Source organism: Podarcis filfolensis, assembly GCF_964270895.1.
Source record: "Podarcis filfolensis genome assembly, chromosome: 12".
In the NCBI taxonomy this organism is placed as follows: Eukaryota; Metazoa; Chordata; class Lepidosauria; order Squamata; family Lacertidae; genus Podarcis; species Podarcis filfolensis.
The window spans coordinates 23,703,730-23,823,530 of record NC_139614.1 but is presented as its reverse complement, the minus strand read 5'-3'; the positions used below and the strand labels follow the sequence as shown (position 1 = coordinate 23,823,530).

The 119,801-nt window shown below is 42.6% G+C and overlaps 1 protein-coding gene and 1 long non-coding RNA gene across 12 annotated transcripts; one reads left to right on the top strand and one right to left on the bottom strand.

The window, feature by feature from the left end:
* The first annotated feature begins 16,928 nt into the window (after nucleotides 1-16,928).
* Nucleotides 16,929-22,918, top strand: LOC310745834. The gene is made up of 2 exons (XR_014540354.1): nucleotides 16,929-20,405; nucleotides 20,633-22,918. It is a non-coding gene; the product is annotated as an uncharacterized lncRNA (long non-coding RNA).
* Nucleotides 22,707-113,014, bottom strand: OSBPL3 (oxysterol binding protein like 3). Of its 11 annotated transcripts, XM_083578581.1 has the most exons (25): nucleotides 112,801-113,014; nucleotides 111,448-111,580; nucleotides 79,118-79,335; nucleotides 66,031-66,147; nucleotides 65,819-65,872; nucleotides 65,502-65,615; nucleotides 63,630-63,803; nucleotides 62,401-62,527; nucleotides 60,280-60,383; nucleotides 60,075-60,167; nucleotides 58,524-58,622; nucleotides 57,201-57,357; nucleotides 54,030-54,160; nucleotides 43,658-43,765; nucleotides 36,304-36,438; nucleotides 35,679-35,772; nucleotides 33,678-33,928; nucleotides 32,263-32,400; nucleotides 31,095-31,158; nucleotides 28,801-28,879; nucleotides 27,375-27,519; nucleotides 27,008-27,152; nucleotides 26,288-26,414; nucleotides 25,769-25,891; nucleotides 22,707-24,837 (listed from the first exon to the last, which is right to left on the bottom strand). In XM_083578581.1, exons 3-25 carry the CDS (start codon nucleotides 79,208-79,210, stop codon nucleotides 24,741-24,743), a joined length of 2,769 nt encoding a protein of 922 aa, XP_083434707.1. In that variant the 5' UTR covers nucleotides 79,211-79,335; nucleotides 111,448-111,580; nucleotides 112,801-113,014; the 3' UTR covers nucleotides 22,707-24,740. The 11 variants fall into 11 exon arrangements, with proteins under 11 accessions (XP_083434707.1, XP_083434708.1, XP_083434704.1 ...); XM_083578582.1 differs by lacking the exon at nucleotides 111,448-111,580 and having other exon boundaries at nucleotides 112,801-113,013; XM_083578578.1 differs by lacking the exon at nucleotides 112,801-113,014 and having other exon boundaries at nucleotides 111,448-111,706.
* Nucleotides 113,015-119,801: the final 6,787 nt, after the last annotated feature.

Genomic DNA, 119,801 nt, shown 5'->3' with positions numbered 1-119,801 from the left:
ACAACCAATGGTTTTTTTTCCCCCTTAAAAAAATGTTCAGGGGTACTCGCATTTCGACTCAAGAAAATTACCATTTTATAGTTGAGATCAGGGAAAATAAATACAGTAAATGGACAAAAGTACAAAATTCACAAAAATTTTAGGGGTATGCGTCCCCCCAGAAAAAAAGCACTGGATACATACAACCCAATGGGTTCTGTTGTTTCAGCATTCCAGGAAGGTTTAGCTAAAGAAATAACTTCAATGGACTATGATAATACAGTAATGAGAGATTTGGTAGAGAGGTTGCTTGGCTGCAAGATCTACTCATGAACAAATTCAGAATTTTGTGTCAGTTATTTATTTCAGCCACCAGGTGTCATAGTCCAAGAGTCCAATTTACCAAAGTAATATCTACCAACTATTGCAACAGATGGGCCTTTTTTGCTCATGTATACAAAAAGTATGAATCCTTGCAGAAAGTTGTGGGCATATAGTATAGATAGAGGGACCCCTCCCCAAAGAATTTCAGAAATGATGTACACGGCTTAAACTTAACACAGTTACGCAGGAGCATTTTTTCTGTACAAGAACTATTTAAGTGAGAGGGAACAACACTGGAACAGATTTGTATTTTTGTACAACTCACATTCATGAGGGAATTATTTTGCAGGATGAGTATTGTGCCTGTGAGCAATAGACACCACAGGGCACACAAATACAGAGATAATATAGTTGCACCTTTATAATCTAAGTGGTTACCACCTGCATGTCAAACAAATTGATCTCTAATTTCTTGATTGTTCACTTTTGTGAATTTCAGATAAAATTTGAACAATAGTCCCTGATATATCTTAAAAGATTTGCCTCAGCAGTACTTTGTTAAAAGCCATCTGGCCTCATTCATGTTTTATTAGGAACCATCTGGATCTGTATTTTTCCAACACTTGCTGCCTTAGGGCTTAGTCATAAAAAAGATTTTTTTAAAAACCATCCGATAAACCATTGTTTCATGCATGTTATGTTACCATGTAACTTGACTTCAGTATAAATATTTGCTTTAGATGACGTTGAATGTCAAACATGCTTCCTTTCCCAGCTCTCCACCCCAATTAAAAACCAACCCCAAATAATCCAGGGGTATTTTTCAACCTAGCTAAAGGCCCCCAGTGAGCTGCACTCTTGAAAATCCATTTGTCAATTTGGCTTTCACTGATTTCTCACTTTATCCTTGCTTATATTGGTTGCAACCAGCCTGTGTTAGTTGTGCTTCGCTTCCATTGAAATCAGTGGGACTTACCAAGTCATGTATAGCTTGTTCCATTAAACTTGGATGCCACTGGAATCAATGGAGCAAATAAGTAATGATTTAACAAACCCTCTTAAATTAAACAGGAATTGAGTTTGTCTGAATCCAGCTCAAAATTTCTCAACCAGTCCCTAGAACCACGATCAGCCATCCCACCTGCAACTGTAAGATAGCTTTGTTCACATTGCTTTCCAAGATTTTTTCCTCCACTTTCCCAGGCAGTCATGTGATTCTTCTTTCTGAGCAATGGTGTTGCTTCTGGGATTCCCTGACTCCAGTCAGCTGCAGCATGGGATGCATAAGGAATCCTAGTGCACTTATATTCTTGCCCTGGAGATGATGAGCAGAGGAGGGATCACTGATTCCTGAGGTCTCCTTGCCTATCAGCGGATCGCCCAAGCCAAACAGCAGCTGCTTGACCTATCTTCTGAAGGCAGGAGAACAGGACAACAGCAAGCTCTCCTAGGGAGTTTTACAGACCAGATGCTACCTCAAGTGTGTTGCATTGAAGGATCTGTGTCTTCACTGAAAGTGGGAGCCAGTAATTTCTCCCCAATGAAATCTGATTCTATTACTTGGGCTAGGTCTCCTCACTTCTTCCAAAGGGCATAGATTGTTGTTTCAAATTTGAATGCACCCTTCAGAACTCTCTCAACTCACTAGTGTACCTTGACCCCTAACTTGGAAGCTGCTGATCTAAGGATTGCTGCCAGAGTTTCTGTAACATTAGTAATGATTCCCAAATGAGCTTGTAACTCAGGTGAATGAAGACTGACTTGGGATTGAATTACTTTATTTTTTTTTTTTTTTTTTTTTTTTATAAAATTTTTATTAGGTTTTAAACACATAATAAAAGACAATACAAGACAATACATAAACAAACAAACATATAAACACGTATACTTTCTTAACATTTTTTCCTTAACCTTCTTTCGGCGACTTCCCCATACCTCCCCTTTCTGCATCCCTGTTATCAATCTTTTCAGCATCCCCTAATTTCCATATAAGACTTTCTTTAGATCTTATTTCTCATATCCAATTGCTAGTCGCTGCAATTCTGTTTTGCATTACCCAAAACATTTTAGCATTCATTAATTTTACAACAGTTCTTAAGATAGATTTTAAACTTCTTCCAATCTTCTTCCACCGTCTCTTTCCCTTGGTCGCGGATTCTGCCGGTCATCTCAGCCAGTCCCATATAGTCTATTACCTTAGTCTGCCATTCTTCCAGTGTGGGTAGTTCTTGTGTCTTCCAATACTTTGCTAATAATACTCTTGCTGCTGTTGTAGCGTACATAAAAAACGTCCTGTCTTTCCTTGACACCAATTGGCCTACCATACCCAGGAGGAAGGCTTCTGGTTTCTTCACGAACGTGCATTTAAGCACCTTTTTCATTTCATTATAAATCATTTCCCAGAAAACCTTGATCCTTGGGCACGTCCACCAAAGGTGGTAGAAAGTACCTTCAGTTTCCTTACATTTCCAACATTTATTATCGGGCATGTGATAAATTTTTGCTAGCTTGACTGGGGTCATGTACCACCTATAGATCATTTTCATGATGTTCTCTCTTAAGGCATTACATGCCGTAAACTTTATACCGGTAGTCCATAACCGTTCCCAGTCAGCAAGCATAATGTCATGGCCAATGTCTTGTGCCCATTTAATCATAGCTGATTTAACCATCTCATCCTGTGTATTCCATTTCAACAGCAAGTTATACATTCTTGACAAATTCTTAGTATTGGGTTCCAAAAGCTCTGTTTCTAATTTTGACCTCTCCACCTGGAAGCCAATTTTCCTGTCCTGTTTAAAAACTTCATTTATCTGGTGGTAATGTAGCCAGTCTCTTACTTTAGACTTCAACTTCTCATAACTCTGTAATCTCACTTTCCCCTCCTCATGTTCTATAATTTCCCAATACTTTGGCCATTTAGATTCCATATTAAGTTTTTTCACTTCCTTAGCTTCCATTGGTGACAACCACCTGGGGGTTTTGTTTTCCAGCAAATCTTTGTATCGAGTCCAAACCTTATACAATGCTTTCCTAACAATATGGTTCTTAAAACCTTGATGGATTTTTACCTTGTCATACCATATGTATGCATGCCAACCAAATCTGTTGTTAAACCCTTCCAAATCCAAAGTGTCTGTGTCTTCAAGAAGCAGCCAACTTTTCAGCCAGCAAAACGCCGCTGATTCATAGTACAGCTTTAAGTCCGGCAGGGCAAACCCCCCTCTTTCTTTTGCATCAGTTAATATCTTAAACTTTATTCTGGGCTTTTTGCCCTGCCAGACAAAATGGATTGTTCTTGAAACAATCCATTTTGTCTAAAATCTGCAATGTTTGAAACAAAAACAACATTCTAGGCAAGACATTCATCTTAATAACAGCAATACGGCCTAACAAGGAAAGTCTCAAATTTGACCATACTTCTAGGTCTTTCTTAATTTCTGTCCAGCATTTCTCATAGTTATCTTTAAAAAGATTCACATTCTTAGATGTCAAATTAATCCCCAGGTATTTCACCTTCTTTGCTATTATTAAACCAGTTTCACTCTGGAACTTTTCCCTTTCAACAGCTGTTAGATTTTTGTCCAGTACTTTCGTTTTCTGTTTGTTCAACTTAAAACCTGCTACTTGACCAAATACTTGTATTAGTTCTAAAACTCTTTTCGTACTAGTGTCTGGCTCTTGTAAGGTTAAAACTAAGTCATCTGCAAATGCTCTCAGTTTGTACTGTTTAGCTCCGACCTGAATCCCTTTAACCAGCTGGTCCTCTCTAATCATATTTAATAGAACCTCCAGGACAGATATGAAAAGTAGTGGGGATATTGGGCATCCCTGTCGTGTCCCTTTTTCAATAGCAAATTCTTCAGTGACCACATTATTTACAATCAGTTTTGCTTTTTGCTCAGAATAAATTGCACTTATACCATTTTCAAAACCTTGGCCTACCCCCATCCCTTGGAGATTCTTTTTCATAAAACTCCAAGAAATGTTGTCAAAGGCTTTCTCCGCATCCACAAATATTAATACTGCCTTAGTATTAATATTAACTTCCAATAACTCCATAATGTCTATTATATTTCTCACATTATCTGACAAATGTCTTCCTGGAAGAAAGCCCGCTTGGTCTTTATGAATCTCCCCCACCAAAACTCTTTTCAGTCTCGACTTCCGGAGGCGGCGCGACCGGTAATGGCTGCCTTCTCCGAGTAAGGAGAAGGGAGCTCCGCTGTAAACGGGTCGTCCGCTACGGCGAAGCGGAGACCCATTCAGGAAAACCACAGGTGGCAGAAACCTGTGGTCTCGGGACCCGGCGGGCGCCAGAAGCAGCCCCCAAAACGTTGAAGGGACCCCGTAAGGGGCTCCGGATCGCGGAGGGGGTAGCGGCGCTGTGGGTCGTTGCGCAAACAGCGAAGTGAAGCCGCATTGCTGTTGCCGGTCAGCGCTGTCCTTTCTTCCTGCAACTTTTCTGAACTTTGGAAACTACAACCCGTGAGTAAATTTGGACATTGAAAACTTTCTGAAACTTTTGTCAACTTTCTGAAACTTTTTGAGAACTTTATGAAACTTTTAAAACTTTTTTAAAAAGTTGAAATCTGGCTGAAAACGGAGTGAGGATAAGCAGGAAGCCCATCTCCCGCTATACTGAACTTTAAGCAAAGAGCAGGAGGAGTGGAGACAAAAAGTTATGCGTTAACTAAATGCTGGCACCCTGTTAAAGCAGTTTTCTGAGTGAAAGACTTTGAGCTATTGACTTTTGCTGGTCATATTCGGGGTGCACTGATATCCTTCTTCTGTGGCACCAGTGGATTATAAAATAAATAAGAATCTCTGGTGCTGGAGCTGCCTGGATGAGCACCAGTTTGCAACTTTGGATACATTGAATTCAGGTTTTGAAACATTCTGAGTTGGAACTGGATACTTTGAAACTGTTGCAGTCAAGGCACTGTAAGAAACGCTGTTTTGCTTTAAGTTTTACTCTGCTAAAAATAATACATTGTGGAGGCGATAGACATGGATTTAAATTTATAAGTTTAACTTGGATTTGATCTTTTCCCTGAAGACGTATTAAGCTCCCTCTAGAGGATTTTGGACTTACAGCAGTGACTTTGTTTTACTTTCCCTTTCCCGGCCTCTGTTTGACTATTGCATCTGGGACTCTGCTTTCTCATGGGAACAACTTGGATTGACCTTGGATTACAGATAACTTTGGAATGAGTGGCGCAAGGAGAAGAGGAAGGACTAAACAAACAACTCTAACTTTATCTGCAGCCTCACAGCGTAGATCTTCTGTGCCGGCCTTGCCTTCCACTTTGCCTCCAGACATAGAGGCGGCCTCCCTAATACAGGCAGGGGAGGGTGAGACAGAGGAGCTGCACCTGGGAGATATGGCTTCAGGGACAAGTAGCTCTGTCTTGGAGAAAATTTTGGAGAAACTGGAGGCTCTGGACAAGAAGGCTGATTTGCATACAGCTAAAATTGAACAGAACACAGAAAGCTTGAATAAGCTGACTGGACAAGTTGCACAGAATGCCCAGTCTATTGGAGAATTAAAGGAGGCTGTAGGTGAAAATCGTAAACTGGCTGAAGATACTAGTCAAAGATTGGAAGAACTTGAGAAAGAAGTAAGACCACTCAGCAAACAAGTTGGAGAACATCAGATTTACTTTTTGATGACAGAACTGCGAAACAGGGAGACCAACTTGAGGATACGGTCAATACCAGAGGTGGAAGAAGATAATTTTATTGAATTTCTAACTAAGGAATTTGCCAAGTTTTGGAAGTTAGAGGAAAAAGACTTTAAAATTGTATCTGCTTTCAGGCTTGGCAGAGTCAGAAGGACAGAGAAGCCCAGAGATTGTTTGATAACACTGAGATCAAAGGAGGAAAGGGACAAGATTTTGGGCCTGCACTACGAAAAGTCACTAGACATTTTGGGCAAGAGAATTGAAATCTACAAGGACATTCCTAAGCAGTTGCTGGACCTTAGATCTAACTACACGGAATTGGCAAGACTGTTGAGAAGCAACGCAATTATCTTCAGGTGGGAGTTTCCACAAGGATTATCCTTTACCTACAGAGGGAGAAAGATCAAAATCAAAACAGTGGAAGATAGAGACAAGTTTTTGGGAGCACACGGAGAAGACCTCCACAAAGGACTTGGATTGCCAGCGCCAGAACTTCCAGGGGAGCCCGCCCCCTCGGATCCTCAAGGACCGGAGAACAAGGTACCACCCCAGAAAGAATAACCAGACCTATCCAGGATGTCTCTGCAGCTTTTGAGTTGGAACATAAATGGCTGTAACAGTCCCGAAAAAAGGTCTAAAATTTTTCATATTTTAAAAAAGGAACAATTGGACATTATATGCTTACAAGAAACACATGTGATTAGGCTCCATAGAAAGGTGTTAATAAATAAAAGGCTTGGTCAAGAATTTATATCATCGGATACAGTTAAAAAGAGAGGTGTAGTGATCTATGCAAAAGAGAGCCTTTCACCAAAATTTCTCTTTAAAGATGAAAGTGGAAGAATCCTCGCAATAGAAGTACAGTATCAAGGAGAAAAAATTTTGATATTAGGAATTTATGCTCCAAATGAAGGAAAATCGGATTTTTATAAGAAGTTGCACGAGATCATGCTGGATTATCTGGATTACAACAACGTCATCATGATGGGGGACATGAACGGGGTCGTATCAACAAATATGGATAAGTCACAGAACCAGAACATTACTAAAGAGGGAAGACTACCTAAGACCTTTTTTGAAATGACTGACAATATGGACTGGGTTGACATCTGGAGAGTTAGAAACCCCCTGGGAAGAGAAGGAACATTCTTTTCTGAAGCTCAACTGACTTGGACACGAATCGACCAAATATGGATAACTAGAAGTCTGGCACCTAAGGTGAGGAAGGTGGAAATCTGCCCCAAAACATGCTCCGACCATAACGCCTTGAGAATGGATATGACATTGATCCCAATCGGCTCCTTTAGATGGAAGATGAATGATGGCCTGTTTAGAGATCAAAGAATTGTAAAGAAGGCCCAAAAAACCTTAAAGGACTATTTTGAGATTAATTTGAACACTACGGTGGAAAAAAGAACTATCTGGGATGCAAGTAAAGCTGTGATGAGAGGGTTCTTGATTCAACAGAATTCCTTAAAGAAAAGACTGCAAAATGAAAAGAAAGATAAAATTCTGGAAAGTATCAAAGAGTTGGAGAAGAAGTTAAGATCTAACCCGAAGTCCCAACCGATTCTGAGAGAAATCAAACTTTATCAGGCGCAATATTCCAAGCTGATAAATCAGGAAATAGAATGGAAGATTAAAACAATGAAACAAAAAACTTTTGAATCGGCAAATAAATGTGGGAAACTGCTAGCTTGGCAGTTGAAAAGGAGACAAAGATTAAATACAGTAACAAACTTAGAGGTTGAAGGAAGGAACATTCAGAACCCGGGAGAGATTAGAAAGTGCTTCCAGAGGTATTTTAAAAAGTTATATACTCAAGGGCCACAAGATGAAATAGAGATTACACAATTTTTGGAGAGAAATGGATTAGCAAAGCTGTCAGAAGAAAATAGAACAATTTTAAATGGCAAAATAACACGACAAGAGATTGAACAGGCCATCCTGAGTCTGAAACAGGGCAAATCACCAGGGCCAGATGGACTGACCTCTAACTACTATAAGACATTGAAGGATTATTTGATACAACCTTTGTTGGAGGTCAGTAATGAAATAATGGAGGGGAAGAAGGCGCCTGAATCGTGGAAAGAAGCATTTATCACATTGATTCCAAAGTCAGAAACTGAAAAGACACAACTCAAGAATTACCGTCCCATCTCCCTTTTAAATGTGGATTACAAAATATTTGCAGATGTTTTGGCACGAAGATTTAAGAAAGTTTTAAGTGAGATAATCCATAAAGACCAGGCAGGCTTTCTCCCGGGCAGACATATGTTTACTAACACAAGGAACATCATAGACATATTGGAACTTTTACAAACAAACATAAACACTAAAGCAGTTTTAATTTTTATAGACGCGGAGAAAGCCTTTGACAACATTTCTTGGAAATTTATGAAGGGGAATTTAAAAGAAATGGGAGTGGGACGGGGGTTTGAGAACGGGATTGAGGCAATATATTCAGAACAAAAGGCTAAACTGATAGTTAACAATGTGGTTACAGAAGAGTTTAAAATTGAAAAAGGTACACGACAAGGCTGCCCGATTTCCCCATTACTGTTTATTTCGGTTCTGGAAGTGCTCCTGAATATGATTAGGGGGGACCGGTTGGTGGAAGGGATTCAGGTCGGAGCGAAACAATATAAACTTAAAGCTTTTGCAGATGACCTAGTTCTGACATTACAGGAGCCGGAGTCTAGTTTGAAAAGAGTACTACAACTGATTCAAAACTTTGGTCGAGTGGCAGGATTTAAGTTAAATAAGCAAAAAACTAAAGTTTTGGGGAAAAACATGACAGATATTGAGTTGGAACAGCTTCAGAAAGAGACAGAACTAAATGTGGTTAAAAAAGTTAAATACCTAGGGGTAAACATAACAGCAAAAAATCTGAGTTTATTTAAAGATAATTATGAAAAATGTTGGTCAGAGATTAAGAGAGACTTGGATAGTTGGTCAAGACTAAAACTTTCTTTGTTAGGCCGAATAGCTGCCATCAAGATGAATGTATTGCCAAAAATGTTATTTTTGTTTCAGACACTGCAGATTGTAGACAAGACAGAGTGCTTCCGGAAGTGGCAGAAAGATATTTCTAAATTTGTCTGGCAGGGCAAAAAGCCCAGAATCAAATTTAAAATATTAACAGATGCGAAAGAAAGAGGGGGCTTTGCCCTGCCAGATTTAAAGTTGTATTATGAAGCTGCAGCTTTCTGCTGGTTAAAAGATTGGTTACTTCTTGAAGATACGGATGTCTTGGATTTGGAAGGTTTTAATAATGCGTTTGGATGGCATGCATATTTATGGTATGATAAAGCTAAGATAAATAAGGCCTTCAAGAACCATATTGTCAGAAAATCAGTTTTTAATGTCTGGACAAAATATAAAGACTTACTGGAGAATAAAACTCCGAGGTGGCTGTCACCCCTGGAGGCTAAGGCTCGGAAAAGAGCCAATATGGAGGCCAACTGGCCAAAATATTGGGAGATAATAGAAAAGGATGGTGACAACTGGAAATTGCAGAGTTTAGAAAAGATGAGAGACAAAGTGCGAGACTGGTTACACTATGCTCAGATTAAAGAAGTGTTTAAAAATGACAAAAAGCTAGGATTCCAAGTGGAAAAGTCAAAGTTAGAAACTGAATTGTTAGAACCTAAGACTAAGGTACTTTCAAGAATGTATAACTTGCTGCTGAAATGGAACACACATGACGAAATGGTAAAATCAACAATGATAAAATGGGCGCAGGATATTGGGTATAATATTATGTTTGAAGATTGGGAAAGGTTGTGGACCTCTGGGCTGAACTTCACTGCATGTAATGCGTTGAAGGAAAATGTGATGAAAATGATGTATAGATGGTACATGACCCCTGTTAAACTGGCTAAAATATACCATTCGTCTGATAGCAAATGTTGGAAATGTAAGGAAAATGAAGGAACATTTTTTCACCTCTGGTGGACCTGCCCTAGAGTGAAGGCCTTTTGGGAGAAGATATATAATGAATTAAAAAAGGTGTTTAAATACACCTTTACTAAGAAATCAGAGGCCTTTCTCCTGGGTATTGTCGGCCAGAGTGTGTTAAAAGAGGACAGAACATTCTTTTTGTACGCAACAACAGCAGCAAGAATATTAATTGCCAAGAATTGGAAAACTCAGGAGCTACCCACTGTGGAAGAATGGCAGATGCAACTGATGGACTATATGCAATTAGCCGAGATGACCGGCAGAATTCGAGACCAGGGAGAAGAAAGGATGGAAGAAGACTGGAGGAAATTTAAGATTTATTTACAAAAATATTGTAATTTGGCTGAGTGCTGAATTGGATGCCAGTGCAGACAATTGTCTACCATTAAATTAGATTTAAGGCTGAATTATATGTCAAACCAAATTAAGATTATTAATTAAGATGAGTTAAATGATAATTTGTTTGAAATTAATTTAATAATGATGTAAGTGTATGCGGGAGGTGTGGGGGAGTCCCATGTAACAATTGAGAGATGTTAAATGGACAATGATAAGTGCTTATCTAATATATGCTTTATTTGAAAACTTTAATAAATATATTATAAAAAAAAAAAAACAAAACTCTTTTCAGTCTTTTTGCCAAAATATCTGCAAAGATTTTGTAATCCACATTGAGTAATGATATAGGGCGGTAGTTCTTGACCTGGTTCTTCTCCGTCTCTGTCTTTGGTATAAGCGTAATATATGCTTCTTTCCACGAATCAGGTGCCTTTTTCCCCTCCAAAATTTCGTTACAGACCTCCTTCAACGGTTGCATAAGCCATTCTTTCAAAGCTTTGTAGTATCTGGAGGTCAGTCCATCCGGTCCTGGAGATTTTCCCAATTGCATATTTTGAATGGCTCCCTCAATTTCTTGATCAGTTATCTTCTGATTCAAAATCACTTTGTCTTGTTCTGAAATTTTTTGTAATCCATATTTTTTAAGAAATTCTTCAATTTCTTTGTCGTTCACTGGCCCTTGTGCATAAAGTCTCCTGAAATAGCTCTGAAAACAGTTTCTAATCTCATTAGGTTTATAAATGTTTTTTCCTTCAACTTCTAAGTTGGTAACCGTATTCTGCTTTTGTCTCTTCTTCAGCTGCCATGCCAAAAGTTTCCCACATTTGTCTGCCGATTCGAATGTCTTTTGTCTCATTTGTTTTATTTTCCATTCAATCTCTTGATTCATCAATTCCATATATTGTCTCTGATAAAACTTGATTTCCCTCAGGATTTCATGAGACTTTGGTTTAGATCTCAGTCTTTTTTCTCCTTCTTTTATCTTATCCATGATCTTGTCCTTTCTCTCATTCTGTCTCTTCCTTTTTACGGCATTCTGTTGTATTAAAAATCCTCTCATGACAGCTTTACTTGCGTCCCAAACCACTCTTTTTTCCACTTCTGTTCTCAGATTTATCTCAAAGTAGTCTTTAACTGCCTTCTGGGCCTTTTTATATACCTCTTCATCTCTAAATAGGGAGTCATTCATCCTCCATCTAAAGGAACCAGCTGTTGTTGAGTTCATTTCCATCTTTACAGCGTTATGGTCGGAGCAAGTCTTTGGGCAGATTTCCACTTTCTTGACCTTTGATGCCATCCCACTAGTTATCCATATTTGGTCAATTCTTGTCCATGTCATTTTTGCTTCAGAGAAGAAGGTTCCCTCTCTCTCTAGAGGGTTCCTTGTTCTCCAAATGTCAATCAGATTTATATTGTCCGTCATTTCAAAAAATGTCTTAGGTAATCTCCCGTCCTTGGAGATCACCTGTTTTTGTGCTTTGTCCATATTTGTAGAAACCACTCCATTCATATCTCCCATTAAAATTACATTGTAATCCAGAAAGTCTGTTAATGTCTCATGCAATTTCTTAAAAAATTCCGACTTCCCTTCGTTTGGTGCATAGACTCCTATTATCAATAATTTTTCTCCTTGTATTCGAATTTCAATTGCTATATACCTTCCTTGTTCATCTTTGAATATTAATTTCGGGGCCAACTTCTCCTTTGCATAAATCACCACTCCTCTTTTCTTCACTTTATCCGATGAGATAAATTCTTGTCCTAATCTTTTGTTGATAAGTAATTTTCGATGTAACCTAGTCACATGGGTTTCCTGTAAACAAATCAAGTCCAATTGTTCTTTTTTCAAAATGTGGAAGACTTCTCGTCTCTTTCTAGGAAGGTTTAAGCCATTACAATTCCAACTTAAGAATTTCAAAGACATCTTGTTATTTATTCAGTTGCCCCTCCAACGGCTCCAAGGAGATCTTCTGTTGATTTTCTAGCTCCAAAAGATAAATTCGAAATGTCTGGTAGGTTTTCTAGGTCCGTAGGTTCCGCCGTTTCCTTAAGAAGGTCCTCCTCGTTTCTTGTCAGGAACTGTTCTTTGTCTTGCACTGTCTTTATCTTAATTTTCTTTCCTTTGTAGTTAAACGACAGACCTTGTGGGAACTCCCATCTAAATAGTATGTTGTTCTTTCTCAATAGGGTGACCAAGTCCTTATAGTGGGTCCTCGCTTCCAAAATATTTTTAGGAATGTCTTTAAAAATCTGCACACGTGAGTCTCCAATTTCAAGGGCTGTATGGAAATGCAGATTCAATATCTTATCTCTCTCCTCCTGAGATCTCAGAGTTATAAGGCAATCTCTTGGGCTCTTTCTGTTCTGTCTCCTTCCCAGTCTGAAAGCAGTTGTTATCTTAAATTCCTCCTCTTTCAAGCTGTCCTGCCAAAATTCCAGAAATTCTTTTGTCAAATATTCTATCAAGTTGTCCTTTTCATTTTCTGGAATCGATCTCAGTCTTAAATTTTTATTTTTTCTCTGTAGTTCCAGTAGAGACAGAGCAGCCTCATGTTCTTCCAGCTTTTTACAGACTGGTACTATCTGTTCCTGTGTATTTCCTGCAGAAAGTTTTGCTTCCTCTGCCGAAACTTTTGCCTCCTCTGCAATCTTTCTAGTTATCTCATTCTCTTGAACTAATTTATTTATAGTCTCTGTATTCAAATCCAATTTTGTTGACAATTGATTCAGCTGTTTGGAGTTTTCAGTGCTCTGCTTTGTTAGCACTTCTAGGGTTTCATTTATTTTGACTAATGCTTTGGTTATTGTTACTGTATCCATGGAAGGAGCTGCAGGTGGTACAATTGAGCCTCTTCTTTTTTGTTCAGCTTTGCTTTTGGCCCTTGTTGTTCTCTCCTCTATTGGGCCACTCATATCCCAAGGTCTTTCCCACGGGAATCACTTTCAGGTGGAAAATTCCACAAGTCTGTTTCTTACAGTAAATAGTAGTAGTTATTTCCCTTTAGCCTCTAGATGGAGCAGTTCAAAATTTCCAGTGCAAAGTAACAAAGTTCCCTTCCCAAGCAAACAAAGGTAGCAACCAAATGTCCTATATTCTTCTAAGTAGCCAAGTTGTATCTTTCCAAAGTATCTTTCCAAAATTCCAAACTTCTGTCAAATCAAGTCTTTAGTTGTAATCCAGCAGAACACCTACTTTGTAGCAAGTCTCAAATGACAGCTCTCAGTCCCGGTAGCTCACTCCCAGGCAGTCCTCCCCAAGGGTTTAAAGCGGCAGATCTTTCCCTTCCAAGCCTCTCTCGTGCAGGCAAAACAGTTCATAAATCTTCCCCCCCTGCCCCTGCTTGCTAAGGGGGGAGCTGGGTCCGATGCCTGGGTCCTTCACTTTTAAAGCCTTTCTGACAATTGCAGCTTCCTATTTCGATGCTTTATTTACATGCAGTCCGGAGAAGGCAGACTTCCTTATTTTAAACCTTCTCCGCTTTCAGCCAATTTACGATTATTTCCTTGTAAATTTGTTGCTCAATCTTACTCACGGTAGTCCAATTTGTAATCCAAATGTCAGGAAGAAGTCGGCGCTCTCCGTCAATGGCGACGCGGCTTCACTTCACGGGCTGGGTAGCGGCTCTCAGCCCAGCGCTCCCCCGCTGCCACTCCGGAGCCTTTAAAAAGGCTCCCTTGCGATAAAGAGGGGCGCTTTAGGTGCCCACCGAGCCTCCTTGCTCTCAGGCTCTGTGCCTGAGATTTTAGGGGTCCCCGCTTCGCCGTAGCGGTCGGACCCGAACCCGTGAAGAGCCTCCCTGAGCGGAGCTCAGCGAGAGGCGGCCATTAGCGCTGGCGCCAACCGGAAGTCTCGGGGATTGAATTACTTTAAGGCTGCCATGGTGTTCAATTTTAACTCTCAATATAGAATACACTCCAGTGATATACCATACACTTGACTCTTGCCCCACCAAAAACTGCATAATTTTAAGGTCATTCATTTCTTCTTCTACAAAAGCAATACACTTTATGTGATTTCTGGTGACATCTAGTGGCTACATATGGGCATTCAAAAATTATAATATTTAAATAGCACTGCAGGCCAGGCATAAGCCAAAGCCAACCTGGAAGCAATCTGCAAAGTATCTGGCATTTGCAGCCCCTTCATAGGTTATGCCTGCCTCTGGAATATTCTAAAAGGCTTGGGTCTCAAATTCTTAAGGAATGCTTCTTCCCATATCAACCTGCTTGTGCACCAAGATCAGCAGAGGAGACCCTTTTCCATGTTCCATCTCTTAGGGCTGCCATATGTCTGGATTCTCCAGGATATTATTGGGACTTCAAAGGCAGAAATGACATCCAAGGGGGGACTTCCAAAAGGTGGCTCTTTGGCATGGGAAAAAAAGCTCAACAATTTAGAGGTCTCCCTAAAATAAGCTCAACAACTTTTGGGGTGTCCTGGTTTTTACTTTTTGAAATATGGCAACCCAACATCTTTAGCACACAAATGTATAAAAGAGAGCCTGCACTATGATCCTGGAATGCCTTCCTGAATGCCCTGCCTGTATTCTTTTAAGCACCAACTCAATAATGTTTCACTTGCCTAGGTATTTCAGAGCATGATGCCGTATTTTTAGCACACTGAATAGCTTTATTCATCTTATTTTACCATTAAATTGTGTTGTAATGATGTCATGTTTCTGTAGTTTGAAGTTTCCTTTAAATGCTACAGTCCACTTGCTGTAATTTAATGTGACCATAGAATCCATTTTTAGATGAAAGTTGGCTTACTTTTTTTAAAAAAATTAATGCCCCTTTCTACATACAGTACAGTACATATCAGTTTGCATAATGTATTTTTCCCTCAGGGGTGAGGGAAAGAGAATGAGCCATGCAAACCTCTGATGCCACACCGTCGTCTCCAAAAATCTTATTCAGCCACCCTTATGGAGATTTTAACAAGCATCACCCAAACAGTTTTAAAGCGTATTAGTGCTGGAAACTTGGATTCTGAAATTCTCTGAAAACTGAATTTTGCACCACTCTTCCACAGGTTAATCGCTTAATGTTTTTGGTAGTGATCTTGTATTTTCAAACAATAGGAATTATGTTTCTTTTACTAGATGTAGTGAAGGGGCTAAGGGACTACAGTATAAATCATCAAACTCCTAGTTCAAACGTGGCCTCTGCCATGAGCTCACTAGATGGCCTTAGATCAGGGGTCAGCAAACTTTTTTAGCAGGGGGCCGGCCGGTCCACTGTCCCTCAGACCTTGTGGGTGGCTGGACTATTTTTTTTGGGGGGGGATGAACAAATTCCTATGCCCCACAAATAACCCAAAGATGCATTTTAAATAAAAGGACACATTCTACTCATGTAAAAACACGCTGATTCCCGGACCATCCGTGGGCTGGATTTAGAAGGTGATTGGGCCAGATACGGCCCATGGGCCTTAGATTGCCTACCCATGCCTTAGATGAGCCATCTGCCATATGGGGTGTTTAAAGTGTTCTGGGCTGGGCTGTTGCTTGTCTCTCCCTCTGTTTCACTGACCTGAACTCTATTATTCAGTGCCTTAGTGTACAATTCAGGTGAAGTCTTTGCTGCAGATGAGCCTGCTGGATATGTAAGTGATATAGACATACTTAACATGGTCCTTATAAAACTACAATAAGATATGGCTGTTATAAAAACTACAAGAAAATGTATATGTAATTCTTTGAACACTGTCAAAGGGCTAAATAAATGGCAGATATTTTATTACCCCAGTTTTGAAATGAATAGGGAGAAATACAGTAGCATGATCTCTCAACTTTATTTTGGGATATGGCAGCATGTCAAAGCTGCTGCCAAGCTGACAGCAGAGCAAGCAAAATAGCAAACCTGTTCTCTTTCCACTAGCAATAAGTTCACCATCTTTTGTTGCTTTAAACCCAGAGGTTCTCATAAAACAAAACACAAGCACAAACAAAAGGTTTCTGGTAGCACCTTGATCATTGTTTTTAAAGCTCATTTCCAGTCATTTTTGCATCATACAGATAAAACCAATAACACAAAAAAAGTTTCAGGATGCAGTAAACACCTCTGAGCTGCAAGTCACATGACCATCCTTGTGTGCTTCAAATTGCCCATTTTGGCGATTTGGGGGGCTGACATAGGGTAAAGTTGTTGCACAGTAAACTACTGGCAGTGGAGGAAGGTGGGGCAATGGAGGATGTAGGGAGTGGCTAAATGTAATCCTGAAGACATTTTTTTATATCACTGAGGCAATTTTCTTGGTGCTGGTACCACAATACTTTGTCCAGCAAGAACTGTGCCATGTGATCTTTGGCTCAATACGGTCAACCCTTCAGGCAAATAGAATTCCAGATCACCGCAGGAAGCACAGAAGATGGACAGAGATGAGAGCACATTTTTGCAAGCAGCGTGAAATTTAGGTGTGGCTGCCTGGCCAGTTTGTAATGGTTTCCATCTGTCAAGGAGCCTACTAGGTGTCATCTTAGGTCAGTGGTGGTGAACCTTTTAGAGACCGAGTGCCCAAACTGCAGCCCAAAACCCACTTATCACAAAGTGCCAACACGGCAATTTACGCCTCCGTGTCCAAGACTAAGAATTTGGGGACTCAAATTTTAGAGAATGGGGGGAGATGGCCCCGAGCTGTTGAGCTTTTTTGGGGGAAAATTGCCCAAAGTTATGGGTCTTTTTTTGGGGGGGGGATTGCACAGCGTTCTGCAGCTTTTTTTTAGGGGAAGAATACAGAAAATCACTAACCACTCTTAGAAACGCTGAAATCCCTTGCGTCAACGCAGCCAGCATGCGCCTACCCACTCACCAACAGCAGACCGCCAGCTGGTTGGCGGGCGTGCAAATCCTCCCAATGCCACTGTGGGCGAAGCTTTTCCAGCTCACAGAAGTGGGGGGCGCACAACATCCACCAATGACCCTGTGGCCGGAACACACTCTAGGGAGCATTTACCGCCAGCCCTGGCGTGGGGGCCAGGGAGCGGCTGGTCACTTTGTCTGCTGGGGCGATGGCACACATGCCCACAGATGGCTCTGAGTGCCCACTCTGGCACGATTGCCATAGGTTCACCACCACTGTCTTAGGTTGATCAATTTGTTCTGGACTATGGAGACTGGGAACACTGAGCAGACCAGAAGCTCCATTAATAGCCATCTGTTTCCCCAGAGTTGCTTATCTAAGGAATAAAACGAACAGAAGTGTCTCATTTGAAGGGCCTGCTTACCTGGGCCTGTAGACTGAGCAAGTTCTAGTGTGCGTCATATTCGGGGTTTCTTTCCAACTTAATTAAGCCTGTGTGCATTCTTACACTCCATGAAATCTGTATTTATTCTGATCTGTGCTGTGGCATGGGATTTCTATGGCATGTTCTTTCATTCGCCTCATTAATCTGGAGAGCGCGCAGATGTTACAGCAAACCGTTCAGGATTTTTGCCTGGCAAAATGTACAATGGTGATATCCTGGGGCGAGTATAAATATGACGCATCAGGCTTCCAACTGTCTACTTGGAAGGCAGACTGCAATGGAATTTTAAAAACCGCAACACAAAACACCAGGATGTGTGATGGTATTTGAGATGTAAAATTTATTAACATCTAACTAAACTAGTTACAGGGGATCAAATACATAATATGTTACACAGTAAGATGAGCCAGAACTTTTATAGCAAGTTCATGGTATAAAAAGAAAAACAAAGAAAACTAGAAGACAAGAATATTGCAACAGTGAAAACAACCATTGTATAATGATACAGTCCATCAGCAGGTTTAAGTATGTACCTTCCCAATCCAAATGAGATTATCATTTGAACAATGAAATATTTGTAGCAATCAAGCGTTCATGTGAAGTAGAATAACCTCTGAACAGTAACTTGGAAACCAAAATGTTAAAGGATCATCCTGATTCTGAAATGATAACAATTTCACCTAGTTTCTACTGGAGGAGGCCAGGATTATTGTTGGTTTTTTTTGTTTTTGTTTTTTTTGCAAGGAGTCTAACAAGATTATGTGAAAAAATTCAAAATAATATTAAAGAATTTGGAAATATATTAATGTGGCAGCTAAATAGGGAGAAAAGTAGAGAAGAGCGATAGCTTTATTGTCCTTAGATTTAGGTGAAAAAATAGTTGCTTTAAGTAAAAAAAGATATGCAGTAACACTGATTATGTTTTATTGACAACAGAAAGCTATCTTTTTTTCCTTCTTCATTTCCCAAAGTGTTTCAGTATGGAGAGAGACCATCCAATCCACCTTCTTCACAGCACCCTAAACAGTTATTTTTCTTCTTCCAACTACTTCAGATGGTTTAGAGAATACAAGAAATTCCCTTATATATTTTTCCCAAACGAAAACAACTTCCACTGTTCTGTATATTTATGTATTATAGGGTAACAGAGAACAGGAAAAAATGTAGACCAGTAGAAAAAGCAGCTAACTTTTACCCATCCAATGTATCAAATCTGCACCAGCCCCAAACTGAGGAGATTCTGTGCTTGGTACATTTGAACCAAGCATAGAATGAACATGACAAAATCATGACAAAGGTGGAACAATTTAATTCAAAAATAAGAGTTGGGATAGATGGATACATGATTGCACCCCACCTGACTGTAGCCATGGTCAGTTAGCACACCCCAGACAAGGTTACCAATGATATGGTCTTATCCTGGTGCTAGGGTGCCCTATTTCTCAAAAGGGAACCCTCTATTTGAAGGACTGTCCGATTCAAGTCTGGTTTATAGATTTAGGAACCACAAGAAGGGAGAGCAGAGAAGACCTTGAAGTTGCTCATCAACGATTAATACCTGGACAGCAGGATAGCTCACCTGGTCACAGTCTTCTCCACTATAAGGTGTACTGACTTTCTAATTAAATTATAGCACTTATTTCTAAATTTGCATAACCAAATCTGTATCATCTTTAAACTTGTTCCTTTAGTGATGCAATGTGTAAGTGGTGGTTCTGCCCGGAGCAAGCTACCAGTAATTCTGGCCCTGGATAGTTACTTCAACTTGTCCTGCCCCAGCAAACATTTTGCAGAGAAAGTTCTTTTGGATCCAACCTCATATACTTGTACGTATGTTATTTCCCAGGCTTTGGAACACCCTTCCTGGATAGGCTAGATTGGCTCCCTCCTTGATGTCCTTTCACTGGCAGGTGAAGACTCTTTTATTCCTCGTTCTTTTGGGAATTGACTGCATATAAGGAAAGGGCTCTTAATAGTGTGATGTACTGTGTCCCCTCCTCCCACTGTCTGCATTTTAATGGATACAGTTTCAACACAGTTTAATTGCTTTTTAACCATAACCTTTAATATGCTGAAACAAAACAAAACAAAAAATCATTCCAGTAGCCCCTTAGAGACCTACTAAGTTTGTTATTGGTATGAGCTTTCGTGTGCATGCACACTTTTTTTTATCACCCTAACAGAATAGCCTGAAGCTTCCACCACTGGTTTGGTGCTTCATTGCTTCTTAAATTGCAGTGCCCAGAATCGGACACAGTATTCCAGGTGTGGTCTGACCACAGCAGAAGAGAGTGCTGCTAATACTTTCCTTGATCTGCTGTTCTTCCTGCGCCAATGTTGCAAATCAGTGCAGAGCAGCTGAAACCAGCAAGGGAACAGACAGTCCTGCCAGTGCCAGAGTGCAGTTGTCAGGTACCTGACAGAAACCTTCAACTTGTAAGTGCCCTCAAATAGTATCAGATATGTATAGAATGAGTTGGTATGGATATGCAGCCAGGTCCCAGCAATCGCCAGAGCAATTTCCTTTCCTCTTTCGTGGCATGTAAATCATGCAGGTTTACACCTAATTACACCTTTAGAGTGAATTACAGTAATCTAATTCTTTAGGTGGTAATTGCAGGTAATAATATGAACATGCAAAATTTCAGTGGAGTGGGACCATAACTGGATCCGAAGGGCTAAGACAGCACCAAGTGATGTGTGCATGCCCTTGCACCATACTTGAGCACCCCCCCCCAAATATTGGAAAATCAGGCTGCCTAATATCCAGAATTACTAAGATGGTGGTGATCGTTGGCATATTTACCTGACATGTTTTGCTGTTAGTGAGGTGGGCTGATAATTCATTTTACCATATGCATATACAGTGGTACCTCTGGTTATGTCCTTAATTCGTTCCGGAGGTCTGTTCTTAACCTGAAACTGTTCTTAACCTGAAGACCACTTTAGCTAATGGGGCCTCCTGCTGCTGCCGTGCCGCCGGAGCACGATTTCTGTTCTCATACTGAAGCAAAGTTCTTAACCCGAGGTAATATTTCTGGGTTAGCAGAGTCTGTAACCTGAAGTGTATGTAACCAGAGGTACCACTGTACTCAGGAGAATAAGAGGTGATCAGGCTGGAAATATTTAAAAGATCACAAAATCATGTGATTAAACCCTTAATTTCAATTGCTGCATTCATGGGCTCGGCCCTCCCTTGAAAAAGAAAAGCTATGGGTTTTGCAGAAGACTGGATGATATGTGTGTAAAAGGTAAAATTACAGCCCTGTGTCAATGGGATAAAGATCAGGTGAAATGATGCTAAGCTATTTGTCATAAGTGATGCAATGTGTGTGATGAACTAGCCATATGACTGTTTCATCATGCATCCAGTTCCCCATTCTACGTATGTGAAATCGAGAAAACAGCGAAATGAACATGGTGACCCACAGGGCGTGCAAATCTTTCTTTTTAAAAACCAAAACAAAATCTAGCAAACAAAAATTGAAGCAATGCACAGAGCAATGTTCCTTTTCGAATTGGAGCCTAGAGTTCTATCCCAGCATTAACTGACTAATGCATGCATTACGGTAAGCTCTTGGCTCATGAACAATGATTGTATCTGTTTCTTTAAAAGCTGCATTAAATGTTTTGGGGTTTTTTTTAACTGCATTTCAACTGTACAAAGCAATAAAAGACAAAAGGAAACAAGTGTTTCCAAGGACAGCAGCAGCTAAGCATCCAAGGCAGTAACATTTCTGAAAGTGCAAGGCAAAATTACATACCCAAATCTTAACTGACTGTAAGCACGGAATATGATTTATGCCAGAGATGATATACAAATAAATGGATTGTAAATGAAAGAATGAACCTGTCCAAAAATGAATAAATTTTGTCTGGAAAATAATTACATTTTTTAAGAAGGAATTGTCCCAAAGAAAATTACAAGTTACAAGAAAACTCAATTAGTGCAAAAAATATATAATGTGTGATATTGTCAAATAGTGAAACACTGCAAGTAAATTGCTATGTGGATGCAAGGGCGTGGGGAAGGAAAGTTAGAATAATTGTCATTGCTTTATATGAATGAAAAACTAGGTATGTTATCTCCATATTGATCTAGGGTCCCAAATTCACATTGGGACTCTAGTATAGGGACGGACGGACAGGACATTACCGGTTACCAGATGTCCCCGTTTTCCAGGGAAAGTCCCCGGATTTATAAATCAGTCCCCTGACAAAATCAATCTATTTAGTAGGGAGTTGAAAAGTGCCCCTGGATTCATTGAAAAAAATCTGGTAACCTTATTTACCTCGCTCTCCATAATTCTAATCTGAACTGCCCACACCAGCAACTTGCCTATAAAAAAGAGCTTCCATTGAGATGAATGAGAACATTTTTTTCTTATGCACATCGCTGGTGTGGACCGCCCAGATCCTAACCAGGACTGTAGCAGGGGGCAACGGCTGAAAGCCTTGAACCCTCCATGCTAAGGTCCCAGTTCAGAGCCTGCACCCCACACTACCAATTTGTATAAAAAACACCACCACCATTGCAGTTAAGGGCACAAATATGGGGCGAACATAGTGCCTAGTTAGACCCTGAGTGTTTAATGAGGCAGCAAGCGATTGTTCTGCTGAGTGATAGACATGATATTATTGTAATGGATGATCTTATAAATAAATAAACAGAGAAGTTATTAACTGATGTCTGAGGGGTCCCCCCCCTTCAGATGGAAAGTTTATGAAGTTTTGCTAAAATCTGGTTTCCCTTGAAACTGCTTAGGCATATATAAATGGGAGAGTTCAGAAGGTCATTAACGTTTTCTATTTCACCACTCCATCAATGTGCATCTGCAGAACAAACTGGTTAACTATGTTAGCTTTAGTTTTGTATGGTGGCGTGCTTGTGCCGCTGCGAACGCTCGTCCTCATGCATCTTGTGTCTAGCTAAATTAGTTGTGATCTAGTTGTGCGCTATACAGTATGCAGGAAAAAACCTGCCTGAACCTGTTCACTTATTAGAAGGAACAGCTCTAAACCAGGTGGGACAAAATGCTTGTATGGAGCTGCTCCCTTTGCCATAAGTGATTTGGGGCAGCTCACGCAGGGAAAAGCTCCGTACGCATATTCAAATGAATGTATTTTACTTCTGTTCACAGCACTTGGATGCAAGACATGTACTACATACTAAGATGAAGAAAGAATGCTTTACTAATTTACAGAAAGTACCATTCAACACTGTAATCCAGGACCACTCTCCCATCAGTTTGTAGGCAATGGACCTGAAAGCTTATAGAAGTATGTGTTTCAGACTCTAATTTTCTGCACACGCATTTCCTGTTTAGCATGATATTATATTAAAACTGTGATTTAACAAAAGAAAAACAAACAAGACTGCCACCTACATTCCAAAGTGCTGTTTTGTCTACTTTGGATTCCTTCTTCAACATGCTAAAGATGCTCATGAAGATATTAGAACACATAGAGAGGATATAGGAAAAACATAACCATTTTAGTGCAAGACAAATATTTACCTTAAAACACTAAACAGGTAAAGGAAGATCATATATTCCATACATTGTATCTAAGGCAGATGGTTTTTTTTTTTATAATACAAGATAATAAATGTGCTGCTCAGAAGAGGTAGAAAATACCGAAATCTTATTTCAGAAAACACCTGTCTCTTAACCACAATTAGCTACTTTGCAAATAGTTAAAAAGGAGGGCTTTAAAAAAATTGTCTAGCAGGATCTTTTTATTAAAAACAAACCAGAATAGTGAAATAAAGAGTCCATGCTCTGTAAAGATATCGCCAGCCCCAAAGAAAACCGTGTTTCTTTTCCATTTGGTCATTTATTTATTTTTACCCACAAGCTCTGTTTAGGAGTACCACTAAATTGCATTTAACCAAATGGTACTTTCCAGGAAAAGGTAGCTGCTCGCAACTAACAGCTTTTCTATTGGATTTTAACATAAATTAAGCCATCGCTAACTTTGGTTGGACCGTGCCTCAAAAGTTCAGTCTACACAGCACAATTCATATACGCCACCTGTACAAATCTGGGACACGTTCCACTTGGAACTTCCACTGTGCGAGCCCTGCTGGAGTCTGCGGTGGTCCAGCTTCCGTAAAGGTCAACAAGGCATAAGAGAAGTTCCTAAGTGTCTGTGTCCTTTTGCTTGCTTGTAAGGCAGTAGAACCATCAATGCTACTACCGCTTAGTACTACTTTCTTGGAATAGGTTAGCTAATGGAGTAAAAAGAACAGGAGCGATCCAGACCGCCAGCAGGCTGCAATGGAAGGGCTAAACAGAGCAGTGAAGACCGACCGCTGCATCCCAGAGCCTGATGGCAGCTAGGGTAGGGTCAACAACCATTTTGCTTCCTTATTATACCAGCTCCAGGCTGGTACAGCAGAGAGGCCCAGATTGGGCCCATTTCCACAAGTAACTGGTGGCTGGACTGGCTGAGGATCCAAGCGATCCTTAGCTTATGCAGCTCTACTCCTGATTTGGGGATATATAGCAGCTACTGCCAGCAGGGATTCCACAGGAGTGCCTTCCGCTTATCCACAGTTGAGGTGGGTGCAGCTAGCCGCTCCATGGTAGCAGTGCCCAGCACAGCCAGGCAGAACTGGGTGAAGGAACACCTCCATCTCATCCAACCCGACTGGTGGTATTCTGCATTGCTCTGCCCATGTGCTCAAAAACAAAGCAAATCCAAACCACAAAAAAGATTCCAAAAAGATCAGTAACTGAGATGGAATCTCAGGCAAGAGACAGAAACACACTCACTCCAGCTTTGGTTAGCTTACTGACATCTTGTGGGGTGGGATCAGATGCCTCCATTCAGTTACTGTAGTGCGGCTGAAGGTTCCTGGCCAATACTGTTTATCACAGAACTCAATAAGGCATTAAATCTGAACTTGCATTATCCTTTGGAAAAAATAGTGTTAAAGCTTCTCTCCTCCCCACCCCACCCCCTTTCAGAGATAACATTCAACCATCATTTATTAAATATATATGTCAAGAAAATTAGAGTTTTTTGTACATTCAAATAAATCATGGTTACTATCAAAATAGCAAAAGACAAACAGAATAACGCAAATGTGCTTGTCAAAAATCTAAATAAAGCAGGAGTCTAGAAGGTCATGGTGATACGCAGCATTTCCATTCTTATAATCAGAGATACAGCAGCTATAATGTCCTTTTTGTGTTTTTTTTCACCATAAGACAGCATTATCCACCTTGGAAAAGCCAGGGTTTTTTCTAAGTTCTAGATAAGTTCCATTGCTGACCCAGGAGTCATCTTCAGATTTCCTGTCAAACAATTAACAGAGCTTTTTTTTATTCTCCTGTGAAACATGTATGTTTTATGCCACTCAGTGTGGCATTCATATTCCTCCCACACCTCATTTAATCCTCAGAACCACCCTGCAAAGTAAGACTAGACATCTAACCAGCTTCAGGTTGAGTGAGGATTTTAACTGGTATTTCCCTGGTCTGAGTCTGACATTTCACACACTCGGCAGTGGCTAATGATGAATAATTATGCTATTCCAGACGTCTGTTCCGGAAGTCCGTTCAACTTCCAAAACGTTCGGAAACCAAGGAATCTCCTGCAGCCAATCGGAAGCTGCGGAAGTTGCGTTGGACATTCAGGTTCCAAAGAAAGTTTGCAAACCAGAACACTCACTTCCGTGTTTGCGATGTTTGGGAGCCAAAGCATTCGACTTGCAAGGCATTTGGGACCCAAGGTACGACTGTATGCCCAACTCCCAAACTAGCTAGGCAACTCAAAAATGCCATCCTGTGTGGCAGCGATGAGGAACCAATGTTTCTGCAGGAAAAATCCATGAGTAGGATATTGGGAGCTGTGTCCTGGACCTTGAGCTGTTATTCAACTCCATCTCCAATCAGCCTCAGCCAACATGGCCAATGGTCATGAATGACTGGAGTTGTAGTCCAACAACATCTAGAGAGCCCCAGGATGCCCCATTTATTCCTTGGTTCCTCACTTCTCCCAACATGTTTCCGAGTTAGCTTTCAGCCACCCCACCGCAAGAAAACAGTTTCTTTGGTTTTCCTAGCCCATTGTTTTAGCCACAAGACATAAATAAAATTATGGCTTTAGCAATTAGGTAAATATTCTGAGAAATGAAGCGGGATCTTGTGGATCACTTTCTGTGCCACTCTTCTAGCATATTAGCAGACATTTCAGCAAATAAATCTGCTATGTTAAAAAAAATACCTGAAAAATCTAGGCTGATGCTCCATATTGTTTTCTTCTAGAACTTTCCGCCGCTCTCTCTGTAGCTGCTCAATCCTTTGTTTTTGCATTTCTGCTCCTTCAATATTCCCTTCCTCTAGGAGCCTGCCATAAGCAACGATAAAAGAACAAAGTATTGTTGCCATTTTATTTTGTGGCTCCCTTAGCTTAGTATCTACAAACCATGAAGTAGCTAGAGCTTTTAACCAATAACCAGATCATTGTCCCGGGCTACAGATTGGGAAAAACAACCAGTGAACTGATTCCAGAACTCAACAAAAAATGGGAGGGAAGGGACCCTGACATTTCAGAGGCAGGTAATGACCTCTACTCCCTTTTTGTCCTTCCTAAAAAACTGACCAGTAAGAACTGATTTTCCTTGATGATGGGCACAACACATGCACACCCTGCCTCTGAACGGTACAAGATAATAAGTGCTGCCTCAGTATGTATTCAGCTATAGGAAACTTCATTTATTTATACAAAAAAAAACAGTAATACCTTTGGTCTGGTCTAAATCGGGTATCAGTAGATGGTAACAGAGGCCTAGTGAGTGGGTCCAATTCATTTAATTCTAATGCAAACTGTGTGAAACCATACCACTGTTCATAATCTTTTGGCATTGGATCTGCAAATAAAAATGGATTTGATTATTTTCTCCAGCCCAAATCTATTCATAATTTCATGACTTAAGAGCAATTATTACATACATCATTTCTGTGGCAACACCCCTGTCTCTGAACTCCCTCCATAGGGATGTTTGCCAGGCAAAACTGGTTATGCTAATTTAGATATCAAGAGGACTTCCTACAAGTTTTTAAAATTAACAACAATGGATGTGTCTCTGTGGTTTTATTCTATACCACTTTTTTTACCCATTTTTATTTCCTGTTTTCCACTCCCGTTTTGTTTTCAACTGCTCTGCTTTGGTTTGAAGATAACCCTTAACCATGGATGCAGTTGAACTATTTGCCATGGTTGAGCATTATCTGCATATGGCCATTGTCTTAAATGTGGCCTATCTAGACAGTCATTTATAGTGAATTATTATGGATTTCTCCATTACAAGACTCCATCCATAGTATATAGCATGGTAAAGAACTATAGTAAAATGTACTGAAACTTAAGATTGTGGCAGGTGGCAGTCAATAGACGAGCGTAGGTAGGGAGTGCAAATGCTTTATATGTGCATAAAAATAAAATGGTTGATTGGTCACTAACTTGCTCTCCAGATGCACTTTGGCGAAGATGGTGTTCCGCAGTATATATTTTCATGCCATTTCCCAAAAATACGATGTACTACTTTCCCATTTTTGTCCAAAACATTTCCTTCAATCTCATGTACATTGTGATTCCAGTATTTTGTCTGGAGATAAAATGAGCAAAACCAAAATCACTTCAAAAGATCAGGAAAAAATGTGAATTAGCTTGCTCCTATAGATATGCCCAGAAATGACTATGTAAGCTTACAACCTCAGGATATTATTCAACATCCTCATTGCCCAGGAAATTCTGTTAGTAAACTTACTGACTTTTTAAATTAAATGGCTCAGACTCTTGAGAACATCCAATGTAATTTTAATATTACCTTTACAAAAGTAAGTTTGCAGAGACAGCTGTGGTCATTCAGATTCTTGATTATGATCTCCCCATAGTGTTCTATCCACCGCTGTCCACTTAATATATTATGAATGCAAGATGTCACCTTATTCCATTCATAATGGTCGTTATAGCTAGAAGAAAACAGAGGACTGTGATTTCATGTTGTAATACAGTATCAGTTAATAAAATCAATGGTTTTTCTTAAAACGTTCATCTCAAACACCCTGAATATCCAATTTTGATTCCTTTCAAGACAAGCAGAGACAAAGCAAAGAGAGAAAATATCTCACCAAGATAGAAAACTTGCACTTGGGGATAGCAAATTTATTTATCTTATTTAGCAAAATTTATATACCACTTGATTCTAAGAAAAGCTGGTTTGCAAAAATAAAAAACACCATTAAATTTCTCAATAAAAACAGAACAGGTATTTTTTAAAATCCAAAAGATTAATAAAATCAACAGATGCTAAAAAGAGGCAAAACACGTTGCTCTGTATTGCCTTTTGAAGCATCTGAATTTTATTGTATTCCTGGAGGAATCCCCTCAGAATGGACTCATGCCTGTGTCAGTGCAGGAGCACAGGGAATGGCAGTGCAAGTGGGCAGTGGGTTATGATGAAGGTCACAACGTGTTCGCGTGTTGGGGGTTGTGGTACGTGCTGCCCACACCAGTTTCTTAGATTTCCAATTGTGCACATGCTTAGCGACTGCATCTCCTAATCATTACAGCACACTGCCATACACATAAAGGAACAGGCATGAAAGGAATAGGCATTGAACATGGCATCCACACGGTGGCACTCTCAGCAAATATTGGTAGTGCTAGCAGAATTTCCCCTTCGGAACTGAATTGCATACGCAACCCCTTATTTTGTATGTAGTTGCTGCCATAAGCTTTAACAACTTTTCAATGGCTGCACAGATCTTCACCATACCAATGAGAAATCGCCTTCCTCAATAAACCTGAATAAAGTGCATTTACAGTTTTCATCAAAATTGGAAAGAAATATATGATAAGCCTGTTTAAAAAAGGGTCAATTTGTAGCCATTTTAAAACAAATAAACCTGTTGCAATCAGATCAGTCTGAATTTGCCACATTCACAAACTTTGATCGTGGGATGATAAATTTTAAGCTGTTGGCTCAACAGGTGAAATTTTTATAAGCGACAGAATGTTGAGCCCATAATGGTATGTCCCAGGTTCAGTCCAAAGGTATCCCTAGTTAAAAGAATTTCTGATAGCAGGTGTCTTGTATACATGTTATGCACATAATTCTCTCTCTATGGCACCATATGATTTGCTAGGTTATGGAAAGTGAAAAAATATGGAGATTTTTGTGCCAAAGGAGTTTTGACAACCCCAGAGCTGCAAAACGTGAACTACAGCCCGCATACAATTATAGAACTTACGCTGGCAAAATTACATGTGTTGTACCAACTGGCACGATTTCCATGGATTTCCCCCAGAATTTGTTTTTCCATCTGATATCTGAAATTTTTAAAAAATAAATCAATTAAAAAGTCAGTAATAAACTAAGTACATCCTTAACACCAAACACATATTGCTATTGTTGAGCTGAATTGTTTACTAAGGGTTTTACTTTAAGCCTGACACCATCAATAAATTGACAAAGGTATCAAACAGTGGCTGCGTTTGAATGTCATGCTAAACCATGGTTTAGCGGTATGTGAGCAATCACACTAAACATGGAGCTCATGGATTCTCTCTTATGCTCCCAGTTACCCATGATGATGACTTTGGAAGCTTTTGTGTTCACTTTTAGTTAACTACAGCTTGGTGCAGCCCTGAAACTGTGGCTGACAATAACAATGGTTACTTTAAACAAGAAGCTTCAGAAACCATGGTTGGAAGTGACCTGTTTGAAATGAATCATAACTAAAGCGAACCACACAGACAACACAACTGACCATGGTTCAACCAAATCTGAACAAGCCACACTAAAGGAGGATAGAGGAGTACATGAGCCTGAAATTTGCTGTGGCTCATTCACTTTGCACAAAACTATGGCCAGTATACATTCCATTGCTCATTTACAGATTTGCAGTCAGATGTAACTCTATAGTGAAATCTCGTATTTCACTACCGTAACATCACAGCCCCTAAGCTTCAAATGGTGCTGAATATAACCAGGACAAAACTCAGCCTGGTGACTAATAGTTATACTGACTTAAGATGCTTAAAGCAAACATATCGTGATTCCTAAATCATGGCAGTTCGTATAACCACAGCATATTTTGCTAGATGCTTGAATTTTTCCTCTTTGGAGATTGGAACCGGACTCTTGTTTTAGACAATGAAGTCATCTGAAACATTTATGACACGCAGAGAATACAATCCTTCAGTGTCTTGAGTAGTGGAGGTTTTCAGAAGACTTAAGCATAAGCCAACTGTCCTTGCATTCGTTTCCCTGAGTGCAACCCACTCAGTGCTGTTCAAATGTAAACTCAATAGGGCTTAGTGCGTAGCTGTTTAACTGTGTCCTTGCTTTCAAATGTTTGGGGAAACGGGCAAGAATTCGTTTTTCTATTGGTTTGTTAAAAAAATGTTGTAAAAGCCCATTATTACATTGTTTCTGTATGTTTTTAAAAAGACACACACACACACACACACAAAAACCACTTATACAGTGGTACCTCGGGTTAAGTACTTAATTCGTTCCGGAGGTATGTTCTTAACCTGAAACTGTTCTTAACCTGAAGCACCACTTTAGCTAATGGGGCCTCCTGCTGCTGCCGCGCCGCGGGAGCACGTTTTCTGTTCTTATCCTGAAACAAAGTTCTTAACCTGAGGCACTATTTCTGGGTTAGTGGAGTCTGTAACCTGAAGCGTATGTAACCCGAGGTACCACTGTATATGCTATTATTGTAGAGTAGTATTCATACCACAGACCAGTTTCAAGTCTATGGTAGCAAGATGATATCAATTGCCTTGCGTGCCCAGCTACAGAGTCCCCTTGCTTGGATGCACCCGACTAGAGAAGGCTAAATGAATGAACACTACAAATGTGATGCTCCCGGCCGACTGCGCTGCTGCAAGCAGGGCCAGCCGAGATAAATAGGTGGGAAGTGGACCTGAGTGAATCCTGCTTCAGCCAGGTCCGCTCCCCAAGACCTGCCCCCCTGAGATGCCACGGATTGGCCTATTTGAATTGAGGGTCCTCACGGGAACCCATGGACCCCCGCACCATACGAGGGGACGCAGCAACGGCCGCAAAGATGGCGTCGTGCAGCGAGGGGGCCCGGGTGGTGCCACAACCACCGCTTACTGGGAAGGCGGTAAGCAGCCATTTCTAAAACAACACCCTCCTCCAAACTGGCTACATCAAGCTGTCTCAATTACAGATGGTTCACTAAATCCTAAGGTCCAAGGATCTTCACCAACCTTATGTCCTCCAGATGTTCTGGGCTACAACTTCCATCAGCCCCAGCCAGCATCGCTGATGGGAGCTACAGCCCAGAACATCTGGAAGAAGGCTGGTGAAGGCTGGTTGAGGTTAGCCAAGGTTGAGGATACATATGTTTGTTATGTCAATGTCTATGCTTCCCCATAATGCCTACAAAGAGATGCTTTGGCACAGCCAGCACAACATCTGAAGCTGCCCTAACATCTGCCACTAATGTTTGAGCTTATAGATTTCCTTCATATTCAAGTAAAAACCAGAGAGAATAAGCTAAAAAATTACCTTGCCAAAACACAAAGTTATCAGATTCAGCATGACATGCAGATATAGGTGGGTGGTGACTGACCTAAGAGGAAGGGAAAAGTTACCGTTACAGCTACAGGCTTTTGTTTTTTTTAATGACTTCCATTCCTCTCTCGTGAATTATTTTAATAGTTTCATTTTATTTTAAGCACAGCACTGACCACAAGAGGGAGCTTGTGATAGCAAAACCAGCGTTGGATATGGAGAACGAAACATTTAAAAAAAAATGTTTTAGAAAAACAACCCAGAATAGCAGGTGTAAAGCGATTAACACTAATTTGTTAATGAGGACTGTTATTTTTTAAAATAAAATTTGTTTTTATTTTAAAAACAAATAAATGTCGGTATATAAACTGTCTTAAATCAAGTCACTTGCAAAGAAATAAAATCCAAAATAAATAAATAAATCCAAAAATAAAATAAAATAAAGATGCAGGGAAACACAAATAACAAAAGAAGGCAGTTGAACGTCAAGTTTGGTTTCCATTCAGAGCTATTGTTAGAGAGTGTTATTTTGTACACGATAAGGATCAGGCCTGAGAAAAAGTGAAGTATTTCCTGTTGAGTAATAATGTGCCCTTTTGAAGTTCATTTCTGTCTCACCTTAGAGAAATATAGTCTTTAGACTGAGAAGTGTTTAATCGGGTTGGAGTGGTTTATGGAAATTTGCTACAGATTTAAATAATGGAAAAGAAACAGTAAGATTTCTGAGCTACAAGAAATGGCAACCAAGCTCAGCATAAAATAACCATACAAGCTAACATAACCATCTATTTATACTGTAGTCATTTAAAATATAATTAATTTTGCTTTTCACTTTAAAGTGGAGCCTGTGCTGTTTTGTATCAAGTTTATGTATAGTTACTGCCAGGAAACTAAGGGATATAATTCACTTGGCATCTGGATACACAGGGCAGTGGTAAAAGTAAAATATTTTAGCAAGTGTAAAGAAAACACTAAAGTGCAAGGCACCCACTCTAAAATATATGGATTTGGAGGTGGTTCCTCAAAGTAACCACACTATTCCACAGCTTTCAACAATCTCAGTTCAAGCTATGTATGCATGCAAAAGTCGACTGAAGCAATTCAGTATAAAATTAACCTCCTAGCAAATTTTTCAGCCTAGACCACAACAGAAAAGTAGTACCTGTTCAGCAAAAAACTGAAAGCCTTTATCTTCTCGGATACATTCGTAGGTTTCTCCAAGCACAGGATTAAAAGGCTTACTTCCAGCTCTGTAGTAACTGGATGCATAAGCAGACACGGCAAAAGCAGCCACATATACCTAAAAAGCAGAAGACATCATATTATGTTGGTCATTAATAAAGGGGTATGTGTCATGTCTTGCTGCATTTTGATTTTTTAAAAACCTGATTTTTGGGGGGGAGGATGTTCTGATCTCACACTGACTGCAGGCACCATTTTTCTCTACTTTGCAATTTTAATATTTGCAGATATGTTTCCTGCAATCTGGAACAATATCTTTAGCATGGGAACATGACTCAGTATTTACAGAATGACACTAAAGTTCCTGAATTGCAATAGACTTTAAGAAGAAAACCAAAATTAAATGGCTGTTTTGAACTAAATTCCATTGCAATGAATAAAACAACTACTGGATTTTTATTATGGTTTCATTCTCATTAAAAGCACAATAAGCATCTCCAGACCAATTTATAGAAACAGCAGAGGTAGACTCCCCACGACAAACCATGTCAAAGCTCCATCGAGGGCAGATGGAGCTGTCAGCGTGAATTTTTCTGAATGGCAGCCAGAATGTTTGCTTCATGCACAGAATGAGAGGGGCGCAAAAACAGTTTATTGTGCTTTTCATGGGGGGTCCAGGCACCCTGCAATCATAACACCACCAAATAGCTTCCAGAAGGCAAATACAAAGAAACAGAGGGAGGGGAAGGAGCAGAGGCAGGCACACAGACGCAGTCTCAGATTGCTTGGGCAAAGCCCTGGAGAGGAGGTAAAGGACCCCTGACCATTAAGTCCAGTTGCGGATGACTCGGGGGTTGTGGCGTGCATCTTGTTTTACTGGCCGAGGGAGCCGGCGTTTGTCTGCAGACAGCTTCCGGGTCATGTAGCCAGCATGACTAAACCACTTCTGGCGAAGCAGAGCAGCGCACAGAAACGCCGTTTACCTTCCTACCGGAGCGGTACCTATTTATCTACTTGCACTTGACGTGCTTTCGAACTGCTAGGTGGGCAGGAGCTGGGACTGAGCTCACCCTGTCATGGGGATTCGAACTGCCAGCCTTCCGATCAGTAAGCCCTAGGCTCAGTGGCTTAGACCACAGTGCCACCCGCGGACAAAGACAACTGTGGGAAGGCAGGAATCTCCAGTCTCTGCAACTGCTTCATAGGGACAAGACCTACCGAAGAAGAGTTCCTGTGCTCATCTCCTGTTTCTTCTGGTCAAGTGTTAACTCCACTTACTTGGTGTTGGCCAGCTTGCTCCTGACAGCTGATGCACGAACCATTATATACCTGTGGACATGCAGAAGAGAACTCACTTTCCTTCTAGAGCTGCCGAGGGACCCAATTTCCTCTTACCATCCTCTCAAACAGGTTGGGCGTACGTGCCGCTTTATCCAACAACTCGCTGTACTCCAATTCCTCGCAGAGGCGCTGCAAAGTGTTCAGCGGTTCGTTCAGCTCCACTGGCATGGCCACCTTGGAGAGGTCTTTCCCGATGTTGTTCCGCAAAATGTTCCAGAGGCTGATGTTACTAGTGTTGGGACACGGAGCCGGCAGACACGTCCTCCGCTTGGAATGGCATTCCAAGCTGTCGTCGGGAACACTGTCTAGAAGACAGAGGCCAGGATTAAATTTGGCAACATCCCATGGTTAATATCCACACTTTTGCAGTTGTAAGTAAAGGTAAAGGGACCCCTGACCATTAGGTCCAGTTGTGGCCGACTCTGGGGTTGCGGCGCTCATCTCACTTTATTGGCCGAGGGAGCCGGCGTACAGCTTCCAGGTCATGTGGCCAGCATGACTAAGCCACTTCTGATGAACCAGAGCAGTGCACGGAAACAGTGTTTACCTTCCCGCCAAAGCAGTACCTATTTATCTACTTGCACTTTGACGTGCTTTTGAACTGCTAAGTTGGCAGGAGCAGGGACTGAGCAACGGGAGCTCACCCCATCGCAGGGATTCGAACCGCTGACCTTCCGATTGGCAAGTCCTAGGCTCTGTGGTTTAACCCACAGCGCCACCCTTTGCAGTTGTAGCAAACCAGAAAGAGGCTTCTTTCAACACAGTCCTGAAGAGGATGTAAGTTATGCCGAGACACTGTGGCTTGCCCAAGAACAACCAGCAAAGTTTCATAGCTGTGCAGGAATTTGAGACTCCTTGCACCAAATTAGCTCTCTATTCCCCCCCCATCTGTTTCCCTGAAACTGAATCGCTCCCCATTTTAAGCAAGTGTTTAATTTTGCCTGAATTGGGAAGATCATCTCTGTGTATTCAAGTAGGAAATTAGTTTTCAAATTCCAGCTCCAACGATGCGCAACATGGGACCAGTGCAGCTAATTGCCAGCCCAGAACCATGGGGAAGAATCCCAAAGGTGCCATACTTTTTATCAGCTACACTTTTTAAAAAAACAACAACAACACCCTGCCACATTTTAAGCAGGACTTTTTATTCCAGGGAAAGCATATATGTTTGATAGCTATAGACTGTTCTGTTTGTTCTGCCTCCTTTGTGAAGAAAGAGAAAACAACAACCAGTAAATCTAGTGCATAAGAGCCAACTCCTTTTGGCCTCCCACCCATAAAATATTTGAGGGGGCCGGGCCTCCCCAAAGTTGATGGGTATTGCCATTAAAATGTTGTGCGTGTGCCAAGCCTTGTGATCCATCATTGGGGGGGGGGGCTTACTTGCCCCGCCATATTTTATTGTAGTTGGCACCTCTCTATCAAGCGGAAGGGGAAAGAAATATCACTTCAGCAAGAGCACAGCCTGGAATGGGAACAGCTGGGCCTTGTGTGACAAAAGTGGGTAACTGCTGCATGCTTATTGGACTAAGGCCTTGGGGCACAATCCATCCCCACTTAGGTGCTGTGCATTTGGAAGCAATGCCAGGGGAGTCAATGGAGCTATGTTCCTCCCCCCTTCCTCTTTGACGTTGTGTGCTGCAGCGCATCAGGCCATTACTAGGGATAAAGGATTTGTGTATGACTGTACAGGCTCCAAAGCCTATACAGAGGGGATGGGAAAGGGAGGGCAAGAACCTCTGAGCTCTGTGGTTCTTGTTTTTATTCCTATTATGTATTTTGCGCATTTGTATTGTGATTTTATGTTGTGAACCGCCCTGAGACCTGCGGGTATAGGGTGGTATTATATTATTATTATTATTTCCCTCCATGTCCAGGTGGTTTTTCCTACATGGGGAGAGATCACTGTGTGCCATTTCACTGTTGCAAAAATAATCATTTAAAAGGAAACGCAATCCTGAATGTGTCTGCATCTTCATTTCTGCACTACAAGTTTCTGGTAAAGAGAAAGCAGAAACCCTCAGGACAGACCGCAAAGAAATTCGTAACTCCTACCGAGGGTTTGCCTTTCATTCTCTATGTCGTTACTTAGGTTGTCTTCAGAGATGTTATCACTCACATCACTGGCGTATGAATCATCATCAGATACCTGAGGCGGAAGGAAATATGCTTTCATTCTGATTAAAAGGAACATGCAGAACACCACCACAGTATTTGGGAAACTGAAAAAGTGGATAAAAAGAGGCCATGAAGTTTGAAATGGATATTGCAACGACAAACCCCTGCTGTTAGGGACTCTACTTTTTTGTGTCAAGAGCAAAACAAAAGCATAAATACACATCCCTACGTTTAACACCCACAAATCTTTGTAACATTTGTCAGATGGACACAGGGCAAATAATATTTGAACATATGCTTTCTTTAAAAAGCAAAGCAAAACAAAACAAAACAAAACAACCTCCATGGTAACATCTATAAGCAGCATTTCCTGCAAACCCCTCCTCCCCCCTTTTCAAACTGCTTTTTAAACCTAGCAGTGATAAATAATTGTGTATTCTGAATGGTACATAACATGTCGCTTGCTGCCCTGGGTTTGCAATTAGTGTGCCGAGACGGTAAAGGTCAAACAGCTTTGAAACAAGCGACATGAGACCATTGCTTCCGATGCCGGTGCCCAGACCTCGTTTTCTGAAGAGCTGGCAGACAGCAAGACTTCCTGAGCATCAAAAAACTCGGTGAGCGAATCCGTTATAGACAGCCGACTTTCGTTGGAAAGCTGGTGAACTAGACCCCTGTTCTCGTCGTCCGAGTTTTCCTGCAAATGAGAGACGGAAAAGAGCCTTGAGCAAAAGTGTCATTGTTAAGTGCAGAACACGGAGGGAGTTGCCCTATGTCTACATTGACTGTCAGAGACTCTCAGGGGTCGCATCTTGGACCTTCTGCATTCAAAGTGGATGCCCTACCTTTGAGTTTCAGCCCCAAAGATACCAAAAGCCACATACAATGGTACCTTGGGTTCTCAAACTTAATCCGTTCTGGAAGTCCGTTCCAAAACCAAAGCGTTCCAACTATGCGCTTTCCCATAGAAAGTAATGCAAAATGGATTAATCTGTCCCAGACTTTTAAAAGCAACCCCTAAAACAGCAATTTAACATGAATTTTACTATCTAACAAGACCACTGATCCATAAAATGAAAGCAATAAACAATGTACTGCAGTCACACAATCATTTGGTAGCTGAACTGGGTCCCACACAGTCACAAAAACAAAAAGGCAAAATAAATAGCAAAAACAGACAGACCTCAGTGTAACACTCAAAACGGAAGTGTGGCACTCAAATTGGAAGCATAACACTCAAAAACAGAGCACGTTCGGCTTCTGAGAAAAGTTTGCAAACTGGAACACTTACTTCCAGGATTGCAGTGTTTGGGTTCCAAGTTGTTTGAGTACCGAGGCATTTGAGAACCAAGGTACCACTATACTATTTGCTCAAACAAGCTTATAGGGTGAGCAGAGGAAGCAAGACAGCCCCAGCATTCTGTCACACTTCATAGGGCTCCATTTACTTTGTTTAAAAGTGCTGCTTGCTGCTTGTGGGGTCCACTAGTGATCTGGCAGAAGACACATTTCCCCATATGTAAAATCAAGCATAATAAAAAGAATGGCGGGTGTGAACAGAGTATCCACTGTCACCGCAACCATAGAGAAACGTGGATTGGGGATATTTCAGACAGAAATTCCCAGGTGTCTGCCCCAAAATGGAAAACGAGCAAGGTCCCAACTAAAGAAGAACGGGAACTTAAGTTGATGGAATATGCGCAGCTTGCGAACTTAACGTATAGAATAAGGGAAATAAGAGAACAAGAAGAACATAAGGGAATAATGGAAAATGTTTATTGAATATATGGGGGGAAATTGGGTACACTTGAAAACGTTGGCAGCATTAAGATAAATTCAACAGTGTAAATAAGTTTTGATGGATGTAATAATGAATATGTAAAATATGCAGGGATTTATGATATGCAAAATGAACCATGGAAAGAGAAGAAGGGAAGCCATTGATATCTGAAGGATGTTTAAATGAGTATTCTAAATTGTAAAAACAGAAAATTAAAGATTATCTATCTATCTATGAGAGAAATGTGGAGAAACTGGGAAGGGAAGAGAAACCCCATGTCGCCAAACCTCATATGGGAAAAAAAAACCAGTGACCAGGAGCCTTAGATTGTTACTGAAAAACTGAAGTACAGGCTGCAAAACAGGGTTTGCTAATCTGTTGCTCTCCAGATGATGTGGGGCTCCAATTCACATCAGTCCCAGCTAGCATTGCCAAAGGCCAGCATCTGGAAAACAGCACCTTGGATACTCCCTGCAGTAAAAAGAACCGAGGGCAGCATGCACTTTAGAAAGGACACACGGAGCAAAAGCACAGAAGGATTCAGCAAAATGTCAAATAAAGACAAGCATTATGTACTTCGTCTAATTCTTTTCCGCCCTCACATCTTGTTTTGCGCTGCCTGAAAGACAGTTGCTAGAACGCTCCTTATCAGCTTGTTCTTCCCCACAATAAATCCACAGGCTTAAGCTCTGACTAAGATCACTTTCAAGCTATTACTACTGTTTTTTTTAATGGATGAGACACAGTCATACATACAAAGAGTTAAAGCAGACTGTGCAACAAACCTGCTTTGAGAAATGGGGCTTTTTGTGTTAAGTTAGTGGGACTGTGCACTGGGAAGTATGAGGAAGCAATTGCTTGATGCAAATGTCCTACAAACTCCCCACAAGCAAACCAGAATAAATGCTTGATGAACAACAGGCTCTGAATAACTTTCTGCACCCCCCTTGTGAAAATAAAGCAGGACAGGAAAGTGATAGTGCCCCCAACACTTCATCAAATCAGACTAATTGCTTGGTTTTACAAAACAAAAAGAAAAAAAAAGGGGAGGCAGCTCCCATTTTAATCATTTTTAAAAAACCTTTTCCTGTTGTCCACCAAAGAGAATTGGGCAGGTGTATCAATACCCCTCAATACACTCGTGTTGACTTGTCAAAATGCAACATCAGCAAGAATGGCCGATGGTTGGGGATGATGGGAGCTGTAATCCAACAACATTTGCATGGGGAAGGTTACTTCATAATTTCATTTTACACAGACTTGAGGTGGGTAAAATCTGGGCAATCTTTTTGTGCCAGTAAAAGGTTCTTTAACCCCCCAAGGGATCTGTCGGAGGTCCCTTCCAACTCTACAATTCTATGGTGCATTTTATAGATTTTGATTGGGAAGTAAGAAGCACACTTGGCTAATTGAAACTGACATCCTTAGCTTATCCACAAGCTTATCTTTAATGTGTTTTTTCTATTAAAAAAAGGCATTTACAAGAGTGTTTTCCACTCAACAGCTTTGCTGTTTTAGTTCTGATAACTTGGGCACTTAACTATCAAGAGCTATTTGATGTGTCAGGCCTTGGCACTACACATATTATTAAAATAACTCATTAAAGTCAACTGCACGTGGAACACTCGTCTCCATGAGCCTTAGCTACATCACTGATAGTTTTTTGTGGGCTTTCAAGTAAGTTACTAGGATTCTTGGATTTGGCCCTATGCAAGAGAAGCTCAGCATCAATAAGTAAGAAAGTAAATAGGTAAAGGACCCCTGGACAGTTAAGTCCCGTCAAAGGCGACAACCAGGTTGCGGCGCTCATCTCGCTTTCAGGCCGAGGAAGCTGGCGTTTGTCCACAGACAGCTTTCCGGGTCATGTGGCCAGCATGACTAAACCGCTTATGGCGCAACGGAACACTGTGACAGAAACCAGAGCTCACGGAAACTCTGCTTACCTTCCCGCTGCAGCGGTACCTATTTATCTACTTGCACTAGTGTGCTTTTGAACTGCTAGGTTTACCTTTATCAATAAATACACCATGATGGATCAAAGCATTCATGAAAGGAGAAGAGGTGCTGTTACCAAAGTAGGATGGGTAAAAACATTTGTTTCTTGTTTGTTTGACAATGTCTAAAGCTTAATATGGTTCTATTTAATGGGAAAATCAATCAACCAATAGATTTGGTGTAATGCAATACATAGCAGTTACAGCCACAATTATGCCATAGAAAACATCACTACAACTCCTCATTTTTCCATTTCTTCACTGTTTGTGACCCAAAGGTTCTGGGGAAGGTATCCATATGATAGTATAGCCCAGCTGTTCACAAAAAACAAACAAACACACAACTCCCAGTATTAAACCGCAGCCCCATCATGTAAAAAGATTTCATGTCCCATTCCCTGCTGCCATTTATATCCAGACTCAATGCAAAGAGGCTTTCCATGGGGGGGAAAGGACACCACAAATAGTTGTTGTGAGCTGCTCTACGCTTTATTGCAAGGGCAGGAAGCCTGTGGATCTCCATGTTGAAAGAGTACAACTCTCTTCATCCTTGACCATAGGCGGGGCGGGTTGGAGTTGGAGTCCAACTAGATCTGGAGAACCCATAAGCTCCCTACTCCTGCTTTACAACCACTAGAAGAGAGGTCTGGGGTGTAGGCAAGTTAAATTCTCACCAATGGCCTTCCTCAATCTGCTGCTCTCCAGATGTTTTGTACTATTATCAGTCCTAGCCAGAAAGGCCATTGACCAGGGATGGTGGGGGTTATAGTCCAAAACATCTGGAGGGTTCTAGGTTAGGCAAGACTGGTACAGCGGAACCTCAGTTTTCGAGCATCTCGGAAGCCGAATGATTTGGAACCTGAACGCAAAAACCTGGAAGTAATTGCTTCCATTTTCAAACACGTCTCAGAAGTCGAATGGCTTCCGAGGCGCATTTTTCATTTTCCCCCATTGACTTTGCAGCTAGCCCATTGCTCCTCGGGTTTTTGAACGTTTCAGAAGTCGAACGGTCTTCCAGAACAGAAAACTGAGGTTCCGCTGTATAGGATGAGAAACAAACGATGTAAAGAAGTTGCATTTAATGATCCAGCACTGGGATTCTTCAACATTTTCTGTGCACCAGACTCAGCTTCTGCAAAGCCAATGGTGAGGGGAGACAAAAACAGAGAGGGAAGAATGGAAGTCTGCAAACAATAAGAGCTTGTCACTTTATCACTTAGATGGTTAACAGTCCTGAACCAGAAGATTTTACAGAGCTAATGGAGCATCGGCAGACCAGCTCTGCCCTACCAGTGCAAGGGAAACTTCCTTGGCAGATGAGGCCTATTTCCTGAAGCTCTCTGCTTTCAACAGAGCTCAGTGGTGGTGCACTTTAAGCCACTGCCCAATATCCCTCAGGCTTTCAGTTCAAAACTGATGGGAGGCTAAAGTCCTGACACTGCGCCTAAGAACATAGCTTGGCCGTTCCTGCAGCTCAAGGAAGACAACTAATCTTTAGCAATCAGAAATATACGGTTGTGAAGGATAATTCACCAACAACATTCCATCCAAAGCAGATCAATTGCATCTCTTGAAACTGAAAAATCAATGCATCCTCAAAACCCATTTTGCAAAACCTGGGCTTGGAACATCGTATTACAAACTCTAATATAAATATAATGTCATATGGTTCAGCTGCAAAATGAAATACATCCAGACCAAGGGTGGGCTAAAGTTTACCGGCTTCTCTAAAAGTAATTGAGCATTGTCTCTTCAAATGTCTTTTGCAGGCATGCATTATGAAAATAACGGATTTTTAAAAAACCAGCCACTGTTGGTAACATCTTTTAATTCTAAACTGTGAACTCCCACTTCTTCCCCTCCAGCCTCACTGCAACCCCAATACCTAAAGGATCGTCTCTTTTCCCACTTAGACTATGCGCTTGTCATCTGAGACAAACCCTTTTGCTGTGTCCAAAAAAAGTATGGAGAATGGGTGACTAGAGAATATGCCTTCTCTGTCTTTTCAATGAGCTTCCCAGATAGGAATGCCTAGAGTCTACTTTACTATGATTTCAGGGCTGCGTAAAAATGTTTTTAGCATCCTGGGCAGCTTCAGTGATATTGTTATTACAGTCACTCAATCCCAGGTAGGGCTGGGAAAGACTCCTGCTGGAGAGCTGCTGCCAGTCAGTGTAGGCAACAGTGAACTACACAGACCATTGGTCTGACTCTGTATGTGGCAGTTTCCTATGTTAATATGTTTTATCGTGCTTTGGTGTATTAAAAATATTGCACATCACTTTGATACTTCTTTTTTTTAAAAAAAGTATAAATTGATATACAACTCTAATAAATCAAATCACGTGTTCAGAACTGGTGAAGTCTATGCCCATCATCCTGATCAACAATCAGAGTAGGCTCTGGAATTGCTACTTTGATGACAACATCACACAGACAGCCCCTAAAAAGTGAGCAAACAGTTGTTCTCCTGCCTGTTTCTTTTGAACATTCACAAATGACACTTTAAAAATAAAATAAAAAATGGAACAGTAGCAGAGTTTCTGCAAATGAAGAAGCTAGTGCAAATCCTTCCATCTTTTTTAAACTTTTCATCAGGTTGAGCCCTATTTTCCACCTCTCTTCTCTTCACGCACCTCCATTATAATTCTTTATGGATAGTGCTGTTTTAACAAGATGTGTTTTGTTAAAAGATTTTAAAATTCACACAAAATCAAAGAAGCATTTTGGCACGAATCTAAAAAATATATATTTAAAGAATTAACTCATAGCTAAAATTGTGCCCTTGTGTGTATTTTTAGCCCCCCCCCCAAATACGGTTATGTTATGCCTACTACTGTGGACAGAACGTAGTGGGGGTGTAAGAACACACAAAGCATGATATTCAGAGTGTGGAAAAGATGCCTATGGGAAGCCCACAAGCTGAACCTGAGCACAATGGTCCTTGTCATTTCCAGCAACTAGCATTCAAAGACATCCTGCCTCTGAGGTACACCATAGCCACTATTGACAGCAGCCATTAGGGCTAGCACCACTGATCGTTTTGTCCTCCATGAATTTGTATAATCCTCTTTTAAAACCATCTATCTAAGTTAGCAGCTGTCACAGCCCTTGCATGCATTCTCTGCTGCCTCTTGTGATTGTGGTGTTATTGTGAGTCTCTGTGTTATCAGCGAACAAAGTACATAGGAAGCACTACTGGCCCAGCACTATGTTCAAACAAGGTCATTAATTTTCAATCTTGCCTCCCTTCCAAATCATAACACAGTACGTTCCAGAGTTTAATCGCGAGGTGCTCACCGGCACCACCTGTTTACTCAAAATGTCAGTCAATGTTAAATCAGCCTACCAATTTCTATCTGGCATCTCAAAAAGTATTACATAAGATCAGACTATGTTTTTGTGCTAGTCAAAATTTAGAGAGCGTGTTGTAAGTAACACAGCCCCACTTCCTTCATAGCCGCCATCTATCTGCTATCTACTATATTTCTGTTCAGCTTTATGGAAATCGCAGTTGCAAGTGCCAGAAAGACGTTCAAGCAAAGAGGTAAACTTGGCTACTGGCAGGGAGACTCTGCAGCTCCAGCGATGCTTTGCGATTTCACCTTATTCTTCCAAATATCAAGAACCTGGCATGGTGATGGCGAATTGGCATATTATAGCACCTTTTTCCCCCAGTAGCTTTTGAGAGATGTGCTTTTCAGGCTGATGAGCAGTGTTGAAATATTCTATTTCGGCTATTTACAAAACAGAATGCAAGTTGTGTCTCATGACACATGGTGTGTGTGTGTGTGTGTACGCACGCGCAAAAGCTGTAATGGAAGGAACTATAGAAAACTAGTTAGAGACACAAAACTGTTCAGCGACACCAAAGAAAAGGACAGGACAACTTTTGCTAACAAAACTCTAGCAGCGGAAGGGCAGCAACTTGGCTGTCAGCAAAAAGCACCGAAAACATGCTTGGAAATAAAACTGTTCTATGGGAAGTATGCACAATAATTCATGTCACAACAGATGAGTCATAAGCACAGGAAAAGGAGCAGCTGAATGGGGTGGAAAAAAGAAGCAGGGCATTGGTTGGGCTGAGGTGGGGGAGAGAAGCAGCAGGCAGCTTTGCAGAAGGACAGGGAATCTATACCCACCTTTGCCAAATCAGGGCTGGATTTTGCATTAGCTGCTGAATCAAGAAGCACAGATTCGGCATGTATTCTGCGTAACCGGTCTTTAAGATCTGTGTTTTGTGCTATGGCCTGAAATGTTTAAGACAAAAAAAAAAAAAAAGTACATTTGGGCTATTAAGGTGTCTCAGCTGATCTTATATGGTTGCCTTTATGGTTCAAAACACAGTCTCGATATTTGAAAGGGAAAAACAACCACCCCACATGGGTCTTTTTGCACCATCAGTTAATTCAAATAGTTTCTCCTTTCCTCTAAAGTAAAGAGTAGATTTAGGTGACGGGGAGTTGCACTTTAGCTGCTTAGAAACTTACTGTGCTACATATTTTATACTAATTTCTAGAAACAAAAACTGTGGTTAACATTGGGCTTAAATGAAACTATTGTATTCCTATTGCACACTGTAACATTTAAAGTGGTTCTTGTGTGCCCGGTTTCACCTGAAGACATTGAAGTTCACCTTTGGAATGTACGAAGGTAGGAGACGTAGCAAGTGACTTCAGATAAGGCCCTTCATTAGATACTTGGTAAATATATATATATATACTATTTTCTGGGTTATATCTTCGTCTCAAACCATTGCAACACCCATTTCCTCACATTCCTTGGCTTCCTTAGAACAGAATATGACTAACTACTTTGGAATTTACATTGGTTATTTATTTTCTACACAGGGTTCTCTGTTGCAGATCACCACACACCAAATAACCAAACATCTACCAGTGAGCACTTACCGTGCTTTGCATTAGAAAACTGTAATGGGCATTATAGCGTCTGGGTGAAAATGTCACTTACAAGGTGACTTTTCTCCTGTCAGTCTTCAAATTTAGACCAGTTAAAGGAGACCGGAGAAGACAATGGGTTAAAAGTGTAAGGCCTACTAACGTCTAAACCACCCCTGCTTCCATAGAAAAGTTGGCATGTAGTGGCCCTGGCATGTAGCCAAACCCATTACAAAGCCCATGAAAGACAGGAAAAGCACTCTCAGATGGTAATAATGAACTGACATTAAAAGTGAGTTATGAATAACCAGGGCAAGATCAAACATGCCTCTTCAGCAAGTGGGAGTAAACACTTGCTTTCCTCAAACAGAATATGTTTTTTAGGGCAAGCATGACGAATCACTTGAGAATTTATATTTTTAAATTATTCTACTTAGCTTAAAAAAAAAGAAAGAAAGAAAGACATATTTTGAATGAAACTAAGGGCTCGCCCACACTTCTGCTTCTGGATAAGTAGTGTTAATTCAGTTGGCTAGAGATTAATGCTGATCATGCCAAGGTTGTGGGTTTGATTCCCGTACGGGGCAGCTGCAGGGGGTTGGACTAGATGATCCCCGGAGTCCCTTTCTACTCTAGGATTCTATGAGTGGCAACCAATGTAGTTCTATGAGTAGGTACAAGCGGTTTTGACTTTCCCCCAGAAAGCCTGCTCTTTAGTGCTAAATCGAAACCAACAGCAACCCACAGAAAACCTGGTTGCCATTTGCTCCGATTCAACGAAAAACCAGGGGTTTCCCCAGGGAGAAGCAACGGGGCAACCAGAAGTGTGGATTCTGAAATGCGCTTGCAAATGCCATGAATTCTATGGGTGGGACTTTGTCCCCAGAATGACAAATGTCCTGAGATCTTCAGAGCTAGTGAAGGAATGGGTTTCCCAAACCCAAAACTGACTGTGAAGGCAGTTTGAAACTGCACCAAAATCCCTATTTTTCCTTAGCTAAAATCCATTAACTTGAGCTCTGAGACAATGTATAAACAAAAACCCGGCTGTGCTCAGAGCCCTCTCCTTTATCAGTTTGTGACAGCGGGGATGGCCCTGACTGCACCAGCAGAACAGAGAAGACACGTCCGTGCCTTATCTTATGTGCTGACCACAAAAGACGCACAGACCGAAGTCCGGGAACAATGCCAGAAGCGTGCTCCCAGAGATGATGACCTCTTCCCTCCAAGATAAGAGTAGGAAGAGGAAGATCCTTTTATGGTCAAAAGTACAGGAAGGAATTCCCTTTTATGGTTAAGAATACCAGAGCAGGAGCATATGTGATGTCAACCTGCGTACATAGGCTGACGTGGTTGGATTTATATGGGAAGGAGGGAGAGGGTGCCTGGAGGATATATATTTGGTGGAATTGACTGGCAGCTTCGCTTGCCCCTGGAGCCCACACGCTTCCCTGCGTGTCTCTGCTCCCTCCGGGCCCCCAGCTGCAGTTAGCAGAGTGAAGTACACAGTGGTAGAAGCAATGCGATGATTGCCTTGTGTGCAGTAAATCAGTCAGACGCTCGGTGTCTTTCCTTATCTTACAAATAGCTTTATTCTCGTACAAAAACAACAAATCATAAATCTCCCGGCGACAGAGCACTCATTTCGATCCTCTCCGTGAGCGGACTCAGCTCACACTGTGTCTCTCTCTCTCTCTCTCTCTCTCTCAGAGACACAGAACACTCCCACTTCCGTGTTCTAAACCCGCCTCAAAGAATGTGAGACGTCACTCAGAACTTCTTAACCCTGTAAGTTCTGACTCTCTCCATAATATATACTGCATGAAACTTGTCATTTCTTTGGACTTGCTGTGGACTTGATCACGCAATCCGGAGATCAGAATAAACTCTTTCTTGGAATCAACCTCGGTGTCATTTGACTTCCTTCCTCCTGTCCCGGAGCAACGCAGACCCAATCGGTGAACTCAAATAAGGCTACACTAGGATGATCTCAACTTGATGGAAAAGTTGAAAACATCTGAATTTTCAAAGTCTGTATACGTCTGCCCCTCCTTTATTGATAAAATCAGGTGAGGCAAAAATTGGTTAATTAAGACTTTTGCTCTGATCTTTAGGGGGTCATTTCTAGCATGATCCCAAATGCATCTAGATAAAAAGGTACCAGTTCCCTTAAGGCTTGGGGCCTAACAGTACTATCGAGTTGTTATTGTTTTAAAAAATAAGCCAAGGGCCTCCCGATCCCTGGATTTTCATTGCATGGGGAGGTAAAGTTTAATCCTACTTGATGAAAAGTGACCCACATGCTGCAAGAGGAAATGGAAAAAAACTCCCACTGGCACCAGGAAGACCTTCAGACTCACTGCCACAACAGGATCATATCAGCAGGGTCCTGGCTGGGGAGAGGAGGGTTAAACCTTTTCTCCCTGGGCACTAGTCCTGATGCAAATCCCCCACAGATTAATTAAAAAAAAAAAGGTGTTGTGGCTGAAAGCCATGCTGTTAACCAATATGTAGTCCTAAAATCCCCTTGGCTCTCAAGTTGGTCAGTTTAGGACCTGGCAACCTTAAATGGCCCATTAATGTGGTCTGATCTATATTCAGCTACAGACTAATCTTAGCTCAGGGGAAATGTGTCAGGGGCTGGATCCCAGGGGTGGAGTCAAATGTGGGCATCTCTCACACTCACAAGCACCATCCCTATCAATCTGTCTCAACAAGAACACCCCCTTGATCCACCATCTACTTCCATGGTTCCCAACGTGGGGCACACGCTGCACAGGGGGGCAATTTTATTTTGGGGGGGCAATTCGAGAATGAGTTATTAACAGTTAATGGCCTTTTAGGCTTCCTCTACGTAAATAGGAGTTCACTTTTTGAATAATAAGAATTATATGTCACCGGAGGGGGGGGGATCAGGATTTTAGAGATGCTTAGGTGGGGCATGCCAAAAAAAGGTTGGGAATCCCTGATCTACTCAGTCTCCTTTACGTACACACACACAATTCCCTGTCTGTCTGTCCATCTGTCTCTGTGCACCTATCCATCCATCCATCCATCCATCTAGCCATCCATCTACCTTCATACCTACTTACCTAAACACACAAAATACACACACTCCAATTGGAGTTTTTTCACCAATGCACATAACAGGCGCCTGATCCAGAATGATCCCCAGGCCTTCTACTCGCATTGCCAAAAAAGGAATTGAGCTGTGGGATCCCTTTGCATGGGGTTGTTTTTGACAATGCAAATCAGCAGGCATGGGGCCCCCCTAATCTGGACTGAGATCCTAGCAGAGAGGAAAGGTTTAGAGCCCTTCTATCACCCACCTCAGCTTCCCAATCCACATCTGGTTGTTTATTTTTTATTTTTTTTATTATTATTATTATGCTCCTGCTTTTCCTTTCTCTCAGTAGCCTGAAGGGAGTTGAGTCCTGGTGGCTGGATGGAAAGCGTTCCACTCACGGGTCAGAGGATCCCCATCTTGTCTCCATATTTTATTTTATTTTTGAGATAGTTGGAGATGCTCCATACTATTCTCAAGATAATAAATTTCACTCTTTTGCCCACTCTATCTCATGTCCCATCTTTAGGCACTTTTACATATACAGAACGAAATTTCAAAGGAACTTGATATTGCTATTAAAGAAGCGGCAAAGGAAAATGCCATGGCATTTGTTGTTTCAGGCTTTTAATAACCTTAGATGTCAACAAGAAGCTATGAATGTGGAGGCAATGCTGAAGCCCTCCTTTAACACTTGTAAATCAAGATATCGCCCCCCAGACACACACAATTTAAAATATGTTTTAAAATCTGTCAAAACTGTCCAGCAGTGAACAGGGACTTTGGCTCCCTGGCTGGTGCCAGTTCTATTTACTGAACTGTGATAGTTCTTTGGGGAGAAAGAGCTCGAAGTACACCTAACATTTACCAGAGTATTAGAATTATTGAGCACCCAACATGAAACCCAACACACTCCATTTCCCTGAGTAAAATCACAGCCCTTCCTTCTGCTGCCTTCGAAACCAGTCAGTAGTTAAGGGGGATGGGTTTCCTTCCCTACGCTGGTAATCCAAGCATCCATTTCTCATCAGGCATCAAATCTTTCCTATGTGGCTGGGAATAATGCCAGAGGACCACTTTCATTAACTGCTTTTGAATTGTATCCTCTCGTTCCTGGGGGCATTTGGCAGGGTCAACCGTGTTTACACCTTTTTTGCCAAGCACTTCCTCCCTAGCACTTCCTGGAGACGTTTAGCTATAGTCAATATTTCTTCTAGGAATACATCCAGGTGTTTCAAGGCCATTTCTTGTCTGTGACTTGTCAGACCAAACACTATCTGCATGTGTTTACATGGCCAAAAAACAAGCTGCAATAAGGCGCGTTAAGCAGCTTGAAACAGTATTCCAAGGCCAGTTTTGGACTCCCAAACCATTTCGGAGGTAAACCATTGTTGACGGTAACTGATCTGGTCGCACTGACAAGCTATAGCTACTATGAACCAAGGAGAAAGGACAGAATAGGAGTGCATATGTTTGTGTGCAGGGTAGAGTGTTCAGGATCAGCACCAACAGGTATCTGGCAAGGTTTCCGGTTACTACTGTCTCAATAATGGCAGACTTTGTTTGTGAAAGAGTAAGAGAAGGAAGAATACAATACTCTTTTCTGAGATAAGGAAGAAAAGGAAGGTGCTCATCTTCCCTCCCATTATGTTTGGACAGAGAAAAACAAACCAACGAAATCTGCTTGACCGAGCGTCTTAAATAGACAGCACCAAACACCAAGTGTTAAAACATTCAGTAAAAACATGTGGTATGAAACAACATTTCCTGGTAGGACTTCATCACTGTGCCTCGTGGCTGTGAATTCCGTTAAGTTACATGACGTGTTGCAGGAAAAAATGTCTGCAGTATTGCTTCATAACACTGCCCGAACTCATTTTCCTTGTACAGAAAGGCGCAGGAGAGAGGAAATAACTCCAGAGCATGTCTGACTGCAACAAACGGCAGGGAAGAGAGTGATAACTGCTTGGGGTTCGAAATCCACCCATGCCTTGTGCCTGCTTTGTTGTCCGGAGAATATTCTCACCTCACATCACTAGTTGTCCTAGGGCCTAGGCAAATCATATCTAGTTCCACGCTCACTGTTGCTCCTCTCTACAGACATAATGCTCCTGATCTTAGAAGCTCAATTTAGCTATTATGGCTGACAGAATCTACCTATGGGTGGAGCTTTAGTAGAGAAGCTTTTGATAAGACAGAGCAGAAAGAAGTTTCTTAATAAGTCTGTGTGGGACTTGCAGCATTCCTGCTTTGGGGGAGAAACCATCTGCCACTGACAACCCCTGTGCATTTTGCTGGTTCAGGCACAAATACCAGCTTGCCAAGGCTGGGCAGAGCTGAAAGGAGAAACAGGCAGCTGAAAGGTTGTACTTCCAACAGAGTTCCGTAAAATATGGCTGAATAGTTTGGCACAGCCTGAGTTTTTATTCTACGAAAAATTTTAAAGCTCTTCACAAAAGCCAAGGTATTGTATCCAGAACAAGAGTGTACAGCAATCAAGAGCTGCAGGATGCAGAATATTTAAGCCAGACAAATGGGATGCAGCATTAGTGCACAGTTACTTTGCTGTGGGATTTAATAGTACTGTGTTTTAAAATGATTTTATAATTCGATTTCGTGGGACCTTTGAAGAACAGTAATCTTCTTGTACATACAGTAACACTTTTATGCACTCTAGGGCTGTTTTCATTCCAGAAAGCGAGAAAATTTTTAATGTTGCTTGTTGCCGTTTTCTCATCCATCTTTACAAAAGTCAGTGGCTAAAATGGCTAAGAAACTGAACTTGAACTAGTGCTAGGAAGTGATGCTCTCCGATTCATGCCTGGCCTATAAATGCGGCAGCATAAAGAGGGAATAAGAGTCATGAAGTGGTAGATGGACAGCATCCCTTCAGATAGGGAGTGCTATCTTTTAAAAAATGTTCTTCTTCTCTGCACAACCATATCCAAGCCAGCAGAAAACTAGAGGACTGGTCTAGAACCCCTTTTCCTGATGTACTTGGTTTTTTTATTTGCTTTAATGACATACCTAAGGGGAGCACGAAAAAGGGCCCACCCCCTTCAAGCTGGATCTACAGAATCCTACCAGTTCATCCTGCTCCATGCAGAGGCCTAAGGTGCTGATAAATCCAAATGCTTGCAACCTTAAAAGTGTTCAGAAAGCAACTACCAAATGAGCAGTAGCTGCCACTCTGCATCTACTCCAGCTGAATATGCATTTCTGTCAAGTTAACCGGTCCTTGATTCATTCCTGCCTTCCAACTACAAGTGCATGCCATATGTTCTAACCTAGGAGAGCAGCAGATGCCATTCTTTCCCCTGTCAAAGCTAACAACCCTTAACCTGATGACTCACATCACAGACAGCCCAAGCAGAAGCCAAACTTCACTGCTAATCACTTTGAGATGCCTCCTGGGAAGAAAGCCACGCACGTCATAAAAATACATAAAACGGTAAGTCATCTTCTCATATTCCCCAGGTCTCAGGCTGGTTTCCAACGCAGGACCTAAGCTGTAAGCCAACATCGTAGGTTTGCCAAGAGAACCGAGCAAGGAGAGCAGGTGAATGCTGGAATGTCATTGAGCATCTAAGGAAGAAGAGTAATCTGGTTTTAAGCTCCAGCTTGTTTAGCGGCAGTAGCATCAAGTTAGCAAAAACCGCGCCAGATTTTGTTATCACAAAAAGAAAGAAAGTGTGAAATCCATTCTACCCAACACATAGCATTGCAGACAGGGAACATACTAAAAAATCTTCACAATAAAAGTAAAACAGCCTTTTAAAGCCCTAAACGGCCTCGGTCCTGTATACCTGAAGGAGCATCTCCACCCCCATCATCCAGCCCGGACACTGAGGTCCAGCGCCAAGGGCCTTCTGGCGGTTCCCTCGCTGCAAGAAGTGAGGTTACAGGGAACCAAGCAGAGGGCCTTCTCGGTAGTGACACCTGCCCTGTGGAACGCCCTCCCAGCAGATGACAAGGCAATAAACAACTATTTTACTTTTAAAAGACAACTGAAGGCGGCCCTGTTTAGGGAAGTTTTTTAAGTCTGATGCTGTATTGTTTTTAATATTTGGTTGGAAGCTGCCCAGAGTGGCTGGGGAAACCCAGCCAGATGGGCAGGGTATAAATAATAAACTATCATTATATTATTATTTTAAAAATGAACTACACCTAGATGGACTTTGAGAAATACTCAGTTTAATCTGTTGTTGACGACCATATTTTTTGCACCATAGGGCGCACTGGACCATAGGGCGCACCCAGTTTTTAGGGGGGGAAATCAAGAAAAAAAAATTGTTTCCCCCAGCCCCAAAGAGCAGCGTACAGGCTGCGCACAACCTCTCCCTGCCGGAGGGGTTGTGCGCGGCTATGGCACAAGCCAAGGCAGCGAGCAGGATGGATCCCGCTCACTGCTTTGGCTTCCCCTTTAGCCCCGTGCAGCCTCTCCTTGCCAGGAGAGGCTGCGTGGGGCTAAAGACTCCATAGCCCCGTGCAGCCTCTCCTTGCCGGAGGGGTTGAGCGCAGCTATGGAGCAAGCCAAAGCAGCAAGCAGGATGGATCCCGCTCGCTGTTTTGGCTTCCCCTTTAGCCCCGTGCAGCCTCTCCCTCCCAGGAGAGGCTGCGTGGGGCTAAAGACTCCATAGCCCCGTGCAGCCTCTCCTTGCCGGGAGACGCTGCGCAGGGCTTTCCTGGCTTTACTGGGAGGTGGGGGGATTCACCCACCTCCCGCAAAACCGGCAGAAGCCGCGCAGCTCCTTTAAAGAGATCGCGGCTTCTCCTGGCTTTTCTGGGAGGTGGGAGAAGGGACTGATGCGGCCAGTCAGTCCCTTCTCATTCCTGTGGAAAAGCCCGCAAGAGCGCACGGAGCTTGTGTGCAGCTCTTGGGGGCTTTTCCCGCCTGCCTCCCCCCGGCATTCGCTCCATAGGATGCACACACATTTTCCCTTGCTTTTTAGGAGGGAAAAAGTGCGTCCTATGGTGCGAAAAATACGGTAATTCCCCACAATTTCTAAAAACTACTTTATAGGTACTAAGTTTATTGATATTTATACAATGCCCACATATTGCTTGCCTAGAGTCTTTGAGTTATAGGGGGCCTCTAGTGCTCAATACAGCAAATCCAGAGTTTGCGTTTCCTCCATAATCCAGCCTCTGCATGAAGACTGTGGAAGAGTGAGCAAGAGCCCACTACCCATCTTGGTCATGGGCCCTATTGCCGAACTACATCTGTCAAGTAAGAAACTAATGCTGAAAAATCCATCACTGATACACCTGGTGTCAGGGAGGAGAAGGAGAACTCTGAACCTAAACCTCCACTTGCTTTGCAGCTATACTCATTGGTGAGAAAGGTTTTGGGAGCAAACCCCAAGGAAAAATCCCTACCCATTGCCTTGTGGGATATTTTGGGGAGACAAAAGGGTTAAGGAGTAAACCCTACACAAATCTGGAGTGGAGTCCCTAAGACGGTTGGATGGTGCCTTGTACGTCTCCTTCTTCCAACTCCTGTAGCCAAGTGGATGCCAAATGTATTGTTTTCCTTTGGCCCACAAGCGAGGCTGCTAACACAGCAAAAACAATGCTGGAGGCAGCAGCTATGAGTAACTGGTCTCTGCAGCCACAACAGGCACTGTGATTCTCCAGCAGTTTAACTTCACCCCTGGAGGTGCACTCCATTGTCTCTCGAGACAGATGGATTCCAACAATGGACATACTTGGTTTACTCTACTTTACCCCCCCCCAAAAAAAATCTCCCTGTGCATTATAAAGCTGCCTTGAGTTCTGTCACCTGATCCCATGGCCCAGAAAAATAGCAGACTCAGCCAAGAAGCAGAACACAAACCAGAGCTATGCAGATAGTTCTCAGTATCTCTCAATGAACTATATAAAGCAAAGAAAAAAAGGCTAAAATCCGAGCCGCAGTTAAGTGTGTTGGGAACACACTCTGGACCTAATCAGATTCATGTCTCAAGTAGCCCATATTGTTGCTTTCAACTATTCTACTTCTCATTCCGCCATGTAGCAGAAAGGCTATCGTTCATTCCCATGAGGAAAAAGGAAAGCACTTGGGACGCAACATTGCTGAAGATGCAAGACCTCCCCACACGATGCGTAGAGGAGTCTTTCCCAACCAGGTGCCCTCAAGTTGTTTTGGACCACAACTCCCATGATCCTCAACTATTAGCTGTGCCGGCATGATTTATAGTCCAAGATATCTCAAGGACCCCAAGTTGGGGAAGGTTGGTTTAGGGGTTTGCAACATAAATCTGTATGTGAAGCACAAAGACAAACATCGTGTCTCCTTTGAACACCCCTTAGACATACAACGTTCATATGCAACCTGGCATTCCAATGATGGACAACTCATGACCGAAAGAAATGAATATGCACACATCAAAAGGTTCAGGACACGAAAGGCTCCTCATGCATTCGATGGCATTCCATCGGTCTTATTTCAGTGAGTTGTAAACACAGGCAAAGATCAAACCAAGACGAGATAAGCAAGTGATTTATGAGGCATGCCTCTGAACATCAGAGCGATCAATGTGGGTCACTTACAGATGATAAGGCATTCTTCAGTCCAGCTATTTGCGCAGATGGAGATGAGGCTGAATCATGTTCAAACATCTGCTGCAGCTTCTCTCTCTCCGTCGAGATCGTACTGAAAGCCGACTTTAAGGTGAAGTACACTATAGAAAATAGTCAAAGTTACAGAAACGACACAAGGGCAAAATGTGTGCAGAAGAGCAGCTGGAGAGACAAGCACAGCACGGCAAAAAGCAAGAATGAAAACATTTCTGTTGCTGATTACATAAATACAAAGCAAAGTGATTTCCAAGATTTTAATGCAAAAGGGGGGGAAGGGATACAGATTCATAAAATAAACACACACACCAAATCAAATCCACAATGTAATGCAACCGTGGACAATGATTATGATTATTTGCTCATGACCAGATAAGCCTTGCATTTAATTACTCACTTGGCAGCTTTAATGAATTTCATGCAGGTGAGTGAGCAGGCTGGCAGAGAAGCAACAAATCGCTCCAGCCCACCAGCCTGTTCCCTCAGTGGTCAATAGGGAAATGCAAGAGCTGACACAAGAGACAGAGCAATCCATCCCTCCTTTGCCTGCGCAATTGGTAGCTCAAGTTTCCATGCTGGCTAGAGAAGAGATGGTTTTCTGTTTTCTATCGACAGTATGGAAATGCAACCTACTATTTATTTATCTTGCTGCTTCGCAGAATTCTAAAAACAGCAGGAAATCCACAATTTAAAAACCTCAGAGCATAAGAAGAGCTCTCTCTGATGGATCAGATCAAAGGCCCATCTAGTCCAGCACAAGATGCCAGCCTATGGAAAGCCTGGAAGCAGGACCTGGGTGCAACAGTGCTTTCACCCCTTGTGAATCCCAGCAACTGATTTACAGAGGCCTGCTGCCCCCGACACACCACTAGGCACTAGGCTTCTTAGCAGGCTAATAGAACTGCAGCTTAGTAACTTTTCTGGGCTTGTTTGCAAGGCTTCTCTACTGATCTAATAACTTTTGTATCTGTATTTGGCACTATATTTGGAGTTTTCCCACTCTATCCTCTGTGGGATAGAGTTAAGCTGAGATATGGCAGCCGAGCGGGGATTGGAGCCTAGGTCCAACACGAACTGCTGCACCAGGCTGCTTCTCAGCAATATAAAAAGCAGTAAGCACCTAAACTGAAATGAGTTTTAAGAGCACTGATCTTCGGTGTGTTCATTTTCTAAACAACAAAATACAAATGAACAGCAAGTAAGGAATGCAAAGCTCAGGGTTAGGTCAGTTATTTTCATGTTATGTACATCTGCAGCCTTGAGCAAAAAATAACTTGACATGTTATCACTGCAAGATACCAGGAAATATGTAACACCAGCTAATGGTGGGCCTGCATGACGTAACTGCCCATTGCTTAATTGCAACCTTGTCATTGGGCACTTTCCCCAGCTGAAGTCAATGTTCAAAGTCATCAGTATTGACAGCTACAGGGCTCTAGGTCACAGTTTCAGTCCTTATATTAATGTGTTAACTTGAATCCTTTGTAAGAGGGACAGACTACAAATGTATACTAACGACAATACAGGGAGGGATGGCAGCAGGAGGAACCAGGATACCTCTGAGGCATGGCTTCTCTGGGTGCATAATTAAGTATTTCATCATTATGCTGATGACAAGTAAAGGTAAAGGACCCCTGGACAGTTAAGTCCAGTCAAAGGCGACTATGAGGTGCAACACTCATCTCGCTTTCAGGCCGAGGGAGCCGGCGTTTGTCCACAGACACGTGGCTAACATGATTAAACCGCTTCTGGCGCAACGGAACACCGTGACAGAAACCAGAGCACACAGAAATGCCATTTACCTTCCTGCCACAGTGGTACCTATTTTTCTACTTGCACTGGTGTGCTTTCAAACTTCTAGGTTGGCAGGAGCTGGGACAGAGCAATGGGAGCTCACTCCATTGCGAGGATTTGAACCACCAACCTTCCAATCGGCAAGCCCAAGAGGCTCAGTGGTTTAGACCACAGCGCCACCCATGTTCCCCTATGCTGGGATAGCTCAATTGGTAGAGCAAGAGACTTTCGATCTCTAGGCGGTGGTTTTGAGTCCCATGTTGGGGGAAAATATTCCTGCACTGTAGGGGGTTGGACTTGATAATCCTTGGGGTTCCCTTCCAACTCTACAGTTCTGTGATTCTGCACAAACACAGCTTCACCACCTAACCCTGAGCAAAGCCTGAACTAAATAATGGATTTAATCATACAAAGCAACATGGGGATTTAAAGCAGCTTCAAAAAGCCAGAGTTTTACCTACAAACAAGATGGTGTGAGGTGTGAGGTCACGGAATATTTTCTGTGATTAATGAAATGTGTTTTTTAAAAAAATCCTTTTTATAAAAGACTTGAATAATTATCTCTGTCATTTCCAAGGTTCCCTTTCCCTTTGCTACTAGAACACTGTTAAAATGAATACAGATGGTACGATTTAGCAGACATACTAATAAAGTGTGAGCTGCTGGTTTATTTATTAATCTTGCAAAAGGGCTGACTAGTGCCTGCTTGAGCTGGCCTCATAGCGCCTTAAAATGATTTCTCCCCCTCTCTTCGGCATCCACTAAAAATAGGTTACTACCATAGCAACCCCCTTACATCACAAATGCCAACTCTAAAATTCAGGAAGCTACATTCAACATCTGTACACATAAACCAGATGCAATATACAGCTGCATTTTCAGATAAAGGCTTTCACAACTGCTCTTCAGGTTAGAAGATTCCCTAGACTTACATAAACAGTTCAGAAATGGATTAGATTGCCACAAATATTCATGAGGGCTGTTGGATGAAGGCCAGAGTCAGAGAATTATGATGAATGGGGAGGATTTGCAAAATGGACCTGAGCGTTCTTTTCTAGATGCCTCCTTAATATGTGCGCATACATAAAGTTAGGCATTAATTCAGATAAGGCTGAAAGAAACAATAATTAGTCTGGTTCAAGCTGTTCAAAAGAAGGTCCAAAGCTCAAATCACAATTCCATACTTCGATAACTCTTTCATTGTGCAAGAGGCATTTTAAAAGCAACTGAATTCTTACAACATTAACTGCACACCACTTTTTTACTGGATTTCTCACAAACCCCACCTCTAACTTCCATGTTGTTGGGTTGTTGTTTTTTTAAATTGTCACTGAGTAAAATTTCATTTACCTTTGTGTGCTATGTGACACAAGTCCTCTTGCATTTTAGAGAATTCCGATGTCGTTTCGGAACCATTAGAGTAAATTTTCTCTTCGCCAAAATCTAATGTGGATAAATTGGGGTTGGAAGCGTGCAGTCTCAATGGAGCAGAAAGAACAGTTGGTACCTATAAGGAACACACACCGGCGGTGCGATGTTAGTACAAAAGGTTCCAGCTTGCCAGCAACTTACATTCAAGATTCAGAAAGGAAGGGAAAGACATTGATCTGAAACAGACCATTGCCACTCGCAAACCAGAAGAAGCCCCCTTACCCTACTGCACCCCCATTTTACGCCACAGATTTGTCCATGGAGCTTACCCAAACCCTTAGTTAAGGGTTCTGAAGTTTTGCTTGAGCATTTCAAGTGGTGCTCTTCATCTCTGCACCTTCCGCACTGAAGCTTTCCTTCCTGCTGTTTCTCTTCTCACTTCAGATTGCTCAGAAAATCGATGCTGAGCTGCTCTCTTTCCATTAAGTTATCCCCTCTATCCTGAACCCTCTGCTCCAGTTTCCTTCCCTAGACCTCACCCTGCTCCCTATCCACAATTATAGTTCCTTTCACTTGCTCACTCTATTTTACCCAGAGTCATTTGCCAACAATTTCCTTCCGCCTCTTTCGCCTAGGAACTTCCTTATTCCTTGAACACCGGCACGTTTTCCTCCCTCAATACCCACTCAAGCAAAACCGTGGTTGAACAATCCCAGCACCACTGGGAACGATGGCTATACCACACCTCGCTTTCCCCCTTCCTTAGCCTCACTACTTATTTACCACCCCTTTATCTCTTCCTTCCCTTCTCCTTATTTCTTGATTTATTTAACAAAACTTATTCCCCACTTCACAAGCAGATGCCCACAGCAGCTTACAATTGAAACACGAAATGCCAAGCCATGTGCTTGGGCCTAATGCGATCCTTTCTATGTTCTTTACAGACTCTTTGCAAAAGAACCCCACGAAAGCCCAAATGTTATATTCTTAGCAAAAACAACATTAAATAAATGTAAGTACTGTGGGATTTGCTTGTGCATGGGGGGACGGGACCTGAGGTTAATTTGAGGCCAGGCCAATACCCATCACAAATGTCAATTAACTTGTGCTTAAAAGGTGATTACAGAGTACACCATTCAACTCTCTTTTCTGGTCCAGGATTCAATCCTCCCCTTCTCTGTCAATCTATGCAATCCCCCCCCCCCTCAGTTCAATTGTCTCCTTTCCTAGCTTTATTCAAGCTTCCTGCTCTCTTTCAGAAAGTCCCCACCTAAGCTGCGGAGGAAGTTGTCAATCACTCACCTGAAAGGATGTGCTCATGCTCCTCATTAAATGCCTTGCTGAATTCAGAGGATTGGAGGTATGGGGAAGGAAAAGGTAAGGGGTGGTGGGATTGCTAGGCTGGAGTACGGACATGGCAGAAAGAGCATTGGCCAGTATATTAGGGGGGTGGTATTTGACCGGTCAAGAACATAAAAAAAATGAAACAAAAACATAAAACTTGGTCAATTGACTGGCCAAATAATAGACAAGCATTTAAACACGTATGCTATAAAGAGAATTTGCTAGTTGCCCAAAGAACTAGAGGGACCTCCCAAAAGCCCTTCCTTCCCATAGGAAATGCAAACAATTCAAAGGAATAATGGCTTATGAAATTGATGGACTATGCTGAAACAGCGAAATTAACTGCCAAACTAAGAGGACATCATGACTAAGGAGGAATTGGGACCATTGATGGATTATCAAAGTATCACCCAGACATGAAGTTGTGGGCAGGATTCGAAATATAAGCAGTGGATTACTGAAAGACCTAATGATAGTGAAGTTTAAATAATAAAAGCAGACCTATTTTTGTGCAATGATGTGTGGGTCTGGTCCCACCTGCTACTGGAATGTCCTCCTCCCCCAACAGACTGCCATGGGGTGATGTGGACCTTGGCCTGAAAAAGTTTCTTCATCCCTATGCTACAGGGTCAGTTTCTGGCTAGCCAGTAAGCTGAGACCAGTGTCTCTTCCATGAGGACTGTTTGTGTATGTTTCCTTGATGCTTCCCAGCCTGAAGCCTGAGTTCCTGTTCAAGTATGGCTGTGGTTACAATACGTGACTAGTAGGAGAAGCTCACCCATGCTGCTTAAAAGTGAGGGAGAAGGCAGGAAGTCAGGGAATAGTTGTTCCAAAAAGTGAGGAGTGGACTTGCATGGGCAGCCCTGATTCCTTCAGGACTGCACAGCAAGGGACTCTCACTGTTTGTATTGCTGTCAAATGACACTGGGATGCAACAGAAAGCTGTTAGTCACACAGGGTGCTCCTAACATGTTGGACTGCAGCCAATTAATCGTATTTGACCAATCAATTGACCAGCATGACAACCCTACCCTCATCTGCGTCAGACCAATACTACCCTAGTTCCCCTACCCCAAAATGACAACAGCTTTCTAAGGCTTAAGAAACCACTTCCAGATATTCTTTAATGGGAAATGTTTGGCATTGGCGTGAGATATTATGCATGCAAAGTGTGTATTCTTACGACTGCGCTACCCCTTTCACCCTTCTGCAGCCCCTTGTAAACTCAGCAACCCAAATAAATGTGCATTCTCCAGATGGATGGAGCCAATCTTGGATATAAATGTTATTTATTATGCTGTCAAAAGTTCAGCGAACGAAAGGCTCAATAGATTAGTGAATGCAGCACCCTCTGCTTATATCACACCAGCAGAACGGAATCACCATCTGTCACAGAGAGCAATTACTAAGACCATCAATTATACTGGAGAAAATGAGTTTTCACCAGTTCATCCTCACTACATTTTTAGGCTAAGCCTGGAAGAGGATGGGTGAAGAGAGGCTGGTTACCTGCAACATTCCTTTCGCATCTTTACTAAGACCTCGGGAACGCCACCTCCTGTGTGTTCTTTTTTCCTTTTTAGGACTTTCAAAGGGGATGCCCTTTAGAACAGCACACAGGAAAGAGAAGAACGGCATTTATCACAAATCTAGGAAGAAAGCTGACACGAGCTATCAGCATGACCGAACAGAGGTAGCAATTTCCACAACTAACCTGCATGGCATTTATGGCGGGCGCTGAGTATGTCCTGTGGAGAACTTCCATGCTTTGCAGAAGCTGGCTCATTTCCAGCAGATAGTTATGACAGTGGGAGAGGTCTGTTGGGAAGAAAGAAACGATTTTCGGTGCTTTGTAAAAGAGAGGGGGAGGGGAGAGGGAGGAAGAGGTTATCTACCCCTCCATTTATCTAGTGTATGCGCAAAGTATCTTTCAGTATCTCTAATGGTAACTGATTACTAGGTAATTCAGAAGATTATGAAGGATGTGTCTGGCTGTCAGTTACATTCTGATTCTGTGGTTACTCTCCCAGGATTTGTTGAAACAGCTATTAAAAGCGAAGCTTACGAATAGGCGGGTAGGATTTTAGCACGCACAAAGCAGTGGTGCAAAAACATACCACCTATGAAATATATGATCCATGTTTAAAAGGGCTGTGTCAGGGGTCTGCGTTCAGGGGAGGGGGCAGAGACAGGAACGTACAGACAGCCTCCTCCTCTGTTGAGCAGCTGCACTTTGTCAGAGTCTGGGGAGGGGGAGCCTTCAGGAGACATGGACGAAGAGAGAAAGGGAGTCCTGGCCCTCCTTTATTCCATTTCTTTAGACTATTAGCACCATAAAGCATTATTCGCCTTGTAATTATTAGCTTCCTCGAGGGACTGGATGAGATTGTCTAATTCTTAATACACAGCTAAGTTAGCACTCTCTTACAAGAATGTGACTTGAAACAGCCCTATCAAAAACCGAAGCAGTAAAACTGAGTGACGTGTAAACAAGACTGGAGAAGATGTTCCACATAAACTAGGCTCTGGGGGCTAGTCTTTCTTGAATGGCTGAATTTCTCCCTCCCTCTCCATCCCCACCAAAAAAACAAACAAACCCATACACACACCATTAGAAAACAGAGGCTAGGAGAAAAAGGTATTTTAAAGGTAGTTCACATGCCCAGTTGCTTTCTCGAAGAGAGCTTCTGAGAGAGTTTTGGGTAGGAAAGCAGAGAGGAAAACACAATAGCAGAAAATGCTGGTATGCTGGCAGTACTCAGAAGCAAGGAAGACCCCAGTCAGAGGAAGGAAAATGGAGTATACCCCGAAGTACATAGGAAAAGGATTTATCTATTAATGTGTTTTGGAACAAATCTTTTTTTCAGGGGCATTCTAATCGTCTTCCATCTGTTCTTCTCAAACCAAGGAAGGGCTGTAGCTCACTGGCTTGACTCACTAGAAGGCTGCTGCCTATGTTCCTAATCTGCTCTGAAACCAAGTTTCAGTTCCTATGCACCTGCATGTCCTCTCTGCCTTTCTCCCCATGCTGAGAGTACTCAACTGCACGTTCCTCATTCCTTCCTAGCCTAAAAAGGACACTAGCAGCAAACAGGGCTTGTTTGTTTTTTAAAAAATAAGTTTCACAGTGAGGAGTCCTGCAGCTGGGGTGAGCATAGTGCTAGGACAATGATTTACGCCAGGGGTGGGGAACCTATTGCCCTGTGGTTCTCACCAACCCTGATCATTAGCTATGCTGCCTAACTTATGTTTTGCAACACCTCTGACAATATCACCTTTAGCCCAAGGAACTCCAGCCCAAAGCCTGTAAAGGAACCAACCCCCCACCCCCATTTTCATTCCCAGGGGGTGCACACACACACGCTTTACACATCTTTCCACCACCCATCTATGTCCCACCTAGGAACAAGTTATTTCAAACTCTCCATTTGAACTTCAGTCACCTGTTATTTGGAGTCCAGTCCTTTTTAGAGGCTGAAGCAATTGACAAGGCAGGTGATAAGCTATTGAAATGGAGAGGAGGAGAAGTAACCCTAACTTCAGAGTCACATGGTCTATTATCAAAGCTTGCTTTAAAAATTGCTTTCCAATTGCTTTCCAATTTCCGCCTTAAAAAAAGCTATTGAAATGGAGAGGAGGAGAAGTAACCCTAACTTCAGAGTCACATGGTCTATTATCAAAGCTTGCTTTAAAAATTGCTTTCCAATTGCTTTCCAATTTCCGCCTTAAAAATTGCTTTTTAAGGCGGATGTTGCATCAGGACAGAGAACCATGAAGAACGTCCTGTGAACACTAAGTAACTTAGAAGTCTGACTTTCTACTAGAGAAAAGTTACCTTTTGAACATCTTTCCATATCCTCCGAAGACTGCAGCCAAGGTGGGATCCTTGAGTCATTGTTTGAGCAGGAGAATGACAAACTACTTCCAGTCTGCAATGAATTCTGCTGAGTCATGCTGCCTCGCTGTTGCGTGGAAACAGGATTACATCATCAATAAAAAATATTCCAGTAAGGGGAGAAATACTTTGCATGGTTTGTTATGGTGAATGACACTTAAAAGCAAGTACAGATGTTTAACTTCAGGTGGGAAAGGCTTTGCAAAAGCAATTTCCCCAAATATTAAAGCAGGGATGGGAAACCTGAGGCAGGCGCTGATGGGAGTCTGGGCAGCCACAGGTTCTCCATCCCTGAAGTAAAACTCAACCTGCACCATTGGCTGAAAGATAAAGTACACTCAGAGGCCTTGCCCCACTAAAATTACTGAATTTCAAGCTAAATTCTTACATACTAGTAAAGACCCATTAATGCTGTCATTTCCACAACCCCAAAATGCAAATACTTCCCAACTGCTTCACCACTGATATTTTCTATCAATGGCCATCAGGCCGTTACGGACATTTGGGCAAAGAAAATCCATGGTCTGTCAGGAAGGCAACTGGACAGCCCTGGTGAAGACAGTTTCTCTACCTAAATGACCAGGTTGTTGCCAGAACAACAGGAAGTGAGGAAAGTGAACAACAAGAATGAGACGGGCTATACTGCACTTTGTATCCTCCCAAACACCACAGAACAAGGCTAGCTAAATTGGTGTGTTCCAGATGTCCTGCACTCCAACTCTCATCAGTTTCGATCAGCTAGGACAATGGGCAGGGATGATGGGAGTTGTAGTCTGAGAATATCTGAAGGGCACCATGTTGCTTATCCATATAAATACTCATCAGGTCACACAGCACATAAAGAAAGCATGAAAAGTGGCCCTTTCTTCAGTTAATGTAAGCTTAAATATGCTGCTTAGTATCAATTGACTTGGATGAAGCTTTGTTTTGATTTCTTTATGTTTTATTTTGAAGCCACCAAATTCCCAAATCTCAACTTTTCTTGACATTCATTTTTTACCTCCACTGGTACTGGAAAAAGAATGAGGACTACAGTGGTTTTTTGAAAGGAACATATTGCGTTTATTCCTCAAATATCAGCTCTATTCCTTGTTTTATTCTGCACACAGAGGTCAGACCAAATTAAGCCCCAAGGGAAGCCCATCATCTGCCATTCCTGTGGCTTCTACCTTTCTGCTTGCCGTGGATTCCAGAAAGCCAGTTACGGAGTCTGTAACAGAAGCTGATGCTGGAAAGAAATGGTTGTTGATGTCATGCGGAAACATGGAAATTTCATTTTGACGATACATTCTATGATGGCGTAGCTTTGCTACCCATTCATCAAAGACTTCCTGAGATTTTGCCTAGAGAAAAACAGAGGTTATAAAAACAAGAGTTATATTTTTCCACATTACTACAACCCAGCATAAGTGGGATGAAATACCTCATTTATCTCCCCTCAATTGGTTCTAAGTCCTTACTAAATGAGTAATTCTGCAGTCCTAGACTGCTTTGCCTCCTGGAAAACCTACATAGGAAGCAACCTGCTGGGCCACATCTATCAAGGCCCAACTAGTCTAGCATTCTGTTCTTACAGTGGCCATAAACAGGACATGAGTGCAACACCAGTCTTCTTACACTGCTCCTTTGAACTGAATGACAGAGAAGGTTTTGCTGCAGCAGATGGAAGGAAATTCTCCTAGTGAGGTCCTGGTAACTTGTTTCTACTTCTCAGCCTAGTGATGAAGGGGATGCTGAGCTGCAGGAAGGACGAAAGGCAACGAACACAGTGCTCTATGGTAGCAAACAGGGCCTGGCCCAGGCACCTACAGAACAAAGGGAAAGCTATAGGCTAAGTGTAAAAACCAAGGGGTGACACAGAGACCATGGGCAGCCTGTCCTGTTCCAAATAACCAATCAGACCAGCAAGCCAAAGTTAAAGTGGCAACGGATTCTACACCATAATACTCAGCTCCTATTGCATTTCTTTTTGAGTTTGCCGTATATGCAAGTTGTATTCTGTACTGATCAACACAAATTCTTTGAACCGAAGTTCGAGTCTGAAGTTCCCGGGCAGCAATTTGGATCCCAAGTCCAACTTAATTATGTAAGTTTATAACGATTTAAAACATATTAAATACATCACACTCTAGTCACGCATAAAACAAAAACAAATCAATGTCTGTCTTAAGGCAGAGTTTCTTATATGCACCCCCCATCAGCCAATTTTGTCTTCTATGGCTTGTGACTCAGTTGCGGCTCCACTTCAAATCATTATTTCTTTTCTGTGGGTTCATCTGGAGCCAACGCTAAATACAAATTCAAGCTTCAGGTTCTATCCCCCAGGGTTGCTCTGATCAAAAGGCTTTTAAGAAATACCCTACAGCTAAAAATTGGTAACGTAAGGTTAAACTGTATATGTATCTTTGAAAGCAGTGTACTGAACACCATGGGAAAACAGCAGTGGCAACTGCAGAAGCGTGATTTCCCTTAGCTACACACATATTACTGACAGGCAAAAGAGGTTCTAGTTCACTCAGTCCAATCACCCCTCCGAAGATTAAAAGCAGATCTTGTATAACTCTGATTTTCTGACGCACCGTGCTGCAGCATACTACACTATGCCCATATCCTTTGATATATAACATCCTTTGATATTAACATGCAAAATCACGATCGTTCACACTAAAAAGCATATAATAAGCTTTAGCCTATTAATAATAAATCTTTGGCACCATTACATACTTTAAATGTACATTAAGCATCGAAATAATATTAAGTAGTTAAAACTATGCTGTTCTTCAAACTTTATTCTCATGTGTGGGAATTCAAATTAAACTATTGCTTTCAAAGCCACATACGACACCTTCGGTTCAAGCTTAGAGTAAGATATGACCTTGCACCAAGTTGAGAGTAAGATTGCATTTTAAGCGAACTGGGCAAAATAGGGCAAAATATAGCAAATTCAACAGGATTCTGGGGAAACAGATGGAGATCTCTAGGTTGAATGCAATCTTTTCCAGCACCAGAACGACATTCTGATATTACTTAAACAGGATTACCTTTAAATGATAAATGTGTTCTTCTGTATCCAAATCTATACATTTTGTTGACTTCTTCACAGACATCACTGAAAGCCCAACGTCTATACACCCATGCAGCTTCCCTCGCGCTATCTGTCAAGAGTCATTGAAAAATAACTATTTCAATTCAGGGAGAGGACAGCAAAAAAACCCCACAAAAAACCCCGACTTTCAGGATTACCTCTTTCTGCCTACTGATATCCTTTCAAACAATCACTGATTTCTTTCACAAAAACCTAAGCAGACATCAAATTAATTCACGCAACATTTGCACAATGTGTCTTTGAGGTACTTACGTCAGCTGGGCTCTTTGCATACTTCAAAATCCCTTTATCCAGAAAGAAGCATCTCTGTAATGCAGAGAAAACTCTTTTAGTCAGGAAGCGTAAGACAGTGCGACTGTTCCTTGAGGATCTGTAATACTCCTTCACCCAGCCTTTCAACAAGGGCACCAGACTAAGTGACTTAAATGTTAATGGGAACAAACAACAATGACAGATGTCCTCACCTTGTGCCAACCTTTCAGAGGCCATTTCCTCTTTTTCAGCAGGTAGCCTTCCTGTTTCGGTGGTTCCTGCGTGTAATTCATGGCTCCCCGCAGTCCTTCTACAATTTCCCAGCTGTCCTGTTCAAAAACAAGGCCCAGAATATATAACAGTGTCTTTTTTTCTCCTTCGTCAAATGAGAGGACAGTGACAAAAGCAGCAACTTTAACATGCTAACAGCAGGCCAAAATCCCAACCAAGTAAATTTTATGTGAAAACAGTTTTGTAAAACTGCTACAATGATTTATATGGAAACTCAGCCAGGGGGACTCAAGGAAGTCACCCAACAATGTTAACAAAAGTGGAAGTTACAGTTAGGATAAATGTTTGCTTGTTTTTTGATGTTTTCTTTCTATTTGTTTGTTATAAATTTGGGAAACGAATAAAACAAATTTTGGAAAAAAAATTCCCAACCCAAGCAGACTGGGGTCACTTGGGTTTAAGATGGCTGCCCCACTGGGTTTCCAGATTGAGTGCAGCTAATTCAGGCTAATTGCGCTGTGAGTTGAACAGCCATTGTGGACAGAATACAAAAAGGCGCATATAAATCCATTTGTTTGGAGCAGTCTTTGCCATCCTGGTGTTCTGAACTACGATTCCCATCTACCAGCATGCCAAGTAAATTAAACACTTTTTAATATGCAACAGCTGCAGTCAGATGAAACAATAAACTATATTGAATGGTTATGGGAGCAATTCTAAGTAAGCCTTGGAATAGGGCATCCTTTTACTCCTCAGGCACAACCAGGAGGGAAAGTCTGGAAGTTTTTGCTTGTTTTCACTTCTGCACAGTTCAGTGAAATGTGAGACTTTATGGGCCTTTCTGCACTTATCCTTTGTGGTGGTCTAGTTCAGGAATAGGCAAACTCGGCCCTCCAGATGTTCTGGGACTACAATTCACATCACCCCTGCCCACTGATCCTGTTAGCTAGGGATCATGGGAGTTCTAATCCCAAAACATCCGAAGGGCCGAGTTTGCCTATGCCTGGTCTAGTCACTGTTTGGTCCAATGTTTTTAAGAGTGAATTTGTAGCTGATAGTCTGCACCTTTGGCCACATGTTGCTGTTATTAGAAAGGGACGAGTAAAGAACATGTCCAAGAAATATCACTTTTGTGGCTCTTTTTTTGTATTTAATTCACGGTGTTCTGGAATTCTAATAGTGTAGCAGATAAGAGGAGGAACTATTGTGTCTGGTGAACCTAGCTATTGTGAGTAATATTGTCCGCAGCTAATTTTTGCTGTCATGGGCAAAACTCTGAATCATTATCACCATCTCAGTCTGCAATCTCTCTCCTCTGAACTGAGCTCGCAAACTGACAGCTTGCGCCGTCATAAGGAAGTGGAGTGAAACAGATGTTTCACAACCCATGCTCACCAACCTTACCTCCACACAAAAACTGGGGCAATACTTGTACACAAATGGAAACCATTAAGAATCGTAGGTCAGAAGAAAAAAGTGGTCTTTGTTCCAGAACACTAGATGAATAATAATGTCATGTTGCAGTGTGCTAAAAAATCTGGAGAGAACAGAAATGATACCTCTATGACTGCTGAAAAACCCCTGTGTCTAATCTAGTTGTGGTCTATTAAAACGAGCAGGCTTCATAAACCATGGTTTGACATTTCTTTATGTTTGGAAATTGTTTTAATGGACCATGATTAAGACTAACCATGGTTTGTCCAAATCCAGACATTCTCCAAGTTCATAATGGTAAACTGTGGTTTGTCAAAAAAGAAGAAGCAGAAGTTTCTGATCTGCCTCACGTAGTTGGTCCAATGTCCCTAAAGCTCCCAGGCTCATTTCCATAATGAATGTACAAACACAGACAAAATATCATGAAGTACATTAATACAGCAATACACAGGAATATTTTTAATGTTTTTATCAATACAACAACAATGATCACTGTATGTTCTCATGGTAGTGTGAATATTCCATACTAAACTACCGCTTGTAATCTCATCCGCTCCTACCATATGTGATATTTTGTGCCCAGAAGATCCTTGTAAATTTTTGAACATTTACTACCCATTTCCCTTCCCCCGTTTCTGAATAATGAAACAGAGATTTTAACAACAAAGCCTAAAATGCTCTGTTGCCTCAAATGAAATATGCATGCAGAAAAGTAACTGCTTATTCCACATTTTAGAGCTGCAAAACAGCAGGAAAATGCGTATGACAACATTCAGAGCCCAAACCAAACCCAACGAATGAGAAAGCAATGAGCAATAGGAGTTACTGAACTGATCACATTTCAAATTGGCAACAAAGTTTGTGGAAATGTCAGTGGAATAACTCCTTCAAGTTAAAAATTAGTCATTTGAAACCATCTCAACCCGGGCAAACAGTCCATTTTTAAAATATCATTTCTTTGCTGTAGTATTTTAACACTGCAAACCACTGTATATAAACGCATTAAGAAGTAGTAACAAAAGAATGCTAACATTAATTTCACAAGATAGGAGGGAACATATTCATCATGGAAAACAGGGACAAATCACTGAAAGTGGTTTGGAAACCGCAAGGCCAAAGGCAAATCCCCCTCAGCCACCTGTCCTTGCATTCTTCAAAATTGTAATTTAATCTTGCAAAGGATTTGATAAAGCGAAGTGAAATGGCACAAATGCTTTGTTTGGAGTTCATGAGCGTCAGAGAGTCTCAGGCCTGCAGGCCCAGTCCCCACGAGAGAGGCTGTTATGTACTGAGTTGAATAGGATCCAAAATGCAGCAGTCTGATTGGTCCTAGAACAATAGGATCCAAAATGCAGCAGTCTGATTGGTCCTAGAACAATAGGATTCAGAATGCAGCAGTCTGATTGGTCCTAGAACAATGCAGCAGTATGATTGGTCCGCAGGAGCCACCCAATCCAGCTCCAGATGGAAGTGAATCCACAACCTGACTGGCCTACAGGAGAATTCCAGAATTAGCCAATCACGTGCAGCCCATTGTGTAAATAATGTATATAAAGCAGATACTGTGGGGGAACTTCCATTCCTCCTCACCACTATGAGCTGAATAAAGAGCATGAAATCTACTTTCGACTCCGAGTATATTTCAGAGGCAGATGGGCCTCCCGGAAGGGAGCTTCCTAGGATGGGTTAAAGGGGAATAGGAAACATTTCCATTCCAGGAGCTGCCATGTATGAGGGACACAAACCTTTTAAAAGCCAGGAAGACCTCAACATTTTGAGCAACATGTGTTCCACCGTCTGAAGTCCAACCTTTTAATAACGCCTTTGAGAAACCCCTGTAATCTCACTAGGTTGCCTGGATGAGAAGAACAGCCTGTGAGCAGCAAATTAAAAACAAAGAACAGCGAGAACGGCTTCGCATCAGAAACATGTTCTTGGAGGACTGTTTTCTCATTTTTGTGCTTTTATAGTCTGGCACAGGTACCAGAGCACAAAACAGATTCTCACATCTTCTGTAGGGAATGGTGCATGTACACTTAAAATCAGGGCTTTCCTCGGCGAAATTGCAAAGAATGGCTTTGCGCGGGGGCGAAAGTAGCAATATAAATGCATGCATTTTCAACGGACAGGAGGGTATGGCTGTCTGATACCTGTGCCAGGAAAAAAAATGAACATGTGGGACGTGGCCCTTAGAAATAAATGGCTATAGTTCAGAGAGGGACGTTTTGGCTTCCCCATCCACTATTTTGCTGTGGAAGGAGGGAAAAGGGGAAAAAAGACTACAACTCTAGAGTCTTTGTGGATGCTTGAAGGTTTATATTTCATCAGATTTCCTGCCAATGAGCCTTTTCATTAAAACTGACAATACCTAATTAAAATGGGACTGAGGGGGCAGGTTACCAATTCTCAGCCGACAAAAGGTATGGCGTCTGTCACTTGGAGCCTGAAGTCTCAGTCATCACAGAGGCAAAAGATATCTAGGTGTCTGAAAACATGCGTTATATAGAGCAGCAGAGGACTATTATAAAAGTAGATCTGCCCTTTAACAAAAAAGAAAAAAGAAAGTAAGTCACAAAACTAGGCTCCATTTCGGTTAAAGATAGAGTTGCTCTGCATGAAAGTATTCTTTTGAAACCTACAATTCTGCAGTTTAAGATTGACTAAATGATGCATGACCTTAACAGGGTAGTTCTACCCTTGAGTGCAAGATTTTGCACACACATATACAGTGATTCCCTTTCTCACTAAGCATTTAAATCAGTGTCATATCATGTTAAACAATGCTCCCCCACCACAAAACATCATGGGAACAGAAATTTGTTAAGGATGATGCAAGTTGCAGGGAAACCTCTATTCCTCTCAAAGAGCTACATTTCCCAGAGGAGTTTAAAAATCAATCTCTTTTCTGGGAGGACTCTGGCAACCAGCTCGCTGAAGGGAATAGAGGTCTCCTAACATTTTCCCCACATAAATATATAATATTTAGACTAGGACCAGTGTACGAAACCTGTGATCGCCTGTACAACAACTGAATACATTAAAAAGAGCACAATTGCACCAAATTGTTTGTTGTGGGAATAGAAGTGCTTCGCTGTTTAGATGGATTTCTCCATTAAAATTAGCCAATATGATGCATTATAAATTGCCTCTTCAGATTTTGAGTTCATCTACTAGCTGAGTGCCCCATACAATCGATTTAATCTCACGCTGAATGCAATGGATCTAATTGCTGCTACTAGGCAGCAAGACTGTAGGGATATCTGCAGGTATTCCTGGCTCCTGGATGCAAGATAGTGGAAATGGTGCCACACATCCCAAATGAACTGATTAGAAAATCAAAATATTCATTTAGCAGCATGTGGGATTCTAGGACAACAAGTAAGGTTCATGAAATAGATACTAGCACTTCACGATGAGGATTTCAGTTCATGTCATTTCTGCCGGGAAAATTCTCATCTTGCAATATGCAATTTGTGGCCAGTTCACATTCCAGAAACATATCTAATCACAGCCCAACGTTATACAGCCTCTGGAAACGTCAGGATGAAGCCCGGAGGAAAGTAAACATTGCTCCAGCCTTTCTTCTTTCAAATACCATAGCCTCTTCTTTGAAACACCAGGATCACCACCAGCCTTCTGCTCCCTTCACCATGCATATTTGATGTATTAGGAGACAGAGCAGATACCATATGAATCATTCTATAATTGAAGCACCCAGTCAGTCCCAATGCTGGACCAGAATGACCAAATTGTATTGTTGTTATAAGGAAAGACTACGAAGTCTTGAAATCATTTCCTGCCATGAGACGAGCTGATGGACCAAAAAGATGATGGCCAGAAACTCAGGTGGCTTTTAAAAGGATTGTACAAATTAATGGATAACACAGCTATCAATGCTCATTAGTCATTATAATTAAGGTGGAACGTTCATGTACTGAAGGATCCTGGGGAGCCAGCCCATTCCCCATATCTCCATCATGTCCTATGTGTTAGCTTATGTAGGCATTTAGCCATAGAGACAGAATACTAGACAAGATGGATTGCTGGAGTGATCTAGTAAGACAATTATAGCCCATTTCTAAAAGCCCTGGATGCTAAAATGATATTAAATGCAAAAAGCTAGAAGCCACCCATTTTCCAATGCACAGTATGCATATTGTGTAGAAGCCATATCGAAAGAAGGAAGCAATGAACCAGAATAACTATCAGACTGAAATTTGTTCTTATAACTCCTCGAACGTACCAGATGACAGCGCCAGACTTCTGTCTAGAATAAAACGCAGTCTGTTGTAGTGAATATTTGCAAGCGCCAAAAATAGAAAGCATCTTTGCGGGGGAAGACAGGGTTTTACATCAGCAGCACCAACATTTGTTACGGTTCATAAAATTGGCACAAATGGTTTTAAATTTAAATTTCCTTTTTTACTCCCACCAGAGCCATTTTTATGCTTTCTCTCTGGTACTACACATGGCCCAAATATTCTCAATATTGTTCTTTTTTGTCATCAGTATACACTCTTAAGCATCTATGCCTGTAAGAACACTTACTTGGAAGTAACCCCAGTGAACTCACTGGGATTTAGTTTTGAAGAAAAGGGCACAGGACTGATTTGCTACTTTGCATTCTGCAGCTTAGCAAAGTCACTGACTCTTAAATTCAGAATACAGTGGCGATAGCAAATATTGCCTTGCATTAGTAGCTACTGTTACAGTGAACTACAATAAAGAAATGGAATCCACCATCAGTCTTCCAAGTGATACAAAGAATTTAGTCACCATGATGGGGGCAGCAGCCAGAGTTGGTTTTATGAGTAGCCAAGGTGGAAGGGGGACGGGGGAGGTAATAAATGAAGACCCAAACAGTAATAATTTGAGCAGGGTCTTGCTCCCTTCCAGTATCCTGCCAACAGTAATTCCTCCAATTCACATCTAGCACAGTGGCGTAGCGTGGGTTGTCAGCACCCGGGGCAAGGCAAGTAATTTGCGCCCCCTAACCCGTGGATTTGCGCCCCCTAACCCGTGGATTTGCGCCCCCTAACCCATGGATTTGCCCTAACCCCAGATGTTGCGCCCGGTGCGGCCGGCCCCCCCTGCACCCCCCACGCTACGCCACTGATCTAGCACATTTCTGGAATATAAAAACATCAGCAGACAGCCACAATCCTTGAATGTTGCAAGGTAAGAATTCTCCCCAGACAAAACATATAACACAATAAAGCTAAAGACGTCTGCAAGTTAAGCTGAAATAAATCCCAGCGTAACCAGATGCAAATCCCCTGGGTTTCATATTTACAGTCCAGACAGCGTTCAAGTTCTATAGAAAATCTAAAGCAGATCGAGAGATACTCCAGTTACAAAAGATGAGGCCAGAGACCGTCTTGGCTGTGAGTCCTGGAAGACCTGCTCCCTGCCTTGCAGGCCTTTTCCCACCTGACCAGGGAGGAACTGACTCCAACTACAAAAGCTGAGGCTCCTTAACAGGCCATTGGGCTATTGTTGCCATTATTTATATTAATTTTTTGTCTCTTTATTTTAGATCTTATGACTTAAGTGGAAAGGGTTCAATTTGGTTGTGCACTTTTTGATGTTTGCATTTATTGTTTACGTCTAATTACGTATTTTGTAATACGTTGTAAGCCGCCTTGAGCGTGGTTTTAACTTCGCAAAGGCGGCATACAAATAAAATGCTTGCTTGCTTGCTTGTTTTGAGTGACAAGAAACAAACTCAGTAATTCAACTTCTATAGTAGGGGGGTGCATCTGTTTTGGATAAAGCCAAATACTGTACTGAAGAGGGTCATGTTGCAGGCATTTGGACTTCTGCTGAAGTGAAGCAGGTTGTATCTGAAGCAATCAGAAGCAAAGTGGGCCATGCCCAAAGCTTTGAATCAATTTCAGAACTTAGGACATTGGGCAGCTATCAAAACCCCAATATAGGAAGACATACATGGAGGCATGCGATGAAGAGGGAGAAAACGGTTGCACCTAAACAAATGATTGTAGGGAAGCCCAACACACAACATGAACCCCACTGCCCAAGGATCCTTGCTGGGGAGTTAGCTTTCCCCAGCTACAGCAATTTACAGGGATGTAGCCTGTATTTGGGACACAGGTGGCGCTGTGGGTTAAAGCACAGAGCCTAGGACTTGCTGATCAGAAGGTCGGTAGTTCGAATCCCCGCAACGGGGTGAGCTCCCATTGCTTGGTCCCTGCTCCTGCCAACCTAGCAGTTCGAAAGCACGTCAAAGTGCAAGTAGATAAATAGGTACTGCTCCGACGGGAAGGTAAACGGCGTTTCCGTGCGCTGCTCTGGTTAGCTAGAAGTGGCTTAGTCATGCTGGCCACATGACCCGGAAGCTGTACGCCAGCTCCCTCGGCCAATAAAGCGAGATGAGCGCCGCAACCCCAGAGTTGGTCACGACTGGACCTAATGGTCAGGGGTCCCTTTACCTTTTAGCCTGTATTTTCCCCTTCATGGATAACTGCCTTGTTGTGGCGAAGGGGCTTGAATAACTCCCAAAAGCTATGAGCTATGCCGTGCAGGGCCACCCAAGACAGACAGGTCATAGCCGAGAGTTTAGACTAAATGTGATCCACCTAGAGAAGGAACTGGCAAACCATTCCAGTATTTTGCCAAGAAAACTCCATGGACATGAAAAAGGAGCAGCTTTGAGAAGAAAGTGAGTTTCTCCAAGGCATGCTCTGGTTCATGGGGTCACGGAGAGTCGAACACGACTAAGATGACAAACAACAACAAGCCTTTATTGTCCTCTTTCGTGACTTCGGGGCAGCTCCTGCTTGATCTCACACTGGCTACTCTCATAGTAGTGGGGAGACATCTGAAGTTTGGGGAAACCAGAGCAAAGCTTTGCCTTGGGTTCAAAGCGAAGTGGGGCATCTCGAATGTGGGCCGAAACAAAGATGCCTCCGATCCAAAGAAGTGATTTTAAGAGATTTTTCTTCCATATGCCCAAACCTTATCTTACACCTACCAAACGGTATAAATAACCACCATCAAAGAAACTTTTTATTTCATACCCATGAAAGATTCTTCTAGCAATTCACACGGTTGTGGCCACAGTCCAAAGTCATCAGTTATGCGCTAGCAAAAGAACAGCGCCATCAAATGATGGCTTGAAAACAATGGCTTCCCTCTAAAAATGGGAGCTAAAGCGGGGGTGGAGGTGGTGGTAAACTAAACTAAAAGAAGTCTTCAGCCGTACCTGTAATCCCTTGCTTGCTCATAAATATTGCAATAGAAACATGACCTCGAGCTAAAAGAGCAGGAACGTCATAAGAGGACCAAGAGCTAAGGTTTGGTTAGTTAGAGCAGAGGTTTTCAACCTTGACCAACTACATTCTTTCTGCGGCACCCCTGTGGGGCTCAGGAGCACAGTTATGTTACCTCCTGCCTGCAGAGCTGGCAGCCTCTCACCCTTTTTTGAACACCCTCCCTTGTGGAGCATTCTCTCCTCTCCTCTCCCCTCTCCTTCAGAGTCCTCTGGGCAGTCGCAGCTGCCGCCCCGATCTCTGAACTGCTCCCCTCCCCCCCCGCCCCAAAGAGAAGTGCCTTCTTACTCTGCCCCACAGGGGCCTAGGAAACCAGCCCCAGAAGTACCATTCGCCTGGGAAGCTTGTAGCCAGGGCCACCGCAACAAACAGCTGTGCAAGCCTTTGGGAGGCAGAGATGCAAGAGGGCATCAGAGAAAGGTAAAGAAAGAGGGACAGAGGCCAGTGTTACCCACGGCACAATGGTTGGAAACCAATGAGCTAGAGGAAATGAAAAATTGCCATTCTGCCAGATTGCAATTCTTTTAAAAACAAGAAGACATGCACACATTTTTTTTTAAAAAAGCAAGTAAAAATTGCCCCCGAATTCTCTGTAGAACTTGGTATCCACACATAAATGTTTTGTGCCCATTCCCTATTATTTTACACTCTCAAGGGAAGTAAAAGCTCCATGAACCTCATCGCATGGATAGTGCGCACCCCGGAAATGATCTCTTTCAGCTTCTGCCTTCTGGAAGAAGGTACAGGGTTATAAAGTCTAGGCCTAGCCGCCTGAGAAAGAGTTTCCATTCAAATGCGATTTTGGTTTTAAACGCAGTGTAAGGTAGTCTCTATGGGAGTATATTGTATTTAATTATGGGGTATCAGAGTTTTTAGGGAACTAATCAGGCTGGGATAGCAGGCTTGTTGGTTTTTGAATGTCTGATGTAGATTTTTTCAATTTCATTGTTCTGTATGGGACAATGACAATAAAGATTATCGTATCGTGTTATCATATCGTATCGCATTAGGAGTTTGTAGCTTCTCTTTTGTTGTCTTGTGAAAGCATGCATCATACACCCGTCTTCTTATTTCCCTCTTGTGACCAAGGAATATGCTTACTTTTGTTAATTAACATTACTTACTTAATTAATTTTTTGTGCCTCCCTATACCCATAGATCTCAGGGCGGCTCACAGCATAAAATTACAATATTAAAAAAAAACAAGATACATGCTAAAAATAAGAACAAAGACAATACAACAACCTCCACCAAACAACACATTTTAAAGGACTGAACTGGAAAGAGATGTGAGAAACCTCTCTGCAACCAACAAATCTACCATAGCATTAGTAGGGATGTGGCATGGGGACATTTCAGAGGTTCTTTGTTCTGGGCCAGATGGGCGTTGAGCACAGCCTTGCCATTCCCTGAAATAAATGAGCGTGCTTTTTTTAAAAAAAGAGAAGGCATGGCTGGTTTGTTCTGGTTACCTCTGCCATGTACTGCGAACAATGCTCAGCACCCAACTTATGTTGAGAGACCGCGCTGTGCCAAAACTAAAGTAACAATCAATAGTCTCATATAGCTTTATTTAACACCACACTTCCGTGCTTGAAACTTAATTCATGAACACTCCAGACTTGTTTGGGGGTATCCACCGCCGGCTGAAGATTTGCTACACATGTTCTGCACTTTGTCCAATAAAACTAAGCAAGTTGGAAAGCCAGTTTGGAAAAGTTACCAAAAACGTACGCTTTGTCCTGGAGTTCAAAGGTAGCGGCTCTCAGCTATTCTTTTCCTGATTGTGTTGGAAGCCTACTGAAATATACTCGGAGTCGAGAGTGGATTTCATGCTCTTTATCCAGCTCATAGTGGTGAGGAGGAATGGAAGTTCCCCCAAAATATCTGCTTTATATACATTATTTACACAATTGGCTGCATGTGATTGGCTAATTCCGGGATTCTCCTGTAGGCCAATCAGGTTGTGGATTCACTTCCATCTGGAGCTGGATTGGGTGGCTCCTGCGGACCAATCAGACTGCTGCATTGTTCTAGGACCAATCAGACTGCTGCATTCTGAATCCTATTGTTCTAGGACCAATCAGACTGCTGCATTTGGATCCTATTCAACTCAGTACATGACACCTATGCAGAAACAGATGATCGCAGTGGTGGTTGGTCCTCAATTGGGACTGATAGGGCAGACGGCCGGAAGACCAACAGTAGGGGGAGCCAAAGCCAACAACAGGAAGAGACACCCTGTGACACGACGTAAGTAAGAAGGCAGGCAGGTGTAGGCTGGTTGAGGTTGGCAAGGCAGTGCCCCATTTATCTCAATGGGCCAGCTTCAACGGCTACTTGTGCATGGGCTTCTTCATTACAGACAACCACACTAAAATATGGATGTCTCCAGCACAGACAGGCAGCATGGGGACCAGGAGTGCACCCCAACTCCCCAATAATCACGTGGTGCCCCCCTTCATGCAGACAACATAGGAAGGTGGTTAATAAAGTGACCAAATCCAACCGCAGACAGATTGGGCTTCAGCCAAGGATAGATCCCACATCCTGGTTGCCCTGGCAACCCTAACAGCAGAGGTATATGCTTGCGCCCAACCCCTGGAAAGGGATGCCTCAAAACATAAACAAAATGTCTGCCCACTTCCTGTTATCCCTTGAAGCTGTTTATACAGTCTTCTTCCACATAATCTGATTTACTTAATCTGATCAACGGCACAGACAGTGTGAAAAAGTGGGAAATGTTCCCAGACAACTTGGCCGGTTAATAAGAAAGCAGAAAGTCCAGCTAAAACCAGTATTTGTATGTGCTTGAAGGGGGAGGCAACTACGCCAAATGGAACAGAAGAGGAAAAGTCCAACTCTTGCTAAATCTCTAAATATTCATAAATAAGGAATTGCATTGGGATGGGCGGGTTCTTGCACTGATTTTGATTCAAAACTATATGCGTGTGTGTTTTTACTTTATAAACATTCAGAAATGTATTTGAGAATCTCAGCTTTCAATTTAATATGAGATCTTTGTGCCCAGAATCTCCCTCTCTCTCTCTTTTAAGTAACAGATGCAGGGGGCAAACAAGAGTGCACTTATAAGCTTCCCAGAAGCATTTGGATGGCTAGCATTTAGAAACAAAATGCTGGGTGATACAGATCTTTGGTTAATCCATCATACCTCTCCTCTTCTGCCTCTTTTGATTGTTAAAAAAGGTTCCAGTCCTTAGAATTGCAAGTGTGTGACCAAGTTCTGAACGTCCACTCAAGTGTGGATGTGTGGTAAAAGTGCCATGGATTTTAGTGGATCTTTACAACAAAAGCCAGTATCAACATGATCTCGGTTTTCTAAAGGAATTTGCATGGGGCCATGATAATATGCAACCATATTATCTGGAACCTGCAGGAGAGAAGATTGTTTTTTGCACTAACTCTGGTCCTGCTTGCAGGTTTCCCACAGGCAACGGGTTGGTCACTGAGAAAACAGGATGCTGGACTAGATGTGCCACTGGCCTGATCCAGCACACTCTTATGTCCTTGCATAATCGACTTTCCTTATCTGGTCTGCAATTATCTATACCATGCATACATGGCCAATTTTTTTATACGTCTCCGCTCAGCCACACACGGCCTAAGAATGTGGCATCATGTTCTCTTTTATACAAATGAACTTTCTGGCACAATTGAAAATGTAATGTTACTATTGAAATCTATGGAGGGGGACTAGCAGTGCCAACTAAAATGTTACTGAAAGCCAGGTTGTGAACTTGGCCTGTTGTGTGAAACCAAGGCAGAACCAACTCACTACAGATCTACTCAACCCACATACTCAGAGCACCAGCTTGGTCATGTGAATTAATCCTAAGTACCAGAAACAGTGAAAAAGGGCAAGCAATCAGGAAGTGAATCATCTGCAACAGGAGTGGGGGAAACAGTGGTACCTCCAGAGGTTGTTGGACTACAACTCCCATCATCCCTGACCATTGGTCATACCAACAACAGCTGGAGGACCACAAGTTTCCAACCTTGATCTCTATTTCTATAGAGATCTTGATCTATATTTTTCAATCAATGTGGTGTTAAACAAAGAAGAAGAGGAGTTGGGACTTGATATCCCGCCTTTCACTCCCCTTCAGGAGTCTCAAAGCGGCTAACAGTCTCCTTTCCCTTCCTCCCCCACAACAAACATTCTGTGAGGTAAGGCTGAGAGACTTCAAAGAAGTATGATTAGTCTAAGGTCACCCAGCAGCTGCATGTGGAGGAGCGGAGACGTGAACCCGGTTCCCCAGATAACGAGTCTACCGCTCTTAACTACTACACCACACTGGGGATGATAAAAACACTTTATATTTACCTGTCTACTCCCCTGTTTAGAGGAGCAGCTACTGGTACTTCTTGAAGGCGACAAGACTTTCTGAGACACACCAAGATTCTTTTCTTCAGTCATGGTCTCCGAAAAAGTTTCTTCTGTACCAATTCAACGACAAAACGAGAAGACATGGGAGAGAAAGGCAGGAGTCATCGCATCTCCAAATGCATTCCAGCGGTGCTCGTGGTGCTCAAAGGAAATTCCTAAAAGACAGAGCAGGAGGGTGAGGGGAGGAAAAGGAGACAACAACACACCATCAATTTTAGTCAATAGCAATTCCAACAACAATAAAGAGTTCAAATTTTCCACAATGCAACGTGACACCATTGATATAAAATTAGCAAACCAATAAGCTATGAAGGGTAACATTCAAGACTTGATGAGCAGTGTTGAAATAGGCCTCAAAAGAATGGGAAGGCAGATGGACACGAAGTATTATTTAGTGTAATGTTCTACATTTTCGGAGGCATTCAAAAAGAAACTGAATAGGAACCAGGTAATATTAGGGATACATACAGCCTTTGATTACTGTGAAACAACCTGCTAACCCCACTTCTCGGACATTTATAGAAGTGGTCGGAAAATGAAGACTGGCAGGGTTTTCTTTCTTTTTAAATTTAAGGTTTATTACTTGCTGAAGTTTTAATTCTTGTACATTTATTTATCGTGAAATATCATTTTATATTTTATTCACGAGAATCATTGAGAGCGCTTGCTCTGAAAGGGGGGGGGGAGAATTTAAATAATTAACATTAGAAGAATAATTTACATAGTGCCGGAGTGTATTTCATAACACTTCATACTGAGGCTTATCCAAACTTCCCCCACTTTAAAGAACAATTTTTGTGGGGAAATCTCTGGAGCAAAAGAAAGGGCACTCAGACATAAAGCTTTAAAGGACAGACCATGTCTCAATAGTGGCAAGGAAATGTTAAGTGTGGATAAGCCCTTGTTAATTGCAGCAAGCCTCACTGTGTTTATGTCCAAAGCTAAGATTTGAAACAGGGTCTTCAAATCCACATGCTTAAGCCAGTACACTATGTCAGCCCTCAACTATGTTTTAGTTATGGGGCAGAGGTATGGGTGGGATGATTTGTGGGAACGCTTCCCAGCTCTTGGATCTGCATGGATTCCATGTGCAGAGATGTTCAGGTGAGAGATTTTGACCTTCTGATGCAGGCATCCCCAAACTCGGCCCTCCAGATGTCTTTGGACTACAAGTCCCATCATCCCTGACCACTGGTCCTGTTAGCTAGGGATGATGGGAAGTGTAGTCCCAAAACAGCTGGAGGGCCGAGTTTGGGGATGCCTGTTCTGATGTATCCCTACAGATACACAGAGCTCACAGACCATACAAACCATACCTCTCCCAGAAGACAATACTTCTAGGACCACCTTATATTTATAGGTGATCAGGTGAGTTATTTTCACCTTTTAAACACATCCACGTTGTTGTTTTAAAATGTTGTGTTTTTTGCCCAATTATTGAAGCAGCACTTAAAGGTGTGGGCATTTAAAAACCTGTCAGCTGTGCATAGATAAACAACAGAAAATATCCACAGGAAATGATTAGAGAGCAATAACTGACCTCCGTAGAGAAGGAGGCAAAGGTATTAACAACGTCAATAAGATTGGTGGAAAACCCATTTATGAAAATTGCCGAAGAACACAACACCTTTAACTGCCGCACAATAGCAATCCCAGTGCATGATGAGGTCAGGTATTTAAGTAGGCATCTGTTGTCGAGTCTGGCAGAAAACAATATTTAATAGCAGCACCAAGGTGGCAGTCTGACTCGAGAACCTTGCTGGTAGTCCCAGTGACAATGTAGAAAACGTGAGCTAGAGTAACCATGGCAACAGATTCTTCCCACTTCACAAAAGCTAGACTAAAGGGCAACACCCTTCACAAACTTGAGGGTAAGAAAGTCTCTTCCTGTACTATTACACAAAATATTGTATTATTCAACAGTGGTCAAAATACGTAATATAATATGTAACATGTAATACGTGGGGGAGGGTTCAAAATACTGATCAATATTTAACTTCAATCTTGTCCTCTTGGACTCTAGTAGTGCTGTCAATATATAAGCTGACGATATATAAACAATCTCAGCAAAGCATTTCTTACGTCTTGCCAACAACTCTTTTCAGGATATGAAATCCAATCATTTTAATGCCATGCACCAATGTCTAGTTTATAGATTATAGAGTTTGCTTTTTAAAAAATGCTCGGATATCGCCGCTGGAGTTTTTCCTGTCTGCACGATGGCCACAGAATATGCTCTTGCTAAAATCAGTTTTATGGTCTTATGCCTCATGCAGTGTGTTCTACTAACTTGCTCCCCAGACAACCCCAGTTCACCTTGGTTTTTCTGTCTGCAGCAAGCAAGTGTTGCATTACATGCCTGGCTACTTGGTGCTGAATTAAGAACCATGACTACGTTTATTCACCCAGGCTGCCTGAGTGACAACATATGGCAAGGTCTGCTTCAATGAATCCGGCGCCAGATCTGTCATCATTCCCTCCAACAGTGAACTCAGGTGGTTGAGTGCCAACAGCAGTGGCGTAGAAATGTGGATTACTGAGAAACAAGGAAGAAAAAGCAGCATGTTCCGCTGAACCCTGAGGTATGAGGAAGTACAAAACATCTGAACACCTTCAGAAACAGCCCAGTGAAGATTGAGTATTGTTCATGCATTCCAGGGACCATGGAATGTTGGCAATTGGAAAAGAAAACTAACTGGTAAATAGAGATGAATGAATCGGCCTGCTTTAGCCTGACCACACCTTATAGGAGTCCAGTCATTGGGAAACGGGAAAGAATGCAACTACAAGATTTTGTTGAAGGCCCCATTTGTCTTCTTCCTATTCAGTGGGATATGGAAAGGGGAAAGCATCTCACCGTAAGTGCTGGGATCTAAACACTACATATCATGCTCGTTCTTCTATTTAAAAAACCAATAACATCTCAAGTGCCTTTGTGAATGGCTGCCAATAGCTTGTATGCAGCAACCAACATTTAAGAAGCACCGCTGGGATATTTAAAAACTCTGCTATAAAGTTGACTAATGTGGTTGCAATACGGTGGTACCCTGGTTGTCAAACTTAATCCGGAACACTTACTTCCGGGTTTGCAGCGTTCGGGAGCCGATTTGTTCAGGAACCAAGCTGTTCGACAACCAAGGTACCACGGTACTCAACAGCTCAAAAACTACAGACGCCTGCAGTTATGCACTGACGCATCTGTATGGCCAGCTACGGTTCTCTTGAATTGATTATTTTTGCCCAAGATCCTGACACCACGAGTCCAAGTGTGCGAAGGAATCGTGTGCCATGCTGGCTAACTGTTGCTAGCGAGTGGGGGAAATACCAGACAGGACTCTCGGGCATGGGCATAGCCCTACGTGCAGATCCTGAGCTTATTCTCGGTTAGCAGAAGAAGGTTCTTCCATTATGATTCAAGGTTTACTTTTAAAGCACGAATTCCTCTCTTTTCAGAGGTTCTAAAAAGGAACTCTCCGTTTGTTCCCAAGAGCTCTTTTGGAAGAGCCAATCCCCTAATTACCTATTTCAACTGTCAAGGCCTGGTGAAACCCATTTCACTTTCTGTTACCATGAAACAGTACCTCCTGCATCAACAAAATTCAGCAGCATCTTCAGCTGCTAGAATTTAGTCTTGGGGCAGAGGTACAATCATGCTCTGCTGTCTGAATTTATTATTGCTTAGGCGTTTCATATGGGAAACTGCACGAATGCCTCTTAGAGGTTAATGAGCTCTGCCTTTCTATTTTCAACACTCTTCCTAATTGTTCTGGAAACAAGAAAGGGGGAAGGGGGAAACCACGCAGCAGAGAACTTTATAGCATAAAGCATCTCTCAGGATAAAGAAGGCAGACATATGCCTATGCAGGTGTTTCAGACAGTTCTGGAAATCATTAAGCAGCAGCAAGGCCACAGAATTCGCTCCAGAGAATTGTTTCAGCAATCTTCAAATTTCTGCTCCACACACTTTCAGTTTTCACCTGCATGTGACCACAAGTTCTTTATGGAAGCGGGTCATGTGATGTGGCAGGTTATTTGCATCATACTTCAAGTTTATTGAATGGTTGCGTTGGTGGGGGGTTTTTGTGGAGGGGGTCCTAATAAAATGTTCCTAATTGAAGCAGCATGCAAGTTGAAAAAACAGCAAAAATATCTGAACAGCTACCACCCCCTCCCTGGTCGATACACTCAAGTTCCAAATATATCTAAAAATTTCAATAATTTCAACAAGACACTAGAACTATTTTGGTATGCCTTTGCATTCGTGGTCACAATGCTTCACTGTTACAATCTGTTGTACTATTATTACATAGCAATGCGTGACTTCGTTCTCAGAGCCTCTGAAAGAAATATTAGAGGGGAAAGCTGGCGGTTGAGTTGCCATGGAGCAGTTATAATTTTTTGTTGTTGCTTAGCACTTTCTACAGCTCTTTAGAAATTATGGCTCATCTCTAACCCAGTACTTATCCACTGTATTTTTAGAATATACAAAACTGTATCTATAAATACAACCTGCTTGATCATTCATGCAATTCTTCCTTAAATAACATCAAGAAAACACACTCATTTTCAGGTCTTGTCTACACAGAGTATTTTAAGTAGCTAAAAGGAGAGTAGTAATAGATTCCCAATGTGACCAGCTCCAGGACATCCACAAAAATCAACTCAGTTATGTTCCATCAGGTTGCTCATTTCAAGATTTTGACAGAAGACCTCACAAGGACAAAGGAAACAAAATGGATTTCTCTCTCTTTAAATAAAAAAAAATCATTTAAATGGGTTGGTTAGCAACACCACATTTTGTATTAATTTACTTATAATCTATTAACAGCCCCTAAGCACCAGTTGACCAGCATTTCCTTCCCCCTCCCCTTTTAATTTTGTTATTCCTTAAATACCCTGGACACCCCACCCCCCACCCTTTTGCCAGCCATATGGAATCTATTATGAAGAACTGATGAGCTTTCCCAAAATGCACCACACATCCCTAAGCAGGTAGGAAACTAAAAATAGACATTCAAGTACAATTTGGCTACAACTGGTGTGTTCTGCTAGCATCTGCTCTTACCCTGGTCATTCCAAGCAACAGAGGAAAAACAGAACAGTCAAATTTTTATTTTTATTTTTTAACCCCCTGTGTACTAGGATGTGCGTTTCTTCCCAGTAAACCAGGGCTGCAGAATCTCTCTTAGCCCAAGGTTTCCACATTCCCTTCCGAACAAAGTCTCGTGGTGGGTGGGGCCAAAGGGGAAAGTGGGTGGACCGGGGAAGGCTGCAGGCTACTGAGATGGCTTGCAGAATGAAAGGACACACAAAAGCCCTGAGGACCCAGATGTTGGGAAAGATGGAGGGCACAAGGAGAAGGGGACGACAGAGGACGAGATGGTTGGACAGTGTTCTCGAAGCTACCAGCATGAGTTTGACCAAGTTGCGGGAGGCAGTGGAAGACAGAAGTGCCTGGCGTGCTCTGGTCCATGAGGTCACGAAGAGTCGGACACCACTAAACGACTAAACAACAACAACATAGGTACAATGATCATCCTCGTATGCCTTTCTTGCCCCACAGGCTCAGAAATTCCCCACCCACCCTGAGTCTCTGTGCTACTTGCTGCCTTACTTCCTTAAGCAGAAAGTTCTCTTTGGCTGTGTTGGGTTCTCTCCCCAGGAACAAGAGCATTAGCTGCATCCGTCATCCCTTTCAGTTACAAATGCATGCCTCTTTTGTTGCTGCCATTCTGCTCCTTTGGTCCACAGTCTCCTCTCTTGTCGGGCCCAATCATTCCTTCTCGATGCCTCAGTCTACTACTCCGCACAGCGGCCTCATCTTTCATCTTGCTTTAACTCAGAGAGGCTCTGGCCCTCCTGATGTTGTTGGAATCCAAATTCCATTAGTCTGCAAGGCCAACAGTCAATGATGATGGGAGTTGTAATTCAGCAACACCTGGAGGACCAGAGATTCCCCATATCGGGTTCCATGCCTCTGCTAGCCCACTGGGACCCATCCTGCCTTACCATCTCCTCCTGTGCCAATTTCATCTTCAGTTTCTCTGCCTGAGATACCTAACGGCGAAATGTGAGCAGTCCATGCTGCTTGCATCCTGCAGTGGGTTTCCTTACCAGCTTATCAGATTGTACTCATCCTTGCAGTGCGTCTAAGTTAGCACAACTGCCAGAAGGTGCTTTTATACAGCTTACACTGAGGAAGAACGGCTTGTGCATTGCAAGCGCAACCATCTGCCCCCATTAACCTCCAATATATTCCACATTCATAAAAATAACTTGCTTGGATTTTCGAAACATAGCTTGTCCATTTCCGATTCACACCCTAAATGAAGTGAGCTTCCCCATTGGGCCGATAGCGTTCATACATCACTCCTCTTTGAGCAAGCATGCTTCTTCGAAACACACAAATGCTGCCTTTCAGACTTGAAGAGCGTCAATTTGAAAACACTTTGCAGCCTTTACCACACTTGAACAAAGTGATCAGCCCTTTCTTTTATTTAGTGCATGGCTGTTATGTCCTTTTGCTAGGGCTCTTAAATATTTTATAGCCTGCTGTCCTCCCTTGTTAGTCTGAAAGGCATAAAAGCTCGGGTATCATCACTTCCCAGTACTAATTGGATTCTGGAATCCAGACAGAGACAATATGGCAGACCAACTTACAAATGAATTAGCTGCCATTTATTGACGGGCAAACACATTGCACTCCAGCGCATGTTTCCTTGATTTTTAAACGAAAAGCAAGCTTTGGGAGGGACAATGCTGAGGAGTGGAGACATGGGCATAGCCAGGATATTTTTTTTGGGGGGGAGGCCTTTTGTGGGGGGGCAGAACCTCAGTTTGCTATGATTTTTATTGAATTTTATTGACTGGGGGGCAGCTGCCCCTCCCTGCCTCCCCTGGTTATGCCCATGAGCGGAGAGGCAACTAGAGCGTTGGGGAGTGGGGGACGACAACTTGAGAGTGATCTGGATGGGTAAAACAGCAGGCAGGCAAAAGGAGTAAGGCAAGCACTACCTCTCCTAGCCAATTCTTTGCTCAAAATGACATATACGGAGTGACTCTCAGCTTCTAATCATGTCCTAGAGGACCCTCCTTCTCCTGACTCCCCCTTGATCACTCAAGTCTCCTGCTTCTATCAGCTCCCAACTCATCCCTTCTGCTGACTGCTCCTCGATGTCCTACCACCAGGCTCCGGACTCTAGGGTGTCGTCTTTGGAGTCCTCCCTGGGGGGCTCTTGGGCTGGCAGCTCCATCACTCCTCCTCATCCAGCCTGTCCCTGACAAACAACATCTAGAGAGCAACAGGTTAGTTGTTGCTGCTCCAGGGGTTTCCCCCAAAGGGTTCACGGAGAAGGTAGAGTTTTGGAATGCATTCCTCTAGGATAAAATCATAGCACATGAATGATGCAGCCAAACTTAAGAGCCCTTGCTGAGTACATGCTTAGTTCTTCTAGTGCATTCTTTTTTGTTTCTCTTGAATGTCAGCCACACAGGTAAGCCGAAAGCTTTTTACCAGCTCCCAAAGTTTTTGTCTGGCTCAGTCCTCCCCACCATGGCACATGGAATAATGGAGCTGGCTACTCAGAGGAGCTTTGCTGTTCTCGGCTAGGGAACTAATTACAGGGCCGCATTATCTCATTTTTCTACTTGCCAATACACTCAACGTGTAATGCAGTCCCTTTTGAAAAAGGAACAGCGTGTGGTTAATGCTATAAATTCTGGCAGTCGTAAGCATGGAACACTCTTGGCATCCATTTGCAAATACATTTATCTGTCTTTTATGAGGATATTATCTCTTGATCAGTTTTAGTTCTCCTTCCCATGCCTAATAAGGAGAAAAGAAAGCTGTCAGTAACACAGCACAGAGATTCCACAGATTTATGCTTGTCTAACAAGCCACAACATTACTCATCCCTACAGCAGACTGAATAGGTATTCATTATAGTGCAATTTACTGACACAAAACTGTGCTAACAAGGAGTTAAGCTGAACTACGCCTCAAGAGAAACATTGCAAAGGGAATTCGGGGGAATGCAGCTTCTGATTTGAGAAAGAAAGAATATTGTAGATTACCACTGGCAATTTACTCTTGCAAATTTATTTATCTTTTGGTGGCTGGGGAGATAATCTCCTTAATATTCACCAGACAAGCATTATTCAGGGATCTTTGATCTGGTTTGATTGGCTCCTAACCACTGGGTTTGGAAACGGAGGTAATTACTTGTTCACAGTTCTGCTGCAGAGTCTTCATAATTTTTATTCTCTTCTGAACCATTAAAGTGTAAGAAAGCATGACTGGCACCTCAGTGACTCCATGGCCAGAAACCATCTGCAACACTCGAGTACTCAGCAACGAAGTACAGATTTGTAATGAAAAACCTATCTGGAATATCCCAGGCAAAAACAGAAGACCAGTGCAGTCAAAGTTACCCAGCTATGACCTTCTCTTTCAGTACAGCTCACTCGCTGTGTCCTTGGGAGGATGATGTAGCAGCTGACTACTGCCTGAAGGAAGCATGCATATAAACTGAATCAACACAACTTGACAGAAGGGAGGCAGAAGAGGTTCTACCACTGCAGTTTGGGCTCTGCTACTTTAGTTTCAGCTACTGGAGTTCATATTGCAGCTCCTATCAACTTCACATGGGCTTGGACTACAATTTCCACCATCCCCCTCGCCACTGGCCACACTGCCTGTGGCAGATGGGAAGCAGCGTTAGAAATTCGCCAGGGGCTAGGTGCATTTTGCACCTAGCTATTGACCACTCGCGAACAAGTGAAGATGTCAAGCCTGAGGCCTCCACCATCTGGAGATGCATGCCTGGGGATCCTTGGATCTTGACTGTTTTCACACACTAGCATCGCATCCTGTGGAATTCTCTCTGTGATATTTTATCCGCACAATCAGACTGAATTTCAGGAACCAAAAAGCCATATTGAAATATACGACTGTCTGGCCCCAAAATGGCAAACTAGGCATTCCATTTTGGCGACTGTAACCCTGGTTTAAGGAGCCATTTGGTGTCTAGCTTATATATCTGAGTTTCTAGCACTGATGGGAGACGGAGTCCACAGTTTCCATACCCCATAACCTAGCACAGAGAGAATCATAGCTGTCAACCTTCCCCTTTTTTGTGGGAAATTCCCTTATTCCAGCGCCATTTCCCGCTGCTTCCCGCTGCTATCCCGGATTGTTAGATATCCCGTAGACTGTCCCTGGGACAGGTGAGGCTGCTGATCCCTTATTTTCAAATCTGAAAGTTGACAGCTATGGAGAGAATTTGTAATGAAGTTTCTTTAAAGGCCTTAATCTCAACCCTTTCTGTGAGCTGGAAGTGCAAAGCCCTGTCCAGTCATTCTTAAGTGATTAACAAGTTGCGGGAGGGGGGAGCTGAGTGGTATTCACTGATCCTACACCCCATCCATTTAATGAGGCAGCATGAGTGCAAAGTGCAGCCTGATTTATTTATACAGGCCCTTCCCAAGATGTGGAACCCAGATCGATTTGGGTTCCACATCATTTGGTGGGGGGCACATAGCAGATACAGCAGGCTCCTATCTACACATGTTGCCCATGCCATCCACACACTAGCAGTTACTAGGCATGGTCCCATTTCCCCCTCTTGCAGAATGAGCTCATTCCTCAACTTAAAGACTCAAATTAGCAGGAAAACTATAAACCGAAACCTAGTTTGCATGTAACACTAAGTCAAACAACAGCTGGCACACAAATGAACGAGTGGGTGGGTTCCTAGAAGCTGTAGCCAAGGTTTGATCTTGGTTCACAGCTCATGGTTTGTCTGGAGGAGACAAACCATGAGCCCAGGTTCAGACAACATGCTAAACCAAACCATGGATTAGCTTCACGTAGCGCGGCATCACAAACCCAGAAAAGCACAGGGGCTGCCATCGCCTTTCCAGGAGCCCACATGCTCATGCTAGGGCATGGTTTGTCTTAGCAGTGCATCTGAACTGTGCCAGAGAATGGCTAAGAAAACTTGTAAGTTCTCCTGTATCCAACCTACTCAGAAGTATAGCTGCAGCTATGAAGTAGGAAATTGGATCGGAGGCCTCCAATTGAAACTAGCTGCCCACCAGGACTTATATACAAAGCTACTCGCTGATTTGGCAGCATGCCTAATTTTTCAACCATCTGGTCAAGAAGCAGTATAATAATATAATAAAATTTCATTTGCTCTAAACAAACAGTATGCCAGTTTATTAGAATATTTATATGTTTGTTACCCAGGCAATCATTTTTTAAAAAAACTGAATCTACTTGCCCCTGCTATCAACAGTTGCGATGAAAACAGTGCAGCTATTAAGACATCAATCCTGAAGGTGACTTACAGAGACTAAAGAAAGTTCATGCGCCCTGTATTATGGTTAGGGTTGCTCAATCACATTGTGTTCCAGCAAGAATATTTCCATAGTGAAAACAGCTCCACTTAAATAGTGTTTTAAACTCTGTTTGCAACATGGACGTTTTCACCCAGATATGTTTATTTTAGCAAGTCAAAATGTCACATAGTATGTTCTAATCCAGGCATAGGCAAACTCCAGCCCTCCAGATGTTTGGGACTACAATTCCCATCATCCCTAGCTAACAGGACCAGTGGTCAGGGATGATGGGAATTGTATTCCCAAACATCTGGAGGGCTGGAGTTTGCCTATACCTGTTCTAATCCCATCAAACCTGGATAATATTCCCAGCATTCTATCTTAAGGCAAATAGAAGGCTTTGGTGTTTTCTTCCCCATCTTTACCAGGCTTTTTTGTCCTCCTCACATTATTGATTGCTTAATATCCATATTGAAGATGTGCCTTTCACAACTCAAAAGCCTTCTTGCTACTCTGAGACTCGTAGTAGGGCCTAAGAAAGGCATTGCCCTACTGTTGATTTTGAACTATTCCCCAGTGGACTGAAACAGCTGCCTACGATTTGGGCATATTTAAAGGTTGGAAGTCTATGGTAAGATGTTCCGAATCTACACATTGACTCAGAACACCACTGCTTCCATACTGGTACAATGCACAGGTCAGCAATTCGATTGTCTCAGGGACGCACTCTGAGGAAGAAGTGGGGAGGAGGTTCCCCCACCCCTTGTAAAATGGCCACTTGCAAGTCATTCCTTCTCAGAGAGGAAGAATTGCCTCCTCTGCCCCATATACTTTCCAATTAATTTTCAGACATAAGACATAATCTTCATGGCCGTTTATTCACAATAGTATCATCTACTGAAATGTCACTTCCTCTTCCTTGCACAGAATTGAAGAGAAACACTGAGGAAGTACCTTCTCGCCCGGTCTACCTTCCTTTGCTGCTGTGTGACTCTCTCTTCCACCTCGTCTATCAGAATGAAGCGAGGAGGCAAGATCAACTTTCATGATTTTTTATCTCCTTTCCTTGCAAGCTCATTTCTTTCCAGCAACAGCAGGGAGAGAAAGGAGGAGACAGAGGTGAACGTGAGCAAACTTTTTTAAAAGGCAAAAATATTTAGCCAACCTTGCCCGGGTTGCCTCCTGCCATGTAGATTACTTGCTGGAAAATACTCTAGCCAAATTCTTAGCAGGCCACATTAACAGTGCACTCCTATACAAACCTACGAAGACTTCAGTCCCATGAGTTCAGTGGGGCTTAGTCCCACATAAGTGGTATAGGACTGCAGGCTAAATAGTCTTAATCACTTATAAGGAGACATCCTTCCATGCTAATCTGAGCAGCAAGCCAATGGGGACAACTTTCTCTGTGGTGTCTATCTAGAAATAATGAGCAACATCATTAAAGTAGTGCCAGTGTTTTAACAACAAAGCTAGGAAACCGGACTCCTCACCCAAAACATTACCAGGACCATGTGCAGATTTTACAGGCATTTTGATCGTGCATTGGGACATCCCAGCGCAGACATACTGATAATTGGTTGAACAGGCTGCCACCACCCATAATGGGGAGCCAAGGTTTCAGTCAGATCACTCCTGCTCTGCTCTTCCCCAGCAACAGGGAAACATACCAGAAAGGGGAGCTTAGAATTACAGCCAAACCTGGAATCATGGTTTGTTTTGTCCTAACAAACCAGAATCACTAGGCTGCCTTAAATCATGATTTGTTATTGGTTTATTGATCTGCGCTTTGCTAGGATGAAATGAACTATGATCCCGGGGGGTTGCCAAGCTAGCCCTTTCCTGATTTGTTTATCCCAGGGGTAGGGAACCTGAGGACTTCCTGCTGCTGGGCAACAACTCTGCTCGCTGACCACTGACCATGCTGGCTGGGGTTGATGGGAACTGGAGTTCAAGAGCATCTGCAGTGCTACAAGTTCCATGCACCTGGTTTATCCAGGAGAGAATCAAATCAGTAGCATGAAGCTTGTGCACGTTATGATTCATTAAGCTTGCCTGCCATGGCGCTGCCAGGCAAGGAATGTCCAGGGTGAGGAAGTAACTGTTGACTGTTAAAAGTACACTTACAACTTAGAAAAAGCCATGTCCATCAACCCAACGTCTTTCAGCTACTCCTATCCAATGAGGCAGTTGCAGCAACAGAGACCTGAGCTGCACACAAGCAGGTGAAAACCATGCCTGTGTGTAACCTATTTCTGCTGCTCCCTCTTCAATCCTCAACTGGTCCTAGGAGACAGTGGAGCAGGAGAGTTGGGAGCAGAAGGTAGATGTGTGGAGGCCTTTGACTCTACACCAGCCTGACCTATCTCTCCCTCCTCCTGCACCTCTTCCTCATGCTTCAATCTTGCAGCTTCTCCTGCCTCGGACTCTCATCTCCGGGCTGTTCCAGGTCCCCCCCAGGTCACTGATCCCTTCCTTCCAAGTCAGACTCCAGTCCCCTTTCTCCCGGTATAAGTATCCAGCCATCACTCACTCCAGCCAGCCCCTAACATTGCCATTACATGCAAATGCGGCATTCTGAAGCTCGCAGGAAGCCAAGTGAAATCTGCCACGGCCACTGAACTCACAGAGTTTGTGTGCTAAGAACTATATAAGCGATCTTTTAGCACAGGCTGTATATCCTGGGTAACAGGATGCATGTTCTGCTTGGAATAAAATACCACCAAGTATGACATTTACTCCCTCCTAAGCATGATTAGGATTGCAGCCTCAAAAGATCAACTCAAGGGCAAAAACAGGCTTCCATTCATCACAAGGAGGCCAAAATAAGCATTCAGAATTTTCAGCCACATTATTACACCTGTCATCATAGGATGCCTTTGTTTGCCAGTTTGTAAATCCATAATGCCACCAACAAGTAAATAAACTAAACCTCACCTTCCTGTGTGATAGGACCTTAAAAAGTTGCAAGTAGTCTCCTCTTCAATCAACCCCCAACCCCCAAAAAGTGCCCTTCTCATCTGCTATTGACTGTGGCTCATCCAACACTGAGCACTGAAAGCCAGGTAACAAGTATGCAAATCTCTTCTCTTTCACCCCTCCACCGGTCCCTGGCAGTTGACAGGCTAGGAAAGAGCAGAACAATGGCAAGGAGGAGGGCAATGAATTAAAAGTATTGTTTTGCAAGCTTATGAACGCTGTTCAGGACAGGACATGTTTTTATCCCCAAAATCTGATACACACTATTGGCAAGCACACACCCCGCCGCAGATTTAGTGCTGCAAAATCCCTATCCATCTTTGTACGCTTTGGAAATTTTTTGGCAAATCCCTATGACTTGCCCAGCTCCACCAAATGCTTTCTTTCAGCCAGTTCACAGTTTTCATAGCACTGCTGCCAACATTCAGGGGTGAGTAAACAGGAGTGTTCCTTTTGTTTTTAATCTTGCAGTCAAAGCAGGAAGATGGGAAAAGGGGGGGGAAACGTAATTTAGAGGAAACATTGTACAAGAGACAGGGCTAAGGCATGAAGCAAGAAATTGTGGGTAGTGCGGGGGGGGGGGATTAATGCGATTTAAGAAAGCACACTCCTCCCCTGAAATCTGTATTAGCTGTAATTATACCCTCTTGAGATTTTTTTTTATCCTCTTTGAGTAAGAGTCATTGCTTGCAACACTCATTTTTTCTATGTACCAGCAGGATAACATGTTAAAGATCTGTGGTCCTGTATTCTGCTGTTAACAATTTTCACTTGATGGGTGGGCAACAGGTTTGTTATTACATAAGGCTATGTATGCACCATAACATATAAAGCATGTTCTCCCTTAAAAAAATAATAATCCTAGAAACTGTAGCGTGTTAAGAGTGCTAGGAATTATGCCTCTGCTAGGTGTACACTACAGTTCCCAAGATCCTTGGGGGTCTGCATGCTTTAAATGTATGTAGGTAGCCTAAAACTCAATACAGTGGTACCTCGGGTTACATACGCTTCAGTTTACAGACTCCGCTAACTCAGAAATATTACCTCAGGTTACGAAATTTGCTTCAGGATGAGAACAGAAACCGTGCAGCAGCAGCGCAGCGGCAGCAGGAAGCCCCATTAGCTAAAGTGGTGCTTCAGGTTAAGTACAGTTTCAGGTTAAGAATGGACCTCCAGAACAAATTAAGTTCTTAACCTGAGGTACCACCGTACATTAAAAGATACTGTGCACATTTTCAGCTCTGCAGTTATCTTCTTACAGGAAGCCTGTGCATTCAGTAGGTATCTTTCCAAATCTGTGACTGCAATAATTCAAAGTTCAGTATCTAACAGTAAATTTGGATCTTCCTCCAAATCTCTATCTGAGAAGTGGGACACTGTTTCTATCATGAAGTTTTATACTGGAAATGTTTAGGTGAGGAGGAGTTGCAAGACAATGCCATCCTAAGAACCACTTTATTCTGGTCCCTTCTACATTCTAAAAGGAAAGGAAGAGGAAAATGGTTATTGCTCGTTCACTGCTCTGTGATCTTACTGAAGAGAGGTCCAGGAATATCCCCAAAAAGAAAATTTCAGTTGGGTACTTTTTATTTTGTCTTTCGTTTCCAACTTCTGGAAGCAATATAGCCAAAGCACAGCAAACCACAAACTCTTAACTGAAATGGGATTTTAAACTATACAGCAAGAGCACTGGCATAACCGGCCACAGGCATGTAAAATACTTGTGTTCTCCTCCACCGCCAACTACAATTCTAGCCTTCGTTTATAGTCAGGAGTCTCAGGACAGAATGTTAGAATAGGCTTTGCCAGATTCCACACAGCACACAGGCATCACACATACTTTCCTAACAGAAAATAGATGGGTCTTTGGCATAAAAACCAGCTCCCTATCTTCAGACTTTTGAAACTCGGGAAAAACTGTGGAGTACCTGTGAGTCACCCAGGGTGAAAAATGTTTTTTTTAATTAACCTTCTCAGCTTGTGCCTCACCTCAGTCTGTTTCCAGTAATGCTTGTGTTCCTGAACAGAGGTGATAGGTTCAGTACCAGCAACACAAAATGGATTGTTATTTGGGAAGGGCAATGGGAAAGATCTCCTTTCACGCAAGTAACATGGCTTTTGTATTATCACACACCTTTATTTGTTTTTTTTTAAAGCAAAGAAGCAAAGGTCCGTATGAAAAAACTCAGAAATCAGAGTTAGGCTTCATATACCGTTGTATGAAAGATGCAGGATTTTGTAAACAGCCAGTCAACAGCTATAAGTGATGTTGCACAGGTGAAAGGATACAACTCCATCTCTACCTAGTAAACAAATCTAATTGGTATTAAAAATGGAAGAAAACATGGGAAAAGTAGACTCACAACACAAAAACATGCCACAGAAAAGCCTAGTCAAGGGAGGAGAGATGTGTCAGACTTCCTTCCCTGTGTTCACAGAGACAGGAACAGACTTGTCTTTGTTGACTCACCAAAGTGAAGTCTATGGCTTATAGAAATACAAACCAGAAGGCTTATAGAAATACAAACCAGAAGGTCACAGCTCTTCATGTCCAGTATGAATATCACAGAGACACACTGTACATATTATCTGCCCTAGGAAAGCGGTGAAGGATATCAAAGTAAACCATTCCATATTATGAGGAAACACCAAAGATGTATTCCAAAGGGCCCATAATTCCATATCTAGACACTATTTTCCCAGTGCAAACCAGTGAATTTTAGTAAGCTTTTTGTATCATCAATAATGTACAGATGCTATGAATACATTCACATGGTTTGTATGAATGTATGAACTGATTAGGCACAGAAACTCACTGAATCCAAGTCCTAAGTAATCTCAAGTGTAGATTCAGAGTAAAAAAAAGAAGAAGGTGTGTATTCATTGTCACTTACATCCAACTATTTCATTTTTAATTTGCAGACCTCCTTCCTATCTTACCGTACCCAAGGCAGCTTACAGTATAGGGTTCCAGAAAATAAATGAAGCTAACATGTTACTTCACATCTATAGACCTGTTTTTACCTCCAGTGAAGAAGCTGTTCACCAAATATCCACTGATGTTTCTTCTGGCCATGCACACACGCGCGCACACACACACACACACTCTAACAGAGACAAAGCTGGTCTCTTTTCTGGAAGCGAAGGTGACAACATTAATCCCCTTTACTTGCCACACCTACAAAAGTTGCCAGACAAGTTCTCCAGTGCTAGTTTCACAGAAACTATATGTTAGTCAAATATGGGAGCCAGTTGTTTTGATATTCCAGTTAGGAGAGGAGAAGGAAGAAAAGGTAGCTTCCTCTTCCTCTTCTTATGCTCCCTTAGAATGGCTAGTGGAGAGTCCATGTACACTGGTACCTGAGGTCAAGAACTTAACTCGTTCTGGAGGTCCGTTCTTAACCTGAAACTGTTCTTAACCTGAGACACCACTTTAGCTAATGGGGCCTCCCACTGCCGCTGTACCGCCGCCGCACGGTTTCTGTTCTCATCCTGAAGCAAAGTTCTTAACCCGAGGTACTATTTCTGGGTTAGCAGAGTCTGTAACCTGAAGCGTCTGTAACCTGAGGTACCACTGTATCACCAACCACAAAGAAAATAGTTCATCCTCAAATGGGGACCCAGCACACACATTTCCTCGAGATGATGATGCAATAAAACCACGAAGAACCCTATTTTCTTACAAATCTCATTTATCTTAATGAAAGATAAATATTTTCAGGTTAAAAAGCAAATTTTCCAGCCTGTGCTCTTAATCTGAATATACTCATCTTCCATCATTCTAATAGCAAATGCAGCTGGCAAGCACCGCTGCCAGGCTTGGACAGGTAACTCACAACTTGCGCACATTTAACTTTTGCGTGTTCAGCTTTATGCACTTGGCAAAAAGAAAAATTAAAAAGGAGGCAGAAAGAAGGCGGGTGTCTGGGGGTGAAATACTTTGGCAATCCCACCCACCACTTTGTGCTTTGACTGTACGTGATTTATGCTCTATCCCTGGAGTATAACCCTAGCTAAGTTGAGAATTGCCTGTACAGAAAACAAGGGAACGCTGAGAAAGAAGAGGGAAGTATCAACATGCTTGGTGGAACCTCAAGGTTTGCAGAAGTACTTCTTTGGGGGGGGGGGTAATTCCCCCTGCAACCAGCCCAAAGAGGATTGCGCATGCCCAGTCCAAGGCTTACGCTCTAACCACTGCACCACATCAACCATGGGACAGCTCCAGTGGTTAAAGAACCTAGCCAAGTTAAGATGCCAGGGAAAAAGAGGGAAGTGCTCTCAGAGTTGGAGAAACGAAGGAACAACCTCCTTCCCCATACTTGCATTTTAACTCTATAACATACTGTACTATAAACCTATAGTTAAATTGCTATAATGAACTTGTTTCTTTTTCAACGCAAGGGAATTTTAAAAGGAGGAACTATGACTGCGGTCCATTAGTGTGTAAAGAAAAGCTTTGTTCTTGCATCTCGGTGCTTTCAAAGAGCAGTCAAGTATCAGCATTAGCCATGCACTTATAAATTATACCTGCCGCTCACTACTATATTTCTAGAAGTCAATTAGGAAAACACTTAAGAATTGTGTCTGGGTTTCCCTCCCCATACACACACATTTATTTATTTTTTGAAAAAGAAAGGAACTGATGCAATCAAGGAGTGTGCATTTTGTTTTGGGCCAAGGCAGAAGATAAGCTATTTTAAACCAAGGAGAAATATTATGACATACAAATAAGCTTCCTGGAATTGGGAAAAGATTTCACAAACCAGGCTGAGACTTAGGTGGACTTTGCTCTCCATTTCTACATGCTGTGTAAGGTAGTTATTAAAAGCAGTTTGACCAATGAATTACTTAATAGGTTACCTGAAACTCATTAAAAAAATTGCACAAACAAGACATTAACCTACATGGCAAGGCTTTGGAGTCTCATTCGATATTGTCACTCTGTATGTCCTACGTTGGACTGATAATCTGATAATCTCCAACTCCTCATAATGCCAAATGTTATTCCTCTTGTAAAGTATTCCTAATCCATAACCCAAAGCACATTTTATGATTAGCAATTTCTTCAGTAGCCATCTGTATTGATCAGCTGCTGAAATCCTCCTTTCCCCTAAGCTAAATTCATACTAACATTATACTTCATTTCAACAGATCCTTAATTAACTTTTAGTCCAGGGTGACAAGGTGTCCTGTTTTACAGAGGACACACCTCTCTCTGAAGAAGCGCTGCCTGGTTCAAGCCGGGTTAAAATGCTTTTTAAAACCCTAAGCAGGTAAGCCTTGAGATTCTCATCAGCAGTTAGCACCTGGATAGCATAGAAGCGTAGAAATGTAGAGTTGGAAGGGACCACGAGGGTCATCTAGTCCAACCCCCTACAATGCAGGAATCTTTTGCCTAACGTGGGGCTCAAACCCACAACCCTGAGATTAAGAATCTCATGCTCTGCTGACTGAGCGATGCAGGCAGATCAACTTTCTGCAAACTTCCCCACTATGGTAAAGTGTATGGCATTGCTATTTAAGTTATAGTAAAGGTAAAAGTAAAGGGACCCCTGAACATTAGGTCCAGTCGTGACCGACTCTGGGGTTGCGGCGCTCATCTCGCTTTATTGGCCGATGGAGCCGGCATACAGCTTCCGGGTCATGTGGCCAGCATGACTAAGCCGCTTCTGGCGAACCAGAGCAGCACACGGAAACGCTGTTTACCTTCCCGCTGGAGCGTTACCTATTTATCTACTTGTACTTTGGCGTGCTTTCGAACTGCTAGGTTGGCAGGAGCAGGGACCGAACAACGGGAGCTCACCCCGTCGCAGGGATTCAAACTGCCTACCTTCTGATCGGCAAGTCCTAGGCTCTGTGGTTTAACCCACAGCGCCACCCGCGTCCCTTAAGTTATAGTAATCATCTCTAATTCTCATCAAAACATAGCCAAAGTTTTATGTAAATCTGTGCCATCTTTTTGTTTCTGTGTAAATCACCTGTTTAGCACCTGCTCCTTTCCCTCTAGGAAGGAGGGACACCAGTTATGAACATATCTGAAGAAAAATATATGCCCCTAATCCTAAACCTTTTGTTCATGGCAATATTACCTGATGAAGGGATTTTATGCTGGCATCATTATTTTATAATAGAAATGAGGACCTGGAGAGTTCAGTTGGTTGGAGTGTGGTGCTGATAATGCCAAGGTTGCAGTTTCGACCCCCCTGTGGACCAGCTGCATATTCCTGCATTGCAGGGGATTACACTACAGATGACCCTCAAAGTCCCTTCAATTCCAAGATTCTACAAAAACAGGACACAATGTGGGATGTTTCCAAGCTAGATGAGAAATCTGCCACAAGCAGAAATCCACTAGTGTGAACAATGACGACTTCTCCTAATTCCAAAACCTAATTTTCAGCTGCGCGCGACAAACGTTCGTCTCTGCGCATGTTACATCTTCAAAAGGCCTGAGCTTGCTTACTTAGTACGATGAAATATAGCCTGGAGAGGAGAAATTTAATGGGAGACATAATTGCGGCCTTCAAATACCTGAAGGGCTGTGATGCAGAAGATGGAGCAGACTTCTTCTCTGCTGCTTCAGAGGGCAGGAGCAGAGCTAATGGGTGGAAATTGAAGGGAAGCAGATCCCATTAGGAGAGACTGCAGACTGCCTCAAGAGGTAATGGGCTCTTTACCTGGAGAGATTCATACAAGAGAGGCTGGACAACTATATGTCAAGGACACAGTAGCTGCAACACACACTACACAATAAATAATAATAATAATAATAATAATAATAATAATAATAATAATAGTAATTTATTTATACCCCGCCCACCTGGCTGGGTTTCCCCAGCCATTCTGGGCAGCTCCCAGTCGAATATTAAAAACACAATACAGAATTAAACATTAAAAACTACCCTAAAAACTGCAGATCCAGCATTGAAAAGAGGATTGGGCTAAATGACTTTCAAGGTCCCTTCCAACTCTTATGATTCTAGGCTTGGTTTGAAAATGTCATGGTCTGAAACTGTTCTCAAAAGCGGGCCTTTTAAATGAGTCCTTAGTGTACTTCCTCTGCTTCTTAAGTAGGAGGCTGAGGCAGAAGGCCCTGGAAAAGGAACAGAAATGCACAACTTTCATATTTTTATATAGCCCAGTCTGCATGCAACCCATTTTGTAGCTGAAATGAGTTACTGAAATGAGTAGCACAGCACTACCTACTATCACAAAAAGGCATTTTCCCATCCTATCAGTTGCCAGTTGGGAGAATGGGTATTTTCGTGTGTGTGTGTGTGAGAGAGAGAGAGAGCGAGAGAGAGAGAGAGAGCGCACTACTGTGTAACAGAAACTGCGTATGGCTGTTTTCTGTCTGTGAAGTGCTTTGCAGTTCCCTTGCTCCCCTTTGCTACCTGTCCGGTAAGTCGGACAGAGACAACCCCTTACTTAAACAGCTTCATGAGTCTGCAGGAATTTGAGTATGGATCCTTCACAAACAATTGGAACATTTTTATCCAGCACCCCACACTGGCCAGCCTCTGTGACACATGCAAACACATGCGTGCACATACTAACAGTAGGAGGAAAGGTAAATAAATGTGCCCAAACAAGTTCATTACCTGATGGCGAGAAGACTGCAAAACAGTCCCTGTTGCCAAAATGCATCCAACACTTGCTTACAGTGCAAACCCGAGTGTCTACTCAGAATTCAGTGAGGTTTTCTCCCAGGTAACTGGGGCTAGGCTAAGCCGCTTGCTCATGCATGTGCAGGACTCTGCTAAAATCTAGCACACTGCTTCCAAGAGTGGCAACAGGTTGAACGACAAAAGGGAGAAGACAGATGCTTATCTTAAAATTAATATCGTGTCCATTCAACAGCCAAGCAGATGGAGGACTGACCCAAAACCTCAAGAACATTATATACAAGGGTGAGCCTCCAAGATTAAGCCCAGTTTCGCAGGATGCAACCGTCCTTCCAAATCACGCCACCCAGGTAATCCTGGTTTCAGTAAATAAGGCATGTTTGCGTAGCAATCAACATTGGGTAATGGAACACAACTATATTACCAGAAGCAAGATTACATCAAGTCGCAAGAGGGAGATGCAAATTACCTTCTCCTTAAATAAATAAATAAAACATCGTACTAGACATCCATACTTTCAAGCAGGTTTCGAGTTTCCAATTAAGTAACGGAACATTTCCAACAGGGAGGAGGGAGAGCAGGTGGGTGGATAGATACAGCCATTGACCATGCAGCATTGTCAACAATACCTCGCATCTGGTGAAACTGCCGCAACGCATTATATGCAGGGCTGCCTCTGAAGATGGTTCGGAAACTCCAGCTAGTGCAGAATTCGGCGGCAGTCTGATCCTGGCCCGACTGCACTGGCTGCCGATTAGTTTCTAGGCCCAGTTCAAACTTAATAAATAATAATAATAGCAAGGAGTAAGAAAACACTATGTATATAGATGTACTTGTGTACATACATATACCCAAGAAAAAACTAGATGGATAAAATTATGTCTAAATTGCACATAGGTGCCCTTAAAAGTAAAGGGACCCCTGACCATTAGGTCCAGTCGTGGCCAACCCTGGGGTTGCGGCGCTCATCTTGCTTTATTGCGGCCAGCGTGACTAAGCCGCTTCTGGCGAACCAGAGCAGCGCACGGAAACACTGTTTATCTTCCCGCCGGAACGGTACCTATTTATCTACTTGCACTTTGAGTGCTTTCAAACTGCTAGGTTGGCAGGAGCAGGGACTGAGCAACGGGAGCTCACCCCGTCGTGGGGATTCAAACCGCCGACCTTCTGATCGGCAAGTCCTAGGCTCTGTGGTTTAACCGACCCAATAGGTGCCCTTGCTTCCCTGCTAAAACCATATCATCAGGCCTTTTTTCAGCTGCAACTCCCTGGAATTCAATTCCGGCACCTCTCAGGTGGGCATCAATGCCATTCTAAGAGAACGGGGGAGGTTTTCCTGGTGAGTTCCAGCCCCTCTTTTTCTAGAAAAATAGCACTGCACATCATGATATACTGAGAAGGAGCTTACTTAAATCTCAGCTTAAAAAAATAAGCACTTTTAGATGTGCAAAATCCAAACTAAAAGTATACAGTAGCTGGGATTTTATCTTCCCAATTGATGCTCTCTTCTCAGAAGCATAATGCACATGAGAGAATGAAGGTATCACCGGCACTGATAATCTTGCCATCACCACCCTATTTGATGTGATTCTGGAGAAGATGTCTGCTGGAAAGCTAAGTTTTTGTTTTAAAACAAGCTCTAAACTGAAATGTTTAAAACAAGGTGCCTGGCAAGACTGTCACAATATTGAGCGAAGTCAGCCGTGATGTTCAGCACAAACTAAAGCTGTGAAACACATTAATGCATCTTAAAATTAATCAGAGTGCACACACAATGACACTCCCACAAATTTTACAACCTATAAAATACAGGCAGACACTACCAACCAATCACTTTTATATTCTCTCTCCCTCTCCCTCCATCCCTGCCACGAGATGTCTATTTATACAGCAGAGAGATGGTCTTTCATCAGACAAATGGGGGAACTCACCACCTCAATAAATAAAACTGAACTGCCAGACTAATTGTAAGTGGGAATGAGCAGTCCATCAATGTTGCCTCCCCTTTAAGATGTCAGCATTATTATTCTTCAGCTGGCTATTCTGGCTCTGTGGAAAAACTAATGGGGGGGTGGACTGGGGCAGAATTAAATAGTTTGCTAGAATTTGTCTGATACCCTTTGTAAAAGAAGATGGCTGCAAGGCAAACTTACCTGAGAGCAAGCACCAATTAACACGGCGGGATTCCTTCCAAGTAGGACGCTCGCTTTCACATAGTTTATTTTTATTACCTCAAATATTTTAATGGGTTTTTTCATACAGTGGCCTAGGAGAATTCTTCCCTTTTCCTCTCTCCTTCTCATGCCAGAGATGCAACAGCAACACATACATCTGCAGACATAGGTATTCTGAAGTCCAGCTCCAAGGGCCTTCTGCTGGTTCCCTCACTGCAAAAAGTGAAGTTACAGAGAACCAGGCAGAGGGCCTTCTTGGCAGTAGCACCCTCCTTATGGAACGCCCTCCCATCAGATGTCAAGGAAATAAACAACTATCTGACTTTTAGAAGACATCTGAAGGCAGCCCTGTATAGGGAAGTTTTTAAAGTTTTCATTGTGTTTCTAATATTGTTGGGAGCTGCCCAGAATGGCTGAGGCAACCCAGTCAGATGGGTAGCATATACATAATAAAATTATTATTATTATTATTATTATTATTATTATTAATTATTATTATTAAGCTTTAAAATGGTAATTGGTTAAATTTATCAACTAGGGTTCCTATCAGCTTTCAAGCAAGCATGAGCAGGTTCTTATGGTCAAAATAATTTGACTAGGACAGGACAATACTTGTTGCAAGAGAATCCTCTGGAGTGAAAACAATAAACCTGTTTTACTGAATCATAGCTGCCTCCTGAAAAGCAGGGATGCCGCAAGCTAGCTTCTTTCTTGCATTTATGCATTCCTCCAGTACAGTAATCCCTCAGAAACTGGAATTCATCTTTCAAGCTTAAAAACATAAAAACGGCCTTGCTGGAGCAGACACAAGGCCTATGAAGTCCAGCACCCTATATCTTACAGTGGTCAATGAGATGCTTCTGAGAAACCTACAAGCAGGATGTGAGGACAATAATAACTTTCTCCTACTTCTGCTTCCCAGCATACCTGTATTAATAGGCACGGCATGTCTGATCTCGGAGGGGGCATACAGCCATCCAGCAGCCAAACTGTGGTTAGGCAAGACAATTGCTTACGCCACAATTATATCTCAAGAACTTTTATAAACAGCCACATGCATTTCTGCAAATTATGCCCTTTCTTCAGTTAAAGGGGCAGCTGCTGGAGCTCACAAGAAAATACAAAACCTTTAGATACTGTTCCCACCTGAAGACAGTTGCTAAAGTTATTGTGCAAAAAGCTCAACCCTTGATCTCTGAAAAGTATACCAAAGGCATGCAAAGATCTCTAGTTGACCTCTCTCACACACAGGCAATAAAACCTTGCCAAGACTTCTTAATTCAAGGTAGATCAGGCTTCAGCCACAGTAAGTCTAACAATGCAATGTGCCTGCAGGCTGATAAATTGCCTTCTTCAACTGTTTAGAAGACAGGCAACCTTTTCCTATGTCAGCTACTAAATCCACTATGCTGCTACAGCTTTGAGAATTCGAAAAGTCGCTCGATCCAGGGACAGTCCACATATATATTGGCCTATTCCTAGCTCTTTTTCTTAATGGTGACACGGACCATTCATACTGTAAGAATAGTCTTCACAACTTGTGAGCAGAGTGGTGGGGTGAAGGGGTGAAGACAAGCTACAACAATTAGCTGTAACATTGTTCACTGATCCTGCTCAGGCTGCACAGAAAAAAGCATTTTGGTTCCTGAAATTCATTCTGATGGTGCAGATAAAATATCGTAGATAGAATTCCACAGGATGTTTTGCTAGTGTGTGAAAACGGTCCAGATCCAATGATCCCCAGGCATGCACCTCCAGATGGTGGAGATTTTAGGTGCAATCCTGGCACCTAGCTAATTTCGAACACTGCCAGAGACATATGGCTTTGGATCATTGGCTTACCAGAGAATGTTGGCTTTACTGTGGCAGCACAAACTGCTGTTGTATTCCAGAAATCCAAGCAGCTCCAGAAAACTGGGCTGTAATTGACAACCCATTTACTCCAGAGCAGTTCAATTAAAGTCGCTGGGATTGCACTAAACTAAGCGGCTGCAGATTGTTGCCTTAAGCATGTGCAGTTCAGGGAATATATCTATGGTGATATATTCAACGGAGAGTTTTCATTCAGAAGTTTTAGCTGCATTTCGAAGAGTAGCCACAAATTGAGGGGATGACCGCAAATTAAGGAAATACACACTGGCTGTTACGTTGCCTACCTCAAATGACAGATTTTCACTGCAGTTTATCTAATCACCGCTATTCCCGTGTTTAAACATATCCCATAACCAAACACCTGGCTGGCAAGATAAAGACCAAGCAGATTTTAAAAGTAACAACTGCATTAACAAGAAGCAAGCTTACAGTTTAAATATAAAATATGTGCATTATGGAGGTGCCCTTCAGCTGCCAACCTCAGCCACGCAGGAGCTGATTTTCACAGCACCATCGCACAAGGACAAAGCAAATCACTTGGGGGCACATCATGGAAAAAGTAGGTCCCATGTACCCAAGGACCATAACTGAAGGGCACCTGAGAAAATGTACTTATCAGCAAGCAAGTCCTGGAATCCTAAGACTGAAACACCAGGCTAGTTCTAGTCAAGTTCTCTGAGCTACGACATATATTTGTGACGTGCTAGACTGGCTATAAGTCAGACTTTGAAAGAGACTTTATATGTATCACACTTCTAAAGCACATGACTTCCCCCAAAGAATCCTGGGAACTGTGTTTGTTAAGGGTGCTGGAGATCTGCAAGAGTTAAACTATGATTCCCAGGATTATTGGAGGGAAGCCATGTTCTTTCAAGGTATGATAAGTATCAAAGCAAGGGCTGGAGAACCACCTATCAAGGATGCTGAAACAGTGGGTTTTCTGCATCAGAAGGCTGCTGAGGTCTGTTCCAGGTCTATGACTCGAAACTCCTGCCCAGCCATGAAGCTCACAGGGCAAAGTCACTATCTCTCACCCTACCTTAATCCAATAGTCCTGTGAGCCGAGTTAATTTAAAAGGAAAGTATCCAAAAGCCTTTGAGAGTCTCCCTCATACACACACGTTTCAAGATCAGGGTGAAATTGGGGATTTAGAACAGAAGTGGGGAGACTCCAAAGGCTTTTGCAAGCCTCCGCCAACTCTCCGAGTTTGGGAATTTGGAAGGGAAGAGGCTTGCATGGGAAGTCTTTGAGAGTTTTGCCTACTCCCTTCTAAATTCCCAATCTCATGCTGATCTTTAATCTCCACTCATCAACTGATGCCCAGAGATTTGATCCTGCTGCCTAGGCTGCATGATCCTGTTCCCTGCTGGGAAATGGGCAGAGTAGCAGATGCAGGATTAAACCCTGTCCTCTCATCCATCCACAGATATGTCAGCTGATAGATGGGTGAGTGTGGTTTGGTAAAAACTGCCTGGCAGGCCAAATTGGACCCCCTGGCAAGCCAAGACTGGCTCGTGGGTCAGAGGTCCCTACCCCTGGCATAACTACTTGAATGCCTACGGTCCTTGAAGGAATTATAGGATTCAAATGTTTGACTGAAGCAAAATCACCATGACCCCCAGTAGAATCAGAATCTGTCTGTAGACTGAATACATAACCAAGTGTCACTCATGCTATCTTCCATTATAGCACCCTGAAAATGGACATTAAATATTGTGTATGTGTGTGTACATGCATATTCTCCTTAAAAATCCATTTATAGTATATGAATGTCATTCTTTTTGGACAACTGGGGTTGTTACAGTTGCTGTAAAAATCTAAATCATTTTCCATGACTCTCAGAAAGTATGCATTCAAATTTTAAAAATACACACATTACTATTCTATTTTTACACGTATTCTTGAAGCTTCAACTGAGGCAACAAAGCGTTGTTTTTATAACCAAAAAGACACATACATACATACACACACACACACCAACAACTCTTAAGTACTTACAAATAGTCTCTAATTTCCAAGCTGTTTCACAAAAGTGTTAGCAGAATGTGCTAAGCATTTTTTTAAAGAGACAAACCTCATCCATATTTCCTGTACTTTGAGAGTAGCCGGAAACCAAGGATTTACCACAGCTGCAAAATCCCCCCTGCCCAATCTCCTCTTCCTTGCATCCATTCATACTGAGAGTAACAGAGGTTTTTTATTGAGCATTTTCTCAACCTACACACAGTGAAGCCTGCCAAGATACCACATGGCGCCACAAAGCAGAAGCTGGGGCTACGAAAGACTGTATCCAAAAAAAGGGTAATTTTTAATGGATGAAAAATGGCAGATTCATACAGCACTGGGACAAGTATGGCCTGAAATTATCGTATTTTTCCGTGTATAAGACTAGGTTCCCCCCTAAAAATAATGTCAGAAATTAGGGGGCATCTTATACTCTGGACCATCTCCTCACATTTTCTTAAATCTGAGTCCCCCAAAATAGGGGGCGCCTTATACATGGGGGCGTCTTATTTCCAGGTCTAAGACAAGGGGTGTATTTCTCCTTCAGTGTATCAGGTGCATCTTCACTTATCTAGGACACAATTTCACCGTTAAGCAGAGTAAGATATTCACCTCGGGCAGTTGTTTGGGGTGTCAGAAAGGGCAGCACACTGTTCGTTATTCAATTTATTATCGTCATCTTTTCTTGCCAAAGAAGCGGGGAAGGTGCTTGTGGGATTTTCAGCCTCAGGCACCAAAACAACTTCACTGGCCTTGGTGCGGCACAATTGCCAGCTCTACCTCAGGGAGCCTGAGGGCCATGATGAGGAAGAGAAGCACCTAGCACAGCCCAGTGAAAGAGATGGAGAACAGGTTGGAGAAAATGACCCAGCAGCCAACTTTTTTTAGAAAGTGTACAAGTGAAACCGGTAATGGAGGAAAAGGTAGAAAAGACCTTGGCTGTGCAAGGTTTTTCTTCCTTGAGGTAGAAATGTGTCTGAGAACTTGAGTGGAGAGCCTTGGCCAAAATCAATAAAACAGAGCTCTTTGGCCAGTTACACTGCGCTGCTGAGCTTATATAGAAAACAAAAAATAAGAGAGTAAACCTGGTAATGTGGAGAATACTATAATTGGGGCGCTACTGTATTGGTTTCAGCATTAAATAGTTCCAAGCGCAACTAGAAATAGATTCAAGATCGCCACAGGCTTTATGCTTTGTTAAGTCATTGCTCATGCATTAAATACAGAACTTAGTTTACAAGATCTGCTAAAATGCAGTGTAGTGCCAGCAGCAGGGCTTTTTTTCAGCCGGAACTCAGTTCCTGCACCTCTCAGGTGGGTGCCATTGCCATTGTAAGAGAACAAGGTGAGTTCCAGCACCTCTTTTTCTGGAAAAATAGCACTGACTATCAGACTCTTCATTCTGAAAAGCTGTGGGCTAGCTATGAAAAGCACACAAGCATATGTGATTGAATAATAATAATAATAATTATAATAATAATTGTACCCCAGCTCATCTGACTGGGTTGCCCCAGCCACTCTGCACGGCTCCCAGCATATACAAAAGCATAATGAAACATTAAACATTAAAAACTTCCCTATACAGGGCTGCCTCCAGGTGTTATGCTACTACAACATCAAGATTCATCCAACTTGCAAGGAAAAGGCCTTGAATTAAGGAATTCAGAACCCAGTAATTTGTGATGCATAAACTGAGCTCATAGTCCTTCCACACATACACCCAATCCTGATTATTCCAAGCTTTTTTCATTTTAGTAGTATAATTTAGGGCAGGGGAAATGCTACTGCTGCTGCTGTTAAAGCCATCAGGGACCTAAAATCCTTGCCAGTCTACTACAGATCACCCAGAGATCTGCCAGTAAATCCCAATCTACCTTCTATCCACCTTGGCTATGTTCACCTCTCTCTCTGTTTTAAGATGTCACATTCCCACATGCATAGGGCTCTTCAGGGAGCCATTCAGTGAGGGATGCTAATTTCCCACAACTTCATATACAGTAGTTCACAATCCAGAGCATGGGTAGGCAAACTAAGGCCCGGGGGCCGGATCCGGCTCAATCACCTTCTAAATCCGGCCTGCGGACGGTCAGGGAATCAGTGTGTTTTTACATGAGTAGAATGTGTCCTTTTATTTAAAATGCATCTCTGGGTTATTTGTGGGGCAAAGGAATTCGTTCATCCCCCCCCTCCAAAATATAGTCCGGCCCCCCACAAGATCTGAGGGACAGTGGACTGGCCCCCTGCTGAAAAAGTTTGCTGACCCCTGATTCATATCATGTTTGAGCCTACTACTTACAGGAAAACCACCAGCACCCATTCTTTGTGAGCTGCAGATTTGTTTCCAAGGGTGCCAACTGCCAGGAATCCTGGTACCACTTTCTCTTGGTGCGGGGAGCAAATATTTAAAAATGATATTTAAAAATGATAGCGAGAAACAGTCTGGAACCATTGTGGGAACGGCTAATTGTAGTACATGGTTGCTACTAGCACCACTGTGGTTGGTGTCAAATTTTCAGCACTAATAAGAATATCAGAAATGTTATTTCCGCTTCTCTCTCAATGAATGAGAAAATAAAGTGCAACTGAAAATGCTCAAAGTGTGTGTGTGTATGAGAGAGAAAGAAATTCAGTGGGTGGAGTACAGGGCTTTTCTCATACCACCTGTACTTCTGAGGTGGTCCAAAGGAGTGTCCTTTCTTACATTCTACAAACCTCACTGGGGGTCTGCACTGTACGTCCTTCTTGGGTGCCCACACTCAGACCATTGGGTTCATCTATCTCAGTATTGTCTACTCTGACTGATAATGCTTCTTCAGGGTTTCAGACAGGGGGCTCTGCTTGCAGATGCCTGGGATTGAGCCAGGGGCCTTCTGCATGCAAAGCCGATGTTCCACCACTGAGCCCTTCCTCAACTGAAGCCCAAGAGAAGACATCATGAGGCAAATCCTCCATTAGAGATTGTTGAGATCAGAAAGTGTGGGCAATCAGGGAAACTGCAGAGCACTAGAGAAAGATGAACACACACACACCACCCTTAGCCAGCTCAAAAGCTACACCCTAAACAAATTCAGAAGTGCCCATGAAATGAAACAGAAAAATGGAAGCCGCATTTGCAAAAGAAGAAAACTTTGAGATACCAGAGGACCAGTTTGGGCCTAGCATTAAAATTGCTAGTCGCTTGCTGACAGTTTGACACCAATGTGTTTGCATCACTGCATGCAGAGGTACAGCAGTGGCCATATTGTCCTGGCCATGAGCTCAGGCTGCTTTCTCTGAACCCAATAAACAGGACATCAGTAGCACTGTGTCTAGAAGAAACTAGATTTAATTACTCCCCTCTCTTAAGAAGTGATCAAGAAAGGAGAAATTGATGCAAACCGGGCGGAGGGGCGGTTAAAGAGGCCACAAGCTATTTCTGCAAAAGTGCAGATATTCTCAGGATCTCTGAGCTTACATTCAACAGCCAGCTGGTTGTCTATTGCCATTTCCAAGGCACACAGCAAGAAGGCAAGATTTGTGGTAGTTCCCTGCTGAAGAGCCGCCCAGAAATTCAGCCTTCAACCCCCAGATGTAGTAAGCAATACATGGTGAATGCATCAATTAATCCAGAATTAGATATGTTTCAGTGCACAAAGTAAACTCTTACAATTAAACAAAACAAAACAAAAAAATTGTATTAAAAATCCCCAACATTGCAGTTCCATTTCAAGCTGCTACAGACGTATTCTTGAAGGGATAAAAACAAATACAGGAACATCAAATACTGCTCTCTAACAGCACCACTGAGGATTGCAATAGATTTTATGAGAGATGACTAGACTGATGTTCAGAATCTGAATCGTTTCAGAGAATGCAAGCAAACTAGGACATCTGCTCATGCCTATTCAGGCTAATGAGTTTATTTCCAGTTAACGGCTAACAGGGGAACCATGCAGCTGCACTCTACATTTCAGAAGATCTGAGCTCATTTATGCTTGCTGCACAGCATCACAAAGAAAGATAAGAAAGCAATGATTAGGCTGCATCCAAATGGCAGTATGAACCACAGTTGGATGTGGTTTATTGCTACTCCTCCTTATAAATACTACCAGTGGGCCTGGAGAGTTCATGTTACAATACCCAACATGGAAAGTGCCACCCTTATTGTGATCCTGATAGCCCCAGCGTATTATTTGGGGCAGCAGGAATAAGTATGAGGAACTCCTGTGTATCTTGCAGATGGCAGGGGCATTGAACTTCCAGCTTGATACTTTGAATGTCTTAATATGGAGCGACTCTTATTTGAATCATCCAGACCAGAGCCTCTCATGCAATCACCACAGACTCCCAAATTCTGCACAGGAAACCAGCTGCCCAACACCAAGCCTGCTGTGGGAGAAAATAGGTATTTTCTCGACACAGAGTGATATTACTGTATTGGTCTGAGATGCTGAGAACCACAGGAACTATACCAGTACAAAAAAAACTCCTAAGAACTACGGAAATAATACAAGCTCTTTTGAAGGGCCAACTACCATCGGTGGAAAAAGTACTCAAGCTTTCAACAAATCAATCCACAGAACTCTGGCAAAATAAAAAGTACCAGCCAGATATTGAGCAAAGACCTCTCTCAGAGATTTCTCTAATTTAGCTCAGTACTGGAAGAAACAATGCAAGTATTTCTCATGCCACGTATAACTTCACAGACAAATTATCAAGCTCTTAAAAAAAAACCTTTTGCAAACCTTTCCAGCAACCAAGTGAAAAAATTGTGCACAGAATATAAGATGCACCTGAGTTTTGCAAGGTAGCATACAGCTCCCCAAACCTAGTAAGATACCACCATTGGGTGAAGATGGGGAAAGGAAAGGGAAGGAATGCCCTTGCTGGATTGACCCAAAGAGTCTCCTGAGCCCAGTACAGTATTCTGTCTCCCAGCAGTTAGCAGCCAGAAGATAGTAGAAGCTCACAAAATAGTGAAAGTCCTTTTATTTGCCTCACTAATCTTCCCAAACCAACTTGGCATACACCCTTCTCTTTCTCTCCTCCCCAGTGGCAAATTTATGGCTAAAAGTGTCAATGCATGTAGTTATAAAACGAAGCTACATAACAGCTGAGCGTTCACACAAGCCAAATTGCGGAGGAAAACCAGAGAGGGACAGAAAATAAGGAGCGGTAAATCGATATATGCAATTGGAAAGTTGCTTACTCTCCCGCCCCTCAAAGAAAACCCAGGGGAAAACTACATTAGAACAAGTAACAAGCTTTCTGGAAACTCAGCCCTCTTCCTACCTGGGAACTGACAGCGATCGCAAGCATCAGTCGGGCTATAAAGTAAGCTCTTCCGAGCCACGGTTGTGCCCCCACCGCAGGCAGGGCTTGGAGGGAGCGAGATCCAAGCGGCTTTTCCTCACCTCTGAGCAACCTGCCAAAGCACAGCCAGGAGTCAGAGAAGCTACTGACAGGCAGACAGCCGCGACAACGAAGCGGGCGGGAGCGACAAACACAAAGATGCACCCTCTAAGCAGCTCTACCTGCCTGCTCCCTGCTACTCCCTTCGGCGGCGAGAAAGGGGCGGAGCCTCTCGGCCAGACCCAGCTTGGTTCCTCCCAGGGAGGTTCCGGAGAGGGCAAAGAATCGTCTCGGTTGATTGACAGCGGCGCTGACCAAGGGGAATCTCCAGACGGATCAGCGCCAAGGCGGCGTTCGCTCGCGCTTTCGCGGGCAGCCGTCGGGTGTTTCCATGATGTCAGCGAGCCATGTTTCTCGGACAGGTAGGAAGAGGAGATGTGGCGCGGGCGGGCCGGCACCAAGGAGAGCGAGTCGAGGCACCCGTCACCCTGGGGCAAGACTTTCGCGTGCGATCGCAGTTCACCCGGATGAACAGAGGCAAAGGTGCTTAACCCGAAAGGTGGGCTTAAACTGGCCAAGGCAAAGAGGCATGATTTAGAGTCGGGAGAACGCTTCCCTGTTACAGCACAGAGTCAGGATTTCAGTGCAACAAACTAATCCCGAACCAGCTTTACTGCACCTCTTCCTGAGCTTAGCGATTTACAGTTTCCATAATTACTTCGGATTTGCACCACAAAACGCATGCAATATTTCCCATTCTTTGCAGTGCGGCTCGGTCGGATGAACACACCATTCTAGAATAACCTCCGCTTCTGCAATCGCGCGTCCTGCCAAAGTGTCCCCCCACCCCCCAAAAAATGCCCATTTCGCCAGCGAGGTACGCGCACCTTTAAAAGCCGTCGTTCCGTGGCCGGGGACAGCGTCCGAAGAAAGTAAAGGCATTTTAAGTTAAGGAATATTTGCAACACACGAGCCCAGCTTTGAAAACTCAGCTGGAAAAGCTTGGAGGAAGCTGCTGCAAAGAGGCCCAACCACTTCCACAACTTAGCTAAAAGAACTCGCAGCCTGTACACATAATTAAAGCAGAGCCATGAAACCTTTAAGAAATAGCCCCTCGCTATCATGAAACCATCCGAGTGAGAAATCAAACTCCACAAAGATTGCAGGACAGAATGCAAAATGCAGAAAGGCTCTCAGGATTATTAATTTGCATATAGAAATTAAAAAGCTGGAAGCATCCCCAGGCATATTCAAACTGCCCCAGCCATAGATTTCAGAGTTGCGGACACTTGCCTCTCGAGAAGACTCCTTCCCTTCCCATTCTGTGAGTTCTCTCAATGCAGCGACAAAGGAAAGAGTCCGCCAGTCCCACCCAGATTCCGCCCAGGCGGCGGGTTTTACTGGCTGCTTTCAAGGAGGCGGGGTTTCGCCTTGCATTCTTCAAGTAATCTCATCAACGCCTTGGCACCATTCAGGATTTGGGCTGACGAGGAGCCAACTGTGGCGCTTCTCGCCCCGGAAGAACAGACAGCTCATTAGGGCGCTGCCCCGTAAACACCCAGTTCTGGGCTGAGATGGGCTCCCACATTCCACTGCCGCATGCCAGGGACGCCGTTGGTTCCGTTTAGAGCACTTTCTGCCCCAGCCGCGCAAAATAGAAACCCATTGCGATGTTAAAATTGGCAGGAGGTTTGGGGTTTGGGTTGTTTTTCGGAAAAGGAATCGAGCAGAGGGCGGCGAGGTATTTTTGCTACTGAAGATGCAAATATCCAAATGAAAGCTTCTCACAGCCTTTAACGTGGGCATTCTAAAAATATTACGTTTGCAGTTTGCGTGGGTGAAAGCAAAGAACGGATTGCATGCTACTTCGGGCTCAAGCCACGCTGCTTACCGTTCTGGAAGCTACTGTTCAAAGTTCCTTCTGTCTGTTTTTGCCCTGGTACAGTTAAAATGACATGGACCGTGCTTCCGGGTTAGGGTGCAGAAAACCAGGATAACGGTTCAAGAAAATAAAAGTAAGAAAATGCAGCTGTAATTATCGCAGAATTGACCTGCGGAACTCCTTGTCTCCAGCATTGCTACTGGGCAATAATAGAATGGCCTCCAAAACAAAAATGACAATAAGCTCTGAAACCTAGTGAGGATTCTTAAAGAAGGTAATGGAGGATGAAACACATTTTCTCTCCCTGCATTCTTGGGAGGGATATTGACTACTTAATTGTGTTATTCTAAGTTTCTATAAGCACCAAAATCTGAATCAGTGGCCCTTAGAATGAAAAATATTTCTCGCCCATGCCCAATTGTAACTAAACCTAAGTACAGTGGTACCTCAGGTTAAGTACTTAATTCGTTCCGGAGGTCTGTTCTTAACCTGAAGCACCACTTTAGCTAATGGGGCCTCCTGCTGCTGCCACGCCGCCAGAGCATGATTTCTGTTCTCATCCGGAATCAAAGTTCTTAACCCGAGGTACTATTTCTGGGTTAGCGGAATGTGTAACCTGAAGCGTATGTAACCCGAGGTATCACTGTATGCACAACCGAAATAGCCAATATTTCCCCCCCTGCTTCCCCCTGCCTCCCCCCCCCCCCGCCGCTGTAAATTATCATCTGTCAAGTTATAGATCTAAGCAACACACACACACACACACACACACACACACGGCACTGGCATCTACCTGATCCCAAGCATTTTGTGTCATCCATTTCATTGGGGCCTAGTTTTCTGCAGCATTCTTAAGAGTGGGTTGCAATGCATAGAATTCAGGATGAATACTATTTGCACTCCCTAGGGAATAGCGGATGCCTGGAAGGCACCATTTGCATACAGAGAAAAGGGAGATTCAGTTGTGCAGAGCACTACAATGGTCTTTGCTCCAGAGCCCTGACAAGGAGGGGGATGGCTGACTAAGAGCAGAGATGTAAGAGCAGCGAAGTGGGCTGGTTTAATTACTGCTAATTTTGAAGCATTTGCACAATGTCTTTTTATAGCCTTACTCAAGGGCAAGGAGCTGCAATGTCACTGTAGCAACTGGACTCTGACCCAAATGCTGAAACCAAGCAAAAAGGACGCTTAAATAATAGTCACTCATTATTGTGGGACTTTAGCTATGCAGAACTATCAGAAACCAGTGGTAAGAAATATGTAATTTGGTTAGAACAGTTACACACTGGAGGAAACTCAGGCATTGACGGCTTGCACCAATATTCTGGAATCCATGCAAGTGCAGCTCATGACATAATGCAAACTTTGATCCTCTAGATCACAAATTCAGCAGGAAATGAATCTACTGGGAGCAAAAGGGATGCTAATAGGAATATCCTTTAAGCCAGTATTTTTCAAACATTCTTTCTAGGAAGTGGTAGTTCTCTTTGATATGGCATATGGGGCTGGTTTCTCCTGTTTTTCTTTTGACATGTTTCACAATATACTCATTCACCTTGCATTGAACTTTATCGCAGAACTTCAATGTCCCAAGAGCAGCGTTTATTTCCATTATAGAACCCCTTCCCTCAACATCAAAGCCATACAGAAAAGCAGAGCTTCCCCATCAGTTTCTCATGCCTGCTGTTCTTCAGAGCCTTGCTTATGCAGCTCTGAGGCCCAGTATTTTTGGTGTTGATGGAAGGAAACAACAAGATGCTCTTCACATCAAAGGAAATTTAGCATTCTTCCTTGCCCTCAGAAAAAGGAGGAAATATTGCATGGTGTCCAGCAAAATCAAACCACCAGTGCAATAATTTTTGGCTGTGCAAAGGAACATCCTCTGCCTCTCCTCTCCCCACATGCCCCCCCAATCTGTTTTGGGGGGTTTTCCCAACTCTCCGCAGTCAATTTTAATCAAACATTTAAAAAACCTTCCCTATACAGTGGTACCTCGGGTTAAGAACTTAATTCATTCTGGAGGTCCGTTCTTAACCCGAAACTGTTCTTAAACTGAAGCACCACTTTAGCTAATGGGGCCTCCCACTGCCGATGCGCTGCCGCTGCACAATTTCTGTTCTCATCCTGAAGCAAAGTTCTTAACCCGAGGTACTATTTCTGGGTTAGCGGAGTCTGTAGCCTGAAGCGTCTGTAACCTGAATTGTATGTAACCCAAGGTACCACTGTATAGGGCTGCTTTCAGATGGTTCGGGGGTCGGATAACTCCATAACATCTAACATTTCTCTGATGGAAATAGGGACGTCCTGGGGAAACACAGGACATTCCAGCATCAAATCAGAAATGGATGGCTTCTGCAAATGTAGGATTATCCCTGGAAAACAGAGACACTGAGTTGGATGAAACTGTATTTCTAGAATGAAACTGTATTTCATTTTTCTTTCTAAACACAAGTGAACTAACTGATGGAATTGGATAGAGAACAAATATCATGATTCTGCAACTTACTGACAAGGGTCAAGCATGTTAGAAACTCCTGAGCAAGTAGGGATGGAGCCATGGTCAAAGTGGTCCAACAGGATGACTTCAGAAAAGCTGCTAGGCCTTGGAAGAAGGAGCAGGGAGGAGGGGAGCCCTGTTCCAGTTTTTCATCTGACATCCCAGCAGTGGAAGCTGCCACCCAGAACCAATTATAAGAATCAAGTGCAGCTGAGCTTTTGGTTGTTGCCTCTAGCCTCTAGTCTGAACGAGAAGTCCCCATTATTCTTTGATAGTCATTATTGAATTACATTAGCTACAACATTAAATTGCAAGATCACAAAGGCAAATCGTTCTCTGAAATAAAAGCTAAGCTATCGCAACCATCTAAGCGCAGTTTGCCTTTCATAAATTAGCTTGTCATTTAACAGTCATGGTTTGTTTGATGGCACCAATTTACGGAGAGCCAGACATTGCTATGGAACTATCTAAACGGACCCAGTTCAAAGGGCTGGTTATGACCAAACAGTTTGGACATCCTTATTAGCACAATGGATCCCATGGTGTGACTGGGGTTGCCAGCTGAAATCTAGGACAGTAGAAAATGTATTATTGATCATTACTGTAAAAGTAGACCAGTATACCTAGGTAAAAGCATATCTATGTATACAATATCTACTATTATATACAGACACATATGAAGACACAGAGCCTTCTCTCTCTCTCCTCTCTCTCTCTCTCTCTCTCTCTCTGTGTGTGTGTGTGTGTGTGTGTGTGTGTGTGTATCTCCTACGATGTGTTCTGAAGGGACATCATTTTCTGCATGGTAGGCTGCTGGGAAATCTATGCTGCCTGGATTTCCATACTATGAAAAGGGTTTTATATAAATGAAATAAATAATACGAACACATATGAGGATAAAGCTGCATTTGTCCAAAACCCAAATGACCACTTCTTATAGGGAAAAACAACTTACGGAAAAGGCATTTTGGAGAAGAGGAAATAAACCTTTCTCCTTCCTAACCCATTTTTTTCTTTTTTAAAATGGCCTTCTGTCCCGCACCCCCAATTCCTGGTACTTTGGGAAGGCTTCTAAATGCACATTTACTTTCTCAGTCATGCACCCAGGAGAACATTGATGGCAGGAGAACATTAAAGAAGTGAAGATGAATAAACTTGCGTATATACGAGTGAGGCTGAGGGAACTTGGTATCCCTGGCTGGCCTGGTGAGCAAATAGTCTGAGCTGCTATAGGGCAGCTTCCTAGGTTTATTCATGAGTCTTTGCTGTCACGGTCCAGGATTCCAAGTCTTCATTCCTCACCTTCCTCCTCCCTGAACAACAATTGCCATCTAGATGGAAAGGCAGAAGTGAAAATATCAAAACGGTAAAACCCTCTATCTGTGCATAAGAATATTTTTGAGTGGGAAGAAAGCAATAATATTGCAAGTGATCCCTTCCAGAATCTAAGAAGATCAACCAATATTGTGAACACAGATGCAAAAGCCTCCCACATGTTTCTGCCTCTAGCACAGTATGTGGGCAAGGAAAACAAAGAAGAGGCGAGAGGAAGATGGAAAGCTCTGACTTGCAGGCTCCATGCAAGCTTGAGTGCTATTCATTAACCTAGGACCAAGCTGTCCATCATTACCCAAAACCAAGTAGCTGGCTTGGGTACCACTGTCAATCTGATCAGCCCCCTTCATCTCTAACTCCAGAACACGAGGCAGGCTAATTGGGAGCAAATGCAGAACGGTTTGATGCAAATCAGTTGCCTCACACAATATTTCTCATGCTCATATGCTCTTCCTGAGCACGAGATGTGTGTATCAATGTCTGTCTTGTTAGGTGTCAAATGAGCTGATTGCCCAACCGGGAGACAGCGTCTTTTGTCATTTCCCCCGCCACTCAGAAAAAGCTGACTGCTTTTGCAATGCAACAGTCGGAAGAGACAAAGAAACAGCAGCTCAGCATGGTGAGGCATGTTCAGCTTCTTGAAAAGGCCAAATCAGACGTAGAACCATAGAGTTGGAAGTGCCTCAAGGGTCATCTAGTCCAACCCCCTGGAATGCAGGAATCTCAGCTAAAGCATCCATGAAAGATGGCTATCCAACCTCTGCTTAGAAGCATCCAAGGAAGGAGAGTCTACAGTCTCCCGAGGGAGTCTGTTCAACTGTCAGACGGCTGTTACTGTCAGAAAGTTCTTCCTGATGTTTAGTCGGAATCTCCTCTCTTGTAACTTGAATCCATTGGTATGGGTCCTACCCTCTAGAGCAGGAGAAAACAAGCTTGCTCCATCTTCCATGTGACAGCCCTTTAGATATTTGAAGGTGGCTATCATATATCCTCTCAGTCTCCTCTTTTCCAGGCTAAACATACCCAGCTCATTCAACCGTTCTTCATAAGGCTTGGTTTCCACACCCTTGGTTGTCCTTATCTGCACACGTTCCAGCTTGTCAATACCCTTCTTAAATTGTGGCACCCAGAACTGGACACAGGATTCCACATGTAGTCTGACCAAGGCAGATTAGAGTGGAACTAAACTTCCCTTGATCTGGACACTATAATTCCGTTGATGCAGCCTAGAATAGCATTAGCCCTTTTTTGCTGCTGCACCACGCTGTTTTTACCAGTATTACCAAATCCCCTTTCTCTCTGCGAACAGAATTTAGAAAGCTCACAATTCCTGCATCTAATAAGACAGTCCTACGAATATCAAAAAGTACATGCAACAATGTGGGTTGTTTCACATTACAACTTAATTGTGGAAATGATGTCACTTCCTATATGGAAATGACATCTTTAGAAAAGTTTGCTCATGCAGTTTCCACATTTAGGGAATCAGAAAACTTTTGACTCACCTGTTTTAAGAAAACCTATCAGGGTCAAACTTAATAAGCTGCTTGCTGGAGGACAAAAATGCAAGCAACTGTGTTTTAAAAACACCCTTCCTCAGCTGGGGTTGGGGGCAGATATGGTTTTTTCCATAAAATGTGCCACATCTAAGCAAATCAAGGGACAACAAAGACCCCAAACAGTAGGCAAAGGAGAATGAAAGGATGTAATTTCTATAGGTTTTCAAAAGGCTCTTGACTAAAGCCTGCTCTGAGGAAACTTGATGACTTGATCTAGGAAAGTCATGAATTAAAAACTAGTAAGAAGATAGGGGACAAAGAGTAGAAATAAATTACCTGTTTTCAGCATGGGAGGAAGTTAACAGAGGAGCGTCCAATGGCTCAGAGTTGGAACCAGTGTTCCATGCCAATATTCAATATATTATTAATAGCTGAGAATGGATTGGTAGAATACAAGGTGATAAAGTTTCTGGATAGACCAGAATGACCTGTCAGAAAGCCGCTGTAATCTTGTTGCTGAATAACACATAGTGTGGTCGGCTCCTGACATCAAGAATTCTGGTAGCAGACATAGGCTTGCAATTTGTTTGCAGGGGCCCAGCAGAAATGTCAGCTATTCTAAGGTTTACAGCATTTTTATTTAAAAACCCCAAACACCTGATAAAATATTTTTGTTTTATTCAGTTGCTTTTCTAAAGGAAAGGAAGGAAATAAAAAACAGATGGAAAACACTTCCAGCCTGCTGAATTTTTTTGGAATATAGTGATCTCAAATAAACTTCACAACCTAGGAAACCTTTAAGGTCAAATTCTTCTCATGTAATGACAACATCCACTGACAACATCCACCCACTTTCTGCTCTGCATAACAAGGTCAGAGGGTAGAGCCACAGAGACATGCAAGTCAAGGTGCTGAAGCCAAGTTTTGTGTGAGGGACAGCTTGGGAAATACATTTAGTGTGGCCCCTCTCACTGGGCCTTCTCCTCAACATTTTTGCTGGTGGCTTCCAGCAGCTATGAGTAAGCAGGTGGGTGGCAGCAACTACTCCTGGCCCTTGCAGGGGTCGCCACCAGTGGTATAG

Excerpts from the sequence above, each read along its gene's own strand:
- OSBPL3 (XM_083578581.1), bottom strand. The coding sequence starts at position 79,210 with ATGACTGAAGAAAAGAATCTTGGTGTGTCTCAGAAAGTCTTGTCGCCT. Across the intron at positions 65,616-65,818 it reads ATGCAAAGAGCCCAGCTGAC|ATAGCGCGAGGGAAGCTGCA; the intron begins GTAAGTACCTCA and ends GACTCTTGACAG. Across the intron at positions 32,401-33,677 it reads CCAACCTGTTTGAGAGGATG|GTATATGTGGCTGCTTTTGC; the intron begins GTAAGAGGAAAT and ends TCTGCTTTTTAG.